The sequence below is a fragment of the Leopardus geoffroyi genome, chromosome D1 (assembly GCF_018350155.1).
Source record: "Leopardus geoffroyi isolate Oge1 chromosome D1, O.geoffroyi_Oge1_pat1.0, whole genome shotgun sequence".
Lineage (NCBI taxonomy): Eukaryota > Metazoa > Chordata > Mammalia > Carnivora > Felidae > Leopardus > Leopardus geoffroyi.
This window is the reverse complement of record NC_059329.1, coordinates 60,532,145-60,676,323: the sequence shown is the minus strand read 5'-3', so window position 1 is coordinate 60,676,323 and position 144,179 is coordinate 60,532,145. Positions and strand designations below refer to the sequence as shown.

General features: G+C 39.0%; 9 protein-coding genes, 1 long non-coding RNA gene and 3 pseudogenes across 10 annotated transcripts; 8 read left to right on the top strand and 5 right to left on the bottom strand.

Annotated features, from left to right (window-relative positions):
- The first annotated feature begins 5,947 nt into the window (after window positions 1-5,947).
- LOC123600411 (olfactory receptor 51F1-like) lies at window positions 5,948-6,965 on the top strand. The gene is given in 2 exon segments (XM_045482475.1): window positions 5,948-6,879; window positions 6,881-6,965. Coding segments are annotated over 2 exon segments (1,017 nt in total).
- Window positions 6,966-18,607: 11,642 nt separating this feature from the next.
- On the top strand, window positions 18,608-19,592 carry LOC123602428 (olfactory receptor 51F2-like). The gene has a single exon (XM_045486917.1). It carries the CDS (start codon window positions 18,608-18,610, stop codon window positions 19,550-19,552), a length of 945 nt encoding a protein of 314 aa, XP_045342873.1. The 3' UTR covers window positions 19,553-19,592.
- Window positions 19,593-28,609: 9,017 nt separating this feature from the next.
- LOC123600410 lies at window positions 28,610-29,553 on the top strand (annotated as a pseudogene).
- Window positions 29,554-33,163: 3,610 nt separating this feature from the next.
- Window positions 33,164-34,334, bottom strand: LOC123602427 (annotated as a pseudogene).
- A 9,949-nt stretch (window positions 34,335-44,283) lies between these two features.
- Window positions 44,284-45,329, bottom strand: LOC123602426 (olfactory receptor 51F2-like). The gene has a single exon (XM_045486916.1). The coding sequence runs from the start codon at window positions 45,226-45,228 to the stop codon at window positions 44,284-44,286; it is 945 nt and encodes a 314-aa protein (XP_045342872.1). The 5' UTR covers window positions 45,229-45,329.
- A 10,331-nt stretch (window positions 45,330-55,660) lies between these two features.
- On the top strand, window positions 55,661-72,774 carry LOC123601241 (olfactory receptor 51E2). Its single transcript, XM_045484246.1, has 2 exons — window positions 55,661-55,886; window positions 71,225-72,774. The coding sequence occupies exon 2, from the start codon at window positions 71,283-71,285 to the stop codon at window positions 72,243-72,245; it is 963 nt and encodes a 320-aa protein (XP_045340202.1). The 5' UTR covers window positions 55,661-55,886; window positions 71,225-71,282; the 3' UTR covers window positions 72,246-72,774.
- LOC123601242 (olfactory receptor 51F2) lies at window positions 61,862-63,217 on the top strand. The gene is given in 1 exon segment (XM_045484247.1): window positions 61,862-63,217. A coding segment is annotated over 1 exon segment (945 nt). The 5' UTR covers window positions 61,862-61,922; the 3' UTR covers window positions 62,868-63,217.
- LOC123601244 lies at window positions 69,851-94,041 on the bottom strand. Its single transcript, XR_006714027.1, has 3 exons — window positions 94,012-94,041; window positions 92,095-92,098; window positions 69,851-71,022 (listed from the first exon to the last, which is right to left on the bottom strand). It is a non-coding gene; the product is annotated as an uncharacterized LOC123601244 (long non-coding RNA).
- On the top strand, window positions 82,835-83,156 carry LOC123601243 (annotated as a pseudogene).
- Window positions 94,042-100,752: 6,711 nt separating the features above from the next.
- On the top strand, window positions 100,753-101,883 carry LOC123602424 (olfactory receptor 51I2-like). The gene has a single exon (XM_045486915.1). The coding sequence runs from the start codon at window positions 100,877-100,879 to the stop codon at window positions 101,837-101,839; it is 963 nt and encodes a 320-aa protein (XP_045342871.1). The 5' UTR covers window positions 100,753-100,876; the 3' UTR covers window positions 101,840-101,883.
- Window positions 101,884-109,858: 7,975 nt separating this feature from the next.
- On the top strand, window positions 109,859-110,874 carry LOC123602423 (olfactory receptor 51I2-like). The gene has a single exon (XM_045486914.1). It carries the CDS (start codon window positions 109,918-109,920, stop codon window positions 110,872-110,874), a length of 957 nt encoding a protein of 318 aa, XP_045342870.1. The 5' UTR covers window positions 109,859-109,917.
- Window positions 110,875-121,322: 10,448 nt separating this feature from the next.
- Window positions 121,323-122,450, bottom strand: LOC123602422 (olfactory receptor 51E1). The gene has a single exon (XM_045486913.1). The coding sequence runs from the start codon at window positions 122,448-122,450 to the stop codon at window positions 121,497-121,499; it is 954 nt and encodes a 317-aa protein (XP_045342869.1). The 3' UTR covers window positions 121,323-121,496.
- Window positions 122,451-137,258: 14,808 nt separating this feature from the next.
- Window positions 137,259-139,413, bottom strand: LOC123601240 (olfactory receptor 51D1). The gene has a single exon (XM_045484245.1). The coding sequence runs from the start codon at window positions 138,845-138,847 to the stop codon at window positions 137,831-137,833; it is 1,017 nt and encodes a 338-aa protein (XP_045340201.1). The 5' UTR covers window positions 138,848-139,413; the 3' UTR covers window positions 137,259-137,830.
- Between the last annotated feature and the right edge of the window lie 4,766 nt (window positions 139,414-144,179).

Here is a 144,179-nt window from a genome sequence, read left to right as displayed (position 1 = left end):
AATTTCATATTAAAAAAAACTGGAAATCTATTCATCACAGACATTTTCCAGAAAGTGAATATTAAAAAGAGAATTCCTGTCCTGTATATACATGGAATTCTATAACATTCAAAAGAAAAATCAAACAAGCCAATGAAAAATGGGGAAAAGTCTGGAACAGTCTTATAAGAAACTATATTCAAAGTGCCATTAAACATTTGAAAAGGTATACAATATCATTAGTTAGGAAAATGGTAATTAATGCTAAAATCAGACTACAAACCCATAGGAATGATTAACTTTAAAAATACGATAACATCAAATACTGGTAAAGGTATGAATCAACAGAAACTCTCGCATACTGCTGGTCTGAGTGTAAACTGGTACAAATTCTTTCAAAAAACATTTGAGAGAAGCACCTGAGTGGCTCAGTAGGTTAAGCCTCTGACTGGCTCAGGTCATGATCGTGTGGTTCGTGGCCCCACTTCGGGTTCTGTGCTGACAGCTCAGAGCCTGGAGCCTGCTTTGAATTCTGTGTCTCCCTCTCTCTCTCTGCCCCCCTGCACACACTCTGTCTCTCTTTCTCTCAAAAATATATAAACATTGAAATTAGATGGGGCGCCTGAGTGGCTCAGTCAGTTAAGCGTCTGACTTCAGCTCAGGTCACAATCTCGTGGTCGGTGAGTTCGAGCCCACGTGGGGCTCTGGGCTGATGGCTCAGAGCCTGGAGCCTGCTTCTGATTCTGTCTCTCTGCCCCTCTCTCTCCCTCTCTCTCTGACCTTCCCCCATTCATGCTCTGTCTCTCTCTGTCTCAAAAATAAATAAACGTTAAAAAAAAATTTTTTTAAGAAATTAGAAAAAAATACAAAAAAGCAAAAAACATTTGAGAGTATCTCAAAGTTGACCCAGCAATTTAGTTCCTAGAATATTAACCAGCAGATATGTATATATGTGTGTTCTGAAAGGCATAACAATGCTTATAGAAGCATAATTATTTGTAACGAAAACCTGAAAACAAAGAAAGTATCTAAGAAAGGAAAAATTGATTAACTTTTGCTATGTTCATATAATTAAAAGAATTAAAAACAATTAACAACTGTCATACACAATGTGAAAAAATCTCATATGATAATGTCAAAGGAGCCAAAAACAGAAGTATACATACTATATTATTCAATTTATATATTTTATTATATTATAAATGAAAATTATAGGGAAAACCAATTTAGGATGTTGAAGGTCAGGATGGTAGTTACTTTGGTTATAAGAGGAGAGGACAGTTATCAGGATGGGCTAGAAGAGAATATGTAGTAAGGAGCAGAATTAACAAACTACAGCCTAAAAGCCAAATCTGGCCTACCACCTGTTTTTATAAATGAAGTTCAATTTGAAGAGAGTTACACCAAATAAGAATGGACTATAGATATTTCCATGCTACAGCATCAAAATTGCATAGTTAAGACAGAATACTATATGGCCTGAAAAAGCCTAAAATATTTACTATCCATTCCTTATAGAAAAGAAAAAAACTTGCTGGCCTCTATTCTATACCATTACCTGGCCTGCAATTATATGTGATGAATCAGTGAGCAGTACACTCACATGCATACCTTGCTGAATGCATGTTACTGTCTTTATAACAAGTTTATTTACAACTCAGAAAGCCATTATTTGCTTCCTATGATGTATCCAGATGTGTTCTGGGTGTTTTGTGTAATGCATAAACCATAAAAAGCACAATCATTTTCCTCAATAACCTCAAAACTTCCATAGTCATGACATATCACTCAAGGAATAAGTAAATGTCACTTGGTATGTTAGTGTTTTCATGCTCATTAGCAACCCCAAGATAGTAGAGCAGTGGAAAAACAACTGAAACAGATTGCTTTAGACCTTCAATAGAAACTACCTATTGCTACATAACAATTACCACAAATGTTGTGTCTTTAAAAAGCTCAAAACATTTATCTCACAACTTCAGTAAATCAGGAGTCTGGGTACAGCTTAGCTGAGTCTGCAAGACTGTAATCAAGGTATAATCAGGGCCATGATCTCACTTGATGCTCAAATGGGGAAGGATATGCATTCAAGATCACATGGGTGTTGGCAGGATTCCATTAGTTCCCTGTGGCCTATTAGATTGAGGGATTCAGTTTCTTGTTGGCTGTTGCTAAAGGAAGCCACATTTGGTTCCTAGCTGGTTGGTGGCTACAGATGGCCCTCAGTTCTTTGCCATGTGCCAAAGCACCATGCTGTCATTTCATCAGAGCCACATTTTAGGTAACATAACCATGAAAGTAATATCCTGTCACCTCTGCTATTACTCCATTGGTTAGAAGCAAGTCACAGATCCTACCCATATTCAAGGGCAAAGGATTACACTAGAGTTCAAGGAGGCAGGGATAATCAGGGTTGATTTTATTACTTTATAGTCTGGCCACCACAGAAAGATTTGGATGGAAACTGTAGTTATATTGTAACCTCTATGAAGGCAACAATGGTAAAACTTTGAATTTTTTCTCACTGACTCATAAAATTTTGTGCTATGATTTGCTCATATTTCATTTTTTGTGTTTGAAGTATCAGTCCAGACACTTGAGGGGTTCCACATAGAGTTATAGCACTTGAATTGAACCCCTCAGACTTCCTGGCATTAAGAGTTCTTAAACAAGGAAGCATAGAAATAATAGCCAAATGGAAATTAAAGAAAAATAGCTAAATATAGAAGAGATTACTGATTTTATTGATGTCTAGGTAAACGTAAGACTGTTCTTGCCTGTGTGGGACTTCTCTATAAAGGAGAAACATACTGTTCATATCTGGGTCTTCTTTTTTCCCAGGAATCTATAATTGCTGGGCCTACAGGTACCTGGATGGCTCAGTCGGTTAAGCATCTGACTTTGGCTCAGTTCATGATCTCACAGTTTGTGAGTTCAAGCCTCGCATCAGGCTCTGTATTGACAGCTCAGAGCCTGGAGCCTGCTTCAGATTCTGTGTCTCCTTCTCTCTCTGCCCCTCGCCTGCTCTCTCTCTCTCTCAAAAATAAATAAACATGAAAAAAAAATTTAATGAATTAGAATTGCTAGGACTAAAAAGTAACCTGCTTCCATGATGCAACTGTCCACATTGACAACAATGGTCACACTCCCCGAGGAGTCTTAGACCCCTGAATTTAATACCACAGGAAAACAGCAAGTATGAGAGCAAGAACACATGCACATGAGAACTCATTCACCCACAGTGACTCAACTACTAGTTTAAGAAGTCCCAATTTATATGTGAAGAGCTGACCCATTTCTTGGGGATAAGCTAGTGAGCGTCTGGGCAGAGAAGGTTTGGGAGTGGATATATCATCCTCCCGATGTGTCAATGCAAAAATGTAAGGATAGGGGCCTGGAAACTGGGGGCATATGTTCTCTCCTAATTGTCACTATAATTGTTATTCCAATGAACACTGGCTTGCTGTACTGTCTTCCCAGCATACTGATAATCCTTAATCCATAACATGCATCCCTCTATTCCACAGGGCCTAGAACACTGTCTAAACTCTCCATTTATATGGATAATTACATGTTTTGCATTTAATCCCTGTGGATTACTAGTCACTTGAGTTAGTGGCTAAAATCCTACTGAGATTATACAGCATTGTCCTGTATTTACAGATGGAGACAGAAGGTTTCAGTTTTCCTCTGAATATGGCCTCAGGGAGATGCACATTTCACCGATGGCCCCACAGCTCAAACCCACTTTGGTATAAAGTCCATGGCTCCAGAACTGTATCTCGTTCTCTCTCTGAGAGTGAAGACAAAGAAGGCTCCTCTTTCCATGTTGAGCTGGTAAGAAGGTAGAAAAAGGTGTCCATTGTGTTGAATTTACATTTTGATTGTTGCCTATTCACAAATATTCATATGAACTTTCAGAAAAGTCAGGTAACATTAGGATTCATCTTGTCTTAAGGGATCCACATACCACACAGATATCTGATTCCTACTAGCTGATAGATGAAAATTACAATTTTTCACAGACTGAATGGGAACCTTGAGAACTAGAGTTTAAAAAGGAACCACAGAAAGTACCTAAAAGGAATTGTAACACATATGCTTATTATGGGGTATTTACTCTCAGATAATAAACTTTACCTAGTATTGTTAAAAGCTTGATTGAAAAGTATTAACATTACAATAACTACCATTGGTATTATTTGATTTAAGTCTTCCTAGAATTGATTTTAACAATTCAACAATTAAATGTATTGCTTTAAAAATTATGTTAAACATTTTAATTGAACAAGATTTTATAATATTTATAACATTTCTGTGTGTATTGATTCAACTGTCTCCTCTATTCCCTGTAACATCCATTTAAATCCTCTATCATGTCCTCAAACCAGCCTCCATCACTCCACACGCTTTGAACAGCAGCAAATTCCCCCCTAATAATTCATAAGGAAAAAAAGTAGGCACTGGTTAGAAACAAAAGGAAATTCTGGCATACTTTATGACACAGATGACTCTTCAGGTTATTACACTAAGTGAAATAAACCAGTCACTGAAGGACAAATACTGTGTGATTCCACTTATATGAGATGTTAAGAGTAGTGAGAACTCTACATAGATAATTGGGGAAAGAGGACTGAGTGTTTAACGGGTATACAGTTCAGTTTTACAAGAAGAAAAGAGTTATGGAGATGGATGGTGATAATGCTTGTACAATATTATGAATGTATTTAATACCACTGAAATGTACACTTAAAAATGTTAACAATGGTAAATTTTATATTAGATTTATTTGACCACAATTTTAAAAAAAAGGAAAAAAAATCCCAAACAGGCACTGCCTCATAATTCCCTCACATGACCCTCCATCAATCTACTCTTTTGCCACTTATTCTAGAAGGTCAATGGAAATGGTGATCCTTATATTTCTGAGGGTTAATTACTGTTATGCTCTGTATTCAATCACCTACTACTTTCTTACTGAGTTTTCTATACCAATTAATCCCTATTGTTCTATGTTTTCAATCTCTCACTATCTTCTATATCTGTAGCCTCAGTTTATAAATATATATATTTCTCTAAGTTTGTCTAATCTTGTAGAAATCCTCCATCCACCTCTGGTCTTCTTTAGCGACGGCCTATTTCTCCACTTGCCTTCACTGATGACTTCCCGAAATAATTTACCTGTGCCTCTACTACTCATTTTTCCATTCATTCAAGACACTGTAGCAGCTTCTCAGCTGTCATCCCTAGACTCAACTGTTTTTTCTAGGGTCACTATGCTCCTTGGGTGCATTTGAAATTTTTAATCCTTAGAAGATTTGACTACTTAAGCACTTTGACATTGTTGTTCATGTAACACCCAGTCATATCATCATCTCTCTTGGTTTTAATGGTTCCTGTAAAGCGTCTAGCCTTGCTTTAGTGTATATAGTCCTTTCCAGTAACTTCTATGGAGTTGGTCTTCATTGGTTTTCTTTTGTAAATCTACCCTCTGAGGTTGTTCACCCACACTGTTGGATTGAAATGGCACTTATATAATGATAACTTCCAACTGGATATTATCAGCAAAAATCTGGAGACTTTTGCCTGGAAATTGATACCCATGTGGGCACTGGAGAGCTACGGATATCTTTAGGTGGGTTTCTTTTAGTCATTTAATATACAGCCTATTCAAAATGGAATGCATTGAATTATATTATCTATTATATAGTAATTATCCATCCATAGAATCTTATGAACTACAATTCTGTCAGTACAGCAAATAATTATCATCATAAATTAGACATATTTTCCTTGAATTTAAGAGTATATATACTTAAAATAGAGTTTGATTTAGAGTTTTCTCAATGATAGAGTATTTATCTATGACCTATATAGCTCTCCTTAAGCAGAAGAAAATTTATCTAGAAATTTTTGTGTGGCAATGTAATTTATTATTCCTATAGGATGTGAGCATTGTGAGGACAGCATGCTACGAATCCAGGAAAACATGCAGATCTTAAGTAACTTGACATCTAAATTTCCAACCTTCTTATTGACTGGAATTCCTGGCCTAGAGTCTGTCCATGCATGGATTTCTATCCCCTTCTGCTGTCTCTATGCCATTGCCCTCTCTGGGAACAGCATGATCCTGTTTGTCATCATTACCCAGCAGAGTCTCCATGAACCCATGTACTATTTCCTCTCTATGCTTTCAGCTGCTGACTTGGGGTTGGCCATTTCTACAATGTCAACAACATTAGGTATCCTCTGGTTTGATGCAATGGAAGTCAATCTAGATACCTGCATTATCCAGATGTTTTTTCTTCATGGATTTACATTCATAGAATCTGGGGTGCTGGTGGCTATGGCTTTTGACCGCTATGTGGCCATCTGTGATCCTCTGAGGTATACTACTATTCTCACTAATTCCAGAATAATTCAGATGAGCTTGTTAATGATTATACGTAGTGTAGTATTAATAGTACCACTACTTTTGCTCCTTAAGCCTCTCTATTTCTGTAGAGAAAATGTCCTTTCCCACTCCTACTGCTACCACCCAGATGTGATTAAATTAGCATGTTCAGATACTCAGGCCAACAGCATCTGTGGATTAATTGATCTCATCCTGACCACAGGAGTAGATACACCATGCATTATCCTGTCATATATCTTGATCATTCGCTGTGTGCTCAGTATTGCCTCCCCTGAAGAACGCCATAAGGTCTTCAGCACTTGTGTGTCCCACATTGGAGCGGTCGCTATTTTCTACATTCCCATGATAAGCCTATCCTTGGTGCATCGCTATGGTCCATCAGCCCCCAAAGTGGTCCATTCGATGATGGCTAATATATATCTGCTTTTTCCTCCAGTGCTCAACCCCATCATCTATAGTGTAAAAACAAAACAGATTCGCAAAGCTATACTCAGTCTTCTCCTTGCAAAACAAACAGAGCTGTTTGTTTGAGAAAAACCTGAAAAAAGTGACTTTCACTGTAGAAAAGTAGTCCTGGTAAGTTACTGTCTATCAGATTTTTTTTGTCATTTTATTCCTTAATCAACAAATATTTAGAGAGTGGTTTTGTGTTTTCAGTCATAAATATGTCACATCCCAAGAATTTTATAGTCCAAAAGGGAAACATGAAAATCATTGATAATGAAATAAGAAAATACTCAGAGTAATTAACATTTAGTGACTACTTTACACTATGTGTTCTACTAACAGCTTTTAAGACATATTCCATTTACTCTTCAAAGAGCTCAGTGAACTATACAATATTAATTACATTTTAGAGATGAAGAAAGTGAGGCCTAAAGACATTTAGGCCATCAAAGGCCAGACATCTGACATGGCTGAGGGTTGAGATTTGAATCCAGGCTTTCTGCGTCTTAGATGCCATGCTCTTCACTAGTGTATTAACACTCTGCCAAAAGCGTCTAGGAAAAATATTATAAGATCAAAAGTAAGAACTGAAAAAGTAAGAATCTTCATGTTTACATATCATGCCTTAAAAGAAAGTTGTGTTGTCTTTCTTAGACTATAGTTTGTTTTCTTCATTCATAGTTAATAGTTCAAAAGATTAGAATAGATATGTCATGCCATGTAAGCCAGAGATCAATATTTAGTATTGGACAGCCAATAGCACAGCTTCAAGGATTAGGGGCATTTGCTAATTCATTACAGGAAATGGGAACTTTGGAGAACTAGAAATAGTTTGAGGCAGAGCTTCTTAACCTTTTAAAGCATAACAGTCCCTTTGGAGTCTAATGAAATCGATGAAGACTTCTCTACAGAAAAATCACATATAAACACATTCAGATTTTCCATAAAATTTCAGAGGCTTTACAAATGCCACAAAGGACCTACTATGGCTATCTTAACCAACCAAAGAATCGAGATAAATAATTTATGATGTTCAGCCTATAAACAGCTATACATGGCTATACCTAAAATATTTTGTTCCTAAAAAAGAACTTATGGTAACCATATCAATTTAAGAGACAGGCAGAAGCTTAAAAGTCAGGTGTATAAAATGGTACAAAAATGAAGAGGAAAGTGGAGTCACATCAATTTTATTGCAGTTGTAAAAGTAATCAATAGGAGGGATGTTTCATGTAGCCCACAAACACTGGGATACAGCTGTATTGTTAAGCTGTATTATTTAGACTTGTATTTAGAACTTGTCACTTTCTCTGAACTGTTACGGCCTGTATGGAGTCACGGACAACATCAGATAACTTTTTCTCTGGAGAATACAAGCCTGAAAAAAAAAAGAAAAAAAAAAAGGCCAGCATACGTGGAGCCAGCGCACATCAGTTTACAGGCAGCCATGCTGTGCATCTCATCTCAACCCTGTGTTCCACCATGTCCTACTGGCACCTTGAAAAAACCATTTATACCTGGGAACTGAAAAACCCTACAAATGAGGACTTTTTAGTTTTCAGAGATTCAATTTGCCAGCACACAAGCAACTGGGATCCTACTTTATGTTTGGCTTTGTGAGAAGCAATAGAAATCAAAAGTTCAAAAGAACATATTCTCTGCACTCAAGAAGCTTAAAGTCTAGTGTGTGAAGCAGTGACATAAACAAATATAAAGTAATGTACTAACTTGATAAGGCAAAATTATACTTCTTGTTTGTGTTGCCATCTAAGTTGAAAATGTTTCCAAAGGTAAATAGAGGAGACGTATATTTTGGAAGAAACTAGAAGAACGTGAGAAGTACTGCATCACCATTTTACTCCTCATGGAAGAATACTCTTCTGAGTTTTAAATTCATAGGTCCTATCTGGACACAGCATTGAAGAATATACAAAACTTTACCTCTTTTTTTGTTCTGTTTTCTCTACCCATTGGATTCTATTAAGTGACTTTAGATTGTAGGATTTGTATTAGTTGCTTAAAGAACATCTTTTGCTTGAACAATACTATTCTATAAAGGAATTGATTTGTAGATTTAGTTTAGAAATTTGGGTGTGCTTCCTGAATGTATGGGGGACTTTTGCTCTGGTAATTTTATATGTCTGTTAGCTGACTGGAGCTTCAGAAAGATAGAACACCTGGGAATATTAGAGTTGAGAGGCTTATATGTTGAGATGCTCAAAGGGCCACAGTATTGCCAAGTTTGCTGTGATTGAGCCTATCTCTGGAGGATATCTAGAGTTAAGAAAGTGAACAAGATAATGGCAAGAGGGAAATGCTTTTGATATATTTAGGGAACTTTATAAGGTGCAAGCAAATATTTGCATAATTTTATTTAGGTTGAGTTATATTGTTGATCTACAAAATGTCTGGCATACTACATATGCATGTTACTTAGTATAATTCATTAAAGGAAATAAACTAGTACTTGGCTTAGTATATTGAGTGGGATTGAGGTAAATTCACTAAATTAACATTCTAATAAAGTTTGTAGCTCAAGGGGAAACCACTGAAAAAAGATTATCATGGGGAGTCTTAAGGATCTGAATAGTTCATCCTATAGGTCACAAGAGAAAATAAAAGAGAATGGCAAGAAAAAAAATAACAGCTCTGTGCATGTGAAAGCATGATTTTTTTCATTATGTTTTCCATACACTGTATATGTCCTGATTCTTTCATTCATGCACATCTGTTGTGTCCCTTGCCTTTTTTTCTCTCTTTAATTTATCCATCCAGTAAACTGTCATCTGATCAATTATGGAAAAAATGGAATCAAAATGTTTCCTTCAGAAGGATGGATAAAGTCTCTTAGCCTTGTAGTAAAACATGCTTGCTTATCTACTTCATTAGCCAGGTTTTCCTTTTTTTAAAAGTTTATTTATTTATTTTGAGAGAGAGAAAGAGAGAGAGAATGAGTGGGGGAGGTGCAGAGAGAGAGGGAGAGAGAGAATCCCAAGCAGGATCCATGCTGTCAGTGTGGAGCCTGATGTGGGGCTCAATCTCATGACCCACAAGATCATGACCTGAGCTGAAACCAAGAGTTGGACGCTTAACTGACTGAGCCACCCAGACACCCCAATTAGCCAGGTTTTCTAACTAGACTTGTATTCTTACCATTCCTCAAATGCAACAGGTTAACTTCAAGTTGAATTCTGCTACTTCCCACCCCAAAATACCATATTCCTTCCTCTTTTTCTTTTAATCTATGTTGATTTCCTGATTCTACTTCTTTTATGAACAATTCTTTAAGCAATAGAATAGTGGCTGAGAAAAGTGAGCACACCAGGATGGATAGATTATATAAGGTCAGAAGATCTGCCCTAGGGTGTGTTCCATGAGAGGCCTAGAGGACACACCATTCACTAAGTTCATTAGGAATGAGCTGTGAAAATGAAACCAGCATCACTAAGAAGTTGAGAAGTAGCTCTTTTCTGCTGACCAGGGACAACAGGAGATAAGGTCACTGAGACAGGCTCATTAATATCCATGTATATGATGAGGTCTGGACATAACAGAGGCCAGATAATCACCAAAAACCAGAGGGCTGCAATTATCATAAAAACCAACAAGATCCAAAGAACACGCAATAGAGTTCAAAGTGAAAGCAGTTGTGGGGATGGTTAATAGAGCGTGACATCCCTGGAGCAAAATAGACAAACAGCCAACAAGGGGCTAGGGAACATTAGAAGAAGAAGTCAAGAATGGACAAGAAGGAAGCTGGAAGAACTGTCACACTTTAATGTAAGCTTCACCTTGAGTTAAACAGAAAAATAAGGAAAAAAAGTTTTGGTGGAAAGAATCATCCCAGACTGCCATGCAGTTCTAAACAGAGTTAGTCAAGGCCATTAGGTATCCTCAAGTCAAAGTCATCTGTCAGAGGAATCCTGTGCCTTCTAGGAATGGACCTGTCTTAGTTTCCCTGCCATATTCAATCATCATCTGAAAACAGCTCATGGAAATACGACCTCCATGGAATGTGAAGATAGATTAAAAGCTCAGAACTAGGGCTACTGAGATAATCAGAGACGTGAAGGGCACACTTAATAATAAGCACATCTATCAAATTAAGAAAGTATGTAGGGCAATACAAGGAGGAGCCAAACAACCAAACCCAAGACAAAGAAGCCAGAGAAGCTATGGGCTGCTCAGGAGAAGTTTAAAAGCCTGCCATTTCTCAGTCTTCACAGGCTTCCCTTGAAGTTACAAATACTCAGGAAATGAAGTATCAAGGTGAAGGACATATGAAAATTTTACTATTGTTTTTGCAGCTTTTCTATAACACAGAAATTATTCTGAAATACAATGTTAAAAATGCTTATGAGAAAAACATCTGATTGACCCTTCTTAGGTCAGGTATCTAAGTCTCTAGTAGTGATCAATCAGGTTCACATCTACAGGACCAGCAGATTGGGCCCACTTCTATGTTTGGGTCTATCAGAAAAGGGGAAATATTTCACCAAAAAATTGCTCAACACCACTCATATACCTGTTTTTTATCCAATAGATTACATTAAGAACATTTGATTAAAGACAAATGTCTTTAAGGCAGTGGTCAGAATCCTAAGAATTAAATGATTGATTAAACAGAAGAAAATTTCAATTTGAAAATTTCCCATTAGCAAAACTCCTCAAGGCAAAAGTACCAGGGATTACAAAATCACTGATTAGATGAATAGCAAGAGAGTTACGTAAATTTATAAAGTATAAACACATATATTAGCATGTCATATCTTTCCTGCAGGCCAGCAGAGACAGATTCAGATATTCTGAAGCAATGATTAAAAAATAATCAAGATTAAAAATCTGTGTTAGACATAGAAACAATAAAATGTCTCTCTTGTCTACATTTAGATTCTCCATAAAATTTTCATATTTATTATATTAAAGAATTACTTATTCTGACAATTACTGTTTTATGAATTCAATATAATACTAGATGCTTTGTTACTAATAACAAATAATGCTATATACCATTAAACCTTAAAAAAATGTAATTTCTAGCCTGGGACAATTTATAAGAATTGAAGAAAATATGCAAAACCAACCACAAAATGTCTGTAGCAACTTAACTCTATGTTTCTTTTTTGTTGTTGTTTTTGTTTTTTTGTTTTATTGTTTTATTTATTTTTAATTCATTATCATTTTTTAAATTACATCCAAGTTAGTTAACATATAGTGTAATAATGATTTCAGGAATAGAATTTAGTGATTCATCCCTTACATATAACACCCAGTGCTCTTTTTTTTTTTAATGCTTATTTATTTATTTTGAGCATGAGATTGTGTGCTCCTGTGCAAGCATGTGCAAATGGGGGAGCAAAGGGAGAGAATCCCAAGCAGGCTCAGCACAGAGACCAACATGGGGCTGGATCCCAGGAACTGTGAGATTATGACCTGAGCCAAAATCAAGTCAGATGCTTAATCAACTGAGCCACCTAGGTGCCCCATTAACTGTATGTTTTATGATTAAAAGTTTTACTTTGAAAATACTTGACCAAGCTCTTCTCCAGGGGCATCTAATGCTTCCTTTAAATTTTTTGAGAAACCTCCATATTGTTTCCTTTTTCATACATATATATATATATACATATATATATATGTATATATATATATATATATATATATATATATATATATATAATGTTTATTTATTTGAGAGAGAGAAAGAGAGCAAGAGTGTGAGCAGAGGAGAAGCAGAGAGAGAGAGAGAGAGAGAGAGAGAGAGAGAATCCCAAGCAGGCTCCATGCTGTCATCACAGACCCAACAAGGGGCTTGATCCCATGACCCTGGGATCATGACCTGAACTGAAATCAAGAGTCGGACACTCAACCTACTGAGCTATCCAGGCACCCCAAGAAACCTCCATACTGTTTTCTATAAGACTGTACCAATTTAAATTCCCATCAATGCTGTGTTCCCTTCTCTCCATATATTCACCAGTATTTGTTTTTTGTTGCTGTTCTTTTTTTTCAATGATAGGCATCCTAAGAAATGTGAGGTGATATCTCATTGTGGTTTTGATTTCCATTTCCTTGATGATTATTAATGTTGAGCATCTTTTCACATACCTGTTGGTCTGTATATCATAATATTGTATTGTATACTGAAAACTTGCTAAGAGGATAGGTATTATGATAAGTGTTTTACCACACACACACATAAAATAATACGAAAGGGGGTGGGAGGAATACATTTATGGCCTTTCACAGCTGTATATGTATTCCCAAATTCATCAAATTGTATACAGTAAATATATACAGCTCTTTATATACCCATAAAACTTAATTAAAAAAAGATTCCCATGCAAGTTCTACTGAATAAACTTGCCATATGTATTCCCTCTGTAAAACATACTGACTAATGCTAGCAGCCAGTTGAACACTCATAGATCACTCTCTAGTTAGCAAATCCTAATTGCCCCCAGTAAGTACACTGTAGGCTACTTGCTTTTCCTTCAGTCATCACAATTATTATAATGGAAATTGTATACAGTTTATTAAGATATGGTTTACAAAGGAAGATAATATAAAATTGCAATTTGCAGAACTACATTGAAAGACCCTAACTCTACATCAAACAATGATGAATAAATTACATATATGTCTCAAGTTAAAATAAAATGATCAGTGTAGGTTAAAATTACTTTTATGACTCCTACATTTAACCAACTTTATTAGCTAATTAGCCTAATCATCAACCAAATAGACTTTAATAAAATGGCTTCTATTTTGCTTATTTATATGGTTCTCTTTTCTAGACTTGAAATAGATCTGCAAGAGTGAGCAATAAATTAATTTGACAAACATTACTGACCACTGATTTTGTGTTAAGTACTGTTTATCAGTATATGTTAGGTAAATTAAAAATGTTTGTTTTAGCCTGAGTGACTAAGACAAAATAAGATAATGTACCTAAAATTACTTGGAAAAATTCATCACTATACGAATGTTAATTAACATAATCCCTGAAGAAGAACCAATCTATTTTTTTCTAGGAGTTGCTTCCATTTGAATGGCTATGCTGACAAATCTTTCTTCTTCTATTGAAAGTGTAACCTGCATGGAATCCCTTAACATTGTAATTCTATTTTACTGTTTGCTTCTGAATTGTAGGAATCCATTTGCTCATTTCGACAAATATTTCATTTACATGTACTATGTACTTGGCACTATGCTATCACCTGGAAATACTTTCAAAATATTTGTTATTCCACTTAGTTGTACAAAAAAATCTGTGTAATTCATTATTTACAAGAAACAAATAGAATAAAAATCAAGAAGAAATATTGGATCCTCATCTTAAATGCTGTATTCATGTTCAATATCATTTTTTTTTAATTTTTTTTTTTCTCAACGTTTTTATTGTTGGGACAGAGAGAGACAGAGCATGAATGGGGGAGGGGCAGAGAGAGAGGGAGACACAGAATCGGAAACAGGCTCCAGGCTCTGAGCCATCAGCCCAGAGCCTGACGCGGGGCTGGAACTCACGGACCGCGAGATCGTGACCTGGCTGAAGTCGGCCGCCCAACAGACTGCGCCACCCAGGCGCCCCTCAATATCATTTTTAATTAAAACACATAAACACAGAGTTATTGTGTCAATATGTTTATTTATTTATTTATTTTTGGCCCTTTTTCTCTTGTCAGAGCGTCCGCATTTCCTGGTGCTAGCTAAATAACTTGGGGCAGAGAGATGAAGCACAGTAGACTATCACAGAAATCCCCCAAGGGTGTATTAATCCCAGTTGGATAAATGGCTACACCATCAAAGTCCTTTGTAAAAATTTTCCATACGGAGAGGTAAATAGGTGACCTTCATATACCCCACTCTAAATAAGGATAAAAGAAGCTCTCCTCCCTATCTAAAGGCCAAGTCAAGCAGCTGGTCTCAGATCAGCACCACTACTTAGTTGTCTCTATAATAAAATGTATCTGATGACTTTAAGCTCCATCATGAGTAATTTAGCTTAAACCCAAGGAAGAGTTTCTTGGAAGGGAAGTTAAAGACAACAATTCATTTAGTCTCTGATATTGTATCCTCTGTAATTCTCCACATCTCGAAAGGTAAGACTCTCTCCACCTACCACAGGTCTCTGGTCTCCAAACCCTTGGAGCCACCGATTATACTTGCTCTCCATTCTTTAGTTCACTTCCATGAACCTGATACCTATTCAGAAATTCCAAATTCCATAAAGACGTTTTGTTTTCAACTATTTAGCTAATCATAGCAAAGCTGTGCTTCTTCTATGTATATATTTCCTGACACATATAATAACCAAAATCACTGGCACATCCTTACCATTGTTTTACTTCTGTTTCTAATTGGTGTATGCCTACTGTAGCACATTTATTCCATTCAGTCTTCAGCAATCTGATTTGTTTCTTTTTCATTTTGTCTGAATACCAGAAGCAGTATGGCACAGTGAAATGAGCATACCTAGAGAGCCAGACAGACCTGGATTCACACACTGGTCCTGTAATGTCTGTCTAGGGGAACCTTCACTCCAAAACCAAAATCTTCTCACAAAAAATCTAGGAATGTTAGTCACAGCCTATTCATGGTGCTATTCAATTAAAGCGATGACAGGTAGAGCTATGTGGGGCAAAGAATCTGGCTCAATATTAATTTCTCTTCTCACTAAGAATATTAGGACTATTCTCTCATTAATCTTCCAACCTTTCACCTAGTACATGTTTCAGCCCAGGCCCTAGACATGAAGACCAGCGTGCCTCTCAGGTCAGCATGTTCATAGCATGCAGGCACTTCTTCCTCTCCATGTAGGTGGTTAACTTTGTAACATTCCACAGACATCGCTTCTAAATTCAGTAGGATACAATGAAGGACTCTTTTAAATAGTTTTCTGTGAATGAATACATAAATTAATTTAATTAATTGAATCTACAACATTTTCAATCATAGGAACAGCATTTTGTCTTTCCAGGGAGATTATGTTGCTATTCATTGTTTTGGCAGACCATCATGTGATGGTAACTGATTTTCCTCTGCAGCAGGATATAACTCCAGACCTTTCTTTATACGCAATGACTAGTAATCTAGAAGATCAGACTTCAATTCTTCTTCCTAAAAGAACAGAGGAATTTTACCCTTTCTTTGATTACTCAAGTGCTATCCTATATTTTGACTTAACTGATCTCATATTCCTTAGTTAGGAGTTAATCACCCTCAAAATATCTCAGATGTAGGATATCAGTTTTAGCATTAGTACTTCTTTGGTCTGTTCCTTTCATCCTTTATCTTCCTTGAAAATGTAATAGAAAACTGGGAGAGACTGTTTCAGATAGTACTAGCTAAAATTATTTTATAATTAAAGTCTATTGTAATTCTTAGAAACAAAATTGTGAGAGCAATATGCTGTATGAATTACAAACAGTTGCAGTACCGACAGAAATTGATGATCAACAGATGGGAGGTGGAAATACATTCAGATTTCTGGATCAGGCAGCCTGGCACATCAAGCTACCACGAGCTATTATCAAACTGAGGAAAATAGAACATACAAGTTGTAGGGGTTCTGGGGACTAATTCAGATGCAGTCATCTTGTGCTCAAGTGGACTTTGAGATATGGAAGCAGAAAAATTACAGAGTTAGATATATGGATCTAATATTTAGGAATTAGGATAAAGATAAGTATGCAATTAGGAAAATAAATAAATAAAAACATTGTTCATAGAATGCCTATGGAATTCAAAGTATGTAGAAGTAGGTAACATGCTTATTAAGAGTCAAACGAATTTTTATCTATATCCATAAGTAAATTATATAGTCACTTAAATGATAAAATTGCATTGGGCGCCTGGGTGGCTCAGTTGATTAAGCGTCTGACTTCGGCTCAGGTCAGGATCTCATGGTATATGGGTTTTGTGCTGACAGCTCCAAGCCTGGAGCCGCTTCAGATTCTGTGTCTCTCTCTCTGCCCCTCCCCGACTCAAGCTCAGTCCCTCTCTCTCTCTCTCCCTCTCTCTCTCTCTCTCTCTCTCTTCTTTCTCTCTCCCTCAAAAATAAATAAACATTAAAAAAATGTTAATGATAAAATTGTATAAAAATGGGCATTCTTAACGGAAATTATCATGGATGGATTCTAAAGGAATAATAGATATCCTAAAGAGATTTAAAATAGATTTTGAGCAATAAATTCATTTTTATAATATATACACTATGGGTTAATTTAACTTATAGTATCCAGTGGATTAATTTAAATTATAGCATCCAACAATATGCTTAAGAAATTACAATCTGCTAAAATCAAGTCTCATTAGTTTATTTACAATCATATAATACTTAAGCAATCCTGAAATAATTGTTTCAACTCTGAACCATAAAGATGATAAATAATTAGGAGATTTGCAAACATAGATATCTCTAACACATTTGCCTTATATCATTATTATTGGTACCATTATTATTATCGTTGGAAAATGTAGTGCAGTTGTTAATAGCACAATTTCTAAAATCTTATTTTCTATGATTCCCAACATTTGTTCTTTCAGATTTTGTGACCTTCAGCTATTTGTCCAAACTTCTAAATTTCACTTTATGCATCTGTAATAAATAAAAAATACTTCTCTCTTAGGCTTTTCAAAGGCTCAAATGAAGTAATCTATGTAAAATACTTAGAACATCATCTGGAACATGGTCTTATCAGTCATATAATCTATATCCAAATAACCCTATAAGAAATCAAAGGCCAGGTGAAACAGCAGGGTATAAATGCTACAAAAGAAGATTATCAATTTCCTTATTGATTTTTACCACAATAGAGGCAGGTTCCATAATGGTAAACAAGGCAGTATTTTAGTTTACAAAGTAAAAAGAGTATCACACTTCAGATCCACGGGACCTGAAGCATCTTCCCTCTAGTTCCCTCTAATAAACATATGTCATGAGATAGGATGAACTGGCCTTATCTAAAGTAGATTCCTGGGTTGTCCCTGATGTTCTCTGCTAAGTCAAAATAAATTTTCACTTGGAATCTGAATTTAATAATTCTAAAATTCCAAGGCAAAAAGGAACCAATTATTTTCTTAGGCCAGGATCTACTCATGGTTAGAGTATTTCAGAAAGGGCAAATAAAACAGAAATTAGCAAAAAACATATTGAATATCTCCTATGAGCAAAGAATTCTACTAAGCAAAGATTAGCTAAAAATAACCTCTTATTTTCATGAGACCATATTAATAAGTATAAGCTTATAATCCAGTTGAAGGATAAAAAATGTAACAAAAAAAATATTGATCAGAGTCCAGGGTAGTAAGTGATACACACCAAACACCAATTTCATAGCTAGGTATGAAATTAAATTGAACTTAGTTAAATATCTCATTCCACTGACAAATCCCACAGATATAATATTGAGTGAAAGAAGCCAGAGGCAAGTAGTATATACTGTATGATTCTATTTATATAAAGATCAAGAAGAGGGAAAATTAATTATGATAAGAGAAGTCAGAATAATGGTTACAATAGGAGAAGAGATTGATTAGGATGAGGCATTAGGAAGACTTCTGGGTTGCTGGTAATAGTCTATCAGTTTATCTTGAAAGGATTTATATGAGTCCATATAGATGCCAAACTTTATTGAGCTGTACTCTAAAGTTTTGTGCACTTTACTAAGTTTTTGTGTATTAAACTTTAACAAAAAGTAATTTTTAAATTCTAAATTTAGAAAATCAAGATATTACAAGATAACTCAGCTCCTGCAGACCATAATGCCAATTTTCCACAATTCTACTTTCCCTACTTTCCTCTTGACTGGGGTGCCTGGACTTGAATGGGCCCATGCTTGGATTTCCATCCCCTTCTGCTGCCTCTATTTAACTGCTCTTTCTGGGAATACCCTGATCCTCTTCGTAATCTTCACTGAGCCAAGCCTCCATGAGCCCATGTACTATTTCCTCTCCATGTTGTCCACCACTGACATTGGCTTATGCATCTCTACACTGGTGACAGTACTAGGAATATTCTGGCTCAATGCCAGGGAGATCAGCTTTAATGCCTGCTTATCACAGATGTTCTTCATTCACCTCTTCACTTTCATGGAATCTTCAGTGCTCCTGGCTATGGCTTTTGATCGTTTTGTGGCCATTTCCAACCCCTTGAGATACGCTACCATTCTAACTCATGAAAGGATTGCACAGATTGGTTTGGCAGTCGTTACCAGGGGAACTGTCATTCTGATACCACTAGTCCTTCTTCTCAAGCGTCTATCATTCTGCCGCAGTCATGTGCTCCATCATTCCTACTGTTTCCACCCTGATGTAATGAAGCTCTCATGTTCAGACACAAAGATCAACAGTGCATTTGGACTAACTGCAATTATCTCTACTGCTGGAGTGGACTCTATTTTTATCCTGATTTCCTATGTCCTGATAATTCGCTCAGTTCTCAACATTGCATCCCCAGAGGAGAGGAAAAAGGCCTTCAGCACCTGCATTTCTCATATCACGGCTGTGGCCATATTCTACATCCCTTTAATCAGCCTGTCTTTTGTTCACAGATTTGGAAAACATTCTCCACCATATGTGCCCACACTGATTGCTAATATTTACTTGCTCATTCCCCCTGTAATGAATCCCATCATTTATAGTGTGAAAACAAAGCAGATTCAAAAATCTGTGCTCAAACTGGTATGTTCCAAGGGAACTCATATTTAACAATTACTGGCCCATAAAGACCCATTTCAAAGTCAGTAAAAATTGATCATAAATTGGAGTTATAACTCATGAAATTTTAGAGATGGGTGGAACTAGATGCCATCCAATTCAAATATCTCCACAATGCTGTTAGTTCTACCTAAGGCAATCTTATCTTTTCTACCACCAAAATACTGATTCAGATTCTCACTACCTCTCAGTTACCCTATTCCTATAGATAACTGACTTCCTGTATCTCTGATGTTTCCACCTAAAACCACACATCATTCACTTTGAATTAATTTTCTAAATATACAGCACAAGTAAAATTTAATAACAAAACAATAAGTAAGTATCTCTTTCATGGTCACTTCTCATACACCAACTAAATGAAGCAACTGCTCCTATCTCTGATATAGTCCTCCAAAATTTGGATTCAACTTTCCTTTAAAATTTAATCTATCTCTCTCTCTCTTTTCACATACTCACAGTCTAGGAAAAGCAGTCAGCTAACTGTTTCTTCATGTACATGCAACTTTCCTAAAGCTGTTCACTGTTAACTTGAGCTTCACTGTTGACTCTATTTCAATCTTGATACCCACCCTCCACTTTGAAATTCTGGTATGTCAAGGCTCATCGTTAAATAGTTTCGTCATTAAATTTTTCATGATTGCCCAATGGTACTTGATCTTGCCTTCCTATATTTCACCTTTTATAGTACTTTGCCAGTATCTTTTTTGCCTTTATGTACTTTTGGCATAGAAATGGAAATAATAGAAATATAAATATATATTAATATTAATATAAAATGGCTGCCACAAGTCTATAAATTCCCTAAATAAAAAAAGCCTTGAAACTTCTATAATACCTAGCAGAATACCTTTCACATAGCAGATACTCAGTGATAGTTGTTGAATTGAACTGAACATATTGGACTATCAAATAGTCCATCTGAACAATTCAAATTGCATAGGCAAAGGGCTATTTTGGAACCTGAGATCACAGTCTCTGGAATTTATCCCAGTTTGCATAAGCCCAACTTGACTAAGAATGATTTTAGCCACTTTTTTTCTCCATGAATGGCTTCCCAGAACCAACTACTATACATAACTAAAAAAAAATTTTCCCAGGTGCCAAAGACAAAAACTAGTAAACCGTCCTTAATTCCTCACTTACCATTTGCTCTTGCATCCAATGAATCTGTATTTCTTCTATTCTAACATGAAAACATCTCTTCATCTCCACTTTTAGACTTTGTTCAGGACACTAAAGTTCTTTTTAAAAAATATGTATTTATTTATTTTTGAGAGCGAGAGTAGCGGAGAGGGTCAGAGAGAGAGAGAGGGAGAAAAAGCATCCCAAGCAGACTCCATGCTGTCAGCACACAGCCCAACGCAGGGCTCAATCCCACAAACCATGAGATCATGACCTGAACTGAAATCAAGAGTCAGACATTTAACTGACTGAGCCACCCAGGCACCCATAGGACACTAAAATTCTTAAATTAAATCACATTTTCCTTTTAGGCTTCAGGTGTCCAATCTTACCCCTTTCTCCTCCCTCTGTTTTCCATAAGAAAATCAGAAGAAGAAAAAAACTTTTTAAAAGCCTTTTAAATTATACTTTAGTTATACAATAAATAATAAATATGCTCTTATTAATAAAAGATTTTACAGAAAAGGTGAAAGTCCTCCTTGATATGTTTCCTCAAGTTCAGTCTTTCTGTCTTCTCTATAGGAAACCACTGTATAAATTTGATTTTTTTTTCCTTCCTTTTTCTATGCATTAATGTCCACAGATATGGAGAAAATAAAATTTTCAATTTTTTTTATGTTTTTTAATTTATTTTTGAGAGAGACAGAGAGCTAGAAGAGGAAGGGCAGAAAGAGAGGGAGACACAGGATCCGAAGCAGGCTCCAGGCTCTGTGCTATCAGCACAGAGCCCTATGCAGGGCTTAAACTCATGAACCATGAGATCATGACCTAAGCCTAAGTCTGATGCTTAACCGACCACAAGGTACAACTATATATCTCTCTGTTGTTTATTATCTTCAATATAACATTTATTTGTTTTGATCCCTGTAGGAGGTGGTGGGGGGAGAAAATAATCTTTAAATCTTCTCAATGTGGAATAACTGGGTCTACAATTCCAAAATATATATATCAAATGATTTCAGTGGTCTCCTTCCTAAAGCAGGTGTGAAAACTCTGTTCATACACTTTCCATGTTTCTTCAATATTTATATTTTCTTGGCATATATTTCAATATTAATATTATTAGCATTAATATTAATTAATGCTAATTAATTAATTATATTAATTATTATATTAATTATATTAATATTATTATATAATATAATATATATTATATATTATATATTATATTATTAATAATTAATAATTATTAATATATTAATTATATATATAATTATATATATAACATATATATATATATATATATATATATATGTAGATTTAGGCATGCAGAGTGTCTCTGAAGCAAAAACAATTAGCCAGAAAGATCCCTTAGGAATAAATAGATTTTTCTGAGGGGTAAACAACTCTCCTGAGAATGGGTTTCTCACAGATACCCTTCCTTCAGAGGTGAATGAGACCTCAGAGCCTTGTCTCTTCCTCATTGTCTTCACTTGATGTAAGTACAGATGCATCAGAAAGACTGTGGATATGTATTAATGTTAGATGATTTATGTGGGCTCATTCTGCAATAAGAAATTTGGCGTCATTAAAGGAAGTATTTCTAAAATGAAATTATAAGAACAACCATGTAAACATAAGATGCTGGGAATTGCTTTTGATTTAAGAATCTACTACTGGAAAGGTCCTATTCTCATAGAGTTTTCAGCAAAGCTTAGAAATAAAAATTAGAAATTCTTCACAATTTACTGAATCTCAATTCTTTTTTTTTTCAAGTTTATTTATTTATTTTGAGAGAGAGAAAGTTTCAAGCAGACTGCGCTGTAAGCACCAAAACCAACCTGAGCCAAAACCAAGAGTTGGATGCTGAACTGACTGAGCCACCCAGGTACCCCTTGAAACTCAATTCTGAAAAAATTCATAAACAGCAAAATTTTGAAAATACAAAAATCCAGAGCATGTGGTCAGTTTAAAATCTGGCTGGGATTCCTTAGATAAGATAAAATATCTAAAATGTATTGTTCATAGTGCTAGACACAGGGAGTCTGAATAGTCCCCAAACTGAATGAGTCATCAATGTAGAATTCTGCCATAAAAAGTAAGTACAATATAATTTCTTTAAGCAAAAACACAGAATATGGCATATCTAGAGTCATATGCCCAAATCCAATGTTGAATTTCAAAGAAGTAAATACTTTGTCCAAAAATAATAGTGATTCGTTATTAGTAAGGCTTGAAATTTTAGTTCTTTTTCTTGTAGTAGGGATGATGCTGGTCCATTCAGAATAACAGACTGTAATATTCTTAAAGAGATTAAGACATTCAAGCCAGATTGAAAATGAAGAGATGCATTTGAAGTCAATTAACTTAGGTTAAATAGGTCAGCAGTGGCTATGAAAATGAGCAGCACTAATAGAAGTATCCATAGCTCAAATCCATGATTCCAGGAGGCATCATTATCCAACATGCATGATTCATTTTACCAGTGGTCTTAATAATTTAGCATGTAAGAAAATAATAGCTTTCCATTTCCCCTCGCTGTTGATAAAGAAATAAGTTTTAAATAAAGCAACAAAAATCAGGAAGTGAAAAAACAAATTTATCAAATATCAAGTGTTTGATGCCCTAATACATACGCATTTATAGTAGTGTTTAGAACCAAGGAACAATGACAGTGTACGTCTATGGAAAGAGGAAAAACCACATGAATATTTGAAATTTTAGTAATTTACATGCATATGTAACAAAAGTTTTTTTAATGCTATTCTATAAATTTCACCACATCAAGAAGAATTGACATGTAGCATAGTAGAATTGTAACCAATTTTAAATTTACATACATGGAATTCAAATCCTAGCTTTTCCACTGTGGGAAATATTATAATTTGTTTATCTCTCTAATTTTTACGTTCCTGGGATGAAAAATTAGGATATTATAAGCAAATTGATTTTTAAATTAATTAAGATAATCTACATAAAGCACAAAATTCATGTAAAGCCTGACACATTTTGGGATTTTATAAATGATAGATCTTAACTACTTTCAAAGTAACTATACTACCTCCAATTTACCAATGAGAAAATAGCATCAAACATTCTAAATTAAGGATTCAGAGAAAGGGGAACCCTCTTAAAAGGTTGGTGGGGATGCAAACTGGTGCAGCCACTCTGGAAAACAGTATGGAGGTGCCTCAAAAAGTTAAAAATACAACTACCAACAATCCAGCAATTGCACTACTAGATATTTACCCAAGGGATACAAAAATACTGATTCGAAGGGATATATGCACCCTGATGTTTATAGCACATTATCAACAAAAGCCAAATTATGGAAAGAGTCCAAAGGTCCATCGACTGATGAATGGCTAAAGATGTGGTATGTATATACAATGGAATATTACACAACCATAAAAAAGAATGAAATCTTGACATTTGCAATAAAATGAATGGAGCTAGAAGATATTATGCTAAGTGAAATAAGTCAGTCAGAGAAAGACAAATACCATATGATTTCACTCATGTGTGGAATTTAAAAAACAAAACAAACAGACATAGGGAACAAAATAAAGGAAAACCAAGAAACAGACTCTTAACTGTAGATAACAAAATAATGATTACCAGAGGGGTAGAGGGTCGGGGGATGAGTTAAATAGGTGATGGGGATTAAGGAGTGCCCTTGTTGTGAGAAGCGCTGTGTGATGTGTGGAAGTGTTGAATCACTATATTGTACACCTGAAACTAATAGTACACTGTATGTTTACTAACTGGAATTTAAACAAAAACTTGAGGGGTGCCTGAGTGGCTCAGTCGGTTAAGCATCCCATTAGGCTCAGGTTCATGATCTCGCAGTCTGTGAGTTCAAGCCTCACATCGGGCTCTGTGCTGACAGCTCAGAGACTGGAGCCTTCTTCAGATTCTGTCTCTGTCTCATTCTCTGCCTCTCTCATGCTCTGCCCTGCTCATGCTTGCTCTCTCGTGCTCTCTCTCAAAAATAAATAAACATTAAAAAAATTTTTAATGAAAACTTGAAAAAAATATTCTAAGTCCTATGATTCCAGAATTTTTCTTCCATTATAATTTCCCTCCTCTTTCATACTCCAGAGAAACAGAACTAATAGGAGATGGTAGGTAGGTAGGTAGGTAGGTAGGTAGGTAGGTAGGTAGGGATTTATTATGAAGAATTGGTTCACACAATTATGGAGGCTAAGAAATCCCATAGTCTGCCATTTGTAAGCTGGAGATCCTGGAAAGCCAATGGTGTAGTACCAATCCAAGTCTGAAGGCTCCTGAAAACTAGAAGCACCGATGGTGTAAATCCCAGCCCAAGGGCAGAAGACCCATGTCCCAGCTCGGCAGTCAGGCAGAGAGAAAGAACTCCTCCTTCCTCTGCTTTTTCATTCTATTCAGGCCTTCAACTAACTGAATGAGGCCCACCCACAGTGGGAAGGGTAATCTGCTATATTCAATCTACTGACTGACTCAAACATTAATCCTTTCACAGACATACCCAGAAATAACGTTTAATCAGATATATGGGGTGGCCCAGTCAAGTTGACACATAAAATCAACCATCACACACCACACACACACCTGAATCCATTTCTTGATACCTCTACTTAGAATTCAGATCTCAATCTAGACATCATTATTTACTGGAAACAATTCCTTATTCCTCACAATGAGTTTGTTGTCTTTATGTGCTCTCATAGCATTCTAGATTTACTCTTTACACTCTAATTCCATGTTACTTGTCTGTGTTCCCTTGTCGACTAAGTGTTTTCAGGATCAGAGACATCATTACACTTAGCATTTAATTTCCTGTTTCTCATCCAAGGTACATGGGAAATATATTTTTTACTGAATGACTGAATGAATTTTCAGTATTTTTGCTTAGTAAAGTGACTGTTTTGACAAGTAGTACTGGAATCTCATTCCTGCACTGTTTCTGGATCATTCCATGCATTAAAGTACTTCTTAAAGGAGAATCTTATAAATTCCCTCTAGTTTTCAGAAGATATAAGTGTATCTTCTGTATGGCACACAGATCAAATGTAGTTCTCAAATATAATAACATTTCAACCATTTGAACACAACCATGTGTTTGCTCTTAGGTTTCTCTTCTCCTGGCTGATTCTAAACTTTATAATTTCTGACTATTCTTTTTTTTAAACAACCATCTCTTCAATTCATCTTAACAGGAATAAGACTAATAAAATTAAGCAGTTGCTTTTAGGCAAGTAGAAGAACATGTGATAAAATTAATGTCATTATATGACAGAAATTAAAATATCTCTAAGGTACATTCCAATTCAATAATTCTAGGATTCTACATTACTCTAAAATGTTATAAATGAAGGCATTTCATTTATAAGTCTCTTCTTAGAAGAGACTTTGAAAACAAAAATAATATGTCTTCTTGAACCCTACTGCTGCTACTTTCCTGACAATGGAAATATTAACCTTCTTGAGTATTTATTTTATTTAAATTAAATCTGCCAAAACTTGTATTGATGATTCCAGCCATCAGGGAATCTTTTTTCTTTTTTCTCTTTTTAGGCTTATTTATTTATTTAGAGAGAGAGAGAGAGAGAAAGAGAAAGAGAAAGAGAAAGAGAAAGAGAAAGAGAAAGAGAAAGAGAATTCCAAGCAAGCTCTATTGTCAGTGTGGAGCCCGACAGGGGCCTTGAACCCATGAACCATGAGATCATGACCTGAGCAGAGAGCAAGAGTCGGACGTTTAACCAATTGAGCCACCCAGGCGTTCCAGGAGATTGTTTTTCTAGTAATTTCTCTATCTTCTATATAGACCTTTAAATATAACCTTTAAAATGTTTGTCATAAATTATCTGATTAAAGGATTTTTTTTTTAATGATGCCAGAGAACTGAGAAATTTATTTCATTTCACTTAATACACTTTTGGGTCAAATTATTATGAAACATGAATCATCTTATAATCAGGATAGTAACTATTCCATAATGCCTATATTACATACTTAAAATTTCTGCATAGGGCCCTTTCCATAATCTCTCAAATATTTAGGATATTAAGTAATGCCCGCAAGCTTATTTCTGTGATTTTTTTTTTAAGCAGCAATTTCATGGAATAAGAAAACAATAGGGGCGCCCGGGTGGCTCAGTCGGTTGGGCATCCGACTTCGGCTCAGGTCATGATCTCACAGTTCGTGAGTTGGAGCCCCGCGTCAGGCTCTGTGCTGACAGCTCAGAGCCTGGAGCCTGCTTTGGATTCTGTGTCTCCCTCTCTCTCTGCCCCTCCCCCGCTCATTCTCTCTCTCTCTCTCTCTCTCTCTCTCTCTCTCTCTCTTTCTCTCTCTCTCTCAAAAATAAACATTAAAAACATTAAAAAAAATAATGGAGATTATCTAATTCCATTAACCTTAATATGAACCTTAAATGACAAAACCAAAGACATGTGCCTATTTTGTGAATTAACCCAAACTGAGCAGCCTCAGATGTAATATGTGTTGGAATCTCAGTAACTTGTGAGAGCAGGAATAAAAGTTGAGACTAGATAGCAATAGTAGCTAGAGATTTAAAAATGAGTAGCCAGAGATTTATTTATTTAAAATTTATTTATTTAAAAATAAATAGCCAGGGATAAGATCCACTGACCAAGAAATACAACAGGTATTAACAAGAGGTGTCACAAACTAAGATTTGGAGCCAGAATGTTTCAATAACTAAGGAGGTAAAATTGTGTAGGTATAACACAGCTGTAGGAGTATATTCTCCAAATCAGGTAGTTGGAGACTTCATGGTTCCAAATGTTCATGAAGGACCAACGGGATTCCAGCCAATGACTAGGACTAAGAGGAAAGTCACCAGTTTCTGAGAAGCCAAAGAGAAGAAAATTTAGGGTATTCAGAGCACCACCATATTGGCTTAGTGAAGCTCTTAGCAAGACTTTCCAGTACATTAAGGGGACTAGATCACAAGAGTTAAGTCAATACAGGAAAGAAGAAAGGAAGGAGAAGAAAACTTACCCAGGACCTCATCTACAAAATAGTAAGTCTCATTTCAGATGCTACCTATTGGTGGAGCTGAAAGCTCAAATGTGTGTTTGCTTTCATGAAGACACCCTCTGTAAATATACTCTTCTGAGGCTATATGTAAGTAACAGATGGCAATGATCGCAACAACACTAAGCTGGCCTCTGTACATGCAGTTCACTCTTAGCTTTGAAATTGAATACAGTTTGTCTTTGAAAGAGACTAACTGCTGACAATGATGCTACAGAAAATTTTCTTTAACAATTATGTGTCAACACTACAGTAATAACAGATAAGAAAATAAAAAATCAATATTAGAAATCTAACCTCAGAGTAGAAGCAACCTTAACAAGCCAGGGATAAGATCCATTGATGAAGAAATAATGAATAGGTTATTTTGACGTATAAAATTATTTCCTGAAAAGACTCTATGTCTTTAAAGTGTATGACAAATTCCATGATAATGCACTAAAATAAAAACACTCAAAGATATGTACATTTTATTAAGTAATAAATCTTACTTTTAAAAACTAATATTACTTTGAGAAATCCATTAAATTCTTGACATTTTCAGATTATCTTGCTACAATTCTCTATGCAGGAAGTACAGAGAAGGGGGAAAGAAAATGTTTAGAGTTAAAGAGGAAGACAAGAAAAAGTACTGCTGAGATAAAAAAAAAATTGTTATTCTCTTTTGTGAATTAGGAAATATGAATCATGGAGGGGAAGCTCAATAAAGCAAAAAGAAAAGAAATAACTGAGAAGCAAAAAGGAGAGGATGAAGTCCTAGGAGTAATCTGCAATTTGATTTCTCTAACTACAGTTAATAGAAATCACAATTAAATTGCTGAATGGTGTTTTCATTTCTCCTTCTAGGGTATTTTATTTCAAAAGAATTATTCTTCCATAGTAATGATGTCATCCTTTCCTAACATCACTTCAACTTCTCTATTCTTTTTCCTGACGGGAAAACATCTCCAGGTCTTGAAGCTACCCACACCTGGACCTTCATCCTCTTCTGCTATCTGTACATGACTTCCCTCTCTGGGAATGCTTTAATCCTGTTTTTCACCATCACCAGGTCAAGTCTCCATGCACCTATGTACTATTTCCTCTCTATGCTCTCAACCACTGACTTGGGCTTGTATATTTCAACGTTGGTCACTATGTTGGGTATATTCTGGTTCAGTGCAAGACAAATCAGTTTCCATGCCTGTGTTGCCCAGACACTCTTCATTCAACTCTTTACTGTCATGGAGTCCTCAGTGCTCCTGGCAATGGCCTTTGACCACTTCATTGCCATTTGTAACCCACTGAGCTATGCTGCCATCTTAACTGATTCCAGAATTGTCAAAGTATGGTTTGCCGTCCTTGTCAGGGTAACAGTGATCCTAGTGCCTCTGGTCCCACTTCTTAAACGTTTATCCTTCTGCCAAAGCCATGTGCTTCCTCATTCTTATTGTTTCCATCCTGATATAATCTGGCTTCATGTTCTGACAATAAGATCAACAGTGTTTTCGGACTTACTGCCCTTGTAGTTACTGTGGGAGTGGACTCCACCTTTATTTTTCTCTCCTATATTCTGATTATTAAGACTATCCTAAGCATTGCTTCCCTAGAGGACTGGCATAAAGACTTTAGCACTTGTATTTCCCACATAGGTTCTGTGGCCATCTTCTACATTCCTCTCATTAGCTTGTGCTTTGTCCATAGGTTTGGGAAAAAGGCGCCTCCTTATGTTACACATTCTTATGGTTAATGTGTGTTTGCTTCTTCCACCAATGATGAATCCTATTATTTACAGTGTAAAAACCAAGCAGATCCGTAGGGCCATTAAAAAAGTCCTCTTTCCCAAGTGATTTGAGGTTTGACTCTAATATCTTTTTAATAAAATCTACTCCTTAGCTATCATTTCCAAGACCTAGTGTTTAATCAGTATGCTTTCATTAGTGACCTGAAACCAAAAAAACTAGAAAGTTGGGTAGGATGGGTAGGAGATGCAATTTGACAGAAATTTATTTTTTATCTTCAATAGAACTATTACTAATCTACTCTTTAAAAATAAGCAATAAAATATCTTAATATTATGGATATAATATAATATAATATCCCAATAATATCCTAATATTATGGGATATATATATGTATATGTTTATTTATTCTGAGGCGGGGGGGAGGGAGAGGGAGAGAGAGACAGAGAGAGAGAGAGAGAGAGAGAGAGAGAGAGAGAGAATCCCAAGCACGCTCCACACTGTCAGCACCGAGCCTGATATGGGGCTCAAACTCATGAACCATGAGATCATGACCTGAGCCAAAATGAAGAGTCAGATGCTCAACCGACTGAGCCATCCAGGTGCACCTGGGTATTATATATATTAATATAAATTTCTGAAAGCATGAATGAAAATAGGTAACATGAATGCTTTGCCCATTATTTGCCTCCAAAATTATACTTAAAACTGTAACATATCTTTCTGTCTCATTTTGTTTTTTTAAAGTGTACATAATAAAAAGTTTTGCTTAATCTTCAATTAAACCCTGCTATTATCCTTTTTTTATATTTTTAAAAAATGTTTATCTATTTATTTTGTGAGAGAGAGAGAGTACGAGCAGGGGAGGGGCAGAGAGAGAGAGAGAGAGAGAGAGAGAATTTCAAGCAGGCTCCACACCATCAGCACAGAGCCCAACACGGGGCTTGATCTCACAAACCATGAGATCATGACCTCAGCTGAAATCAAGAGTCCAACGCTTAACTGACTGAGCCACCCATGCACCCCTATCTATTATTCTTATATATAATTTAACCACCATTGATTCATTCTTTCATTTACTGGGTGTCTCCTATTGCCAGACACTGCACAATATGATAGGGTGGCAGAGACAAACAACAAGATATTATCATAATTAGTGAAATATGTAGATATAAAGCAACCAATCAAAATCTGATGTACTATGTGATATGTGACAATATGTAAGCAAAATGATTAATGGAATGTGTAAGAATAATATATTCTTAGCAATGTTGTTGCTATTTTCCAAGCTGGGAAGATCAAGATACCATCAAAATGTGCTCTTCAAACTGTAAAGTCAAGGGGTACCTGGGTGGCTCAGTCAGTTAAGCCTCTGACTCTTGACTTTGGCTCAAGTCATGATCTCACAGTGGTGGGATCGAGCCCCCTGTGGGGTTCCACACAGAGCTTGGAGCCTGCTTGGGTCTCTCTCTCTCTCCCTTTCTCTCTGCCCCCCCCCAACTCATGTTTTCTCTCAATAAATAAATACATAAACAAACAAACATTTTTTAAAAAACTATAAACTAAAGAACTAGAAAGATCAATTTTCAGAATAGCAGAAAGATCAAGCCCAGCACTGGGCTGCACACTGGGCAGGAAGCCTATTACAAAAAAAAAAAAAAAAAAAAAAGGGAAGAATGGTAACATGAGGAAATCTGTGGATAGTTTCCCCAGGGAAACAACTGTAAATCGTGAAAATTATATATAGACATGGGTGTAAACATTTAAATTCTCTGAAAATTGCCCTAAGTGCATACAGCAGAAGAACTGTTCAAGAAAATCTATTAAATTACTGTAAGAACAGTGGGAGTCTGTGGCCCTTGAATAGGAGCCAGCATTTGCCCCTCCCTTCCCCCACAGTACAGCATATTGATAGCTCCACTCCGTGTAGCTAAGGACATAGGGCTTCCTTCCCCAGCCCCAGCCCCACCCCCATCTTCACCAGTTGTCAGTCTAAGGCTACGATATCTCCTGGAAAGGGCAGACCACCATATTCCTCATTCTTTTCACCTCAGCTCCAACTGTGGAAGCTAAATTCCAGGTGAATGCAGTCAAGAGGTCAGTGGCTGTCTTCATGCACTCAGCCATAGTCATACTGCAGAAGCTCTATCCCAGGCATGGCAGCCAGAGAATACTGGGGCCTCAATCACTCTTTCCCTAGCTCTATGATAGAAGGAAACTGGAAGCTACTAAAAGGATGAGTATCCCAGCATGTTTGCTTGTGATTCCTGTCAATGCCACACAACAACGCCAATATCACTGGTTCTTCCTTCTAGTTTTATTTCTTCCCAATACTCCCAGCAAAATCTCATCACGCTTCTTCAGAAGAAACAGAACCAGACATCAGTGGGGTGTGTCTCAGGGGTCTGAGTCTCAGGTCCATGAGGGGCCCTCCTCTGTGCTCCTGAAGCATCAGCTACAGCTACGAAGTGCCTCTTCACAGGGGTGTGAGTCTTGGATCTATGTGGTCTGTTCTCTTGGCTCCTGAGGTACTACAATCAACAGGACAGCACCTTTTCATAAGGGGTCTGAGTGTCAGTTCGGGGAAGACCTTCACCATGCTTCTAAGTTTTCAATACTTCAAACTCCTATCTTTGTTCTCACAGACATAAAGGTGGAAGTGATACCCTGCAGTTACTATCTCTATTATTTCTGTATTCCCTTTGTGCCTTCAGTCCACCTATACTTGTTTATCTTGGATTAAATACTCCCAGTGTTAACCACTGGTACAACTTCTGTCTTCCTATCCAGAACATGATTAACATACCCACTTTAATCTTCTTGAAGAGAAAGCCCAAACATAGCATCACAAATCCAAACAGATTAAAATATCTCTGCATCTGGTTCCTGGTACTCTTGAGATTATATTTGCCAAAAACAAAAACAGATTTATTAAGCATTAAGCATGACATTAGTACTTCTGCAAAAACCATACAGACTGAAGTTGAAGTAAGAAGAGTTATTTTTCATAGGATGTTTGTGCTATAAATATTTCCTGAAGATCTAGGGGAAAGTAAGAATATCTGACCAAAAAGTTCAGGTTACTGACGAAGCAATAAAACATGTATTGATGATAATACTAGCTATTATATTAAAGGTTATGGAAGTCAGAGGCAGAGAAAAAGTAAAATATTTGGAATGATTCCATAACCATGGGCAATGCCAGTTTTATGTGCCAGATTTAGATAATAAAATTCAGTAACAAGCTATTGTTAACACACTTTTTATTCCCACCTATTTTTTTTATTTTTTTTAATGTTTATTTATTTTTGAGACAGAGAGAGACAGAGCATGAGCGGGGGAGGGTCACAGAGATGGAGACACAGAATCTGAAACAGGCTCCAGGCTCTGAGCTGTCAGCACAGAGCCCGACGTGGGGCTCAAACTCACGGACCGCGAGATCACGACCTGAGCTGAAGTCAGACACTTAACCGACTGAGCCACCCAGGAGCCCCTCCCACCTTCTTCTTTAAAGCAAACAAAAAAAACAACTCCACATTTGAAATCCAAACTGGGTCATTCTGGTTATCTCAGTAATTGAACATCTTTCATCTTAAATGAACAAATTTTAATATCATTGTGGCTGAGGAAATAATAGGTAGACAATTTTAGCCTAAATTTCTCTCTTAGCCCATGGTCTTCTTATTTAAAACTAAAGTGATCTTTTGGGATGTTGTTATCCCAAGCACGAGTCTCAGCATTTTAACTTCTATCAGTGGCATTTTACTCATCTATACAATAACAAAGAATAGAAAACATTGAAAAACCCATCTATTCTTTTGTTGCACTGGGATGGAGAACTTTCAGCACAGCTCTGCGTATCTGTTTGGTCTTCACACTGTAGATGATGGGGTTCAGCACAGGGGGATTAACAGGTAGGTATTGGCAACCAGGATATGTACATAAGGTGGGGCCCATTTCCCAAATCTGTGAACAAAGGACAGACTAATCAATGGAATATAGAATACAGCAACAGCCCCAATATGGGAGATACATGTGCTGAAGGCTTTCTTCCTCTCTTTCAAAGATGCAATGCTGAAGACAGTCTTAACGATTAACAAGTTAGAAAAAATAATGAAGACCGAGTCTACCCCAGCAGTGGTGATCAGGGCTGTGAACCCCACTGCGCTATTGATCCTGGTGTCTGTGCACGAGAGCTTCATCACATCAGGGTAGAAGCAGTAGGAGTGGTGGAGCACATGGCTGTGGCAAAAGGGCAATCGTTTAAGAAGCAACACCATAGGAGTCTGGATTAGTGCCCCCTGGTGATGATTGCTATTCCAATCTGTGCTATTTTAAGCTCAGTTAAGATAGAAGCATATCTAAGAGGATTAGAGATGGCCACAAAACGATCGAAGGCCATGGCCAACAGCACTGAAGACTCCATGACAATGTAAAGTTGAATGAAGAACATCTGTGACAGGCAGGCATTAAAGCTGATCTCCCTGGCATCAAACCAGAATATACCCAACATGGTGACCAGGGTAGATATGGACAGGCCGAGGTCAGTGGTGGGCAGCATGGAGAGGAAATAATACACGGGTTCATGGAGGCTGGGCTGAGTGACAATGGCAAAGAGAATCAGGCTGTTTCCCGAGAGGGTGGTTATGTAGAGAAAGCAGAAGCGAATGGAGATCCAGGTGTGGAAGACTTCCAACACAGAAACATCAGTTAGTAGGAAAATGATGGACATAGCTGTGGTATTCTGGAAAGTTGACATGTTGAACTCAAACTGCAGAATCTTATCATGAATAGCTTGCAATGATCAATTGCATTTCTTTATAATGAATTCAACCTGAAATTAATTATTTCACCAGGTAAACATTTATAAGAGATAGTATCTATATTATAGAAAGAGCTTATGAAGATTGGTTAAAAAATAAAGAAAACTAAGGCCACATCTAATAGAGAAGCAGAAAACAGGAAATGAACAATTATGTGAGGATATAGAATTTGTATATAAACAAATCCAGCAATGATCCATCTTATTTAAATTCAGTGCCTTTTAAGTGGATTGCACCCATCACTTGCTTTATGTGGTAGGCAGTCAAGAAATATTTTTTGAGAGGTGCCTGGGTGGGTCATTTGGTTAAGTGGCCGAGGTCAGCTCAGGTCATGATCTCACGGTCCGTGAGTTCAATCACATGTCAGGCTCTGTGCTGACAGCTCAGAGCCTGGAGCCTGCTTCAGATTGTGTCTCCCTCTCTCTGCCCCTCCCCCACTCACACTCAATCTCTCTAAAAAATATACATTAAAAAAAGAAATATTTTTTGAAATGTATATGTTGTGTTGTATGAAATCTTAGATAAACAACAAACAGTATATACAGGGATTCTGATATAATAAATAAAGTAAGTTGGCTTCTGGGGGCCAAAAAAAGGAATGCTCTCATCTCCTGGATACTTTCTTTCAATCAAGTTGAATATCTCCAAACATAAAAATAGCCAACATTTTTTTGGGGTGCCTGGGTGGCTCTGTCAGTTAAGCGGCCGACTTCGGCTCAGGTCATGATCTCACGGTCCATGAATTCAAGCCCTGTGTCGGGCTCTGTGCTGACAGTTCAGAGCCTAGAGCCCGCTTCGGATTCTGTGTCTCCCTCTCTCTGACCCTCCCCCATTCATGTTCTGTCTTTGTCTCAAAAATAAATAAACCCTAAAAAAAACTTAAAAAAAATAGCCTACGTTTTTTGAGCCCCTACTATCTGTTAGTAGTTGTGAAAATATTCTGTATGAACTACAGTTTCTTTGCAATACCATAACTTGAACTGTACCTAATTAACTTTTGTACTACATACCTAGTGTAAGCCATCAAGACAATTACAAACAGAACTGTTTGAATATAGAGGGTCTCAAAGTAAGTACTGTGGACATTTTGATGTTACAAATTTTTATTTGGCATCCCAAATCAATTTTTTGGGCTGCATATTCTATTTTTTGATGCATTCAAGCATTGACTGATATATTTATTGGCTAAGATACCCACACGATAAGATATTAAATATGTGTGCCTGAACTTTCCATCCCTAAACTAATAATGATATGCATACTCCATAGAATTATTACCAGGATTAAATTAATTAATATATATGAAAAACTAAGGAGGGTACTTCACTGTGATGTAAAAGTTCAACAAATATTAGCTGTTATATTTTTTTAATTAAACTTAAAATATTATATAATCATTTCTTTTCCTTCCTTTCCCACATCTATTTGCATACCCCTCCCACTTATTCACAGGTCTTGTCTTCTTAGCTGAGACAAAAGGTGAAAATATTATCTAAGTCTGACTTGGGCAATGCCTACTGCTTAATATCTTCTTTATGTGGTCCCTTCTTCCTCCACAGCTATGATTTTTCTTCTACATTCTTTCCTGATTCAGAAGAAAAACTATTGCTCACTTCCAAAGACAACCCTACCATGTAAGCCCCTAAATGAATTCTGGATATTAGTATAGTTTAACATTAAATTACTGAGTGCATGTGGGGTCCCTGGGTGGCTCAGTGTGTTAAGTGACCGACTCTTGATTTTGGTTCAGGTCATGATCTCAGGGTCATGAGCCCAGCATGGAGCCTGTGTAAGATTTTCTCTCTCTCCCTCTATTGCTCCTGTGCTCACTCTCTCGAAAGAAAGAAAGAGAGAAAGAAAGAATGAACTGAGTGCAGGCTGTAATCCACTAGATGGATACAGAACCAAATTAAACATGGTACCAGCCCTCAAGGATATTTAGGAAAGGATAAGATACTTATGAAAACAAACATGTAAACGGACAAATAAAATGCAGTGTGATATATAAAATAATGGGTTTGTGTTTAAAACACACTGGTTGAATGTATTAGAAAGTCTTATGGGGGAAGGATCAAGAGAGGCTACTTTGAGAATATAAAGAACACTTGTGCAGGGGATGCTAGGTAAAAATCACCATGAAGATACTCTAAGCATGTCCAAGGTATGTTGTATTAGATAATTTACAAATGTCACTAAGACATGAGATATAAGGTGCTAAAAGTGTTTAAAGGTAGCAGGAGTCCAGTATGGAATTATTTTATCACCGTCAAAGGGTAAGGAATTTGGATGTTTTCTAAACACTGAAAACATAAAGAATACGTAGATGTCTTTCTGCACTGTGAAATAGCCCCACCAATTTTCCTTCTTTATTTTTATTAAAATTTGGACACTTTCATTTGTACCATTACCACCGTCTATAAATGTTTCAACTTCTTTCCCAACCTAAACATAACTCTGCCTCCTTCCTGTCGCATGTATCTCCTTCCCTTCACTAACAACTTATCGAATATTTGTCTTTCCTCATCTCCCTCTTAAATAGTTCACACCTATTCTTGAAATTTGCTTCTTTTTGTACTGAAGCATATCTGTTGGATTAGTGGTCTATTGCTGCATGAAAAACTAGCACAAATTCATGGTTCAAAACAAGAAATTCATTGACTCACATTTCAGCAAGTCCTAAGCAGAAGCAGAAGCATCAGGATCTCTGCTCAGGGTCTTACAAGGCTAAAATCAGGGTTTCAGCCAGGACTGTGTCCTCATCTTGAGGTCAGGGTCCGTTCCAGACGGATCCAGGTTGTTGGCGTTCTTTGTGGTATGGAATTGATGTCTCCACTTTCTGACTGGCCATTGACTGGAGGTTGCTCCCAGCTCCTAGAGACTACCCTCTACCCTCTGCCCAGTCATCTGGACCTCTCCCAACAGGCTACATCTTCCAACCCAGTAGAGGAGTCTCTCTGCTGGCTCCTGTCTCTTTTAAAGGCTCACATGATTAGGGCAGGCCCACCCAGCATAATCTCCCTTTTGGAAAACTCAAAGTCAAGCCATCACCAACCTCGCTGACATCTGCAAACTCTCTTTGCCATACGTACAACGTGACATATTCCATCACATCCATAGAACCGCGCACACTCAGGGGGTGGGTTTCATAGTGGACTATACTCATAGGGGACAGGAATCATGAGCACCTTTTTAGAATGCTGCCTGCCAAAACTGTCCAGGCCAACCAATCTATAAACTTTTATAGGTTTGGTTTCTAAAATGTCCTTTGATTGACCATCCTTATCCTCCACTTCTATCATCTCTATTTTACATAGTAGTCTCATTAGTTTTTGCAGGAACTACAGCTATATTCTCATAAGTAATTTCCCTGCCTTGAGTTTCAAGTGTTTACAAACTTTTTCCATATTGATGCCAGCATGATCTCTCAAAAATACAGCTTCTTGTCACTCTTCATACAGAACTCTTCCTTGTCTTCAGCACGAGGTTGAAACTCTTTCCTATCTTATTATAGCCATCAAGGATCTTCCCAATCTAACAAAAATCTACTTTTCCTGATACCCAACCTCTTCCCTCCCCCCAGGAACCTTTTGATATGATCAACCTGGGCCTTTCCTACTTCACCAAATTACCAAATATAGTAAGTTCTCTCACAGTGCTGTGCTTTGTTTAAGTCATGTACTTCCCATTCTTCTTTGAATAAGCCTAAATTCTTTGATTCATTAGATTCATTCTTAGATTCATTATTTTCTTTAGGAAGCATTTTATGGAATCACCTTCTCCATGTCAAGTCACAAGGAATTACTTCTTCCTCTGGAGTCATATTTTTATTTATTTATTCAACTAGAATAGTGTTAATTCCATTGCATGATCATAAATTACTTGAAAATATGCCTCTCTAACCGAAATCAGCTATGGGCAGGTAGACCATTATATTCCCTGTACCATGAACTGTACTGTGCAGTGTGGGAAGTCAATAGATATTTTTTGATAAAAATTAAATCCAAGGGTTGTATACTGACAAGGAATTCTGGAAATATATCAGGATCTTAACACATTACAGCCTTGTGGTATTTAATTTATGCTATTTGGCTTCAAATTACAGATGTGACTACTGGAAGCATCTCTGTGAACTCTGTCATTCCCACAAAAGGAAGCGTGTGTGTGTGTGTGTGTGTGTGTGTGTGTGTGTGTGTGCGCGCGCGCACATGTTGAGGCTTTTTTTAATGAAAGGTTTGTGCTGGCATTTTAAGGTAAACTTTTATGTGCCCCCCTCCACTTCTCAATAGTGATTTTCTTTTCTGTGAAAACAATATTCCAGGCCCATAGTAAGAACATGCAACAGCTCCCATGCAGGACTACCTTGAGTTAGCTCTCTCCTCTGATGCCAGAGAGTCACTAACATGGTTGTACGGTCAGGCAAACCTAGTTTCAAGTGTTGGCTCTGCCACCAACTAGCTGAGGTTCTCCAAATAAGCACTTTATATTAGGTTTTACTTCCGTAAAATTAAGTTTACCAATAGCATTCATTGTAAGGATCACTGAGATAGCATTTGTGAAGCATTTAATCTGCTAATGAGTACTGGGGAAGCACTTAACAATGGTAAATGAGAATGAGGTTGATGCTGGTGGTAGGTGGTTCCAGCATTGCCCGCTGCCCTTAGGCAATGATTTTGAAACGTACTCAACTAACCAAAAAACTCACAATTCAAGGACCTGCTAACAACTTGCTCCAAGAGTCAAGACAAATGGGCCACAGATCAACTGAACCCCATTGGCCAGGATATGATGTACCCAAATACTGATTTCAGGAAAAACCCTTCCACAGTTTTCCTGAGACACTCATGAGGGCTTTTTGCAGTTAATTAACTCTTCCTCATTCTAAAGGAAACCGGTGGGTGTGAAGCTTGATGTTTTCCCTAAGCGCACAGTGTTACTTACAAAGTATGGAGCTGTCTTCTTTCCTGTCCTCTTTGCCAGAAAGGGATTTGAGGAGCAGTGGAGGTTTTCTCCTCAGGTACAGGTAGCACATATAAGGAGCCATGACTCAGGCTTCATGAAATCTCCTAATCAGAAAACCCTAGTGGACTTTTCTGCAGCCCCCGAGTACCAAGTTTCCCAAGGGTTCATTCCACCTCACGACTCTCTTCCCTTTCTATCTCACTACATTTAGTTTTGTCATTTCCATGCATGGGCTGGTATTATAGTGCCTTGACCTTGCTAAATGTGAGTCTGTGAGTAAAAATTCCCAAACAAAACACCTGCCATATATGCACCAGCTCACTCCTGTCTCTACCTCTACCCCCACACACAGCAGATAAATGTATCTTCCTACAACATAAATTGGGTAAATTTGGTACACTTTTAAGATGGGTGAAGGGGAGTGGGAGACACGGGACTCCAGTTGTGGAATGAGTAAGTCACGGGAATAAAAGGCACAGCATACAGAATACAGTCAGCGATACTGTAATAGCAATGTAAGGGGACAAATAGCTATACTTATGGTGAACATAGCACAGTGTATATAAACTTGTGAAATCACTAAATTGTACATCTGAAACTAATGTAACATTGTGTGTCAACTATACTCAAAGAAAAAATATATATGGTTCTCTACCTTCAAAGTTCTCCATTTTTAAAACTTTTCCTGAGAATCCATGCAATTTGAATCTGTTATGTTTATACTTAGAAGTATACTCCTCAAGTATACTCCTTAGAAGTAATTGAATGTGTATTATATCTCCTCTGTTAAACAGTAAATTTCTAGGTGCTATATTTTCCTCTTCAGACTAAGAGTTTCCTGAGTTGTTGATATCCCCTTTAGTTAAGGTTCTTCCTGGCAAACAGAGAGATCACCATCAATAATTCCTCTTAGTATCTGCTTCAATGTTTTATCCAGTCTCGTTCAAAAGAAACAACTGTTTTAAACATTACTTGAATTTATATATGTTTAGTCAGATTATTACTCCTTAAAAATAGAAATTATGTCTTCATTTTTCACTGTTTCAACACCAGTACATTCCACAGCACTTGCCAAAATGAAAATGGCCAAAATATGTAAGAAAAATATTTGCAAAGTTATGTAAAAGTTGTTAATTCAGTAAGCATGTATTAAATTAGCTATTATTAATAAAGTACTATGCTTATATCTGTGCATGATAGATTAATTTGAAAGTTCAATGGCTGTTTTCAAAAAATTTTAAGTCAGTCAGGGAAGATGTCCCTAATTGCCTATAAGACAAAGATTTATTAATGGCACCTAGAAGAAGGAAAAGGCAACTACTAGGGGTGGGTGGAGAGCAGGTGAATATTTCAGTTATAGAGCACAAAACAATCAAAGACAAACAGCAAGATATTTATGGTATTTTTTTCAGAAGTGAAAACATCCCAGAAGAGTGTTATCTAACATGCCTGCTAACCTGGAGGTAGCTTGTTAAAATATAAATCCCCAGGCTCCATCTAAAGAATTTCTGATTAAGTAGTTCCAGGTTGGGGTTGAAGATATTAAGTTGTTCTGATGCCCTGGTTTTGAACCACAGTTAGTACAGCAATGGACAAAAGCAGGAAGTGGATGTCATATTATAAATTGGTGGTATGAAGACAGATTGTGAAGACCCATGGGGAAGCAGTTACAAGGGAAGATGAAGAACAAAAAAGTTACTGTGTTTTCAAGTGGGTGTTAAATGGAAATCAATTATTTCACTACCTGCAAAATTTTAAACACTCATTATTGAGCATTTTTAAATTTTTTTTTCAATGTTTATTTATTTTTGGGACAGAGAGAGACAGAGCATGAACGGGGGGGGGGGGGGGGGCAGAGAGAGAGGGAGACACAGAATCGGAAACAGGCTCCAGGCTCTGAGCCATCAGCCCAGAGCCTGACGTGGGGCTCGAACTCATGGGCCACGAGATCGTGACCTGGCTGAAGTCAGACGCTTAACCGACTGCGCCACCCAGGCGCCCCTATTGAGCATTTTTAAACTGCAGGAAAGTACACAGAAAATATAAACAAGCCAATCTCTAATTATCAGAAGACAAGTACTTTGACATTTGGAACATATCTATCCACACTTTTACAATGTATATGTGTGAGTGGATATGCAAGTGTATGTGTGTGTGTGTTCCCATGAAATATATACACAAACAGTGATACATACCCTGTAAACTAATCTATCTTTTCCCTTAATAATATATAAATTTATACCTATGTCAGTATTTAGCTGGTTGCATGAGAGTTTATATTTTATTTAACCAATACCCTAAAATAATTGTTTAAGCAGTTTCCAGATTTGCATTGCAACGAATAATGATATTTTGAACATCACAACACATCTTGGCCCACTTTCCCCCATTAGACACGTATTTTGAAGAATAAATCACTGGATATTACATAGTTAAAATTTTAATACATTTACCAAAGGGACCTGAATAACCCTTTTAAGAATTAAGTAAGTTTGATTTTTATTTGACTTCATGTTTTCTAGGCTTATTCATGTTCTGTGGCCATGAGTAGTCTATCTGGGGAAATAATAAGCATTACCAATAAATGGTTAGAATTACTGTAACTTAGACTTTCCTACTGAGGGAAATTATATCAAATATCCCTTGAATCATGCTGTACCTCAGAGGTTATAAGGCTGTTTAAACCCCAATTCATGACTTCATTTGTCCACTTTGTAGAAATATTTTACCTGTGGTCCTATTCTGTGCCAATGGAAGCATTTGTGACAAGGCCAAAGGTACACGAGACACAGTCCCTATCCCCAAGAATCTACATTCTTGAACTCACTAAATATGAAGCTATTGCATGATCAGAACAGAATGAAAGCATTTATAAATAGGCTTTTTCAATTCTGCACAGTGCCAGTCCTTTAAGACTCTAGGTTTTGAATCCCGGCCATGTGCCAAAGAAAAAATGCAGGGGAGTTGTGGCCCAGGGCCAGCTGACTGCCCTCACTATTCTGTGAGGGCTGCCTGAACAGTAGGGGTTGTAAGATCCCTGATCTGGGCAAGAGAGACTGGGGTGGTGCCATTTATCCCCAACATCAACGAGGTGCGACTTCAGAAAGAAACACAGCAGCCCCCAGTGAAGTGGACCGCCTTACACCAAGCCCTGCCCCTCTTGCCTGGCAGCTACTTAATTACTGGAGCAAGCGTCTCCTCCAGAGTAGGCCTCCGGAGTAGGCCTCTCCTCCAGAGCCAGCATAGCCAGCACCCCTCATGCACCAAGTGCACTGAAAATCACGCCTCAACACTACACTGAGAGTTCTTTTCTCCTTTTGTCTTCCTTTTTTTTTTTTTTTTTTTTTGGAATCAGGCTCATAGTTTCTTGTTTGTTTTATTCATTTCCTTTTTTTTTTTTAATTGGTCATTTTTATTGTTTTCTTTTTATTCTTTTTTCTTTTCTTCTGTTTTTTCCTTTCATTTTCTTTGGAATCAGCCTTATAATAGTTTTTTGATTCTCTGTTTGGTTTTTTGTTGTATTGTTCTCTTTCCTTTTCTCTTTTTATGGGATCAGGCTTTACTCCTTCCTCTTTTTTCCAGAGTTACTTCAGAAAGCAAATCAAAGCACGCCTAGTTAAAGGTCCAAACACTCCACCACTGCAAGCAAGGAGGAGCTCTGCAGAGGCCTGACCAGGGGGGGAAGAGCAGCCACAACACAACAGGGAGTGCACACAGCATGTACCAGAAACACTTCCTGAAGTGCCAAGCACTGAACAGTGTATGACCCCTTTTTAATACAGCAGTACTCTCTGGTATGAGAAACATATCAAGCTTTTAAAACAAATAATCCAAGGGTGACTGGGTGGCTCAGTCAGTTAAGCATCTGACTTCAGCTCAGGTCATGGTCTCACGGTCCATGAGTTCGAGCCTGGCGTCGGGCTCTGTGCTGACAGCTCAGAGCCTGGAGCTGCTTCAGATTTTGTGTCTCCCTCTCTCTCTGCCCCTCCCCCATTCACACTCTGTCTCTCAAAAATGAATAAATGTTAAAAAAAAATTTTTAAACAAATAATCCAGTGAAGAAATGGGCAGAAGACATGAATAGACACTTCTCCAAAGAAGACATCCAGACGGCTAACCGACACATGAAAAGATGCTCAACATCACTCATCATCAGAGAAATACAAATCAAGACCACAATGAGATGCCACCTTACACCTGTCAGAATGGCTAATATTAACAACTCAGTCAACAACAGATGTTGGTGAGGATGCAGAGAATAAGGATCTCTTTTGCATTGTTGGTGGGAATGCAAGCTGGTGCAGCCACTCTGGAAAACAGTATGGAGGTTCCTCAAAAAACTAAAAATGGAACTACCCTACAACCCAGCAATTGTACTGCTAGGTATTTATCCAAGGGATACAGGTGTGCTGTTTCAAAGGGACACATGCACCCTCATGTTTGTAGCAGCACTATCAATAATAACTAAAGTATGGAAAGAGCCCAAGTGTCCATCAACTGATGAATGGATAAAGAAGAGGTGTTATATATATATATATATATATATATATATATATATATATACACACACACACACACACACAGTGAAGTATTACTCAGCAGTCAAAAAGAATGAAATCTTGCCATTACAACAACGTGGATGGAACTGGAGTGTATTATGCTAAGCTAAATAAGTCAGAGAAACACAAATATCATATGATTTCACTCATATGTGGAATTTAAGAAACAAAATAGATAAACATAGGGGAAGGGAAGGAGAAATAAGATAAAAAGAGAGAGGGAGGCAAACCATAAGAGAGTCTTAAATACAGAGAACAAACCAAGAATTGCTAGAGGGGAGTTGGGTGGGAGATGAGCTAAATGGGTGATGGGTATTAGGAGGGCACTTGTTGGTATGAGCACTAGGTGTTATATATAAGTGATAAATCACTGGGCTCTACTCCTAACACTAATACTACACTGTAGGTTACCTAACTCTAATTTAAATAACTAAATAATATAATAATCAAATATGAGTTAGAGAGACTATGGGAAGAAAAGATAAAATAAAAAATTCTTAAATAATCTTAGAAAGGAATATTTTGAGCACTGCCTTACGAATTTGCTTGGTTTTCACACTGTAGATTATGGGATTCATCACAGGAGGGATGAGCAGATAAACATTGGCAATGAGAGTGTGCACAAGGGGAGGGGCTTGCTTCCCAAATCTATGCACCAGTGACAAGCTGATCATGGGAATGTAGAAGATGGTAACAGCACTTATGTGTGAGACACAGGTACCAAAGACCTTTTTCCGCTCCTCTGGGGAGGCCATGTTGAGCACAGAGTGGATGATCAGAACATAGGAAAGGAGGATAAACACAGAGTCTAGGCCAGCAGTTGATATGACAATGGCCAAACCAAATGCACTGTTGATCTTGGTGTCTGTGCATGAAAGCGTCATCACATCAGGGTGGAAACAATATGAATGGTGCAGAACATGGCCATGGCAGAAAGACAGACGCTTTAGGAGCAGGAGTAAAGGCACTAGAGCCGTTGTCCCCCTAATAACAATGGCAAAGCCCACTTTGATGATCCTTGAATTGGTTAAGATTGTGGCATATCTCAGTGGGTTACAGATGGCAGTGAAGCGATCAAAGGCCATCGCCAGGAGTACTGAGGACTCCATGAATGTGAAACCATGGATAAAGAACATTTGACCAATGCAGGCATCAAAACTAATTTCTCGAGCATTGAACCAGAAAATACCCAGCATGGTGACCAATGTGGAAAGGCATAGTCCTAGGTCCGTGAAAGATAGCATGGAGAGGAAATAGTACATGGGTTCATGGAGGCTCGACTCAGTGAAGATCACAAACAGGATCATGCCATTCCCAGAGATGGCAATGGCATAGAGACAACAAAAAGGGATGGAGAGCCAGGCATGGTAAGTTTCAAAGCCAGGGATGCCAGTAAGAAAGAAGACTGCAGGGTGGAAAATGCTCTGATTGAAGGATGGCATGATGAGTGAAGGAAGCAGATTTCCCTGAAGGAAAGGACCATACAAGTAGGCAAGGAAAATGTTTTCACTCTCGTCTACACATCATACAATCCAGGATCACTAGTGAGCCTTGTCTTGTTCTTCAATGGAAGTGCAAACCCAGTTATCCTTTTCTTAGATTTGGAGTCCATCTTGGGTGAACTAAGGAAAGAGACACAACACTAAATCATATACAAGGACACCTGGGTTTTAGCAAGAGTAACATGTTATATCTAGGCTTCAGTACATTTTCACATACATGTGTAAAAAAGGAGGTTAGAGTAGATAACAGTAACATATTTTCCAGTTTTATGATTCCGTGTACATGGACAGATAGGATATTTCTGTGCAACTCTGGGACAATACAAAAGCCAATTCATCCTGCTTTTCTTCACTTCTCTTTTCCCCTTAAGAGGTCCATTAAGGCTTAAAAGTCCTACGGCACCTGGTTGGCTCAGTTGGTTGAGCTCCTGACTTCAGCTCATGTCTTGCAGTTTATGGGTTCGAGTCCCACATTGAGCTCACTGCTGTCAGCACAGAACCCACTTTGGATCCTCTGCCCACCTCTCTATGTCCCTCTCCCACTTGCACGCGCTCTCTCTCTCTCTCTCAAAAATAAATAAACATTAAAAAAAAAAAGATAAGTCCTTATGCATCCAAATAAAAGAGGATCATAAAGACAATATTAAATGTTTTCTAATACCACTGATTAAATAGCACAATGGCTATTGATAAAAACTAAATATTATTGAAGAGCAAATTCAATCTGGCAAATAGACTGCAATGGGTGATAACTGATAAAGCGTTTCATTGTATAGGTAGTAGCCTTGAATCGGATATTGTTTAAGGGAAATTCTCCCTGAAGAAATATGGCCCAAAGTTAACCTTACAAGAACAAAGGAACTAATTTCAAGCTAAGACATAACAATTAGAGAGGAATTACCTGATTATGATTCTTAATATTCCATTATTGTGAAAGGATAAGAAAATGAATGGAGATTTTGGTGGGTGTGGTCCCTTAGTAACTGTCATGAATCTGGGTTAATCTCCATTCAGGTGAAGGATGATGACATGTTCACCCACATCAAGAAATCTGTAGGATTAAAGAAGTTCCTCTATAGTGATTCTTGTCCTAAGTGTTCTCACACCCTATTTTATCTACAGAAATAATACTTGGTTTTTAAGGTACGTGCTCCTTTTTTACTCATTCACATGTGTATTCACTCAACAAATATTTAAATATCTACAAAATTCCAGCATGTGCAATTAGAATTACATCTGGTACCACAAGAAGGCCTGTCCATGACTCTGGGAAAGAAAATATCAAAGTGTATATAAGTCAACTTGGTAAGTTTCATTCCAACTCTATTAACAGGCAGTGGCTTTGACTAGAATGGGGATAATTCATTACATGAAGTGTGATGAAGAGGGCATTTGAAGAGAAGAAAAGAGAAAAATGTTCAATATAGGAAGGCTCTTAAGAACTCAAACACAAAAAAATAATGTCTAGAAAATCTGAATTGAGGGGCAATGTATAACAAAATAAAATCCATTGGTTGGTTTCAATGCTTGTACATCAGTTGGAAGACAAATCTCACTTTTTCACCTGTGACTTACATGCAAGAATTAGAATATGTACTTAACTTGCTTTGCCAAAAAAGTGACTCCTGCGTTGTCTAACTGGTGGCTGGTTTAAAGTCCTAGGAACAGTGAAGGAGGTCAGAGGAAAGAGCCCTGGGGAATAGCAGTATTTTCAAAAAGGAAGAAGTCTACTGATGAGACTGGAGAGGCGTGCCACTCAGCTGAAAATAAACCCCCAGGAAAACACAAGGCCCTCGTCAGTTTTTCTCAGACCTCTGATCTCAGAGCCAGGAAAAATGCCTGGCACAACAGTTTCTAAGAGTATCTGTTCAATGAATGAATTCGTTATATCTGGTAATAGTAATAAACCCTAGACCCTTAATATCAGGCATATATTGTGATTCCTGATAGATACCCCTTCAAATTAGTAATAAAGTTCATGTAACCATATTGGCATATATTAAAATGGGAGATCAACACTTTTTCTGATTAATCTAGTATTCATCCTACCAGATATATTTCTATACAAAGATAGACCTGGTGATAAAAAAAATTTTTCTGAATTTGTAAGGACCTTTAAATAATAACCTCTTTATTTTAAAGATGAGGAAACAGGCTCTCACATTAATGTTCTTTGTATTAGAGTTAAATAAATTAAGAGACCCCAAAGGATTATCTAAGTATCCAAACTAGCCTTCTCTTTAGTAACAACACTGATAATGTATTAAATGCCTACTATGTAACAATTTACTTCATTATATCTCTTTCTCTGAATCCTCTTTCCACTGCTTTGCATGCTTCCTCTGGTCTCCTTTTTGAATCAAAGGAAAACAGAGTGGGACTATTCCAATGCAGGGAACTCCATTAGTGAAGCTTGTGGGAAAATAATAGCTTTTTTTCCTTTTAATTCTATGATTCTTAACCCTCCTTTGGTCCTCTTGCACTAAAACTAATGAGCAAATATTAAATAACTATTCATGGGAAGGTATACTTAAATGTCTCTTTCTCCCCAGTGGAGAATTCTTCCAAGACAAGGGCCATGACTTACAAATCCTTGTAACCAGACTACCAAGAACATATAAATAGACTGCCCCCACTATAAAGCTTTGCATTCATCACTATCACAACATGCCCTGGGTCTTATGAGCTCCTTTTATAGATGAGAAAACTGAAGCTAAAATTAGAAAACCAAGGCTCGAAGGAATCATGTTACTTTCTCACATTTATACAACATGACAATGGCAGATCTAAAAATTAAACTCTATTCTCTCTGACTTCAAATGCCATGCTTTGCCATTACTTATTTAAAAGGAATTTAATTTTTAAAATATGTTCAATGATGAACACATGCTCATAGCTTCATGACTTTAATGTATATTTTATTATATCAATTGTTTTTAAATTGATATATGAATATATATAGTATATGAATTTGTCAAATATATACTACTAAGTTCACCAATTTTCTCTGAACTGTTGGTTTTATAAACTATCTTAAGATTGTAGAGTCCTTGATGTATTCAGAAAAGATTTCAATGCACTAAAACACTGACCTTATGCAAAGGAGAAGTCATTTGCTCTTACCCTCTGCTCTTTGAAGAGTCATCCCACACAGCAGCAGAGAGTCTTTTAAAGCCAGAGAGAGAGAGATTATCTCAACCTTAAAACCTTATGGGCAGAAAGATGCTTCTGTCCCAAGGCTAGGAAAACACTCCCTGACCAGTCCTGCCCCATTAAGCCATCTCCAAAGAGGTTCTCTTTTGCCAAGAGAACTCAAACAGAATACTCAGGTATCAGACCTCAGAAAAGCAGGCTTTACAAAGGGCTCAGAAGCTGCCTGGTGAGAGTTATTTTCCCAACAGAAAATCAAATCCCTAGTAGAGAATTATACACCTGTGTCCTGCTAACCCTTTGTGCCCTGAAAGACCACAAAGAGCAATTTCTTTGTATGCAGCTTCATTCTTAATTCGCCAAAGAAATATCTTGGAGATTCCAGGATTCCAGTTCATTCAAGAGTGTTTTGACCCCCAGACAGCTGTTAAGTCAAAACAAAGCTTTCATAGAGTAAAAGTAAGGGAGAAGGGGTGTTAATGGATCACCCGTGAGTTTGCTTACCAGTCATTTGCCAGTATTGCAGCAATCATAACACATAGATAACACAGGTAGGAGAGGAGGGGTGAATAACTGTATTCACTGAGGCCACTGCAATGTTATCTGGTTCAGAGCCCATGACTGTTCCTGAGCATTCTGAATATCTGGAGAGTTGTTCCTAACTTGTACACAGGCATACAAAATGATAACTTAAAAGAAAGTGATTCAGCAAAGAAGCATATGAAAAGATGCTCCATATCATATGTCATCAGGGTAATGCAAACTAAAATAATAATGATTCTAGAATTGCCAAAATCCAGAACACTGACAACACCAAATCCTGGAAGGAAGTGGAGCAACAAGAACTCCCATTCATGGCTGAAGGAATGGTCCAGAAAAATGTAAAATGGTCCAGCCACTTTAGAAGACAGTTTGGCAGTTTCTTACAAAACTGAACATATTCTTACTATACAATCCAGCAATTTCACTCCTTATATACCCAAAGGATTGAAAACTTATATCTACACAAAAATTGCATATGAATGTTTATTTTTTATTCATCATCGCCAGAAATTGGGAGCAATCAAGATGTCCCTTGCAAGCTTACAAAGGCACTATACTACTCTGATAACTGGTCTAAAACTGACACTAATACATTTATCCCTGTGGTAGAGACATTAACTATGTTTGACAGACAGCTTCTGTTAAAACTGTGGATATGGATACTCATTAATGGCCCTCAGACTTTGGTCATTAATACAGCCTTTTGACAATTGTGGGGACTGAGAGGGTTGGTAGTTTCAAGAACAGTAACTAATTAAACATACTTCTTGGCATAAAAAGCTATGCCAAGAGGGCACTGCCTTGCAAAGTTCTGCTATATGGAAAAAACGAATGAGGTATTCACTATCATTAGCATTGCTTACTTGTTCTGTGTAGTTTTTTTTTCCTTCTGTCACAAGATTCTAGATTCCTAGGAAAGTCTGGAAAGACATAGTTTTTTCCAGGAGTTCATCAAAAATCTGAAAATAAGCTACCCATTTGAGGTATCTTCAGGACTAATATAGAAACTTAGTCTTCCTGCAGAAAGCACTTTAACAGATGGGGCAGACATCCTCACAGCCCTGAATAAATTTGTCATGAAATGACTGAGACTCCATGGGAAAAATGCATAATTCAAACAGTTGTTTCCAAGATACAGAAGCAAAAGGGGGATACCCAGGCTATTACAGGGACATATACGTGAAAATCTTGCTGGTCACGCTAAGGATTCCAATCTAAAGAGCCTTGGTCCATGAACAGGGCTACAGGAGCTAGTATTCTGTTAGGAGAACTTCAGGTTGTTTTCTAGTGCAAACTGAGGGATTTAAACCATTCAACAGCCCAAGTTTAATGGTTAGTGGATACACAAACAGAGGGCATAATGACCCTCCTTCATTCTGTTGATAGAGTGTCTCTTCTAATTGGCGTGTCCCAAGGCTTGAATATTTTGAATACCTTCTCTGCATTCACCTATTCCTTTAGAGTTGACAAGCACTGGTTAAAATCAAAGTATTTAGAACCAGATAGCCAGGATCCAAAACTTAGCTCTGTCATCAAAAGTGTGACCATGGGATAATTATGCAACCACCTCCACTCAATTTCTTCAATTTTACATGGGGATAATAATTGTATCCGCTCCATAGATTTAGTTCATGTAATAAATAAAGTGACCCAATATTAATCTATAGAAAAGTCAGCATAGAACACTTTGTACTCACTCATAATAGGTTATTAACAATTGTCAATATTTATGATTATTGATTGTCATTACAATTATTTTTTTCATTAATATAGCAATTTTAATAAATTATTATTTAGTGACTGGTATGTGTCAGATACTATGCTCCAGATATCAAGAATTAAAAGGTGTAGTCTCTACCCTCAAGAGGTTCACATTTCTGACAGGTAAGACAGTCACTGTAGTAAAAGAAATCTGATAAGGACATCACCCTGCTTCCAATCCTCTGGCTTCACAGATCCCTGAGGAATCTGGCTTTGTAGGCCTTTTGGCTCTATCCTAAAAGCACTGTCTTTCCACCCTCTCTGCTTCAACCCTACTGAATTCATCTCCAACTCCCTAACCATGGGCCACTTTTGCTCACCTCTGAGCCTTGTTCTCCAAGGCAGTAGTAAGCTGTTTACTGATTCCTAAGTTCTGCCTCAAATGTAATTCAAAAAAGATTTTATTTTTTATTGACATAAAATTTACATTTACATTAAACTTAAAATAGCTATTTCTAAGACTTTATTATTTCAAAATTAAAGATAAATTAATGGTGGCTCAGTTGGTTGAGCATCTGACTTCAGCTCAGGTCATAATTTCATAGTTTTGGGGTTCGATCCCTGCATTGGGCTCTGTACTGACAGCTCAGAGCATGGACCCTGCTTCAGATTTTGTCTCCCTCTCTCTCTGCCCCTCCCCCCTTTGTACTCTGTCTCTTAAAACTAAATAAAACATTAAAAAAAATTTTAAGATAAATTAACGGAAGCCGAATAGTGTGGACTGTTTTATTTTCCTTTGTTTTTGTTTTATATTTGTGTTTATTTTTTAACTTCCCTGAATTACAGTTCTCCAATATTATGTTCAGTCTGCCTCTAGAATAAAACACCTGTTTTATTGACCATGTTGTTGACCATTCCTGCAACATTTCCCTAATTTGCTATTATTGCCTCTCCCTACCCTCTATGCTACTATCCTCAGCCCTAGCTTCTTTCAGGAAATCCTTATTTCCTCAGATCTCATTTTAGCTATTATATTTGATTAGCCTCCTTTGACTATAGGGCTAGGTCTCAACATCCATGTGATCTACATCAGTGCTTCTCAAACTTGAATGAGATACATGAGTCCCTTATGTATCTTGAAAAAAAATACATATTATGATTCAGTACATCTGATATCCTGCATTTCTCACAAGCTTTCAGGTGATGCTGATGCTATTGGTTCTTTAGTAGCAGAAATCTCTATTAATCTTCCTTCTTTAGAGTAACTATAACACAGTATTGTAACTCCCCACATACTTAATTTTATCCTCCACTAAATTCTTTAACATCTGGAGCAATATCCATTGTGTTCACTGTTATAACCTCAAATCTTGCTCAATAACAGACACATAGTATGCATACACTATTTTCGTAATGATAAATGAATGCATGAAGAATGTTGATGGAAGCGTGTATAAAACATGGTGGGAGCAGAGAAGAGTGGGATAAATAGGAATAATAGAAATAGCCAGAAGAAGGTGATAGAGGAAAGAAAGAGATACATTTATTTATTGACTAAAATTGAATCATTAATGTCGGCCATATCCACAGGGTAGAACTACTAATAATTCAACATGGCTGAATCCAGGAGAAGAGAATGAGACTTTCACCAGACCATGGAGGGCCAGTAGGAGTTGTAGGAGCTTCATATTTTTGGTAAATAGCAAACAGATCATTTCTAAGCACAATTACTGATGCAGCAACCAGTGTTTGTTATTATTATTATTCTTTCCTTGCTTTTTAAATTTGTTTCTATAATTTGGATACATTAGCCCTAGATTACCTGATTTGTCTCTGGCCTTTTGCTCCTGTCTAGGACTGTTTCTTTCAGAACCTACACTGCTTACTGCTTCAGGAAACTTCCAGCCCTGAATTCTGCTTTCCCATTTCCTGATTTAGGATGACCATCCATATCAGCTACTTCATGTGTGAATTTTAAAGCTTGTATCCTATGACTGGAGAAAATGCTTTACTTATTTCTATGTCATTGAGAATTTTTGTTACCTACATTTTTACTACTATGAATAATATCACAATAAATGTTCCTCTCTATAAAGCATTGTCCATATCTCTTATTTTTTCTTTGGATAAATTTCTAGGAAGAGAATCTTATGGACATTGTAAGCCAACAATGTACTGGAAAATACACTTTCACAAAGTTCTACTGTAAAACAGTATTTAGTCCATGATAACACAACAATATAACACTGTGCATTATAAGTTTTTTATAAAACTTTGCAAATAAAAATTTGCTAATTTGACAGGCAAGAATATTTTACTGCTTACTGTAGTAAATTCATTGGCACTCAATAAGTAGTTTTATTGCAAGTCCTTATGGCATTTTTTTTGTTTCTAATTCTGCTCTTCCTATTTGGATTAACAAGTTGGGAAAACATTTATATGCAGTAATGATGTCACAGACTGTGGTATTTCCCAGGTTCAATGGTATTGATATTGATATATTGATAACTACATACTCCTGGGGCTATGTGACTTCATTGAGAGGCATTCTGCTCAGACTTTTGGAAGGCTGAACTGAATTACCAGCTACTGTTCTGCTGGACTGGTGTAAGTGTAGGACAGCGAGATGGACCATACTTTGAAAATAGGTGTACAATGTGTGCCAGTGCTCTAACAGCAGGCACAATGGTTCCATGTGCATGCACCAAGCTCTGGCTCAGAATATACTATAATGTTATTATAACACTATTGCTATAAGAAAAAATAACATTCTTTTGGCCAGGGGATACATAAACATAAATATTCCCAAGTAGTTTCTGAGACTGATCGGAAAGCAGTCAATGCCCTAGAATTTGCCCAGCCTGGTAGAGAAAATGTTTCCAATGATCTCAAGAAGTTCAATGTGAGGAGATATAAAAGACTAACCTTCATACACAAAATATAAGCACACACAGGTGACAACATGTTAAAATCCAGTCTGGCACATACACATGCACACATGCTGTTAGGTTTAGAGCAATCTGAATTGGAATTAGTAGTCGATGAATGGTCATGTAAAGATTCTCTAGGGAATGAGTTTTAAAACCTGAAAGGGTCTCCAGTAGCCCAAGCTTTTAATAGTGGTTGTGACACTTATTAACTGAGAGACCTAAGTAAGTTGCTTAAATTCTCTAATCTTTGGTAACTGTATAAATCAAAATAATAATGGATTCTTCCATCAAATTTATTATCTTACAGTTGTGCAGACTGGAAGACTGACATGAGTCTCACGGAGCTAAAATCAAGGCATCAGCAGGACTACATTCTAGAGTGCATGTGGGAAAATCAATACCCTTGCCTTTTCTCCTTCTAGAGACTGACCACATTCCTTGGCTCATGGTCTCCCTCCCTCTGCCATCTTCAACGCCAGCAATAGTGGATCAAGTCCTTCTAATGCTGCCACCTCTCTGGTTCTCCACTTTTAAGGAATCTTGTGATTAGAATGAACCCACCAAGATAATCTAGGATAATGTCCTCATCTCATCTCTTCAACTTTAATCACATCTGCAAAATCTCTTCTGTCATGTAAAGGTAATGTATTCACAGGTTCCAGGCATTAGGAGATGGATATCTTTGGGGGCCATCATTTTTTCTACCACAAACATTTCATAATACCTTAGGCAGAGAATGCACAGTAAAATGTTGTTGTTATATTATAAAGAATGAAATATTTCAGGCCAAGATATTGTCTTGGTGAAACAGACTTGGTAGTAGAGAAAGATAAGGATAGAAGCAGAGAGAATGGTTAGGAAACTACTGAAATTATCCAAGTGAGAGATATCCAATTATCTGGTGCCTCAGAAGGGGGAGGAAATTTTGGAGGTGATGAAGAGTGATTACATTCCAGTTATAGTTTCAAAAGTATTAGGATTTGCAGGTTTATATGCAGAGTGTAAGAGACAGAAATCAAGGATGGAGTCGAAGACCTATATGCTCTAGAGTGGTCCAGAAATGGGGGGAACATATGAGAACCTAAAGGGGCCATAAGTAGAGAAGACAGACAGCCTATAGCAATCTGCAGGTACTCTATTTATTCAAGACTAAAGAGGGCAAATGTCACCTCATATCAAATTGCATCACTGGCCAGATCCATCACCCACATACTCAAATTCCTTAGTACAATCTAAGATCCACAAAATTTAAACACAAGTGGGAAGAAACCCAAATTACTGTTGTTAGTTTCCTTCCAGCTAGTAGGCTGGGACTCTAAACAGAAAATATATTGAATTATGAAAAAGAAAATTATTTATTTTCTGCACACACAATTGTAGACTGAGATTTCTACCTATGATATTCTCCAAGCACTTGGTTCATGCCTCTACGATAACATTGATTATCAGTATTGGTAATTATCAGTTAACTGTGTATTTCTAAACTAAACTAAGAGACCCTGGACACTAAGAACTATGTTGTATTCCCCCCTTTTTTAAATCTCTGGCACTTAGCATGATGTTTGGAATATAGGACACTCTTATGCAATATTATCTGGCATGTATGTATACATGAGTAAATTATGTTTTCTCCTACTTGTAAGAGAGAGTCTGCTAAGAAGCACAGGTAGGCTTATGAAATAGAACGGCCACGAATAGCAATAGATGCTAAGAAGTTATGGAGAGGAGTGTGATTTACACTCACCAGAGGAGATGACTTTCAGTGAGTTAGTATACTTTTTAGAATCCTCTTCAGAGTGACTGCCCATGGGCATGGATTTCGTCTTACAGTGATGATAATTTTCTAAAATTAGACCATGATGATGCTTATGGTACAACTCTGTGAATTGACTATCAACTATTGAATTCGTACGTTTTAAACGGGCGAATTTTATGATCTGTGAATTATATCTCAAAATTGTTTCTACAAAAAACACTTCAATAAAAGGGCACAAGGAAAAAAATTACATCAGCCTAAAAAGCACATAGTCACAATAAGTAGTTGCATAATGGAACAGACAAAGACTGTATAAGGCAAAAGAAGTCTTCTGGGAACCACCATACCCTGGAGACACAGTGAGTGACACCACTGCCAGGAAGAGACCTCTCAGCTCTGGGCCTGTCTCTATCCAGGCTGGAACAAGTCTTCTCATAAACTTGGTCCTCCCCCGGAATCTAAAGCCTCCTCAGCTTTCTGAGCCTAAAAGAGACCAGCAAAACTGCTGTAGAAACTCTGTAAGTAAAACTATTTTGTTCGATGAAAACGTTTGACTGTAGGCAAGCTGAACTTTCTTATCCACAGGAAGAATTTCTTCACAATGTGCAGAATTAGATTAGATAGTGAGATGGTGGGCTGATATGGACAGTAGAATTTATAGAATTATTTACTCTCAGGAAACCTGCTAAGAAGGGGCATTTTGTTCTGCCCAGCGTACGTTGGATAGCCTGTGGTTTGTTAAGCAAATGGCTCTATTAGAGTGCTTATGTGTTTATCATAGTTAGTGGTTTGGTGCTTGAGAAAACCAAAGAGGTTGTCAGGAGTTGAAAAGTCATTTCTAAGCCCAATTGTTCCTACTAAAATTTTTTTAAAAATACCAATTTTGAACACCTACTGCATGCCAAGCACAGTATTAGGCACTGTATACAGTCTACCTTCTAGATGGAGAAACTGGATCAAAGAAAGTTTATACTACTTGTACACAAAACAATAGTTTTCAGGAGCAGGAGTGTTGAAGTTTTTTTTTTAATTGGGTTTAAAACCCCAAGTCTGACATTCATTAGCTGTGTGTGATTCTGAATATGTTTCATAACCCCTCTGATACTCAGTTATCAGGAAAAGGGAATCAAAGTGAATTTAATAATACTTGCCAAATGATGTTGTAGTAAGAATTGAAAGAATGTTTCTCAAGTGCTTAGCTCTGCAACATTCACAAAATAAGTTCTAAGAAATGGTAGCTGCTGTTATGAGTAATTTTTATTATTATTATTGCTATAAAGAGTCTTAAAAGTAGTTATGTTTAAGCAAGGATCTGAACCCAGATCAGTCACATGCTACAGTGATGCCATGAGCAATGGCTTGGACAATACTGATAATGCTATATGGTCTGTTTCAGCAGCTAAAGACATAGCCACAAGCTATAGCTCACAACAGTACAACGAAAGAAGAGCATCACTGTGACCTGAGAGGGCAGGAAAATTAAGAGACTATAGCTTATATCTCACATGTGAAAAGGAAGGTTGTACATGGATTGGAGAGGATGGATTAAACAGATTCCAGGGTGATGGCAGCATGAAGAGTTGTTTGGGGGAATTTTGGTACCTCTCCCTAATAATATCTATTAGTCCCCCTTTATTCTTTGATATGAACAGATAAGTTTTCCAGTTAAGAAAAGCACAATAAATGCAACTTCAAGTACCCACTACAAACCACATTGCTATTACTTAGCCTTCAAACATAAACCTCCTCATTCTCCAGTTTTTGACATTTTAGAAGTAAAATCAATAAATATTTTAAAAACATTTGCATGTAGGGGATGAGAGGGAGAAGATTGTGTGTGTGTGTGTGTGTGTGTGTGTGTGTGTGTGTGTGTGTGTGTATGAAGGCAGTAACTCTGATTAGATTATTTGTTCGAGTTTGATGTCATTTACTGATAAATGAGGCAGAAGAGAGAGCACCAGGTTTGGAATGGGGAAAGGAATGAGTTCTGTTTGGCTCATATTGAGGTGGAAGTGTCTGAGAGATAATGGGTGGGGTATGCCTCAAGGGTAGATAAAGTAGTTTATTCACCTTTTATTCACTGGCACTTAGCAGAGAGCTTTGACTTGTTCTCCAAACTGCTGCCTGTTAGTTTTCCCAAAACGCCTATTTGATCATCTCACTCTAGTTCCATGATTCATTACTGCCTTCGAATTTCAGCCCAGACATTTTACCATGGCTTCAAAGATCCTGTTAACTTTTGAACTGTAGAACTCAGGAAAAGCTATAATTAGATTTCAGATTTACGCATCATCTGGATATAAGTGCTATTTATAGCCTTGGGAAAAACTAAGATATTCCAAAGAGAGAATAGTGGGCAGCAAGAAAAGAACAGGGGTTTCTTGAAAGAAAAGGACTCCTAAAGAACAACTGAAAAGACAAAGAACAAAACCACTGTTTGATAAACAGATTTTTTAAAAACCTACAGAATTACTATCATTGAAGCTAATGAAGGAGCATTTCAAAGAAAAGTTGCCAAAAACTGTGAAAATTTGAGATGAGGGAGAGGAAAACAAATCTGAAAATAAACATCTGGACCTGATATTTAGAAAGTCATTGGTGACATAAGTTGGAGAATTTCCTGAGTCACTGGAGAAAGAACCCAGATTGTCACTGAAGGTGAAGGAAAAATAAAGCCAGGCAGATGGTCCTTCAAAGAACATTTTTGTCATTGCAAAAGGTAAGGCAGTAACTTGAGGGAGAAACAAGGTTTGTGTTTTATTTCACTTACTAGCAAAGCACAGTGGCCAACTGTGAAAGATGGTCAATATATCTTAGTTGAATTGAATGTGTTGAAAATATCTATATAAATGTGTGGGAAGTTTTCATTAATGGTTTGGGGTATAAGTTGAGTATTGAAGTGAAGCTGCATAAAAGGAGCCACTGGTACTATTGAAGATACTAAAGAAGGAAAGGAATTTTCTTGGAGTTAAGGGAGAAGAAATGAAGAATGATTTACTTATTCATAAAATATTTGGAAATGCCTAGCTCTTGATGCTCTGCAACTAAAACCGAAGTTCCTTCTCCTTTCTGTGGAGTGCAAGATATTCATGTCCTGGCCCTGTGAATTTCTCTAGCTTATCTCCCATGTCACCCGGATCATTTTTAAGTCTCCAGAATTTTAATTTTCTTGTAGTTGTCCAACAAACTTTCTGTGCTATTATTTCATTCAGTTTCTGTTTATGTTGTTATCTATGTCAAGAACACCCTTTTCCTCATCTTCATCCTTATAAACTTACATTTATCCATCAAAACTTCACACAATTATAATTCATCTTGGTTAAGAGTTCTTGGAATAAATTCCTCTTGACACACACAGACACACTCATGTATACGCACACTCAGAATCTGTCACTCCACACTATTCTGTCTTATCACTTAGAAATACCTTATCCTGTGTACTCTACAGCTAGTGGTATTTCTTTGACTCCTCCTATTATGCAGTGTGCCTACTACAGTGCCTCGCATGTAGTACGTGTTCAAAACTGGTAAGTTTTCATTTTCACAGGAGTCACTGGGCTCTTATTAAAGATAAAGTTTTCAGCCTTAAGAAGATGAGGTGTTGACAACCTCTCTGGTTTTCTCAGGCACTAAACCAGTTATTTTTCTTGCTTCATATCCTTAGTGCTAAAACAATACCCAGTGAGCTCCCAGTTTGATACTATAATGAACTAAGTGTTGATGATGGTTGATCAAGAGCTTAAATGGAGTTGTTGGCTATGAAAAGGAATAAGGAATCTTCTGTGTCTACACCCAGCATGGATGAGGAGAGGGTACAGGAAGACCAGCTGTAGAGCAATGGAAAGGAAGGAATTTGAGGGAGTTCTCTTCCCTCTGCCAGACTCAGCTCAGATTAGTTCAGCCTATACTTTATGTTCTTATTCTGATCTCTCAACAAGAAAGGGAAGGGGAAAAACTGACAAGAAGAACAAAAATGTTCAATGAATAAATTGTTTGAATTAATAAAATAATGTAAAGTGAGCCATGGAGAAATAATGAAGAAAGAGAAATTATTCAGATAGCAATTTTTAAAAATGAACTCTTGGAGTGCCTGGGTGGCCCAGTCAGTTGAGTGTCTGACTTCAGCTCAGGTCATGATCTCACAATTAGTTCGAGCCCCACACTGGGCTCTGTGCTGACAGCTCAGAGCCTGGAGCCTGCTTTGGATTCTGTGTCTCCCTCTTTCTCTGCCCCTCCCCCACTCACGCTCTGTCTTTCTCCCTCTCTCAAAAATAAATAAACATTTTAAAATTTTAAAAAAAAAAGATCTCTTATAAAATTTCCTGGAACTCAATAACAAAAGTTACAACTCAAACATTGCATGTCATAGTAATAATCATCGTAAAAGTCTTCATAATAGCCAGACTTGAGTGACACATATGGAGGTGTTCTGCACCTCCATAACCCTCTTTGTTATTCACCACTATACACTAGATGGTGAAGTTATTTATCAACAGTGCTATTATTTCTCCCTCACTTGATTTTAAATTCTTTAAGAGAGATTTTGTTGGTTTCTAACACCACACTATGCATAAAGTAGGTGCTCAGTTAATGTCCCTGAGAGTATAAGTCATGAGCAAAGGAAGAGATATTATAGATTCATTCTGGCTCAACACTTCCACGTATACCATTCTAAAAGCTTTGATTGAACACTTCCTTTCTACTTACAGAAAGCATAGCAATCTTTCAATCACTTATTTTCCTGAGAAGCCTTCTCAAGATACCCCAAACCTTTTATACACAATTGAACTGTTCCCTTTTTCATAATTACTCTAGCTCCCATGGACCCCAGGAAGTTGCTAATGTCAAAACCTGAGACCTGCGTTCTGGAAATTAATAGTAAATACACAGGTCAAGGACTTGTGGAAAATGAGATAATAATAATAATAATAATAATTTAAAATAAAATTATCACAAGTACTATTAATTTAACAAGTAGATTTTTGGATTACCATTCTGATCAAAATATATTTTTTAAAAGCTAAATAGAGTTACTAAGAATGTTTTTCAGAAATCAATGTATTTACGAAAAGTGCTAATAGAATTTGTTAAACCACAAATTTGGTAAACTTGTTAACTTTCAAAATTTCACAATTAACTGAAATGCATGCCAGTTGAACAAATCTGTATCCAATTCATTTCTGTGTAATGTTGGTTGTATCATGACACTCAATAAACAGTCATTGGAAGCAGTGTCAAAAAGAAAATGCTCCCTTTCTTAATGAATATTCCCTTTCTGTCAACTTTTATTTCTATTAAGAGGTTGTATAATACATTTCTGACAGTGATTTCATTGGTTCCCTGAGGATATTCTCATGACTCTAAACTGTAGTCTAAAGTTATAGTTCACTCTTTGGGTCAATTCATGTAACTTAGCATTTCTTTTTCCTCTAATTTTTCATTGATCTCAATTTTAAAAAGTTCCCAATTTTTAAAACTAAGATTTCTTTAGGGAATCCTTGAGGCACTTTATCTGGGTGAACTTGAGTGGTTGGGAAACACTTAGGTTCCCCTGACAACCAGTTACCTTACTGACTGAACCCTCTCCAGTCATAGCCCGAATGTCTGTTTTCCCAAGACCCCCTCTTCCAACTCATACATGCCCATCTGACTAGCCTGCAATTCTGTACTCAATGAAAAAAGAAATGCAATGTTCACAGTAAAGTTAATATCTTTTCTTCCAAAGCAAAATAGTAAAATTCTATTAAATATCTCCTGAGAAGTATGTCTTAACAGAATGTAAAACAGCTAGTCTTCAGGCAGATTGAAGAGAGGAATATATTTGAATAAGGCAGCATGCTATACCATATGGGGGGAAGAGGCCTCTGTCTCTATGGTGGTAGATCTGTGTTCTAACTCCATTACCCAAATGAAACACCAGATGTTATACTGCAAGTGTCAATTTAAAGATTAGATACCATAGATATCTGCACATGACTGCACCCAGTGCCTAAGCCATTTATTATTATTTCATATGTGTTGCTTTGTATCATAACCATCTCTTTCTCAATATTTTCTGGCTTCCCAAATTGTAAGCTTATCTGTCTCCTATACTTAAGGCTGATGTACTATCGTTGTTCCAACAGTCCCAGTCTATTTTTCTCTGATGCCAACTACACAGAAAAACTAAACTGCTACCTCTTTATCACATTTGGAAGTCCAGAAAGGATGAAATATTATTGACCTATGTTTAATAGGGTGTCTTCACTTAGTCTAGTCATCTCTGGCTAGACAAGTGAGGGAAAAGGTCACATAGTATAAACATAACTACCAACAAAGGGTCCCAGGACAGAAAAATGATGGTCTGGGACACATACAAGAATGATACCTACTACAGAAGTTGAAATCTTAGAATTCCTTTATCAATTTAAGTGAGTAATTCACTTTTACATAGTATATAAATATTCATCTTTGGTTTGTTTTTGATTGATAACATTATTTATAATTAGATTAATACAAAAAATATAGTTGTTGTTTCAGAGTTTCATCTTGGAACTCTGTATTTTTAATCCAGCATGTCAAACTTCCAGAATATCACATCTACGTCCATCACTTTCCTGCTAACTGGTGTTCCTGGGCTGGAAGTCTTCCACACCTGGATCTCCATTCCTTTCTGCTTTCTCTACATAACCGCCCTCTCAGGAAATTGCCTGATTCTCTTTGCCATTGTCACTCAGCCCAGCCTCCACGAACCCATGTTTTATTTCCTCTCCATGCTGTCCACCACTGACCTCGGCCTGTCCATATCTACCCTGGTCACCATGTCGGGTATATTCTGGTTTGATGCCAGGGAGATCAGCTTTAATGCCTTCTTGTCACAGATGTTCTATATTAAACTCTTCACTGTCATGGAATCTTCAGTGTTGTTGGCCATGACCTTTGATCATTTTGTGGCCATCTCTAATCCACTCAGGTATGCCACCATTTTAACTGATTCCAGAATAGCTCAAAGTGGAGTGGCAACTGTCATCAGGGGGACACTAATGCTAACACCAATGGTAGCACTTCTTAAAAGACTGTCCTTCTGCCACAGCCATGTGCTCCACCACTCCTACTGCTTCCACCCTGATGTAATGAAGCTCTCGTGCACAGACACTAGGATCAACAATGCAGTTGGGTTGACTACCATGATCTCCACTGTTGGTGTTGACTCAATCCTCATCCTCCTTTCTTACATTTTGATTATTAAGACTGTCCACAGCATTGCATCCCCAGAAGAGAGGAAGAAAGCCTTCAGCACATGTATTTCCCATATTGGGACTGTTGCTATTTTCTATTTTCCATTGATCAGTCTGTCCTTTGTTCACAGATTTGGGAAATGAGCCCCAGCCTATGTTCATACAATGATTGCTAACACCTACCTCCTGATCCCTCCTGTAATGAACTCCTTTATCTATAGTGTGAAGACCAAACAGATACACAGAGCTGTGATAAAAACTCTCCATTCCAAAGGTACATAGAATCATAGAATTCTAGTGGTCTACGTTATGAATTTAAAAACAAAACTTGTGATCATGAAACAAAAATTTAAAATTAAATCTGGAATATATGTAAAACATCAGCTACCTTGACCCTTTATTTTACAGATGAGGAGACAGAGACTTGAAGATAGAAGGGATGAATGGTGTAAAGTCCTAAGTCTAGAATTTCTCCCACCCACCACTGTTTGTTCTAAACTGTTTATCCTGCCAACAGACTATATCTTCTTACTTGGTCCTCTTTATAGCAATTAGAATGACACATTATGAGAAAGCCACTCCTTTATGAGAAATAGGTAGTATTTTCTTAACTGTAATAATAATTTTTACTAACAGGGGCGCCTGGGTGGCTCAGTCAGTTAAGCAATTGACTCTTGCTTTCAGCTCAGGTCATGATCTTGCAATTACTGAGTTCAAGCCCCACATCAGGCTCTGTACTGACAGTGCACAGCCTGCTTGTGACTCTCTCTCTCTCTCTCTCTCTCTCTCTCTCTCTCTCTCTCTCTCTCTCTCCCCTCCCCCACTCTCTCTCTCTCTAATAAACTTAAAAAAATAATTTTTACTAACATTATTTCTTTTGACTAGTCATGGTTCTCAGTGTTTTTTTACATTTATTAACACATCTAAAACAACATTATAAGGTAGTTATTTCTTTGATCAATGAAAAAACTGAGGCACAAAAATGTTAAGTTACTTGCTTAAACATCTCATAAACAACAGAGCATACTTCACATGCATGCAAACTGACTCCAGGGTCCCCAACACTCCTAACTTCAACTATATTTTTACCTATAATAATATAATACATATATAATTATATATACACATACATATGATTATATATATATATATATATATATATATATATATATACATATATATATGAGTCCATGTAATTTGTATTTGGGTGACATAAAGAAGCAAAACAAACAAACAGACAAATAACAAACAAAAAACCCCACAACTCTATCCTCTAGAAATTTTCAACCACATTATGGAGAAAAACCCCAAAATAGAATTTTCTAACCTGAAAAGTACAAATGTATTTCTACCCAATTGTTCTACCCGATATGTTCTTTCTAAACATATTCCAGAATTTCTCTTTGCTTTCCACCAACTTTCTGCCCCAGCAGAAACTGAAAAATGACTAAGAACTGCAAATGAATTTCACTTTGTATCATTTACTTGGAAATGTTCAATTTGTGGCCATATGCTTAATATAAAGACTTAATCCAACAAGTTAATTATTTTTTCCAACCTGGGTATGTCCATTAATTCTCAAATATTTACAGCACATGTTTCAATGACACATTGATATCACTTGGTAAAGTTGGCCCCTCTAGGTGGTATCAGTTCCAGCAAGGAAGGAGTAGTCCGTCATATCTACAGGAAGTTTATTAGGTGACAACAGTACTATAATAAAAAGGATGATGTGAAAATTCTCAGTATGTTTGACAATAACATTTCCAGTCTCAATTATTGTTGGTCTTCACTTCCCTGATCTTTGTATGCTGGAAAGTTCCAGGATTTTGTTCTCAGACCTGATTTTCTCTGTTATATTCCCATTTTTGGTTATCTCATCTAGCATCATGGCTTTAAATACCATCGACATGCTGGCAAATCCCAAACTAATATTTATAGTCCAGACTCATATGCTATATATCAGTACTCCTACTAAAATGTTTAACAGTCATCTCAGATTATCATGCCCCAAACCATATCCTAATATTCACATAACCACATCTTCCCTAACTGAGAAATTCTATTTTTCATGTTGCTGATATAGAACTCTTGGAGCTATTTCTGACACCTGTCTGTCTTTCCCACTCCACATACAAACTATCAGCAAATGCTGATGACTCTTTCTTTCAGATATTCCACATATGGGTACCTGGAATCTAGCTTCTTTAAACCACCTCTGATGCTACCACCATGTTCCAAGCCAACATTATCCTGGACCTGAAATATAATAGTCTCCTGGTAGATCTTTCTTCAGCACTTTTGCTTTTTTGAAAAAATGTTTACTTATTTACTTTTGAGAGAGACAGCAGAGGAGGGGCAGAGAGAGAGGGAGACAAAGAATCCCAAGCAGGCTCCACACTGTCAGCACAGAGCCTGACTTAGGGTTTGAATTTACAGTGAGATCATGACCTGAGCCAAAATCAAGAGTCAGATGCCTAACCAACTGTGCCACCCAGGCACCCCACCACTTTTGCTTTACTATCTATTTTCCCCATGGTAGTTAGAGCGATTTTTCCATTTTTTTTTAATGTTTTTATTTATTTTTGAGACAGAAAGAGACACAGCATGAGCAGGGGAGGAGCAGAGAGAAGGAGACACAGAATCTGAAGCAGGCTCCAGGCTCTGAGCTATCAGCACAGAGCCCAACGCAGGGCTCGAACTCACAGACTGTGAGATCATGACCTGAGCTGAAGTCGGATGCCCAACCGACTGAGCCACCCAGGTGCCCCTAGAGTGATTTTTTTTTAATTTTAGAGAGAGAGAATGCATAAGCAGGGGAGGGGGACAGAGAGAGAGAGAGAGAGAGAGAGAGAGAGAGAGAGAGAACCCCAAGCAGGCTCCACATTCAGTGTGGGGCCCAGCACAGGGCTCAATCTCACAACCCTGGGATCATGACCTGAGCCAAAATCAAGAGTCAGGCACTCAACTGACTGAGCTACCCAGGCACCCCTAGAGTGATTATTTTAATACATAAAAAAGATCATACCACTTCCTCTGTTCAACATATCCCAGTGTCTTATCCAGGGAAAATTCACAGTCATTATAATATCTCATGAGGATCTATATGATTTAACTCCCCTGTACCATCCCAATTTCATCTCCTACTACTCTCCCCTTTATTCATTCTACTATACCTGCACTAGCCTCCAAATATTTCCTTAAACCCACCAACCATACTTCAACATCGAACTTCTTACTTTCTGTCCTCCCTACTTGGAATGTTCTTCCCCAAACACCCTCATGGCTTACTGCCTCAACTCATGCAGGTCTCTGCCTAAGTGTTACCTTACTACAGGGCCCTGGACATTAAAAATAACAACAACAACACTCACGCAATTCCTGTCTGCATTCACTCTCTTCATTACCTATTTTGTTTTTAATCCCTGGTATTCCTCTCCCCCACCAAAATAGTTATTTATTCTCTAGTTTCCCCATTACAAGGTAAGGTCTTTGAGAATAAGAACTTTGTTTCATTCATGCTGTCTTCCAGACCCCAAACTAGGGTCTGCCACATAATAAAATAATAACAACCCTGGATGACCTGGCTCTATTTAGGTCTCAAGCCTCATCACCTGCCCTCTGTTCAGGGCTGCAGGCACAACAAACCACTTGCATTTCTTACCCGTGATTGCTCTGGGTCACTTACAACCCTTTGCACAAGCTGTTACCTCCCTCTGTAGCACCCTCACTATCTCCCTTCTCCTGACTTAGAATAATAGCGACTTAATCTCAAAGGCATTTCCTGACTTCTCAAGTCCATCTGGTGTCCTTTCCAGGTGCTTCTGCAGAACTTTGTGCCTCTTTCTCAGGACATCCCTTTTCAGACCCTACTGTAACTACTTCCTCACCACAGATTCTGTGCCCACTTCCTATGACCAGGGACTATGACTCACTCATTCACTGTTGGAAAGAAGTGAAAAAGTTCAGATGATGTACATTTACAGACTTGATATTTATTTGTTTGTGGGGGAAGAGGAAGGGAAACTTAGAGAAGAATGATGAGGTACACAGAGTCCTAAAAATCAGAATAAGAAGGAACGTCAGTCTAAAAAACCAGATAGCCAAGATGATCATAGTACTTCTACAGATATTTCTCCCCTACCTCATCACCCCCTACATACACACTAACCTATGAACAGTCCCACTATCCAACAATCCTGGAAACTTGGAAGCTTTTATCACTAGGAAGTGGGTAATTTGGACAATTTGGGAATAGGTGGTTTGAAGAGCAAATGTCACCTCTGACCAAGGTAGACAAGCTCATAATGAATTAGAAAAGTTCCTGAAAGCTGAGGTGAGTAGTATACACATAGCTGCTATTGTAGCTACCTGAATTCATACTATAAGTAAAAATCCTTAACTGTCCTATAAAAAGTCCTATAAAGTCCTGTATGATCCAATTCCCTATTATCTGATCCTATCTCCCTATTGCTCTCCTCTTTGTTCTCTCTGCTCAGACACACTGGCCTCCTTGTTATTCTAAACTCCCAGATACACTCCCCTCTCAGCTTTGTAGCTTCTGTTCTTCATCCTCAGATAGCCTTCCTCAGAGATCTCCATGGATATATTTCTCACTCTCTCCAGGCTTCTCCTCAAATGTCTCCATTTTGTGAGATATTCCCCCAACAACTTCATTTAAAATTTCAACTTTCATTCCTGGTGGTCTAGTGGTCCAGGAGCTCAGTGCCTTTTTGTGCATCCCTTCACCCTCTTTATGAAGAAACTGTTCTCAAACAGTTTTTTCAACTTTCAGGGGCACCTGGGTGGCTCAGTCGGTTAAGCATCGGACTTTTGCTCAGGTCATGATCTTGTGGTCCATGAGTTCAAGCCCCATATCGAGCTCTGGGCTGACAGCTCAGAGCCTGAAGCCTGCTTCAGATCTGTGTCTTCCTCTCTCTCTCTGCCCCTCCCGTGCTCATGCTCTGTCTCTCTTTGTCCCTCAAAAATAAATAAATGTTAAATTTTTTTTTAATTCAACTTTCCACCCTAATATTTACCTATTCTCTTCTTCACTTTTTTTTTTTCTCTTTAGGTAGTCATAAGAAGAAACTATTTAGTTTCACATAATAACCATGTACCATGTGTCCCTCTTACCAGGATGTATAATTCATGAGGGTGGACTTTTAAAAAAGAATTTTGTATTTCTTATTACATTGTAGAACCCTGATGAATATTCATTAAATGTGAATGAATAAAGAATCAGCCCACCTAGTTCTCCAGCCAGTATTATCACGAATAACTCTGCAACCAAGGCAAAGAGCCTTTATCTCATCCATGCCTTATGTGTGCACCTAACACAGGTGCAATAGAGTGGCTTCCCTACTTCAAGGTCTATTTCATCAACTGAAAGAAAAGATGGGAATGAAAATCTGAAGAAGTACGCGCCCTTATTTTGACTTATGGAAATTACTGGTTTTGTGTACCCATCTTGGCTTTTAAACAGGATGTGAACTCCTAGAGCCCAAGGACATAACTATAGATCCATATTGCCTGTCACATCTAGCAAAGTGGCTAATGAGGAAACGCTCTAACCTCTGTTGCTAACTGGGGAAATTTGAGTTATTTGGAAGAGTGCGGATAGATTGTCTAAAGCCCTGTATGTGTAAGTGTGGGAGTGACGGAAGAGTCAGTGCCCTCTTGTGATCACCTCCCCTCATACACACACCTAAAACAGTGGGATGGAACTGGAGAGTGTTATGCTAAGTGAAATAAGTCATACAAAGAAAGACAGGTACCATATGTTTTCACTCTTATGTGGATCCTGAGATCCTGTGACACCCACAGGGACATGGAGATACTGTCCCCTGCCTGCCAAGCCCCAGGGGCCTCAGTTCATACTCCCACAGTCTGTCCCCATGGGCCTCCTAGGCAGTGCTATAAATAGGCCTGTGAAAGGGAGAGCCAGCTCCAGCTGTGCTCTCTCTCAGTAGGACTGCATGGTTTTCAAGCGAGTGCACTCTTGCCTGGGGTCAGGAAGCCAAAATTCCTGCCATCCTAAGAGACCTTGAGGACACCATAACTGTCTCATGGAAGGAGGGGAAAGCCCCTTTGTCCAACCCACATCTTCATGGGCTGAGAAGGAATGTCCCAGAGCACTGGCTGACAGTCCAGAAAGGCAAGTAAGAGTGAATGCAACAGCCACATTCAGACCCAAAGAGGAGCTGAAATTGGTCCTAGACAGAGGTCACTTTAGGCAGAAGGCCAGACAACATGGGAGAGAGACAGGAGGTCTTCTGGGATAGGTAACTGGGGAGACAAGATAATGGTTCAAAGTCTTAGACTGTTACCAGCAAAGCAGAAAAGATGCCCTGCGGAAAGAGGAGTCAGGAAAGGATCCAACTCTGTGGCCAACAGAGACCCTTATATCTGTGGGTACTCACATAGTAACATGTGCAAGAGGCTTTGGGAAAGGGGAAATAAATTACTGTGTTCCCCCTACTCCCCCTCCATGACTTTTCCTTCATTTGGGGCCCCATTTCTCTTGGAAACCAAGGCCCAATGAGCTGGCCTCCCTCCAGGGAAGTTTTCTTAGCATTACCCATACTTTTCAGCCTGACTTGTTTCGATTTCTGAATCTCCCACCCCAAGCTACCTATGATAGATACATAGATGACTGGATGGATACAAGACGTAAGCTATCTTTCATCTCATTGAAGGATGCAATTATCTGTCTATGAAAAGGTCTTTTCATTCTCTGACAGAAGCTTGGGGCTAAGTTTAGGATTTCATATTTGCCAAGGAGAGTAGCTATTATGTCTTTGCATAAGATCTGAGGATAGGGAGAAGAGAAAATAGTAGTCAGAGGTATGAATTTGTGATCTTTGACTTGAGAATTTTGTGACCTTTGACATGAATTTGTTCTTCCTTGCTTATCCACAATGAGGATAATCCAAGTCACATCTTTTAGTTCCCATTTTATCACACGATATTTTAAGACTGCTGGTCTCCAAACCCTCCCCCTTAAAGCCAAATAAAAGAGAGACTCCCAGTTGCAGTAAGGACTCAGATTAGGAGTGAAGAAGAATCCTGAGAAAATGAACAGGTTTACCTAACTATCACTGATGAAGACACCTGCAGAGTTTCCCAAGATTCAGAGGCCCTACCTCTTGAAGCCAAGCCTTTGGCTTTTTAGAAACAATTAGCTCTAAAAAACCAGGGCACCTAGGGAGCCTAGCAGGGGAAAGTGTTTGATGAGGTCAAAGCCCAGGTGTGTGGGTGGGAGGGCAGGGGCAGAGCCAGTGGGGGGCAGGACAGGGCTCCCAAAAGCAAAAAGCTTCCCCTAATATGAATGACTTGTTGGCAGAGGTTCCAAAAAAGACAAAGCTCTAGGAGTGTTAGGACTCAACCTAAGATCTCCTTGGGGTAAGGAATATGGCCTTGGAGGCAGCTGTCTTATGTGGAGAAACACATCAGCCAGGAATAGAGAGAAGAGCCTTCACAAGGGACAATGCCAGGCAGCTAGGATCTGTTGGAGGCCACATACCCTCAACTGCTGGAAGCCAGGACCTTCATCCCCAGATAAGTCAGTGGCGGGAACTACTCCCAAAGGAGTTTCCTTATTTTCCTCAATAGATTGACTTGTGGGCCTCTTTTCCTTAGTGTTTTTTTTTTTTTTTTTTCATTTTTAGAAAATTCCTGTTTTTGTGTTTCTTTCTTCCCTGGCTGGCCTTAGACCTAGGGACCTAAAATCCTGGAAATCTGAAGGAAAAAAAAAAAAAACCCAAAACCTATCCCCATTGTCTTGGTATACCCATTAATCCCTTCTCTAATTCCTACTTAATGTTTAAAAACAAAAGGATCATTTCTCTTCCCCTCCCATGCATTAAATGCACACTTTATGCTAACACTTATCCCAAAATTCTAATAATTTTGTTACTTGTCTATCTTCCACCATAGACAAGGCATCTGAAGGGCAAAGATGTGTCTTTTATCTCTGTGTCATGAGCATCTAGAAAATTGCCTTGTACATAGTAGATCATATAAGTAGATGCTTATAAAATGAATGAACAATTGAAGGAAAGGAAGGGAAGGAGAACACACCTGTAAAGGGGTTCCCAATAGGGTATCTGTTAACACTTATCTGAGAAAAGGACCACCCAGTATCCAGACAATGAAGGTGTGGGCCAGGAGTCTGAAGGAATTTGGAAAGGATACATTTTGGGATAAGCATTGTTCTCCCCAGGTTCCCTTTAAAAAATGTAAACGGACCTTGGGAATAGTAACTGATAAATGAATTTTTTTATGTTTATTTATTTTTGAGAGAGAAAGCACGAATAGGACAGGGACAGAGAGAAAGGGAAACAGAGGATCAAAAGCGGCCTCTCCACTGACAACAGTGAGCTTGATGTGGGATTCGAAATCACCAACTGTGAGATCATGACCTGAGCCAAAGTCACTCAACCAACTGAGCCACCCAGGCTCCCTGATAAATGAATTTTAACTACCATTTTCCCTTTGGAAGAGGATTTTAGAGCTTATGAAAGAGTGTAAATGGCTTGGAAGAGTGGGAGGAGACAGTAGGAGAGGGAGAGCTGAGAAACATTCAGTTTCCAGGATTCCAGGGCTGTCCTCTCTGATTGTGCTCCATGTCCTAGCAGGCTAGCTGGCTGCCAGTGTGACCTCACCCTCTCCAGTGCCCCCTACTCGGTGCCAGCTATGAGTTCCTGCAATTTCACACATGCCACCTTTGTACTCATTGGTATCCCCGGATTAGAAGAAGCCCATTTCTGGATTGGCTTCCCCCTGCTTTCAATGTATGCTGTAGCAGTGTTTGGAAACTGCATCGTGGTGTTCATCGTAAGGACGGAGCGCAGCCTGCATGCTCCCATGTACCTCTTCCTCTGCATGTTGGCAGCCATTGACCTGGCATTGTCCACATCCACCATGCCCAAGATCCTCGCCCTCTTCTGGTTTGATTCCCGGGAGATTACCTATGATGCCTGCATTGCCCAGATGTTTTTTATTCATGCCCTCTCAGCTATTGAGTCCACCATCCTGCTGGCCATGGCCTTTGACCGTTATATAGCCATCTGTCACCCACTACGCCACGCAGCAGTGCTCAACAATACAGTAACAGCCCAGATTGGCATGGTGGCCGTGGTCCGTGGATCCCTCTTCTTTATCCCACTGCCTCTGCTCATCAAGCGGCTGGCCTTCTGCCACTCCAATGTGCTCTCACACTCCTATTGCGTGCACCAGGATATGATGAAGTTGGCCTATGCAGACACATTGCCCAATGAGGTCTATGGTCTTACTGCCATTCTGCTGGTTATGGGCGTGGATGTCCTCTTCATCTCCTTGTCCTATTTTCTGATTATACGAACAGTTCTACAACTGCCTTCCAAGTCAGAGCGGGCCAAGGCTTTTGGAACCTGTGTGTCACACATCGGTGTGGTTTTAGCCTTCTATGTTCCTCTCATTGGACTCTCAGTGGTTCACCGTTTTGGAAAAGGCCTTGACCCCATCGTGCATGTTCTTATGGGTGATGTCTATCTACTTCTGCCTCCTGTGATCAATCCCATCATCTATGGTGCCAAGACCAAAAAGATCAGAACTCGGATGCTAGCTATGTTCAAGATCAGCTGTGACAAGGACCCTCACGCTGTGGGAAGCAGGTGATCTTTACCACTTTCCCTTATCTTTAGTGGCTTGACATAATGATTTCCTAATACTAGCTTATTTCTAATTGCCTATTTAATGATTTTTCCTGCTGTGGCCTCCAAATGCTACCTCTGCTTGGGATGAAAGTTTGGAGGCTACCATGATTTCCTTTCATAGGAAATTAGTTTTTATTAATGAAAATTCACAATTTTGGAATATAAATTCTTGAGCATCACAGCTGATGGTATAATTGGCAATATGTAGCAAGAAATTTTTAAAACTTATATGCTTTAATGCTTTCTCACTTTTGGAAATTTATTCTAACAAAATATCCCTAAATGCTGAAAGCAGTTTTTCATAAAATACATTGGCTACACCACTATTAATCATATACTAAAGATCACAGGATATAATATATAAAAGTAAGGAATAGTAAATTTGACTATGGTCCATTTATTTAATGAAATATATGTGGAACAATCCATATTAAAAGAATATTATGTGACCTTTAAAGACTCTGCTATAAAATGAAACATGCATATAATGTTAAAAATAAAATAAAAAGGGGGCGCCTGGGTGGCGCAGTCGGTTAAGCGTCCGACTTCAGCCAGGTCACGATCTCGCGGTCCGTGAGTTCGAGCCCCGCGTCGGGCTCTGGGCTGATGGCTCAGAGCCTGGAGCCTGTTTCCGATTCTGTGTCTCCCTCTCTCTCTGCCCCTCCCCCGTTCATGCTCTGTCTCTCTCTGTCCCAAAAATAAAATAAACGTTGAAAAAAAAAAAATTTAAAAAAAAAAAATAAAATAAAATAAAATAAAAAGGACACATGATTGAAATTAACTTGAAAAGCAATCTATGCCTTCAAGGAAATGTGCTCAAATTAGTGACTCATTTTAGTTTTGACTTTCTAAATTTATTTATTATGGATGTCTTGTTTAAATGACATGTATAACTTTCAAAATGAAGAAAATGAAACTGATAATTTACACAAACCTAAGCTTGTCAAAGACCTCATTGTTGGTTTACTATGCAATATCTGAAAATTTATCTAAGCCCTACACAATAATGCTAATGAACATGTCTTAAGTGCTTACCATGTTCTAGGCACTATACTAACTGCTTTAGAGATTTTATCTGATCTTCACAACAATTTTGGGGGGTAGGTACCATTTTTGTCCCCCATTACAAGTGAGAGAAATGAGCCTTTCATTAACAAGATAACTAAGTCATAGTTTGTGGGTGCTGTGCCAAAATTTGAAATTGAGTTTGATAACCAAATATAGTTACTTAATTTCCACATTATATTGCTTCCTGTTTAATATATTCCATTTATTTCTTCAGCCTGTGCAAATCCTGTTTTCTCTCTGCTGTGTGTCTTCTAAGATGAGTGACTTTGTGTTGAGAGATAACCCTGCCCTCATGAGCAACAAATCCAGATTGCTCTTCATGATTTATAGTCACCTTTCAGGTTCTACAGTCTGTTTCTTTCCAGATTAAGGGAGAGTATTTTTGTCTACTTATAGATTACATCTTCTCACCCATATCTCCCTTTTGTCAGTATATCCTGTATCTTTTAAACATTTCATATGTGTGGGTTTTAACTTAAGTATAAGACAATAAAATTTTATTTTAAATTTTGCTAAGTGTTATGCCTACTGTTTTGATATTTCTAGAATCCTATAAACTCAGATTTGAAGATGCAGGAGATTCTCTAGTCTACTTTCCTAGTCTACCACAGGTATTGTTTGTACAACTGTGAAGATGCTGAATGCATCTTTTCTCAAGGTGGGATATTTCCATTTTATGGTTGAAATCAGATCTGATGAGAAGCTGAAACGTGACTACAATCATTGGGTCTCTTAGTAGCTTCACTGAATAAATGTTGGGTGGGAGATTTCGGTGGATAAACCAAGGGGGAGACTCCAATATCCTTAGAGCTTCCTTAGGAGAAGGAAACATCAGACACTTAACCTCTCCTCTGGAGAAAGGGTCCTCCTAGTATATGTATCTGTGATCATCCAATTGTGATTCCCTGCTCAGAGGCAGTCAAGTGGCCTCCAAAGTCACACAGCTAATCAACACAGATAGACTAGGACTGAGAGAAAGAACTAGAATGGAAGAAATGAGTGACTTCCCTAAAGAAACAAAGAGATGCCCATTCTCTGTAAAAGTAGAGATTCAGGTATTGGGACTCACCCTAAATAATGAGGACAGGAGACTCATTTAATGAGACTGAACCTCATTATGTCTCTCTCCACAACCTCCATCCTCTTCTATCTTCCTGTGTATTACTGAACCTCAAATCATACCCTCCCACCTAGTTCCATATGCCTAAGAGCATGGCCATATTGACAATTTAATAAAGTATGTATCTTTTGCTTTTAAATCTCTCATGGTATTCCACTGCAGCCCAACTTACTCATATTCTATTGCCATCTCCCCGACCCTTCCCTTTGCCCTAAGATTTTCATTTTTTTTCTTTTAAACACTGCTTTTATTTTTTGTAAGTTTTAATTTAAATTCCAGTTAGTTAAAATACAGTGTAATATTGGTTTCAGGTGTACAATATAGTGATTTAACATTTTCATACAACACCCAGTGCTTATCGCAACAAGTACACTCCTTAATCCCCATCACCTATTTCACCCATCCCCCCACCCACCTCAATTCTGGTAACCATCAGTTTGTTCTCTATAGTTAGGAGTCTGTTTCTTGGTTTGCCTCTCTCACTCTCTCTCTCTGTCTTTGCTCGTTTATTTTCTTAAATTCTATGTATGAGTGAAGTCATATGGTATTTGTCTTTCTTTTACTAACTTATGCTAAGTGAAATAACATTTTCATTTTTTAAAAATAGTCCAAAGACTGGGGCACCTGGGTGGCTCATTCTGTTAAGCAGCCAACTCCTGATTTTGGCTCAGGTCACAGTCTCAAGATCGTGAGTTTGAGCCCCATATCAGGCTCAGTGCTCACAGTGCAGAGCCTGCTTCATATTCTCTGTCTCTGTCTCTGTCTCTCTCTCTCTCTCTGACCCTCCCCCACTCACGCTTGCTCTCTCTCTCTCAAAATAAATAAATGTTAAAAGAATTGTTTAAATAAATAAAAAACAAACAAAAGTAGTCCAGAGACTTGTTTGCCAATATTCATAGCAACACTATATTCACAGTAGCCAAAAAAGTGGAAACAACCTAAGTGTTCATTAACAGATGAATAAACAAAAGGTGGTATATACATACAATAGAATATTATTCAGCCATAAAAGGAATAAAATTTAGATACATATGACAATATAGATAAACCCTGAGAGCATTATGCTAAGTAAAACAAGCTACACTCAAGAGGACAAATACTGTTTGATTCCACTTACATGAATATGTAGAATAGACAAATTTATAGACACAGAAAGTAGAATAGAGGTTACCAGGGGCTGGGGGAACGGATGATGAGGTGTTATTTAATGAGAACAGAGTTTCAATTTGTACTGATGAGAAAGTTCTAGAAATAGATAGTGGTGATAGTTGCACAACAATGTGCAACTAATTTAATGCCACTAAATTGCACACTTAAAAAACTGCTAAAGTGGTACATTTTGTGTTATGTTTCTTTCACCACAATAAATGGTCACCAAAGAAAAAAGGCAAATTTTTCATTAGCATTATCAATTTTTTATCAAGAACATGTTGAAATGATTGTATTTTGGATATACTGGGTTAAAGAAAATACCCTTTTATAAAAGTAACCAATAAGGATGATATTTAATCTCTTGTATTAAGGGAAGGAAAGAGCTCTAGGATGGGATTTATGAGCTCAGAGGTATAGTTCCTATTCTGCCTCCAGGTGGGTGACCTTGTCTAATTCACATAATCTCTCTGAATTAACTCTATAAAACAAGGTGATTAAATTAGATAATCTCTGAATCCCATCCCATTCTAAATATAATGTGCTCTGAACATTGAGAAGTCTTAAACAATTCCAAAGGGCCTGTAAGACTGAAACCCTGCAGGGACTCCTGGAAACTGCCTTCTGATTCACATAAGACAGCCAAGCCCCTTCCCTGAGGCCACACCTGCTATTTGCCCAAAGGTAGTATTTATCAATTCTATCACCAACCCCTAATTCTGCCAATTAAGACTCTTTCAAAACTCAAAACTGCTCTCAATGGCAGGGATTTTCCACCCTAGAAAATATTCACAAGTTCCCTAAAAGGAAGCTCAATCCAATAGAAAGAGCAGTTTTGTGGCTCATCAAGTCAATTCACCCTCTGTGAGCCTTGTTTGCCTCATCTGTTCTTAGGGATAATAACACTATCTACCCCTCAGGGTTTTAGTGAGAATTATGTGCAATGATCCACATATAATGCTTAGCACAGTATTTAGTACATAGTTTGAACTCAATAAATACTCATTATTATCATTACCATGGAGAGGGCAGTGGGTGATAATCCCTGACTCACAGGGATATTGAAGGGATAGAAATGTGGTTTCTGTCTGTGGCAAGCAAGCCACAGATTTTTTGTAAACAGTCATGTAGCTACATTAGCCTGGAAGCTTGGAGTTTAAGAAATGCGCTTCTCTCTCTCTCTCTCTCTCACCAGGACTAAGTGTGGTAGAAGGGAGAAGTAAGATTCAACTGGGATTCAAATAGGATTGATATGACTAATCTTATGTACAAAAGGAAGAAAACCAACAGAAGGTCATATTGTTCAAAGCTGTCCCAGGAAAATGTGATTGCATTCTAGAATGTGGCAAACTAAAGGGATAGTTATGGCCATTGCTTATTCCTTGTTCACATGGGCCACAGTCCTGGGAGAGTGTTTGACTTCTGGTTCCCATTGATCTGGAAGGGCTTCCAGGAGGAGGCCCTCTGGGTGCTTGCAGAGCTGAGTCAACTTAGAGAGGTGATCATAGGCAGCCCCTGCCGTGAGAGGCCTCTGGGTTTCAGGCAAGTGCTCACTGAAATGAGAGTATCTTTCCCAGTGAAAAGGGGTCTCCAGGGACCAAGGATCATAAAAACACTGCCCTGTTCCCAGTCATGTTTATGTTGGCCTGGTCAGTGGAGGGCACTTGTTTAGGTAGCCAATTGCCCTTGAGAGTCAGAGTCTGAGGTTGTCTGGTAAGTAGGATAGTTTCCATCCCCCAGTAATTTCATTTAGTCCCCATCTCTGAGCAGCAAATCATTTGCACCAAACTAGATTGACAAGAAATGACGACTGAACATAAATTTGTTTCTGGGGACAGAGATTTCCCCAAACTTTTCTTTTATTAAAAGAAAAGATTTACTCTCAATCCACATTTATGACCAGAGATTAGCAGCATCACATATCTAAGATTCTTTCCAATGATTATCATCACCAATTCTCCCAGGCCATGCCAAAATTCATGCCTAAAGTCCATTTTTTAATATCATTCAATGTTAAGCATTCAAGAATCAGTTACAATGTTCCAGGACCTATAAAAGATGAAAGGAATACAAAAACAAAAACAAAAACAAAAAAACAATAGTGGATTTTATAGGGGTTGTCATATATTATCCAAAGACAAGAGATAACAAGTGTTGACAAGAATGTGGAGAAAAAGTAAAACTTGTGCATTTTTGGTGGGAATATAAATTGGTACAGTCACTATGAAAAACAGCATGGAGGTTACTCAATAAATTAAAAATGTGGGACCCAAGGAAGTTAACAAAAATCCCCTACCCCTGGACAAGCAGAGCAAGACTAACTCCATTTTGTGCTATACCCACCATCTCATGTATAACCCCACATGACCTACTTATTGCTTAAGACACTCCCCCACCCTAGTCAAGCCGCTGAGCACACCCTTACTGGAAACCGGCTCATATAGGAATGCGGAACCCCTAACCGCCAAAGAATGTAAACCCTGCCTTTTGCCCACCAAACCTGCACACCAATTCTTAAACCCCGCCTTTTGCCCGCCAAACTTGCGCGCCAATTCTGACCAGAGTGATAGGCTAGTTCAAACAGTTACTATAGGGTAAATTGTAATTCAATTGGCCACCTGCGTGTGGACTGACATGACTATGCGACTTTCTGTGTGTGTTACAATCTCATTGGTCACTGGCCCCTATAAAACTGCTACACCTCTTAACCTAGGGTCCAAGTCCCTGCTCCGCTGTGTTGGGTATACTTGGGCCCAAGCTCGAGCTTGCAAATAAACCCTCGTGCGTTTGCACCAGTATTGGCTCCTTGGTGGTCTCTCGATTCAAAATTGGGGGCATTACAAAAATAGAACTACCATATGTGATGCAGCAATCCCATGTCTGTCTGGATATACATGCAAAGGAAATGAAATCATTATCTCAAGAACATATGTGAACTCTCATATTCATTGCAGTATTATTCACTACAGCCAAGATATGGAAACAAGAAAAGGTATGAAACATTATTCAGCCTTAAAAAAGAAGGAAATCTTGCCATTTGCAACAAGATGGAGGAAACTAAAAGGCATTATGCTACACAAAACATGCCAGGCAAAGACAAATACTGTATAGTACCACTTATATCACTTATATGTGTAATGAAGAAAAAAAAGTCAAACTCATAGAGAGTAGAATGGTTATTGCCAGAGGCTGTGGATGGGGAAATAGAGAAAGTTGGTAAGAGTATAAATTTTCAGTTACAAAAATAAATTTTGAGGATCTAAGTATAACATGGTGACTAAAGTTGGTAATACTATATTGGATAATTAAAATTTGCTAAGAGAGCAGAACTTAAATGTTCTCAGCAAGAAGAAAGAAAGAAAGAAAGAAAGAAAGAAAGAAAGAAAGAAAGAAAGAAAAGAAAACATGTAAAATAACAGATGTGTTGATTAATTCAGTGGTGGGAATCCTTTCACAGTGTATACAGATACCAAATCATCATATAAATACAAATATATTTATAAATTTATATTTATTTATTTTAATTTATTTAAATATATTATAATTTTATTTGTTAATTGTACCTCAATACATACTTTAACTCAAAAATGACCACTGACTTAAATGTAAAATAATAATAATAATAATAATAATAATAATAATAATGTAAGCATAAATCTAAAACTTTTAGAAAAACTTAGGAGTAAATCTTCAGGATTTAGGGCAAAGTGTTCTTAGTCTTGTCACCAAAAACATGAGTCCTTAAAGGAAAAACTGATAAATTAGGACTCATTAAAATTAAAAACTGCTTCTGTGTCAAGGACTCAGTTAAGAGCATGAAAAAAAAAAAACCTCCAGAGTGAGAGAATATATTTGCAAATGATATATCTAACAAAGCCCTAGAATCTAGAATATATAAAGAACTCTGAAAATTTAACTAGAAAAAAAATCTAAGTAGAAATAAGCAAAAGACATGAAAAGACATTTCATGGAAAAAGAACCAGATGCAAAAAAAAAAAAAAAAAAAAAACATGAAAAGTTCAGTTATTTGCCAGTAGAAAATAAATATTAAAACCCAGTGAAATATCACTATATATCTAGCAGAATGGCTAGTTTCTTTAAAAAGAGGTGAAAATATCAAATACTGGCAAGGATGTGGGGAAACTGGATTGCTGGTTGAAATGTAAAAGGGTATAGCCAGCCACTCTGGAAAACAATTGGGCAATCTCTAAAAATAGTAAACATGCAAGTAACATATGCCTGAACATTTGTATTCCTGGGCATTTATCCCAGAGAAATGAAGAGTTATGTTCACCAAAAGCTTGCACATAAATGTTTATAGCAACTTTATTCATAATGGCCAAAAACTGGAAACACAGATGTTCTTCAATAGAAGAATGATTAAACAAACTGTGGTACAGCCCTGCTCTGTAATACTACTCAGCATTTAAAAGGAATGAACTCTTAATGCATTAAATTATCTGGATAAATCTCCAGAGAATGATGCAGTGGGGAAAAAAATCCCAAAAGATTACATACTGTATGATTTCAATTATATAATATTCTTGAATTCACAAAATTATGGAGATAAAGAACACATTAGTAATTTCCAGCGATTAAAAGGGAGATGGGAGGAAAAAAAGTGGATGGGGCTATAAAAGGACAACATGAGGGATCCTTGTGTCTCTGGAAGTGTTCTGTATCTTCACTGTAGCAATGCCGATATCTGTATTTTGATACTGTACTATTATTTTGCCAGATATTACCATTTGAGGAAATGGTTGAAGAGTACATGGGATCTCTATATTAAATCTTAATACTGCATGTGCATCTACAAACATCTCAAAATAAAAAGCTTTAAAAAAATTCTTAAGGAGTCAATAAGTTTGGAATATGGTGGTGGAGTAGGAGGACCCTAGACATACCTCTTCCCATGAACACAACTAGATAACTAACAAATCATCCTAAATACCACAGAAATCAACCTGAAGATTGGCAGAACAAACTCTACAACTAAAGGTGTAGAAGAGGTGACACTGAAGAAAGGTAGGAAGTGCGGAACATGGTTTGGGAGAGAAATAGATTGTGGCCATTGCAGCAGGAATGGAGCTGCAGTCACAGAGAAAAGGCAAGAGACAGACTAGCACTGAGGGGAGTGCACAGGGAAAATAAATCCCCATAGCAATTGGCTTGGAAAGCAAGAGGCAACAAATTTTATGAATTCCCGCAACCAGTGGGGCTGAAAGCCTGGAGTTTTAAAGGTCACTATGTTTGGCTCGGGGAGAGCTTGGAGGGCATTGGGGCTGCTCTCGGAGAGGAGGCAGGCAAACATCTTGCAGACATACAGCATGGAAACAGAGATATGAAGAGTACCTGGGGCACACAGTGGGGAGGTTATTTGCTCATCTTGGAGCACTTCCCAGAGAGACAGCAATCCCAGGTAGACTCCTCCAAGAACAAAGGAACTAGCCAGTGCCATTTCCCTCCCCTGCCCTTCAGCATAAGCACAGGGCCACTTGCTACCTAACTTTCTTACACCAAGCCCCACCACTCCAGCAGAAATACCCCTCCCAATTACGCTAGCCTCAGTCTCAGCATGGTGGACTACCTCCCCCAGAAGTCCTGCACAAGTCTCTGCTCACACCATGTCTCCCAACAAGGGAGTTTTGCAGAGCCTTGGTTCCTGTGGCAGTGGCAACAAGCCTCATTTCAGAAACAGATAAGAACACACCTAGTTAATGCACCACATTTAGGCCAGGGCCCAAATACTCCCCACAATAGGCAAAGAGAGCCTCTGCAGATGACTGGCCTAAAGGATAAAGCAGCCAGACAAGAGAGCACACTCCAGAAGTGCCAGACTCTAGGGAATCAGGGACACTATACTGTAAGGCACTACAGGACTTCTTCTTCATAAGACCATTACACTCAAGAACAAAGTACATAGCTGACTTTCCTAACACAGAGAAACAGGTACAGAGACTTATACAAAATGAGAAGACAGAAAATTTTAAATTTTATCCCAGATGAAAGAACAGGATAAGTCCTCAGCCAGAGTTCTAAGTGGAATAGATAACATGCCTCACAGAGAATTTAAAGTGCTGATCTTAAGAATACTCACTGGACTTGAGAAAAGAGTAGAAGACATGAGTGAGACCATTAACACAGAGATAAGGAATAGCAGAGATAAAGGATGCAATAAACCAGATCAGAAACATGCTTGATGGAATGAACAGCAAGATGGAAGAAGCATAGGAATGAATTAGTGACCAAGAAGACAGAGTAATGGAAAGTAATCAAGATGAACAAAATAGAGGAAAAATAATTATCAAAATGAGAACAGACTTAGGGAACTCAGTGACTCCATCAGATATAATAACATTCGAATTATAGGAGTCCTAGAAGAAGAGAGAGAAAGTGGGGGGGGGGGGGGGGAGAAAATTTATTAGCTGAACTTCCCTAACCTGGGGAAGGAAATAGATATCCAGATCCCAGAGGCCAGTGAGCTCCCATCAAAGTCAACAAAAGCAGATCCACACCAAGACATATTTTAATTAAACTGGCAAAATATAGTGATACAGAAAAATCTTAAAAGCAGTAAGACAAAAGAAAACGGTAGCTTACAAGCAAAAACCCATAAAGCTAGCAGGGGATTTTTCAGCAGAAATTTGGCAAACCAGAATAGAGTTGCATGATATATTCTAAGTGCTGAATAGGAAAAATCTGCAGCCAAGAATACTCTATCCAGCAAAGCTATCATTCATAATAGAGAGATAAAGAGTTTCCCAGATGAACAAAAACTAAAGGAGTTTGTGACCTAGTACTAAACCAGCACTGCAAGAAATATTAAAGGGGACTCTTTGAGTGGAAAGGAGAGACCATTAAAAAGACCACTTTTGGGGAGGAAAGAAGAGACCTATTAAAAAAATCAGTCAAAGAACTCACAAAATAAAAGGATATAAAATATGACAACATATACCTAAAACATGGGGAGGAGAGGATTAAAGAACGGGTTCTAACTGCCTCCAATTGGGACTCCAAGCCTGAGCTGTATCTGGTGCTGGCACAGCCCCCAGAAGGCATCTGCATTTGCTACTGGTGGCAGCCACAGTGAGCCAGGCCAGTTCCTCAGTGCCCAGCACCATCACTCCTAGCAGTCTGGAGAATGTACATAGGCTGGCAGTGAAGCTCATGCATCCCAGCCACTGCTCCCTTACCTGTTCTGGAGAGAAGGGAAGATGAGGGAGTTGAACTCAAAGTCCAGCCAGCCCTTGGCCTTCAAGCATGAGAAGAATGGTACTGAGAAGCAGGGGTGGGGCAGACTGGGCAAGCAGCCTCCAATGAGTCCTGTGTCGGTGCTGGTAGCTAGTCAGAAGGAACCCAGTGAGGTGCCAGCACCTAAGCAACCTCAGGGCCAACCAAAGGGGAAAAACAACAAGGGTGCTGTCAAGATGCAGAAAACTACAACTCCCAGGAGGAAATCAAGGGGCAGAGCCAAAGAAACTGGAGAAGGTAGAAGAAAAGGGCATTTCCTGGGAGTCCTCATAGGAAAAGCAGTAACTACACCATACCACCTACTCCATCACCAAGAAGCAGTTTCCTTCTGGGACTGGACAGCTCCACTCCACTTCCATTGCCCCCACCCCTCTCCCAAACCTACCCATCACTGCCACCCACCTGTGTTCTCACCACCATACTACACAGCACATTAGCTGCTGCAGGGCCCCAGAACTGAGTGAGGAGCCGTTTCTTTTGGTCTCGGTTTCTAGCAACCCCTCTCACCCATGCACACATTTGCCCTGCCAGACGAAGCTGACTTTGCACCTTGCCTCACCCTGCCTCTGCTGTGTCCCCATGCTCAGTGATACAGACATTGCTGACTAGACTCTTGGCTTGGGGGGGGGGGTCCCTTCTGCTTCCCCATTCTTCCCTCTAGCTTACCACTAAGGAGCCTGGGATGGCTCCCCTGGCCTTAAAAGGGGCCCAGCCCCATCTCATTGTAATATGCCCCATTCCACAGCACTAGCAGAAGCTGGTATGGCCAATGTAGAGGGGTGCTCATGCCCCCAACCAGCCTTTACTTCACGAGGTGCAGCTCACATCCACTTTTCTCCCCACCTTGCCTAGTCCTTCCTCTAGGTTGGACAGCCCCCTTTGGGGCACAGGAAGAAAAGGTAGGAAGGGATTGAGCCCTTTACCCTCTCTAAATGAGATCCAGTGCACCTCACTCCCACCCTGAAATCTACTGCAGTGATGAAATGCAGTCATCCTTTCTCCAGGTGAAGTCCAGGAGACCCATGTTCCTTGTGGCAGCCACCTACAGTGGGGTTAAGCCACTGTTCAAATCCATCCATTTCCACCCCAGGCCTCAGTTTCCTATTTCCTCACATGGAACACTAATAACAAAGAACTAGCCTTGCCCACCCCCCCTTCTGCTCCTCCCTACCCCTGATGGTTCTGCTTCCATTTTTCCTCTGTTCACAAACTACCTTTGGAATGTTGCACTGTTTTTGTTCAATGTTTCCATTTTTGGACGTCAGTCATTGTTTCTATGACCAGCATCAAATGTTCCTCCTCATTGCCTTCTCCCATTCTGCCCACATTCCCCTTCTCCAAGATGCTCTTAGGAGAAGGGGCCTGGGGCAAAGCAGACTGTGTTACCAACCACCCCAGGCCCAGGGAGGGTGGCACCCTGTCCCTAGGATGCTGCAGCAGAGTGAGAGGGGGCCTGTATTGACTGTTGAGGTATAGGGGACACCTCCTCCCCTGTTCTGCTGGGGCGAGGTGGGGGGTAGTCATTATTTGTCCCAGTCTGGACCCTCCTCTCTAATCTGGTTTCCCTACCTGCAGTTATATGAATTTAAAAATATCCTTTTCCAGAAAAAAAAGAGTGAGTTCAAACTTAAATGGCCATTAACTTAACATAAACTCTATATGCAGAAGACATTATATACAAACCTAATGGTAATCACAAATCAAAAACCACTAATAAATACGCAAAGAATAAAGAGAAAGAATAAAGAAAGCGAAAGAATATATCAGTAAAGAAAATCAGCAAACCATGAAGAGAGAAAGATAAGGATCAGAGAAGATCTTCAGAAACAACCATAAAACAACTAATAAAATGACAATAAATACATATATATCAATAATTACTTTGAATATAAATGGACTAAACGCTCTAATAAAAAGACATAGGGTGACAGAATGAATTAAAAAAACAAGGCCCATCTATATGCTGCCTATAAGAGACTCATTTTAGACCTAAAGACATGTCCAGATTGACAGTGAGGGGATGAAGAAATATCTTTCATTCAAATGGATGACAAAGAAAAACAGAGTAGCAATACTTATATTGGACAAAAGGGACTTTAAAACAAAGACTATAATAAGAGACAAAGGATGATGCTATATGATAATAAAGGGACAATCCTACAAGAAGATAGAACAATTGTAAATATTTATGCACCCAGAATGGGAACACTCAAATACATAAACCAGTTAATAACAAAAAACAAAGTAACTAATTGATAATATTACAGTAATAGTAGGGGACTTTAATACCCCAAACATCAATGGACAGATCATGTAAACAGAACATCAACAAGGAAAAAATGGCTTTAAGTGACACACAGGAACAGATGGATGAAACATATATATTCAGAACAGTCCATCCTAAAACAGAAGAGTACACATTTTTTTAAGTGAACATAGAACATTCCCAAGAAGAGATCACATATTAGCCCAAAAAACAAGCTTCAATAAATTTAAGATCAAAGTCATACCATGCATATTTTTTGACCACAGTACTATGAAACTAGAAGTCAACCACAAGAAAAATTCTGGAAAGAGCACAAATATATACAGGTTAAATAACATGCTACTAAACAATGAATGGGTCAACCAGGAAATAAAAAAGTTCAAAAGTACATGGAAAAAAGTGAAAATGAAAATATGATGGTCCAAAACCTTTAGGATGTAGCAAAAGTGGTTCTAAGACAGAAGTTTATAGCAATATAGGTCCACTTCAAGAAGCAAAAAAAATCTCAAATAAACAACCTAACCTTACACCTAAAGGAGCTAGAAAAATAAAAACAAAAACTAAACCCAACAGAAGTAAGAAAATAATAAGGGTAAAGCGAAAATAAATGATATACAAACTAAAAAAAAAATAGAACAGATCAATGAAACCAGAAGCTGGTTCTTTGGAAAAAAAAAAAAAATCAATAGATTTAATAAACCTCTGGCCAAACTTATCAAGAAAAAAAAAAGAGAAAAGACTAAAATAAATAAAATCACAAGTGAGAGAGGAGAAATAACAATCAACATCACAGAAATACAATTATGAGAATATTATGAAAAACTGTATGCCAACAAATTGGACAACCTAGAAAAACAATGAATAAATGGAAACAGGAAGAAATAGAAAATCAGAACAGACCAATAACCAGTAAAAAACTTGAATCAGTAATCAAAAACCTCCCAACAAACAAAAGTCCAGGACCAGATGGCTTCACAGGTGAATTCTACCAAACACATAAAGAGTTAATGCTATTCTTCTCAAAATTTTCCAAAAAATAGAAGAGGAAGGAACACTTCCAAATTTAATCTATGAGGCCAGCATTACCCTGATACCAAAGACTCCACTGAAAAAGAGAATTACAGGCCAACATCTCTGATAAACATAGATGCAAAAATCTTCAACAAAATACTGGCAAACTAAGGCACTTACATGGCTCAGTCGGTTAAGCGTCTGACTTTGGTTCAGGTCATGATCTCGCAGTGAGTGCGTTCAAGCCCCACGTTGGGCTCTGTGCTGACAGTTCAGAGCCTGAAGCCTGCTTCAGATTCTGTCTCCCTCTCCCTCTCTGCTTCTCCCCAACTTGTGCTCTGTCTCTCTTTCTCTCAAAAATAAGTAAACATTAAAAAAAAAATTTTAGGGGAGCCTGGGTGGCTCGGTCGGTTGAGCGTCCGACTTCGGCTCAGGTCGTGATCTCACGGTCTGTGAGTTCGAGCCCCACGTCAGGCTCTGTGCTGACAGCTCAGAGCCTGGAGCCCATTTCAGATTCTGTGTCTCCCTCTCTCTCTGCCCCTCCTCTGTTCATGCTCTGTCTCTCTCTGTCTCAAAAATAAACAAACATTTAAAAAAAAAATTTTTAAATACTGGGCAAACCTAATTCAACAATACATTTAAAACATCATTCACCATGATCAAGTGGTATTTATTCCTGTGTTGCAAGAGTGGTTCAATATTCACAAATCAATGTGATACACTATATCAATAAGAGAAAGGATAAGAACCATATGATCATTTCAACAGATACGGAGGAAGCATCTGACAAAGTGCAATATCCATTCATGATAAAAATCCTCAACAAAGTAGGCTTAGAGAGGACACAAGTCAACATAATAAAGGCCATATATGAAAATCCCACAGCTAACATCATCCTCAATAGGGAAAAACTGAGAACTTTTCCCCTGTCGGGAACAAGGCAAGAATGTCCAGTCTATTAAACATAGTACTAGAAGTCCTAGCCACAGCAATCAGAAAGCAAAAAGAAATAAAAGGCGTACAAATCAATAAAGAAGTAAAACGTTCACTACTTGTAGATGACACTACAAGTAGTTCTACAAGAGATGATACTCTATACAGAACACCTGAAAGACTCCACCAAAAAGAAAACTGCAAGAACTGAAAAACAAATTGGGTAAGGTTGCAAAATACAAAATCAATCTCAGAAATATGTTGCATTTCTATACACCAATAATGAAGTGGCAGAAAGAAATATTTTTAAAAAAGAATCCCATTATAATTATACCCAAAATAATGAGATACCTAGGAATAAACCTAACTAAAGGGTGAATGATCCACACTCTGAAAACTATAAAACATTCACCAAAGAAACTGAAGATGACACGAAGAAATGGAAAGACATCCCATGCTCATGGATTAGAAGAACAAATATTGTTAAAACGTCTATATTGCCCAGGGCACCTGGATGGCTCAGTCAGTTAAGCATCAAACTTCAGCTCAGGTCATGATCTCACCATGCATGGATTTGAGTCCTACATCATGCTGACAGCTTGGAGCCTGGAGCCTGCTTTGGATTCTGTCTCCCTCTCTCTCTACCCCTCCCCTGCTCACACACACTCTCTCTCTCTCTCAAAAATAAACATTAAAAAAAATTTTTAATGTCTATACTGCCCAAAGCAATCTACACATTTAATGAAATCCCTATCAAAATACCAATAGCATTTTTCACAGATATAGTACAATTCTGAAATTTGTATGGAACCACAGAAGACTCTGAATAGCCAAGGTAATCTTAAAAAAGAAAAGAAAAGCTAGAGGCATCACAATTCCAGGCTTCAAGTTATATTACAAAGCTCTAGTAATCAAAGCAGTATGGTACTGGCACAAAAATAGACACACAGATCAATGGAATAGAATAGAAAACCCAGAACCCACAACTATATAGCCAATTAATCTTTGAGAAAGCAGGAAAGGGTATCCAATGGGAATAAGACAGTCTTCAACAAATAGTGTTGGGAAAACTGGTCAGCTACATGCAAGAGAATGAAACTGGACCACTTTCTTATACTATACACAAAAATAAGTTAAAAATGGATTAAAGACCTAAATGTGAGACCTGAAGCCATAAAAATCTTAGACGAGAGCACAGGCAGTAATTTCTCTGACATCCACCATAGTAATTTTATCCAAATATGTCTCCTGAGGCAAGGGAAACAAAAGCAAAAATAAACTCTTGGGACTTCATCAAAATAAAAACTTCTGCACAGCAAAGGAAACAATCAACAAAACTAAAAGGCAGCCTACAGAATGGGAGAAGATATTTGCAAATGATATATCAGATAAAAGGCTAGTATCCAAAATATATAAAGAATTAATAAATCTCAATACTCAAAAAAAAAACAATTAAAAAATGGACAGAAAATATAAATAGACATTTCTACAAAGAAGACATTTCTCCAACAGACACATGAAAAAATGTTTATCATCACTTATCATCAGGGAAATACAAATCAAAACCATAATGAGATATTACCTCACACCTGTCATAATGGCTAAAATCAACAACACAAGAAACAACAAGTTTTGGCAAGGATGTGTAGAGAAAGAACCCTCTTGCACTGTTGGTGGGAATGCAAACTGGTGCAGCCAGTATGGAAAACAGTATGGAGATTCTTCAAAAAGTTAAAAATAGAACTACCCTATGATCCAGCAGTCATATTACTGGGTATCTACCCAAAGAAAATAAAACACTAATTCAAAGGGATACATGCACCCTTATTTATAGCAGCATTATTTATAATAGCCAAGATATGGAAGCAGGCCAACTGTTCACTGATTGATGAGGGGATAAAGATGTGAGATACATACATATATATATGTATATATATATATAGGTGTGTGTGTGTGTGTGTGTGTGTGTGTGTATAATGGAATATTACTCAGCCATAAAAAGAATGCAATCTTGCTGTTTGTAACAACAAAGAAGGAACTAGAGACTATAATGCTAAGAAAAGTCAGTCAGAGAAAGATAAATACCATACAATTTCACTCATGTGTGGAATTTTATATTTGCTTTTTATAAGTAAAACATACAAGCAAGGCACAAAAAGAGAGAGAGGGAGGGAGGGACAAATCAAGAAACAGACTCTTAACTATAGAGAACAAACTGATGGTTACCAGAGGCAACAGTGGGTGAGGGAATGGGTTAAATAAGTGATGGGGATTAAGGAGAGCACTTGTCATGATGAGCACAGGGTAATGTATGGAGTAGCTGAATATTATACACCTGAAGCTAATACGACACTATGTTAACTGGAATTCAAATAAAAAATTTAAAAAAAACTAAATGAAAAACATCTTAAAGAATCTTGGGTTCCATGCTATGCCATTGAGACTTTTTTTCCATAAGTGATGGGCAGCCAACAAGGAAGTGGTTAGAAGGTGGAGAGGGGGCTGACATGAAGCGCTAAGTGCCATTAATGGTCTCCCTGGCATGATGTGGATGTTGGAGTGGAAGTGGGTAAGAGAGCAGATGGGTTGGGCAAGAACCTTAGAGAAGGCACACCTGAGAGTCTCCGTTTCCTGTGTGAAAGGAGCAATGTCAAATTAGCTGCCAGCAGCAGAGATGGCAGTCTGGGTGAAGAGCTTGAGAAGAATGGTGACTATTTTTTTTTCATTTCTTCCCCCACATAATTTTTTAATATTTATTAAATTAAATTCAAGTTACTTAACAAAAGTGACATATTGACTTCAGGAGTAGAACCCAGTGATTTGTCACTTACATATAACACCCAGTGCTCAGCCCAATAAGTGCACTCCTTAATACCCATCACCCATTTAGTCCAACCCCCCACCCCACTTCCCTCCAGCAATCCTCAGTTTGTTCTCTGTATTTAAGAGTCTCTTATGGTGTGCTCTCTCTCCTTCAAAAATAAAATTAAAAACATTAAATTTTAAAAAGGGGTGCCTGGGTGGTTCACTCAGTTGAGCATCTGACTTCATGATCAGGTCATGATCTCACAGTTCGTGAGTTCGAGTCCCACATAAGGCTCTGTGCTGACAGAACAAAGCCTGGAGCCTGCTTCGAATTCTGTGTCTCCCTCTCTCTCTGTTCCTCCCCCACTCATTCTCTGTCTCTCTCTCTCCTTCAAAAATAAATTAAAAACATTTTTAAAAAATTTTTAAAAGAGTCTCTTATGGTGTGCTTTCCTCTCTGTTTTTACTTGGTTTTGCCTTCCTTTCCCCATGTCCATCTGTTTTATTTCTTAAATTCCACATATGAGTGAAATCATATATATGTTTGTCTTTCTCTGACTTATTTTGCTTAGCAATAAAACTGGAATGGTGATGGGGATGGGAGGAAGATGGTGGCGTAGGAGGACACTGGGCTCACCGCGTCCTGCTGATCACTTAGATTCCACCCACATCTGCCTAAATAACCCAGAAAACCACCAGAAGACTAGTGGATCAGGCTCTCCGGAGCCAAGCATAGACAAGAGGCCCACAGAAGAGAGTAGGAAGGGCAGAGAGGTGGTGCGCGCTACACGGACTAGCGGGAGGGAGCCGGGGCGGTTAAGGGCCGGCCTGCCCAGCAAGGCAGAACCCCCGAGTCTGGCTTGCAAAAGCAGAGGGGCTGGACTCCGTGAGTTCTGACACCCAGCAGGACTTAACATCTAGAGTGTTAAGAGTCAACACCTCTGCTCAGAGAGCAGGAGAGCAAGAGGACACCAAGAGAGAGAGGTGTTGAGCCCCGGAAGACAGAGCTCAGCACAGCAGGGGGAAGAAAGGTGCTGGCCAGAACCATCTCCCTCTCCCATCCCCCAGCTGAAATCCCAAAGGGAATCAATTCTCGTCACCGAACTTGCTTGCACCGCACAAACACCCAACGCTGTGCTTCTGTGGATCCATTCCTCCGACAGGTCTGCCTCTCCCTCCTGGTGCTGCAGGGCCCCTCCCACGGGGGACCACCCACAGCAAAGCAAGCTAAGCCTACCCCTCCCACCCCTGTGCACCTTGTAGATCCACCCCAGCTAATACACCAGATCCCATCAAAGCAGCACCACAAGCCTGGCAGTGTGCAAGTAGCCCAGACAGGGGCCACACCATTCCACACTGAGTCCTGCCCCCGGGAGAGGGGAAGATAAGGTACATACCAGTCTGACTGTGGCCCCAGCAGTGGGCTGGGAGCAGACATCAGCTCTGACTGTGGCCCAGCCCACCAACACAAGTTACTCCAGACAGCACAGAGGAAGAGCCCTGCAGTTCCACACAACTCCAGGGACTATCCAAAATGATGAAAGGGAAGAATTCTCCTCAAAAGAAACTCCAGGAAGTAGCAACAGCTAACGAATTGATCAAAAACAATTTAAGCAATATAACAGAACATGAATTTAAAATAATAGTCATGAAATTAATCGCTGGGCTTGAAAAAAGTATAGAGGACAGCAGAGTATCTATTGCTACAGAGATCAAGGGACTAAGAAACAGGAGGAGCTAAAAAATGCTATAAATGAGGTGCAAAATAAAATAGAGGCGACCACAGCTTGGATTGAAGAGGCAGAGGAGAGAATAGGTGAATTAGAAGATAAAATTATGGCAAAAGAGGAAGCTGACAAAAGAGAGATAAAAAAGCCAGGAGTATGAGAGGAAAATTAGAGAACTAAGTGATGCAATGACACACAACAATATCCGTATAATAGGGATTCCAGAGGAGAAAGAGAGAGAGAAAGGGGCTGAAGGTGTACTTCAACAAATCATAGCTGAGAACTTCCCTGATCTGGGGAAGGAAAAAGACATTGAAATCCAAGAGGCACAGAGAACTCCCTTTAGACGTAACTTGAATCGATCTCCTGCATGACATATCATAGTGAAACTGGCAAAATACAAGGATAAAGAGAAAATTCTGAAAGCAGCTAGGGATAAACACGCTCTAACATATAAAGGGAGACCGATAAGACTAGAGACGGATCTCTCTATTGAAACTTGGCAGGCGAGAAAGGAATGCCAGGAAATCTTCAATGTGATAAACAGAAAAAATATGCAGCCGAGAATCCGTTATCCAGCAAGTCTGTCATTTAGAATAGAATGAGAGATAAAGGTGTTCCCAAAAAAAAACTGAAGGAATTCATCACCACTAAACCAGCCCTAAAAGGGATCCTAAGGGCAATTCTGTGAATGAAATGTTGCAAGGACCACAAAGTACCAGAGACATCACTACAAGCATGAAACCTACAGATATCACAATGACTCTAACCCATATCTTTCTATAACACTGAATGTAAATGGACTAAATGCTCCAACCAAAAGACATAGGGTATCAGAATGGATAAAAAAACAAGACCCATCTATTTGTTATCTACAGGAGACTCATTTTAGACCTGAGGACACCTTCAGATTGAAAGTGAGGGGATGGAGAACTATCTATCATGCTACTGGAAGTCCAAAGAAAGCTGGAGTAGCCATACTTATATCAGACAAACTAGACTTTAAATTAAAGGCTGTAACAAGAGATGAAGAAGGGCATTATATAATAATTACAGGGTCTATCCATCAGGAAGAGCTAACAATTATAAATGTCTATATGCACAGAATACCGGAGCCCCCAAATATATAAAACAATTACTCACAAACATAAGCAACCTTATTGATAAGAATGTGGTAATTGCAGGGGACTTTAATACCAACCTTACAACAATGGATAGATCATCTAGACAGGGGATCAATAAAGAAACAAGGCCCCTGAATGATACATTGGATCAGATGGACTTGACAGATATATTTAGAACTCTGCATCCCAAAGCAACAGAATATACTTTTCTTCTCCAGTACACACAGAACATTCTCCAAGATAGATCACATACTGGGTCACAAAACAGCCCTTCATAAGTATACAAGAATTGAGATCATACCATGCACATTTTCAGACCACAATGCTATGAAAATTGAAATGAACCAGAGGAAAAGTCTGGAAAACCTCCAAAAGCATGGAGGCTAAAGAACACCCTACTAAAGAATGAATGGGTCAACCAGGCAATTAGAGAAGAAGTTAAAAAAAATATGGAAACAAATGAAATGAAAATACAACAATCCAAACGCTTTGGGATGCAGCGAAGGCAGTCCTGAGAGGAAAACACATTGTAATCCAGGCCTATCTCAAGAAAGAAGAAAAATCCCAAATACAAAATCTAACAGCACACCTAAAGGAAATAGAAGCAGAATAGCAAAGACACCCCAAACCCAGCAGAAAAAGAGAAATCATAAAGATCAGAGCAGAAATAAACAATAGAGAATCTAAAAAAAAAAAAAACTGTAGAGCAGATCAACGAAACCAAACTTGGTTTTTTGAAAAAATAAACAAAATTGATAAACTTCTAGCCAAGCTTCTCAAAAAGAAAAGGGAGATGACCCAAATAGATAAAATCATGAATGAAAATGTAATTATTACAACCAATCCCTCAGAAATACAAGCAATTATTAGGAAATACTATGAAAAGTATATGCCAACAAATTGCACAACCTGGAAGAAATGGACAAATTCCTAAACACCCACACACCTCCAAAACTCAAACAGGAAGAAATAGAAAACTTGAACAGACCCATAACCAGCAAAGAAATTGAATCAGTTACCAAAAATCTCCCAACATATAAAAGTCCAGGACCAGATGGCTTCCCTGGGGAATTCTACCAGACGTTTAAATTTTTTTTTTTTCAACGTTTATTTATTTTTGGGACAGAGAAAGACAGAGCATGAACGGGGGAGGGGCAGAGAGAGAGGGAGACACAGAATCGGAAACAGGCTCTAGGCTCTGAGCCATCAGCCCAGAGCCCGACGCGGGGCTCGAACTCACGGACCGCGAGATCGTGACCTGGCTGAAGTCGGACGCTTAACCGACTGCGCCACCCAGGCGCCCCATACCAGACGTTTAAAGCAGAGATAATACCTATCCTTCTCAAACTGTTCCAAAAAATAGAAAGGGAAGGAAAACTTCCAGACTCATTCTATGAAGCCAGTATTACTTTGATTCCTAAACCAGACAGAGACCCAGTAAAAAAAGAGAACTACAGGCCAATATCCCTGATGAATATGGATGCAAAAATTCTCAACAAGATACTAGCAAATCGACTTCAACAGCATGTAAAAAGAATTATTCACCATGATCAAGTGGTATTCATTCCTGGGATGCAGGGCTAGTTCAACATTTGCAAATCAATCAATGTGTTACATCACATTAATAAAAGAAAAGAAAATAACCATATGATCCTGTCAATCAATGTAGAAAAATCATTTGACAAAATTCAGCATTCTTTCTTAATAAAAACCCTCAAGAAAGTCGGGATAGAAGGAACATACTTAAACACCATAAAAGCCACTTATGAAAAGCCCACAGCTAATATCATCGTCAAAGGGGAAAAACTGAGAGCTTTCCCCCTAAGATGAGGAACACGACAGGGATGCCCACTCGCACCACTGTTGTTTAACACAGTGTTGGAAGTGCTAGCATCAGCAATAAGACAACAAAAGGAAATCAAAGGCATCAAAATTGGCAAAGATGAAGTCAAGCTTTCACTTTTTGCAGATGACATGATATTATACATGGAAAATCCGATAGACTCCACCAAAAGTCTCCTAGAACTGATACATGAATTCAGCAAAGTCGCAGGATACAAAATCAATGTATAGAAATCAGTTGCATTCTTATACACTAATAATGAAGCAACAGAAAGACAAATAAAGAAACTGATCCCATTCACAATTGCACCAAGAAGCATAAAATACCTAGGAATAAACCTAACCAAAGAGATAAAAGATCTGTATGCTGAAAACTATAGAAAGCTTGAAGGAAATTGAAGAAGATATAAAGAAATGGAAAAACATTCCATGCTCATGGGTTGGAAGAATAAATATTGTCAAAATGTCAATACTACCCAAAGCTATCTACACATTCAATACAATCTCAATCAAAATTGCATCAGCATTCCTCTTGAAGCTAGAACAATCCTAAAATTTGTATGGAACCACAAAAGACCCTGAATAGCCAAAGTAATTTTGAAGAAGAAGACCAAAGCAGGAGGCATCACAATCCCAGACTTTAGCCTCTACTACAAAGCTGTCATCATCAAGACAGCATGGTATTGGCACAAAAACAGACACATAGACCAATGGGATAGAATAGAAACCCCAGAATTAGACCCACAAAAGTATGGCCAACTCCTCTTTGACAAAGCAGGAAAGAATATCCAATGGAAAAAAGACAGTCTCTCTCACAAATGGTGCTGGGAGAACTGGACAGCAACATGCAGAAGAATAAAACTAGACCACTTTCTCACACCATTCACAAAAATAAATTCAAAATGTATAAAGGACTTGAATGTGAGACAGGAAACCATCAAAACCCTAAAGGAGAAAGCAGGAAAAAACCTCTCTGACCTCAGCTGTAGCAATTTCTTACTTGACACATCCCCAAAGGCAAGGGAATTAAAAGCAAAAATCAACTATTGGGACCTCATCAAGATAAAAAGCTTCTGCACAGCAAAGGAAACAATCAACAAAACTAAAAGGCAACCAACGGAATGGGAAAAGATATTTGCAAATGACATATTGGACAAAGGCGTAGTATCCAAAATCTATAAAGAGCTCACCAATCTCCACACCCGAAAAACAAATAACCCAGTGAAGAAATGGGCTGAAAACATGAATAGACACTTCTCTAAAGAAGACATCCAGATGGCCAACAGGCACATGAAAAGACGCTCAATGTCGCTCTTCATCAGGGAAACAAATCAAAACCACACTCAGATACCACCTCACACCAGTCAGAGTGGCTAAAATGAACAAATCAGGAGACTATAGATGCTGGCAAGGATGTGGAGAAACGGGAACCCTCTTGCACTGTTGGTGGGAATGCAAACTGGTGCAGCCGCGCTGGAAAACAGTGTGGAGGTTCCTCAAAAAATTAAAAATAGATCTACCCTATGACCCAGCAGTGGCACTGCTAGGAATTTACCCAACGGATACAGGAGTACTGATGCATAGGGGCACCTGTACCCCAATGTTTATAGCAGCACTTTCAACAATAGTCAAATTATGGAAAGAACCTAAATGTCCATCAACTGATGAATGAATAAAGAAATTGTGGTTTATATACACAATGGAATACTACCTGGCAATGAGAAAGAATGAAATATGGCTTTTGGTAGCAATGTGGGTGGAACTGGAGAGTGTTATGCTAAGTGAAATAAGTCATACAGAGAAAGACAGATACCCTATGTTTTCACTCTTATGTGGATCCTGAGAAACTTCACAGAAGACCATGGGGGAGGGGAAGAAAAAAAAAGGTTATAGAGGGAGGAAGCCAAAACATAAAAGACTCTTAAAAACTGAGAACAAACTGAGGATTGGTGGGGGGTGGGAGATGGGTATTGAGGGTACCTGTTGGGATGAGCACTGGGTGTTGTATGGAAACCAATTTGACAATAAATTTCATATTTTTAAAAAAAGTGAGCAAAAAAAAAACTAGAATGGTGACAATTTAAAAACTAAAAGGAATTATGGAGTGATGTAGAAGTCTCACCTCAGGTTAAAGGGCACCAATTTGTTTTGACATAAGATTTCAAAGGTGTGTGATTTTTCCCAAAGTTTATATATCACCTCAGGGGGGAGAAAGGTATACAGGCTGGGCCCAGTTCAGCTGGGAGAGTGCAGCCAAAATCAAAGAGAAGAAAAGTCAGTGTGTCGCTAGAAAGAAGCTCCAGGTGAATGACCTCAGGGCAAACTGATTTAGGAAGGAAAGAAGGCAATCTGGTGGAGGAACTCTCCAGGAAGTAAGAAAGAATGGAGATGGAGCTTGTATGTGGTGAGAAAATAGAGCAAGAATTTGCACTCAGGTCTGCCTGGCTCCATAGTTCATGTTCTTTCCACCGTCCAAGTTTCCTCCTTTTTGAAATGTTTGATTCAGCAGGTCAGACCCAGGCTGAGTGTGGGAATCTGTGCCAGCTACAGGCTGGAGATGCAAGCCCAGAGTACTGGTGTCTGTCCCAGGATGAGTGCTGAGAGTTTGGAGCAGAGTCTGTGGGCCTCCCAGAAGTTCACTCCCTCTCAATCTCCTCTAGGAAGCCTCTTCTGACTCCCTCAGGCTGGGTTAGGCCACCACCTTTAGGCTCCATATCTCTACCCTCTGCAAAGACTAAGAGCTTCTGCAGAACTAATCCTGGGGCCTGGCCAAGAGGAGTCTTTAGGAATATTGTCTTGGAAGGATCTCAAATACAGATGGGCTATTGAAGCTGATAGTCTCTGAATGGGACCATTTAAACTTGGTGAGATATTGTAGAGTCCATGATTCTGTCTCCCTTGCCCCATTATTGTTTTGTTCCTCCAAAAGTTTCCCCTGATCCTGAAGCTAGCTCCAACTTTTCCATTCCACAGAGACCTGAATAGACTGACTGACTCCTCTGTGGCCCCAGCCTAGCCTTCCCTGGAGATAGGTACTGCTGCCAAGGTATCCCTGTGCAGTGGAACAAAACTCAATCCCTCTGCCACAAAGACATCCTGGGCTCTTGTGGGATGTGGACCGGTGGAGCAGCCCAGAAAACCACCAGGGTGAGTAACCTGGGCCCCAACACATCCCTTTCCCTACTTCCCAGATGGATGACTACCCGTACCTCAGCCTCAGATGCATATATCAGTGTGGAGGGCCTGCAAATAACACAGAAGAAAAAGAAGTAATCGGTCTTGAACCAGGAGAGATATTAGCCCCATCTCTTGCTTGGAGAAGAGGGCCTGAAGGAGGCTGCCTGCCTGAGATTCCGGGAGTTTATAGCTTAGAGATAAATTCCAATCCAGATACATTCCAGGGAGAGATTTCCCTCAATAGTCTCTCCAGAGAGGGAGTGGATGATAAAATGTGCCAAGTTGTCTTTCCATCTGGCATTCTGAGGTCATCTGAGCTCTGGTTCAGCATCTCAGCTATCCTTGTCCTTGTGGGGACCAGCATTTCTCCACAGGCATTCCTTGTCACACTGGTCTGATTGGGAGGGGTCCATGGTGGCCATCTGGTGGTACAGAGTAAACCTACTTACTAGGACTCTATGAACCAAGTGGGGAAAGGGAGCTGGGGAGCCTCATCTTCCCTCAATTCCTTTGTTTTCAACACTGTCCATCTTTCATTTCTGTCTGGTATCTCTGAGTCCAGAATCTTGCTGGGAGAATTTTTCCAGAAAGGAAGCTGTCTTCTGCAAGAATAGGAGAAGGAATAGGAGGAAAGGAAAGGATAGGAGAAGGAATCATATAGCTGTTCCCTATAAAATCATCCTGTTTTTGGGCGCCTGGGTGGCTCAGTCGGTTAAGCGGCTGACTTCAGCTCGGGTCATGATCTCGTGGTCCGTGAGTTCGAGCCCCACGTCGGGCTCTGTGCTGACAGCTCAGAGCCTGGAGCCTGCTTCAGATTCTGTGTCTCCCTCTCCCTGACCCTCCCCCGTTCATGCTCTGTCTCTCTCCGTCTCAAAAATAAGTAAGCGTTAAAAAAATTTTTTTTTTAAATAAAAAATAAAATCATCCTGTTTTCAATTCCATTCCTCACTCTTACCTTAGTCCTTTTGAAGTGCATGTGTGGCATAACCTCCTCTCTATGAACTTAATCTTCTATTTCTGCCAGTTTATTTCCACTTTTCCTATGGTTATCTATTAACTATATTATTGTTGATATACCTTATATCCCATCCTGTTCTTCTGTCACTTTCAGATAATATATATTTTTTAATTCATTACTATCATTTAAATGAGATTTTGGAAAGAGTAGAGATAAAAGTTTGTGTGCATTTCACCATGTTTAACTAAACACCTCTCGCCATCAAATGTTACTCATTATAGAAAAAACTTTTGATTTGTTAATATTTTATTATGAAAAATAATAAAATCCTCTCTCAAAATTAGAGTGTGGATAAACTTGATCTCTATATATCCATATCCAGCTACAATAATCATCAGCTCATAGCCACTCTTTGCAGCCTGGCTCCACACAATTCCCACCACAAGTGACCCCCATGCCCCCAATTATTTTGAAGTCAATATAAGTCATTGTGTCCTTCTTCATCTTACAAATTTTTCAAATCTTAAAACACAGGCATAGTATTATAATTACACCAAAATAAAAGATCATCAAGAATTCAACCAGTATTTATATTTCCCCAGTTACCACATAAAAGTATTTTTTAGTGCTAGTTTGCTACCTTTTTTATTTGATTTGCTGAAAACAAGATCCCAACAAGTTTTGTCCATTGGATTTGGTTGATATGAGTCAAGTATTTCTTAATCTATAGGTTTTCACTCTTCCTTTTTTTATTTTCTTATATTTATTGGTAGAAGAAACTGGAATTTTGTCCTAGAAGCTTTTCTTTTTGTTGTAGTTTGGATTTTTCTTATTCCATCTCTTGGTGTCTTTTAACGTATCTGCTTGCCTGGTGTCTCTTATATTCTCTATAAATTGGTAGTCAGATATGATTCAGGCTTATTTTGGTAAAATACAAAATGTAGTTTTCTCTCATTTGTGATGATATCAGCCCCTGATGATTTTTTGCCATTATTTCATTGGGTTTGTTCAAAAGTAATAATTCAGGGGTGCCTAAGTGGCTCAGTAGGTTAAGCGTCTGACTTCGACTTTGGCTCAGGTCATGATCTCATGACCTCTGAGTTTGTGCCCTGGTCCTGCTCTGTACTGACAGCTGAGAGCCTGGAGCCTGCTTCAGATTCTGTGTCTCTGGTTCTCTCTGCCCCTCCCCCACTCATGCTCTGTGTCTCTCTCAAAAATAAATAAACATTAAAAAAAGAAAAGTAATACTTCAGCTGTACTTTCTTATTAGCTAGAATGCTTCTGTAGAAACTTTCCTTCTTCAGTTATTTCTTTATACCATGTCACAATTTGTAGAAGAAAAGGAGGTTATTTGCCAGTTTTCAGAATACTGAGTGCCTAGCCTTGCTGTCCTCATTCTTTCTCTCTCTCCCCCGGCCCCTCAGTGTGTTTCAGTCTCTAGCAGTTATTGCATTCTCACTGATGCTTGGTGGGCCCATATTTGACAAGTGGGCTTTCTGAGTTGACTTCCTACCTTCAGAGTGAGGTGATTACATTGTCTAGATATGGCATAACTGTACCCCAGGGTTCATAGTAAAATCCCTTTGGCTCACAGATTTATTTGGGGTGGGTTTTTAAATCTCTGTTAAAGATATTTCAGGGGCTGTTTCTTTTTTCTTGTTTTTATTGACTTAACTTTATAGAGTGTTTTTTCTTTGCTTATTTACTTATCTGTCCATTTGACATTTTAAAGGTAAATCCAAGAAAGGAAAGATAACAAGCCCATGCTATCAACCCTTCAGGCTTCCACCATATGCTTGCAATTTATTTCATGAGGTCACTATTTCTTATTTAAAATAAAGCATTTTTGATTAGGCCCTTTAGGATCATCTCACATATTTTTAAAGAAAGCCCTGCTTTCTACAATATAAGAAGAAATGAGTATTTCACATTACAAAATGATACTATTATACTCAATAAATTTAAATTATAGTTATTCTCTAGTTGGTTTCTATATGGAGTCCATTTTTAAATCCCCTTTGTGTTTCATTTTCAGTAATGTGTGGGAACCATGTCACCTAATATCAGAGCTGGTATATTTTCCAATCATTTTGTCTTGTCTTATTTTTCTGCCCAGACTGAAGAGGTCACATCTTTCTGGAGACTTCAACTGCTTCCCAAAGATGCTCCCTTCCCAGACCTATGTCAACATCTCCTTCTTCCAGCCACATGCCTTCCTGATGATTGGCATCCCAGGGCATGAGGCTGTTCATGGATGGATCTCTATCCCCTTCTCCTCCATGTACACTGTGGCCCTCACTGGAAACTGCCTGATCCTCTTGGCTGTGAGGAAGACTCCCAGCCTGCACCAGCCCATGTACTACTTCTTGTCCATGCTGGCCCTCACCGATGTGGGCCTCACCCTGTCCACACTGCCCACCACCTTGGCTGTGCTCTGGTTTGACCACAGGCTCATAGGCTTCAATGCCTGCCTGGTCCAGATGTTCTTCCTCCATTCCTTCTCTGTGGTGGAGTCGTCGGTGCTCCTGGCCATGTCATTTGACCGCTTTGTGGCCATCTCGAACCCTCTTCGCTATGCAACTGTCCTCACCAATAATGTCATCATCAGGATCGGGATCGCCATTGTTACTCGGGCCACTGTATCCCTCTTTCCAGGGCCCTTCTTACTGAAGCGACTGAACTTTTGTCCTGGCAAGATTCTCCTGTCCCACTCCTTCTGTTTCCATGCAGATGTCATGAAACGGGCCTGTGCTGACATTACTGTAAACATCCTCTATGGGCTCTATGTAGTTTTATCCACAGTGGGTGTAGATTCTTTGCTTATTTTCCTGTCCTATACCCTTATTCTTCGTACAGTGATGGGTCTGGCCTCTCCCAGGGAGCGTGTCCGGGCCCTCAACACATGTGTTTCTCATATATTAGCTGTTCTGATTTTCTACATCCCAGTTATAGGAGTGTCAATGATCCACCGTTTTGGCAGGCACCTGCCTCACATTGTACATGCTCTTATTGCCTATGTGTACCTGGTGGTGCCCCCTGTGCTTAACCCCATTATTTACAGTGTGAAATCCAAGCCCATCAGGGAGGCCATGCTCAGATTACTGAGAGAGAAGAGGCAAGGCTGATGAAACCAAGAAACAACCACAGAATCTGAAGAAAAACATGACCAGTCTTATGTCCAGAAAGTCCTTACTCAGATCCTTGACCCAGACACATTACCAAGAGTATGACAAGCAAATGGATACTCTCAGACTGATGGGTGACAAACAGTCTTCATTCTTTCCTGCGCTCATTGACTTCAGCTTTTTAATTCAATATTTACTTGTGTGAGAATCTCTGCCATTACTAGAGACAATAAAATGAATCATACATGGTCTTGTCTCTCCATTGTAAGACAGAAGATTCTAAATATACAATAATATTTAAATGTATTGTATACACAAAAGGCTATAGGAAACATGGTCTTGTCTCTCCATTGTAAGACAGAAGATTCTAAATATACAATAATAATTAAATGTAATGAGGCTATGATAGGTACACATAAAATGCTATGGTAATACAGAAGAGAGTTTCCTGCCTTCCTAGAGGAAATGAGAAGCAAGTCAGGGAAGAAGGAGGCTGAAAGGTGAGAAGGAGTTTGTCAGGCAGAAAAGGTGGGCAAGGGGAAGGCATACCTATGAAGGGAAAAGAATGCAAAAAATAAAAACACTGAGGTGTTGAATTATCTGGTGTGTTTGCAGAAAGGTGAGTAGCCATATGTGGCTCAGCATAATCTGTGTGTGTGTGTGTGTGTGTGTGTGTGTGTGTGTGTGTGTTGGAGAATGGCAGGAGATGAATTAGAAATGATGAGGAGTGGTGAGACTCCTTGGGGACCTTCAGACCTCATGGAAACATCTGCCCTCATTCCTTGTTTAAGAGTCAGCCATGGAAAGGCTATTGCATTGTAAAGTTTGCACAGACTTAATTGTGTGCTATAAGTTAGAAAGGTGAAAGGGGAGAAAAAGAGCGCAAGGAAAGCATTTAGAAGGTTGATGTAACAGTACTGGGAAAAGAGAATGGAAGCTAAAATTAAATCAATAATGGAAAAAATAGATATATTTTTTAAAATTTTATCTCTACATTTCTCTTCTTTGTCTTCTGAAAGTGTCAGAAGCAATGAGCAAAGCTAGGGCCCACATATTGGTTTTTAAAAACCATTCCCACTATAATTCCCTGGGATATTTGGAGCAATGGCTAATTCCAGGTATGAAGCAGAAAAAACATAAGGTGATACTGGAATAGCTTATGCACCCTAAAGCAGTAAAGAACACTAAGACAGCAGAGTCCTGTGGAAAAAAAAATACATAAACTCATTTGAAGAGGCTACCAGTGGATATAGGTGGGTCAATTAGAACATTAAAAATAATTTTGACAGGGGCGCCTGAGTGGCGCAGTCGGTTAAGCGTCCGACTTCAGCCAGGTCACGATCTCGCGGTCCGTGAGTTCGAGCCCCGCGTCGGGCTCTGGGCTGATGGCTCGGAGCCTGGAGCCTGTTTCCGATTCTGTGTCTCCCTCTCTCTCTGCCCCTCCCCCGTTCATGCTCTGTCTCTCTCTGTCCCAAAAATAAATAAACGTTGAAAAAAAAATTAAAAAAAAAAATAATTTTGACAGCAGATGGTTATAGCAAATTGAATTTTTAAAGAAAGTGTGAGTCCATAGTAATATTCAAAACAAAGAGGGAGAAGAGAAGAAGGAAAAAATAACTCTTCTTTAGAAAGTACTAATAGATTTAGATCTGAACAATAAGAACACAAAATCATATATGTAAAATTCCTACCAAAAATGTCCAACCTGAATCTAACCATGAGAAAGTAATCAGAAAAATCATGTATATAAGAAGCACCACACACACAAACACACACACACACACACACACACACACACACACACACACACACACATACACACATACACATACACCCCAGCCTGGAATCTTAAGAAAGGCAATTTTGGGGGCGCCTTGGTGGCTCAGTCGGTTGAATGCCAGACTTTGGCTCAGGTCATGATGTCACAGTTAGTGAGTTGGAGCCTTGTGTCAGGCTGTGTGCTGACAGCTCAGAGCCTGGAGCCTGCTTTGGATTCTGTTATCTCCCTCTCTCTCTGCCCCTCCCCCACTCACACTCAGTCTCTCTCTCAAAAATAAATAAACACTAAAAAAATTTTTTTTAAAGCAATTTTGTAAAAACTATGTTGGAGAATTAATCTAAATTAAAAGAGATTAATTTTTAATTAATTAACCAAATTAATTAATTAACCAAATTAATTAATTAATTAACCAAATACTACCATTAACCAGTAATTATTAGGACAATTGTGAAATCTGAATATGTACTGTATATTGGCAATATTATTAGGTTAGTGTAATTTGCTTAGATTTGAAAACAGTTTTCTCATCATGTAGGACAATCTATTTTTAGGAGGTCCATAGTTAATGTTTATTGAGAAGGATTGTAATGTCTACAATTTACTTTCAAATGAGTCTGCTGAGGGGAGTCTGGGTGGCTCAGTCAGTTGAGGGTCCAATTCTTGATTCTCTTGATTTCGGTTCAGGTAATGATCCTGGGGTCATAGGACTGAGCTCTGCATCAGGCTCATGCCGAGTGTGGAACCTGCTTAAAATTCTCTCTCTCTCTCTCTCTCTCTCTCTCTCTCTCTCTCTCTCTCTCCCTCTGTCCCTCTCCCTCATTTGGTCTCTCTCTCTCTTTCAAATAAAAATAAAATATTTTTTTTTAAATGAGTCTGCAGAGGAGCGCCTGGGTGATTCAGTTGGTTAAACATCCAACTTCAGCTCAGGCCATGATCTCATCGTTCATGAGATTGAGCCCTGCATCAGGCTCTGTGCTAACAGTTCAGAGTCTGAGGCCTGCTTGGGATTCTGTGTCTCCCTCTCTCTCTGCCCCTCCCCTGCTCAAGCTCTGTCTCTCTCTCTCAAAAAGAAATAAACGTTTAAAAAATTGTTTTAAATGAGTCTGCAGAAAAAGTGTGTATGTGTGTGGTGTGTGTGTTTGTGTGTGTATGCACACATGTGTGGGATGGCCAGGAGGGAGAGACCAAGCAAGCTACATGCCCATGATCCTAGTATCTCAAGAGAGACAGTACAGTGTCTCAGGTAATTATTGAATGAATGCTGAGAGTGATCCTAAGACTGAGCCTGGGTAAGGTAATCCACTGGTGTTCAGAATACAGAATTCAAATGCAAAGGAAGCAAAAAAAAATTATATTTCTTCTTGACTAGAATATGCTTTTTATTAAGACTTGACTTGGGATTTTGCCCACTCCCATCCTAAGCCAAGTAAGGGGTTTCAATAGTGATCCCCAAGCACTTGTGCTTCCTCCAATTGTAGTACTTAATACATTACACTGTAATTATAAATAGTTACATTACATTTGAGACTTTGAAATCCTTAAAGCTAGGGGTCAGTGCTGATGTTCTAGTTATTTCTGTGTTCTCAGTGCTTAACTTGGGCCTGGCACACAAAAACACATTGCTCAACAAATGATGTTTCAGCGAATGCACAAATGAAGACAGTGAAAGGACGTAGCATAAAGCCTATGGGTCTGGTCAGAAATAAAGATCTCTGGGTGTAGGGTCTAGCACTTCTCAGTTTACCTCCAAATGTAGGCAGTAGAGGATGAACCTATAACTGCACAGCCCTGGTGAGTGGATCTCCCAGCTTTTTTTTTTTACTGCTGTAATAGTCACCTACTACTTTCTCCACCCTAAGTAGAAGACTCTTATCCTTCCAGGAAGAGATTAAAGGTTCTGTCTTCTGTGTCTTGTTTCTTGATCTTCCCTCTTCTACTCTCTTTGCAGCTTGTACACACATCTCTCAGAGAACTTATCACCTGCTACTGAAATCATCTATTGTACTGATCTATTCTAGTTCCTGGAAGGCAATACTGATTACATTGAATGCCTTCATTATCCATAAAAGGGATTGGCCCAGACATGGCTTCAGGAATATTATTTGAATAAATCTATTTATGAATCATAATTCCTGAACAAATATCCTCATGTCTATTTAACAACTAGTTTCTAAGTTCACACCACACTCAAAGCAATGAAAGCTATAGATAAAGCTCTTCACAGCTGTGGAGCAAATGGGCATCCTTTGTTCCAAAAGGGCATCTTCTTGATCAAGTACAGTTTTCCTCTGGCCTTCCATGATTGCCTGAGATTATAATATTAGAGACTCTAGACTTTGGTTACACATCACTCTATTTTGCTTTAGCTCTTAAAATTCATTGTCCCTGGGATAGGGACACCTTCATTCCCAAATTATCCCAAAAAGACCACCGGGGCAGCCACTTTCTTCACTGACAGGTGCATTGGCAGAAAACTGGGGGGGTTGGCAAGTTGAAGTAGAATTTATAGGCCAATGTTAGGAAATACAAATGTTCTTTTAAGATTCTTCTGCAAATATTTCTTTGAATCCTGATATCAATTCTTTTGGTATACATCTAGAAATAGAATTGGTAGATGATATGGTATTTCCACTTTTAATTTTTTGAGTACCTGCATATTGTTTTCCATGGTGGCTACACCAGTTTACATTACTGCCAACAGTGCACGAGGATTCCAATTTATTCACATCCTCACCAATACTTGTTATCATTTGGATTTTCCTTTCTTTTCTTCTTTTGATGATAGCAATACTAACAGTTGTGGGATGATATCTCATTGTGGTTTTGATTTGCTTTTCCCTAATAATTAGCGATGTGTTGAACACCCTTACATATACCTATTGCCCATTTGTATATTTTTGAAGAAATGTATGTTCAATTCCTTTGCCAATTTTTTAATCAGGTTATTTAGGGGTTTTTTTGCTGTTAAGTTGTAAGAGTTCCTCGTATATATTTTTATATTCATCCTTTATCAGGTATGTGGTTTGCAAATATTTTCTCCTGTTCCATGGGCTGCCTTTTTACTTTGTTGTTCTATTTTCTGTGCATTAATTTTTTTAAGTTTACTTATTGAGAGAGAAAGAGAGAGAGAGAGAGAGAGAGAGAGAGAGAACCAGCAGGGTAGAGGCAGAGAGAGAAGGGAACAGAGGATCTGAAGCCGGTTCTGTGCTTACAGCAGAGAGACAAATGCAGGGCTCAAACTCACAAACTGTGAGATGGTGACCTGAGCCTAAGTCTGACACTTAACCAACTGAGCCACCCACATGCCCCATGGGCATTAAGTTTTTAGTCTGATGTAGCTCCACTTGTCTAATTTTGCTTTTATTGATTTTGCTTTTGGTGTCATATCCAATAAATTATTGCTAAGTCTAATGTCACGAAGATTCTTCTCTATGTTTTCTTCTATGAGTTTTACAATCCCAGGTCCACTTTTCTGTATATTGTGTAATCTAAGCGTCCAATGTCATTCATTTGCATGGAGATACCCAGTTTTACCAACACCATTTGTTTACGAGACTGTCTTTTCCCCATTGCATATTCTTGGGACCCTTGTAAAAAACCAGTTGACGGCATGTGTCATTCATTTCTGGGCTCCCTATCCCAAATGTCAGTTTTTATATGAGAACTGTCTTTTTTTTTAATTTTTAAAATAATCTCTGCACCCAGTGTGAGTCTTGAACTCACATTCCTGAGATCAAGAGTTGCGTGCTCTTCCAACTGAGACAGCCAGGTGCCCCGGTACCATACTGTTTTAAATTACTATAGGTTTTTAATGTACTGTGAAATCAGGAAGTGTAATGCCTCCAGCTTTTTCCTTCTATCTCAAAACTGATTTGACTATTTTGGGTCTCTTGTGGCTCCATATGAATTTTAGGATTGTTTTTTCCTATTTCTGTAAAAAATGGCATTGAGATTTTGATAGGAATTGTACTGCACTCATAGATCACTTTGGGTAATATGAATATTACCCAAAATATGAATATTTGGACAATATTAAATCTTTTAATCCATGAACATACAATGCCTTTCCATTTATTTGTGTCTTAATTTCTTTTATCAATGATTTATAGTTTTCTGTGTATAAGTCATCTCCTTGGTTAAGTCTATTCCTAAATATTTTATTCTTTTTCATGCTATTGTTAGTGGGATTGTTTTAGTAATTTTCTTTTTGGATAGTTCACTGTTAGCATATAGAAACACAACTGATTTTTGTATATTGATTTTGTTTCCTTCAACTTTACTATGTTTATTAGTTCTAAAAGTTTTTTAATGGGAGTTTTGGGAGTTTTCTATACATAAGATCATGTTGTCTGCAAAGAAAGATAATTTTACTTCTTATGTTTCAATTTGGATGGTTTTATTTCTTTTTCTTGTCTAATTGCTCTGGTTAGGACTTTCAGTTCTTTGTTGAACAGAAGCGGAAAGAATGGGCATCCTTGGAAGGAAAGGAAGGAAAATATTTTAGTTTTTCACTGTTGAGTATTTTAGTATGTTGAGGTACATTACTTACATATCTAGATTTCCATTATCATTGCAGCATTATTCACAATAGCCAAGATCCAACAATCCAAATGTCCATCAAAAGGTGAATAAAGAAAATGTGGTATATACATACTGTAGAATATTATTCAGCCTTAAAAAAAAAAAGGAAATCCTGCAATTTGCAACAAGGAAACTTTTGGAATTCATTGATATGTCTATTACCTCGACTATGATGATAAATTCATGAATGTATGCATATGTCAAATTTTATTAAATGAATACATTAATAATTTTTACACATCAATTATACTTTAATAAAACTGCCATGCACACACGTGCACACACACAGAGATACTATTGCATTTCAGTCCTGTGGCTTCTTCATATTTTCAATTTATTTCACTCTATTAGAAAAAAAAAAGGAAACTCCTGGGGATGGAACAAGATAGCAAGGAAAATTTCCTAGGTTGGAAGACACTCTGTATCTCTAAAAACATAAAAATAGAGATATGGAAGCTCCCAGTAAACATGTGTACCCCCATTCATCTCTCTCTACCTTGGGACCCTTTATTACCCATCTATCTTCTCAGGTTGCTTGGTACATATTTGCTGTGCAACAGAATGGGGCTTTCACAATGTCACATGAAGAACAGACACAGAAAGTGGCAGTTCTTAACCTGCATGAACAATCCTAAGGGCCAAGGAGAGAGTGGAGGGAAAGAGACACAATGAACCCTGTGTTTCTGAAAGGTACCATTTAGCAGGGCCAGAAATTGTTCTGTGTGACTCCAGATGTCTGATCTGATATCACTAAAGAGAAAAGTAAAGGAAAAAACTGAAATGCCCAGAAAAATTTCCTGCAGATGTGGTAGAATGGAAGAACCTACAGATGATGAGGATTCTACACCTCTCCTCCACATCTCAGTTGCTTAAATATCTCATTTTCCCTATAACGCTCTATGCCAACACACATATCCCACACATTTTCCATTGCCCAAGAAAAAACAAGTATAGACTATCCTCTGGGCTGTGGCTTGGACATCCCTGGGGAATAGCAACTCGCTAAGGTGTCCAGCCAGTGGTATAAAGGTAAGTATCTTAGTTGCAGTTTTTCTGGGCTCCTTCAGGATGTGAAGAGGTAGAGAAGGCTATAACAAGCAAAGTAAGTACCTTGGGGCCAAAACACAATCCCTTCTATACTACTTAGAAGGATGGAGGTCTGGTTAGTGGTCTGAGATTCCCCTCTCTTCAGCTGCTGCCAGGAGAAGGAGCCAATGGTAAGGAGATGAGCATATGTCAGAAGCAGGAAGAAAAGTAAGGAGGCCTGGACGTCCAGAGACAGCAGATCTATGCCCCTAGATGAAGCAGAGGAAATGAAGGAGTCTACTTTCCTAAAGCACAGAAATTTACTGATTCAGAGAATTATTCAGAAACCCAGCTCTGTGTCCAAGAAAATTAGTACCCCTTTGTTTCTCTAAGTAGGGCAACAGTATACGTGAAATGTAAATCCATTTCAGTCATTTATTTTCCAGTAATTATGAGGAAGTGAAACTATCCCCTACATTCTGCATTTGTTTGGGGGACATATTAGCTAATGTATGTACATTCCTGGAATGGTTAATAATACAAAGAGCTGAGAAGATGAGAAATAATTAATGAAAAATTATATACAGCATAAACAAATATCTTCCTAATAATAAGTGTCCTGTCACCATCTTTCTGTCTGCCCAGACTGAAGAGGTCACATCTTTCTGGAGACTTCAACTACTTCCCAAAGATGCTCCCTTCCCAGACCTATGTCAACATCTCCTTCTTCCAGCCACATGCCTTCCTGATGATTGGCATCCCAGGGCATGAGGCTGTTCATGGATGGATCTCTATCCCCTTCTCCTCCATGTACACTATGGCCCTCACTGGAAACTGCCTGATCCTCTTGGCTGTGAGGAAGACTCCCAGCCTGCACCAGCCCATGTACTACTTCTTGTCCATGCTGGCCCTCACCGATGTGGGCCTCACCCTGTCCACACTGCCCACCACCTTGGCTGTGCTCTGCTTTGGCCACAGGCTCATAGGCTTCAATGCCTGCCTGGTCCAGATGTTCTTCCTCCATTCCTTCTCTGTGGTGGAGTCATCGGTGCTCCTGGCCATGTCATTTGACCGCTTTGTGGCCATCTCAAACCCTCTTCGCTATGCAACTGTCCTCACCAATAATGTCATCATCAGGATTGGGATGGCCATTGTGGCCCGTGCTGCCCTGTCTCTCTTCCCAGTGCCTTTCCTGCTTAAACGCTTGAACTTCTGCCCTAACAAAATCCTTTTGTCCCACTCATTCTGTTTTCATCCTGATGTGATGAGAAGAGCCTGCGCTGACATCACCATAAACATCTTCTATGGGCTCTATGTGGTATTGTCCACTGGAGGCATAGACTCTCTGCTCATCATCCTATCCTATATTCTCATCCTACACACAATCCTGGGACTGGCATCTCCCAGGGAGCGCATCCGAGCCTTCAACACCTGTGTTTCCCATATCCTGGCTGTCTTTGTCTTTTTCATTCCAGGCATTACCATGTCCATGATCCACCGTTTTGGGAGGCACTTGTCCCCCATTGCACATGCCCTGGTTGCCTATGTATACCTGGTGGTACCCCCTGTGCTCAACCCCATCATCTACAGTGTGAAATCCAAGCCCATCAGGGAAGCCATGCTTAGGATGCTAAAGAGAAAAGGCTAAGACTGATCAAACTATGAAATATAATTGGGTCCGGGTACCATAAAGGAAACGTGTTGCTGTACTTTGCAGGAACCTGCTACCCTCATAAAGCATTGAAAATTCCTACTCAGGAAGTGGGAAGACCATCAGGATTATTTATGTTTCAAATTTACATTCATGATTTACTTTTTACTGTAAATAGTGCTGAGGATTAAAGACCGGAAAATATATTAAACATGATCCTTTCTCTCCAGAAACACATTCTTGTATGAGGATAAAGGCAAGTAAATACACACCAGCATACAAGTACAATAATAAAGTCCTGTACAAGAGGTTACTAGAGGAACTGCAAATGGGTAGTGGCCAGAAATTGCCTGGGAAGATCAGAAAACCTCTACAAAGGAGGGAATGCTTTTTATTTCACCTTGAAAAATGTGTAGGGTTCTCTAGGCAAAGTAGGAATTCAGTAAGAAAGAGAAAAATCCAGGAAAAAAGAGCATGGAAATAAAAGGCTCCATGTTTTGAAGAAGTAAATGTGTTCATGGAAAGTTAAGCATGCCTGCGCTTCTTTATGTCTCTACCACTTGTTATACCTACACAGGTGTGACTGTGGCGTAGGGTTTGAAGAGGGAGTGGTATGGGATGAAGCCAGAAGATTGTACAATTTGTACAGAATTATACAGAACTGCACATAGTAACATAACTTATATGCCAACTGCATATACTATGCTAGGTAGTTTGGTTTGCCAAAAAATATATAAATCATTTATTAAAAATTTTACTATAAAATAAGTTAGGAGTATGTATTGCAGGTTAAAAGTGAATTGACATACAAGTAAACTAGGGCCAAAAGACTATCAGCTTAAGCTTTTATCTGTTCTCAGGGTCTTCCCAGACACCATTTACTTTGCTGCAATGTTCTCATCTCCCCACCTACCTCTATCTCATTTCTAGCTACACTTCTTATTAGTCAAGTAGAAGCCTAATTTCTCAGAAAATTCTGTCCAATTCTCTTCTCCACATTATTCACTGGACTGTGTTTGTCTCCTATGCAATATATGTACATATGCAATATGCAACAGTCTATCACTCAACTAGACTGTAAACCCCAAGTGTGCCAAAATATACTCAGTTTCTAATGGTGTTTGTGGAGTAATAGCTGCTTAATGATTCTTTTGAATATATAAATGAATTTGAATGGGGAAAAAGAATACATACAAATGATTGCAAAAGTTTGTGAAAAGGCTTCTAGTTGAGCTTGGATAGCTGACCTGGAGATGTGAGAGGTGCAAAACAGCTAACTGATTGAACTAAGGTTCCTCACCTAGTGAAGGTTTCCTACTTTTTCACCCTATGGGATCTCCTGGGCCCTTTTCCCAGACTTTATGCCCTTCACACATCAGTGAAATACTCTGGCTCCATAAAGAATTTTTGTAGGAAAAAAATTACAATACTAAGATTTTTTAATATATTTCTGCTTGAGTATACCTTCATACAAAGTGAAGCTGAAAGGGGATGTCTGTCTCTCTTCTTAACCACTCCCCATCCTCTCAAAAGTATGAGGTTCAATAGCACAATATCTTAGTATATACTGTCTGCACTGGGTTATAGTGGTTAAGAACACAAACTGTAGAGTCAGGAAACAAACCTTATTCAAATTCTAAACCTGTCTCTTAAACTTACCAGCTATCTAACTTGGGAGGATTTTACCTTTTATGTGTTAACAAATAGTTTGTTTATTCTTTAGTGACCCCTATGTGCCAAGCACTCTGCTAGTTGATCATAATATAAAGGTACCAAAACCAAACTTGATTTTTTTATGGAAGGAATACACATCAATTAAATATCTCTGACTTCTTGGGGCGCCTGGGTGGCTCAGTCGGTTAAGCGTCCGACTTCAGCCAGGTCACGATCTCCCGGTCCGTGAGTTCGAGCCCCGCGTCAGGCTCTGGGCTGATGGCTCAGAGCCTGGAGCCTGTTTCTGATTCTGTGTCTCCCTCTCTCTCTGCCCCTCCCCCGTTCATGCTCTGTCTCTCTCTGTCCCAAAAATAAATAAACGTTGAAAAAAAAAATTAAAAAAATAAAAAAAATAAATAAAAATAAATAAAAATTAAAAAAATAAATAAATATCTCTGACTTCTTCAGTCACCAGTTGCAGAAATGTCCCTTCTTCTAAAGGCTCTTGTAATTATCTCAACGCATATGAATATAAACTCCCTGTCTTAAGGTCAACTGTGCCATATAACACAACACAATCACAGGAGTGGTATTTTACCACATTTGAAGATTTGCGGGACTAGACTACATATATACCAAAATAAATGTAAATTTACAATGAATTAAGAGCTATCCATTTAGGCTCTTCTTCCCCCAGTAGACTATAAATTCAATGAAGGAAGAGCCTAACACTTTTTTTCTACACTGCATTCTGAATGCAAGGTTTGCACTCATTTTAATAGTACTTAATGTTAATAGCACTAAAAATGTATTCAGTTACTATATTAGTTTTCCACTGCTGCATTAAAAAATTACAAAAAAAATTGTATCTTGAAATAACACCCATTTATTACTTCACATTGTGGAGGATGGGCTTGGCTAGATTCTCTAACTGGGGGTCTCATAAGGCCAAAATCAAAGTGTCAGCCAACTGGGTTCTTACCTGGAAGCCCTGGAGAAGAATCTGTTTCCAAGTTCATTTGAGCTGTTGGCAGAAGCCAGTTCCTTAAGGTTGTGCAACTGCTGTCTATTGGTCTTCCTCAGTTCCTTAAGGCTCCACACTCCTTCTCACATGACCCTCTTCATCACCAAACTAGCAACAATGCATCACATTCTTCTCATGCTTTGAATATCTCTAACTTCTGTCACCAGCTAGCTGCAGAAATGTCTCTTCTTCTAAGGGCTCATGTGGGCTCAAGCACACCTATCTTAAAGTCAGCTGTGCCATATAACAACATAATCATAGAATTGATATTTCACATATACAAAGGTTTTGGGAACTAGAACAGGATATTTTTGTAGTGTTTTAGAATTCTGCTCACCATGGTGACTAAATAAATAGATTAATTAATAGATGAAAGTACACAATAAACATATTTCACCTGTTCAAAGGATCAGGCATGGCTTTTCTCAAAAAGTGATAATTATGGTGATGTCCAAATTCTGAATACAAGTTAACTAGGAAAAAGGAGAGTGTTTAGGGGAAGGTATATTAGGCAAAGAAAACACTGTCTCCAAAGAACTTGTGGAAAGGGAAGCATGGCACAGTAAAGGAATGGAATGAAAAGTAGTGCTACCAGGAAGTCAAAGAGCAAAGAACCTATGGCTTAAGATAAATGTGAAAAACATAAATGAGAACCAATCAGAAATATGGGAAATAGTGTGTTAATCAGGGATGAGGATCATTTTGACATGACCACATTTATTTTAAAAACATCATTTTTTTTATATTTTGTTATAGAGAACATATTAAATTATCAGTTAGAAGGCTAGCAAAATAGTCAAGATGAGATTTAGTGGAAACTTGGACTAGGGGTGTGGAGATAAAGAGAAGGAGATGGGTTCAAACTTATTATATAAGTAGAAATTATATAACTTGACTTTGGATCAAATATGAAGACTAAGAGAACAAAAAGGAAAGGCCAAGGATGACTGATAGTTTGGGACATTTCAGGGTAAATGGTGGCATGATTAACTGAAATATGAAACATGAATAAAGAAACTTATTTGGGCAAAGAATATCATGAGTTCAATTATGGACACTCTGAGCCTGAACTCCCCTGAAAGCATCCAAATGACTAGAATACACAGGCCATTAGACTTATAGCCCAGGAACTCTCGACTAGCCAAATGGTCTACACTAGAGATAAAATTTAAGTCATGATATACAGATGGCAATAAAAGCCATCAACCCAAGTGTCACTGCATAACAATTAAAGGGCTAATTTCAGGTCCTCATATACCATGTTCTCTCATAAGCCCAAGTAGAATGTATGTGGCAAAGGAAACTGTGAAGTACTGAGAGAGATAAGAGGAAAACCATGGGTGTGATGCCATGGATGGCAAAGGAAGTAAATGTATCAAGAAAGAGGTAGTAGTCAACTGTGTTGAATGTTGTTGAGAAGTCAAGGAAGGTAAGGACTTAAAACCTCAGACACACAGAGCTCCTTGATGATGATAGTGAATGCCTTTGGTAGTCTGATGGAAGACAAAGTTATATTGCAGTAATGAAAGAGTTAGATGAAAGATGCACACATGGAGATAAGTTATAGATAACTTCTCTAAGAGATTGGCTAAGAAAGGAAAGAGATGAAAGAGGAATATAGAATCTAGGCAGGTTTATACTTGCTGTTTTTAATATGGAAGAGACTTGAACATAATGAATGCTGGAAATGATTGAGATGATAAGTTTGAATATCCAAGAGGGAGAAGGAACAATAATGTAAATTTCCTGAGGTGAGAGGACATTGACTAAAAGAAAATTAATAAAAACCTATATAAGACCCAGTTTGGTGTCATCTTGATTCATAAAGACTTTGTGATAATTATGCTAATGTAAGGAAATACCTCCTCTTTTAAGAAATTCATACCTCCAATGTTTTTTCTGGAAGGATAATCAGCAGTCTTATCGGAGCCCCTCACTTTCCAGGTTTTGTTTCCTTTAGTTTCTAAGCTATTTATTCAACCAATATTTATTTAGTGTTGTATTTGCAAGGCTAGACTACTTTAAAAACAAAAATATGTTCAGTGATGACACAGTCAGTTTTCATTTATACAAATGGCGCAAATATGGGTTGGTGGAGGGTTGCAGGTAAAATGGTTTGGCTCTACATAGTTTTTTTTTTTAGGAACTCACTGCTGGTGGTTTACCATATGCAACACGTGGATTCCCAAGTCACATGCAGTGTCAACATTGAAGACTACATAGGAGAGTTTTTAAGCCAGGTCTAGAAGCTGCACACATCACTTCCATTCACATTGAAAGTAATGGCTAGAATTTAATCATACCCAACTTACAGGAGGCTGGGAAATGCCTAGCTGTGTGTCCTGGATGCAGATGAATTAGTGTGGTGAATAGTAGTCAATGTCTGTCATAAGCATCTACTATGCCCCAGGCACATCTACTATGTCCCAGGATGCAATGATGAAGAGGTTCAATGAAACAGTGCCCTCATACACTTACATACAATTCAGCAGCAAATACAGGTATTAAATAAGCATTTCTCAAACATAATGAGTATTACAAGAGAAGAAGAAAGTGTCTTGTGGGAATACCTATCAGGGAACCCAAGGATTCAAAAGGGAAATGAATCACATGTTTCAGAGGTCACATGTTTCAGAGGTTCTTATTTTAATTTCTTGGTTAAGACTGTTTTCACATCATACTGAAGACAAAATCTGTTAACCCTTGGAAATAGTCCCCTCAGAAGCAGAACTGCCTGATTCCTATGCTTCTACAACCCAACTGTCTTCTCGTTTCATACCACACAATACCCCAAATAAAGTACAGTCCTGAAGGATCCCTCACCAGCTACTAGTCACCCTCAAATGGCCAATGTTATCTCTGTCTGCCATCCCACACTTCCCATCTTAGCCAGGGGCTCCCAAACCTTGCTATCTATCAGAATCACTTATGGACCCTTTTTAAATTTCTATCTTGCTGAGCCCTATTCCAGACTTCCTGAATCAGAATCTACAATAACTATAGGTCAAAGCAAAAATGAAAAGGAAAATTACAAGTTATTTTCAACTGAATGAAAATTAAACATATGGAATTTGTGAGATGCAGGCTGAAATAGTACTTAGAGGGAAATGCATAGCACTACAGTACCTGTATAAGAAAAAAAGATCCCAGTAACCTCAGCTTCCACCTTAAGAATCTAGAAAAATAAGAGGAAGTTAAATCCAATGTAAGCAGAAGAAAGAAAATAACAGAGAAAATAAACAAAACAGAAAAAAAAGAAAACAATAAAGAAAATCAATGAAACCAAAATATATTTCATTGAGAAAAGTATTAAGATTGGTAAGCCTCTAGCCAAACTGAACAGGAAAGAAAAAAGAGAGAAAACACAAACTGTCAATACCAAGAATGAGAGTGGTGATCTCACTACAGATGCTGCAGATATTAAAAGGATTGTAAGAAAATATACCAATAAATTTCACACCTTAGATAAGATGGAAAACTTCTTGGAAGACCTAAGACGTTCTAAGTTAGATAAAGAAAGGGTGATACATCTTTCACTCCTTCTTAAAGTCCTCCTTCCCATCAGCCACCTTTTCTAAGGATACTTTTTCTGGGTGATTTTTACTAGAAGCAATTTTTACCTTCCAAATGTCACACTCGCTATCTTTGAAAGTGTGGCTTCTCTCTACTGATATATCTATATTTTAATAAGGAACAATAACTCACAAAAACAGCTTAAAAACAAAGGTAGGGAATACATTTCCTGTCAATCATGTCGTGAAAAAGATGAAAGGGAAGAATAAGAGGAGAAGGAGGAGGAAATGGATTTGGAAGTAAGTCAGGGATCTGGACATGTCTGGAAAGAAGACTGTGGAAGAAGAGCAGCTGATTCTCCATCCCCTTGTTCTTTAACTTTCTTAGAATTAAAAGCCCTGTATCCTGTTGGCTCCCTTAGTTGTAGAAAAGGCAGACTACAATCTGATTCTGCATCATCTTCATTCCCTTTGGATCCAGTCTAACATAAAGAAAGCTATGAGATGTCCGGGAATGAACAAGAAGTTTTGAGAATACAATAGTGCCCCCCTACCCATGGCTTCACTTTCCGTGGTTTCAGTTACCCACAATCAACTGTAGTCTGGAAGCAGATGAATCTCCTTCTAACATATCATCAGAAAGTCAGTAGTTGCCTAACACTACATCACAATGCTTACATCGGTCACCTCACTTCATCTCTTCATGTAGGCATTTTATCATCTCACATCATCATAAGAAGAAAGGTGAGTATACAGTACAATAAAATATTTTGAAAAAGAGACACTACATTCATATAACTTTTATTACAGTATAATTGTTCTATTTTATTATTAGTTATGTTGTTAATTTCATATTGTGCCTAACTTATAAATCAAACAATATCATAGGTATGTATATATAGAAAAAAGCATCGTACAGTACATATAGTATATATCATCTGCAGTTTCAGGCATCCACTGAGGGTCCTAGAATGTATCTCCTGTGGATAGGAAGTGGGACTACTGTACCTTAAGAGATAAACAACAAACATCAACTCTGAAATCCTAAACCAATGGTATAATACGGCACTTTCCCAAATTCAGGTCTGTCTATCTTAAAGACAGACTCTCCACATGTATGCTCATTGCATCCAAAGGAGTCTTATTTCAATTTAATTAAAGTAATAATATAGTATATTTTATTAACTTGAGCGTATATGACTCAGAAGCTCACTCAAACTTTTCTGAACTGTAAATGGTCCAGTTCTAAAGTATGAACCAAGAGGTCTAGGGACACTAAAGAGAAAATGCCTCTTTTTGCCTGACAAATGATAAAAGAGTTTCATTTTATCAAGTGTTGCTAAAAAGAAAAGATGGCAAAAGGCAATTCAAAGGAAACAGAGTGAAATAGAGGATTTAAAAGTGCATGAAATCATTGAGAGATAGCAAGTATTATAAAGTAGCTGAAAAACACACTACGTGGAAAAATTAGAGATTTTACACAGAAAAAATAAGATGGGAACATATATAAAAGTAAAAAAGAATGGCCTACTGTCATTCTCAGAAGTAACTCTGTATGGGAGGCAATAAAGGATCCTCAATGGATTTTAAGTAGGGGAGCAAGATAATCGGAATTGTGTTTGGAAAAATTCCTGCAAACTACATGGGATTTAGGACTCGTGCACAAGATGTTTAAGGCAAGGAGACAAATGTGAAAGTATGGCAATCCTCTAAGCAAGAGGTAAGTATCTGAACCAGAACACTGGTAAGCAGAATGGAGAACACAAGCCACATTTATGAAACATTTCTAAATAAACCTAAAAAAATGACTGACTTATAGACTGAGATTTAGTATTATTCAGACTCCTCTAGGACCGAACAAAGGTCCAAGTGGCTGAGGCAGTAGGGTCAGAGGCAGCAATGCCTAAACAAAGGAAATGGAGAAGGTAAAAGGATACCTATGTAGGCACATGATGAAGGTCTTTGCCAGAACATACCCTAACTTCCAGCCAAATCTCCTGAAAGAGGCAGCCTATCCCTCTCATTCTAGTCCTTAACTCCAGGCCCTTCCAGGTGACCCAGTGAGTAGTCATTAAATAAATGACCAGAAATCTGACCTAGAAGTTAAAAGAGTCCTGCTATAGCTTTGTCTCTATCTGGCACTTAATAATTTAGTATTTATTAAAACATTAGACAAAGGAAGGTGGTGGTGGTGGTGGTGTGTGTTTATACTCACAAAATGGTTAAGTCACTTAAGATTAAAGCCATGAAACTTATCATGAGCGTACTATCACGGACTTGGAATCCCTTCTAAAATCTAGGATAATGGCTGTATCTTTAAATTAAAAAAAAATTTAAATGTGTCCGATTTATCTGTTGATTATCCTTGTATCTAACGGGCTTTCAAATACAAAACTGGTAACACACATTCATCATATGTCCATACAGAAGCATGCATACAAACACCTATTAAAAATCTGGAGAAATAAACACAAAAATGCTAACAATGTTTGTCTTTCAATGTGACAACTTTATTGGAGTTTATTATACTTTTCTTTTGTATTTGGGGAATGTCAAAAGTTTATTATACTGCTTTCCTAATAAGAAAGAAAATCTGTCTGTTTCTCTCTCTTTAATTCTCTTTCTCTCAATCCCAGTGTCAGGGTTTTACTGGGTAAGGGGCCACTCCTCTGCCCGAAATGACCAAAGCCTGCACTGACTCTAGTTTATGCTCCTAGTTCTGCTGGCCACCACTCACCTGAGCATATCAGATCCCATACTGCTCACAATTCTCATCTTCTGGATTCCAGTCCAAGAAATCACATGTGCTCTCTCTATACCCTCTCTAACAAGCAGTCTGCTAGCTATAGCCAGAAAATTCTGGCTGGTTCTGTGCCAAGCTTTCTACTATACTACCTGCTTCTGTTTAGGTCTAACAAGCGTTCCATGGTTAATGGTCTCATTTCTTCCCTGTCTATTCCTGCTGCACTCCTGTAGCGCCCACACCTTCTCCTTCCCATTCTGCTTCCATCTAGAAGTGTTGTGCCTAAGTAGACCTCTAGGACTATATTCATGCTAAATATTAGTCTTTATGGCCTCTCCTACAGCCTTGTTCTCCAAGCACTGATGTTGTGGGCTTCACCCACAGGGCCATTCAGAGCCTAGGGGATAGGCCGTATCCACTGATATGCTCTATTTAGTTTCTTTGGAGCCATGCTTGCCTTAACCTTGCTTCCCAGCTAGCCACATGGGCCACTGGCCTTGCTCAGCCTCATGATGCTTCCTGTTCTAGACCCCTGGTCTGTGAGAGACCTGTCATTTCTGTCATGACCTTCTAGGTCTTCTCAGCTGCATTTCTCCAAAAAGTGTCTCTCCAGGTATCCTTTGAGTGACCCCACTGCTAATCATACTATTTTCCAAACTAGCCACTGTTTGGGAATGTCCCAAACACATTCTGCTGTTACTACCCAGGTATGATGGCAAATGGACCAGGAACTATTGGAATTAAAGCCATCAGCAACATTAACAGGAAATTCCTATATGCAATACTAAATGAGTGAGGAAGGAAATTAAATACCTCCCCTAAAAAAAATGCAAGACTTTTGAAATGTCTAACTCACTACCTCACAGGTTTCTCTAAAAGTCCCTCCCCACAATATGGATATCAAAAGACAATTTTTGTGACTTCATATAATTCACTGATCCCCATTAAGTATCAATTCTCCCATTGGTATAATGGTGATTCTAATCATATTCCTACCCAGATAAAAACACTGATAAGATAGTGAAGGGAAAGTATCCATGATCTATAAAAATGCTCAGAACAGAGTGTGTCATCTTTCATTAAGGTAGGTAACTGTAGTATTTTCAAGGTTCTACTCTAATCCTCCTCTTGAGAGCTGGTTCCTAGAATAAAAGAAATTATTTATTCTCTGTGGAGATCATTTTGAAGAAAGAAATCCCGGTACATCTGTTTTCCTGGGATCCAATACAGTTGGGGATTCTGAAGAAGAAATCATAGTTTCAAGCAAGATTACCTGATTATATTGTGCTTTTGTGTTTATTTTACTCTTGCCATGCTTAACTTTTGATCAATGTCCCTTAGATGTACAACTCTCATCTCAGAAATGCTGTGGACTATCAATGCAAGCAGAGATTTGGACTAAATGGTTAAATGGGAAGAAATAGCTCTCCAGCCACAACCATCTCAGGGTTTTAATAATTATATAAAGAGAATTATAAAGTGAAAATAATATTTAAAAACAGGGATTGGGAGTGTATGGTTCTGCTGCCCCTATCCATACAGAGATTCTCCAACCAATTTCCTGTTTGAAGGTATCCGTTGTGTTTCTATTAGGGAAGGGTTTTTTTTCCTAATAATGTCTTCCAAAATGTTGATATTAAAATCTGAATTGAAAAACTTTGAGAGGAAAAGAAATTTTCACTGACACCTAGGGATCTGAAGTATGGGTGGTCACATGGAAAAGACGAAGGATACGCTGCCGGATCTCCTTTGTCTTCACTCCATAAACAATAGGGTTGAGCACAGGAGGAACAAGCAAGTAGGTGTTGGCCATAATGATGGGCAGGAGGGAGTCATGCCGCTTCCCAAAGCGGTGCACCATAGATAACCCAATGAAAGGTACATAGAATATGAAAACAGCACACACATGAGAGACACAAGTGCCAAATGCCTTTGCCTGGGCTTCACGTGTCAAGCCCAACACAGTCTTGAGGATAAGCAGATATGACAAGGAGATGAGAAGTGAGTCCAGGCCAATGGCAGAGATGATGACAATGAGGCCATAGATGATATTGACACGGATGTCAGCACAAGCCAGCTTCATGACATCTTGATGTAGGCAGTAGGAATGGGAAAGAATGTTGGAGCGGCAGAAAGGCAGCCGTTTGATGAAGATAGGCAGGGGTGCCATAAGTGAAGTACCCCGTACCACAGCAGCCACGCCAATCTTGGTAACACGAGGCAATGTTAGCACAGTGGCATGGCGTAGTGGGTGACAAATGGCCACATAGCGGTCAAAGGCCATGGCCAGCAGTACAGTGGACTCCATGCCAGATAAGGAGTGGATAGCAAACATCTGTAGAAGACAAGCATCAAACTGGATGGTAGTGGAATTGAACCAGAAGATGGCCATCATTCTGGGCATAGATGAAGTAGAGATAAGTATGTCAAGGCCAGAAAGCATGCAAAGAAAAATATACATGGGTTCATGTAGTCTGTGCTCAGTCCGCACAATGCAGATGACTGTCAGGTTACCTAGCACAGCAATAAGGTAGAGGGAGCATAATGGGAAGGCCAACCAGAACTGAGCTTTTTCCAAGCCTGGAAGGCCTATTAGAATGAAATATTTGGCACTAGATTCACTGCCATTGGGGTCCACCATAGTGAAGAAGAGGAGCCTCAACCAGTGCCAAGCAGGTACAGGCTGGAATACATAAATAAGCCATTGTCAGATACTCCAGGATCCCAAAACCATGCTTCCTTCCCTCCACCCTGATGTCCTATTCTCTTATCTAACTCTAATTTCATTGCCTATCCAAACTCTGATTCTATTCTAAACTCAATCTAACCACCATTTGTAACTCAAGGCCCAGTCCTAATTACTAATCCTACCTCTATATTCAATCCTGAAAACAAGTAAAATACTAAAACAAAAATTCTAAGCATATTTTACATCATTTAGTTCACAAAAAATAGGCTATTGCCTGAATATACAGACTTAGATGATATTTTTATGTTGTCCCATAATTTCCTCTACCCTGTCCTACCCTTATGCTCCCCTATGTTCAGTACCAACTGTAATTCTATCATTAGGCTATCTTTAAAACTAATTCTAATCCAAATATAGCAATACTAACACAAATCAACATGGTAACCTAATCTTAGCACTAATCCTAATGATGTCTCTCATTCTAACCTTTACTCAGACTTTAACATTAATCTAACGCTTAATTCTAGAAGCTATTTCAAACTTGATCTAAAACTTAATAATACCTATTTTATTATGATAATTCCTAATCCAGTTTTAAAAACTGACAAACTAACTTCATTCTAAACTCTGACTCTATACTTTACTCCTGTCCAATGTCCATCCAGAGTCTTACATTGTCCAGACTATCTAGTTTGTATCATAAAAGGAACAATAGCTGTAGTGGATGCCACTGGTATATCACTCAGATCCCCTCCACCAAACCAATGCACCTATATTTGCAGTGGGTGTGGAGTACTAAAGGCTCACAGTTCTCCCTTTCTCCAGAAAATTATCCTTGATCAAATGAGAGGCACTTCACCCAGAAGTTATGCTATACCTGCCCACCTCAACCCCAGGACACATCTAGAGGTCAATGACTGCCTGACATAAAGGTGCAAAGAGCTAGTCGCCTTGCCTCCAGGTGGGACCTAAGCTGTGATGCAATGAGTACTTCAGAGCTTTCTGAGCAACCAGACTTTGCTGAGACCACAGCCTTGCTTAGCTTTCTCTCCCTTGTCTATCCTGCCCGTCTCACCCCTCTTCTCAGGACAGTAGTTTGTCAATACATCACTTAAACAAGAATCACCATCTCAAGCTCTGTGTCTAGGGGATCCACCAAGCTTAAAAGAGCGTGACTGACACAGAAAACTAAACCTGAAAGATGATGATGGCATTAGAAGCACTGCAGAAATAATCAATCCTATAGCAGGGGGTTGCTATCCCCAAATTTGGCTACAAAAGTGATGGCTATAACTAGAGATTGTTGAGATGGGAAATGTCAGACGAGTTTTCTCAGATCTTATCTCTCTGTTGAAACAATTAGAGAGTTAACTAACTTCCTTTATCCATTCCTTTTTTCCATTCACAAATATTCATGTGCTTCTATGACTTACTAGATTATATAAATTTACACTTGTTATATATATGAAAATATGCTTGGCTATAATCTGGAAACTAGCTATCTCCTCTTCCCATAATGGAAATAGTGCCACTTATTGCTAGGATATATTTAAGATAATTTCATCTTGGGAGGAAAAAAAAAAAGGTTAGATTCCTAAGATCTTGAAACTGGAATGGGGGTTACCAGAGAGCAGGTGAGTGTGAGCCATTTGTAACTCAAAGCCCAGACTAATCACTAATCTCACCTCTAAAATCAGTCCTGAAAAGAAGTGAAATACTAAGACAAGTCACCAGACAGCAGTTGACTGTAAAGAAGAGTGCATGGCCAGCATCAGGAAGGACTTACACCATTCACTGGGTTCAGAATGTGTCAATAATCTTTGTTTCACCATTGAGCTATCCCACAAGGGTTCCCTCACACCAGACAGAGAGCAAAACACTGAGAGCATGGGTTTTTGAAAGTTTAATTCCAACTGCTGGAGGGAAAGGGTATAAGGAGCCATATTTAGCCTAGAAAATCAGGCAAAGAAGCCAAAGTCATCAGTGTCTGAAATCCTCTGTACTGACCTCTCTAACCTATGACACTATGAGCAGTTCTCTCCTTCTTAAAACTCTCCCTCCTCCTCCTACTGCTCCTCATCTTTCTCTGATCATCTGTTCTTGGTCTCCTTTCTGGACCTGCAGACTCCTCTGCTTGACCCTTATGCATACTTTTAGATAATAATGCTCTCAGAATTTTATCCTTAGTTTCCCTCTTGTTCTATACCCTCTACCCTGGCCATCCCATCCCCTTCAATAAATCTATTTGTCACGTAAAACTATTGATTCCCAAATCTGTTTAGCAAGCTTGAATTGTCTTTTGTGATCCAGATTCATAATTCTAAAGTCTTACTGAAAGGAATCACCTGACTCTCAGGCATATTCAACTCTCCCTGTCCAAAAATCAAAAGCTTTGAACTCAGTCTTGGATTCAAATCCTGGTGGATAACTTCATTAGCTATGCCATCTGGGCAAATCATTTAACCTTTATAAGCCTCAGTCTCCCCATCTTTAAAATGAGGATAATAGTGACTGCCTAATAGAGGTCAATGTGAGTATTAAATGAAACAATGAGTATAAAGCGTTTAACACAATGCCTGACACAAAGTAAAGGTGCAAATAATTACATCTATCATTGTTAACCGTTTTCTTACAGTGTTTCCTTTTTTTCTGTGGGGTGGCCTGAACAGCCACACAAGCTCAGAGGCTCTATTCTGACTGCCATGTCTCCAGTGCCACCTTCTTCATTTGCACAATCCCAACAATCTTCCCACCAAATGAAATCAGCTATCTATTGCTTAAAAAAATACCTCTCAAAGTTCCAAATTAATTCTAGAAAAAAGACTCAACTGTTAGATTGTGGCAAAAAGTCTATCTTCCAGCATTTGCCCTAGGTTTTTCTCTCGTCACTGCTGACCATGGCCCCTGTGCTCCAGCCACATTAGAATGCATGTTGTTTCATGAAGGTGGCACTGATGCCCATGCTTCTGTGTCTTTTTCTCTTGTTTACTTCTCATTCCTTTGTCAAGATCTTCCCAGATCCCCTTCCTTGACTTCCCACTGAGAAAATCTTATTCATCTTTCACATCCTGATTTACTGTCTCCCTCCTATGCTGTTTGCTAACTTCTACCCCTGGGTAGAATTAAATGCTTCCTGCCCTGTGTTCCCAAAGAACTTTATTTAGGTCTCTTTTCATGCATTTACAGTCTTGAACTATAATTATTTCTATATTTATTTTGCCTGAATTATGGATTCCTGAATGGCAGGGACCATACCATATTTATTAATTAGTATGCAGTTAAAATTTATTGAAAATGAAAGTGAGTTTTATCAAAAGAAGAATCCCTCAATAGACATCTAATGAGGATAGCACAGGCAAGGAGGTAGGAAGAACTGCCCGTTGTATGAACTATAGATTTTGGAGAAGAATGAAAGAATATTTGGAAGGTCAGTGCAGGGTAGTCCTAATTTTAGAACAAGAATCTTGTTCTAAACAGAAAAGGCCTTTATTACCCAGGGAAGCAGAGGGCATGAAAGGATACATGGAGAACAAAGCAGGTGCAGCCTTGGCTCTACATAAATGCAAAGTAGACATGCAGCACAGTTTATGCCCAAGAGACAGGGTGACATAGGATGCCCCCTCTGGAGACATCAGCAAGAAAGCTCTGCTACTCCAGGAGGCTAGATATCTATAGCATCCAAAAATTTCACATGAACAGACATGGTAGAACAGGATCACCATGTTCCACCTTAGGAAACATTAGGAAATAATCATTGGATTGGCATATTCCAACCTATTACCTCTAAGGGTCAAATCTGGGGCTAGAAATGCAAGTCTCAGCTCAAAATAAGCGGAGGACAGTAGCAACCTTACAGTGCTGCTGCAAAATTATGAGATAAGGCATGTCAAAGGGTGCTGTAAAACCTATATCACAATATGTGAAGCACTTTTAAATTTTTTCCATTAAAGTGGGAAACAAGGTTCCTGAAAACACACAGTTCCCAAAAACTTTTCATTTTCCCCATTTGTCACCTAAATCACCACTCCACCTCAGGCACATACTCACACACACATACACAGTAGCTAGCAGCCCATCTCTCTCAACAGCAAAGGATAAGCACCGATGTGGAGACATCAGACAAGGAGAAGACTCAGCTGTCTGGGAGACAGATGCCTCAGCAGTATAAAGTGGGCAGCTACTGCTGGGGAAAATATCAGGCTGGGCCACAGAAACTTCAGCAAGAGAAAAAGGAAGGGATGGTAGGGAGACCAGCCAGAAGGTCCAAGCACTGAAGCATCCCAATCTCCCACAGTCCTGCCAGGAGGCAGGCAGAGGGAACAGATGTCATCTGGTCTGAGTGGCTGTTGGTAATTAGAACCATTTGCATGTACTCAGAGAACATTTGGAACTCTGGGGGAAATAGGAACTAAATCACTCTAGCTTGAAAGTAAAACATACTCAAGAAAAAATAAACAAAGAAAGTATTTTTTCTTTCCTTTCCCCAACCCCAGGGAATAGGCTTGGGACTTTCTTTGAAAAAGAAAAAGTCACACTATCTCAGCAAGTCGCAGGCGTGCCTTGGAGGACTGTGAAGGACATCTTGGCCCTTTCTTGAGGATGGAAGGAGCAGAAGCCACAACTACACAGAGGAGAAATACACTTTGAAGTCTCCAATTCTCCTCATTCCCTCCCCCTGACCTCCAGGACTCTGTCCCCCAGTGCCAGCTCAGCCCCCATGACCAGCCCACCCTCACACTCTTCCCAGACCTCTCTGAACATCCTCCTTCTCAGAAACACATGGAAAAGCAGTCAGGGAGGTAGACCAGGGGCCATGAGCTCTATTTCTTCTGATCCAAGAGAACAACAATGAGGTCACTCCCAAAACTGATTTTATTGTTTTTTATGATAAAAATAGAAATCACTGAGCTCCTACCAAATGCTGGGTGCTGTAAAAATATTATCTCTAACCTAAGAAAATTCTACATGATAGGAATTCTATGTATCTTTATATATATCTGAGAAAACTGAAGTCCCACAGGATTAAAAAGTGCTCCCAGGGTTTAATAGCTGACTGGTAAAGCAGAACTGGACTAATAGCTGGACCAATACCAAGGTCTGTACATTTTCCCCTATTCTAGGCTGCCCTTAATTGTTGTTGCACCTTCTGAAAGCAATAAAATCTACCTGAGAGGCAGGGTAGAAGGGCTTGGTAAGTAGGATACCTTACCCAGGTAGACCCTTGGAAGGGAACTTAAAAGGGCAGTAAAGAGGACCCTCCCGGACTAAGACTTGGGCATTCTCCTTTTAGCCCCAACTCCTCTGGCTGTGACTTTGGGCAGTCCCCACAGTGGAGATTTAAAAACTTTATCCTCTACCCTTCTTATATGATGAGAGCCTCTCATTAACCTGTATTATTAATCGTATTTGACTGATAAGGATGCTGAGAGTTTATTAGAGACTTACGGGTTAAGTGTCTGACTTAAGCTCAGGTCATGGTCTTGTGATTCATGAGTTTGAACCCCACATCGGGCTCTCTGCTGTCAACATTAAGCCCGCTTTGAATCTTCTGTTCCCCTCTCTCTCTGCCCCTCGCCCACTTGCGCGCGCTCACGTGCTCCCTCTCTCAAAAATAAATATTTAGGAAAAAAAAAGGAATGGACCAATGGTTCATAAGGTCCATTTTAATGCTATCTCCAAGAAATCCACACTTTGAGGACCCGTGAGTCTAGAGGCCCTCTCCAGGACTCAGGAAACCTGACCAGCTCTCCCCACTTAGGTGCAGCAGGGAAGGGGAACAAACAGGGAATGGGAGAAGGGTTTCACGGTCATTACCATTGTTGGGGATAAACACAAACAATGCTCCGTGCTTAGAGCAGCGGTGTTGGGGCCTCAGGTGCCCTTGCCAGCCTCTGCGGGAACATCTGGAAGATAATGTCCTTAGAGGGAGCCCAGAACACCTGGGGGCCTCTGGATCCTACTCTCAGGCCCAGTTTAGAGAAAAGGCAAACTTCAGGGGCAATGCTGCGGTGGGCAAGAACTGCGGGAGCTCATCACTCAGTTCAGGAGGGGGGTTCCTTCCTTAATCCTCCATGTGTGTGGTAGCCCCAGAATCACTTCTACCTCAGGTCATCCTTATCTTCTGTCCCCCTACCTCTTTTGGATTTGATAAAGCAGATGAACCTTTGTAGTGTCCAACATTCATTTTAGAAGGGTCAAAATGAGAATAGACTTTGCACTTTCTCATTTTTCTAATTCAAAAACAGTAGAGTGAGGCTCCCAGCTCTGTTCTATTCACTAGAGGCAGTGTGGGCCTCCAAAATCACCCCCAAACAGAGCTCCAGGGATTCAGGGCCCTGCCCCTCCCCTTCCCAAGTAGGATCAGAGTCTCTAAAAGTCCCACAGAGCTGCAAAGCTTGACCTGGTAATCAGTGCCCAGCAGAACTACTTTGTTGCCTACACACAGGGAAACATGGTGCAGTGAAAAAGCCTGATCTGGGACTTTGACTGGTACACGCATGTTTTTTCAGTAATTACTGACTGACTGACTACCAGGTACCAGAATCTGCACTAAACACTGGAGATAATGAGACACAAAGTAAACAAGGCACACAGTAAACGATGCAGTGGTGGGGAGAAATGGAGACAAATTATGCAGCTATCACAAGTTGTGATAAATGCTAGGATAGGGGTAAGTACAAGAGTCTGGGAGCAAAGCAGACAGTAGCTTACCAAATTTTCAGGTTCAGAGAGCTTCCCTGAGGAGGTAACCTGTGAGCCAAGACTTGAGGGGCCAGTCATGGTTAACCAGGCAGGGTTGGGAATATGGGGACAGCAGCATTCAGAGATAAAACAGCAGATAAAAGAGGAAAGATGGCTGTTTCCAGGGAGCTCATACACTAGGAGGGCAATAACAAATAAGCAAGAACATATCAGATAAAGATAAGTACACTAAAGATAAAATAGAGGGGGGCGCCTGGGTGGCGCAGTCGGTTAAGCGTCCAACTTCAGCCAGGTCATGATCTTGCGGTCCGTGAGTTCGAGCCCCGCGTCGGGCTCTGGGCTGACGGCTCAGAGCCTGGAGCCTGTTTCCGATTCTGTGTCTCCCTCTCTCTCTGCCCCTCCCCCGTTCATGCTCTGTCTCTCTCTGTTCCAAAAATAAATAAACGTTGAAAAAAAAATTTTTTTTAATAAAAAAAAATAAATAAAAATTAAAAAAAAGATAAAATAGAGTGATAAGATAGAAAAGGACAGGGGAGAGGCACCCATATTTGAGATGCAGGTCACTGGCAGCCTCTCTGAGGTGATGATGTATGAGCTGAGAGCTGTATGATAGGAACATGCCAGACATTCTGACATCTAGGGAAAGAGCAGATGAGGCAACAAGAGGAAAAGTCTTCTATTCTGGTGGTTCACAGATCAGAAAGAAAGTCAACATGGCCAGAGTACTGAGAGCTCAGGGGAATTTTGGAAAGTGAGGTCAGAGAGGAGGGCAGGGGCCAGATCACGGAGGGGCTTGCAGGACATGGCAAAGGGCTTTGATTTAATTGAGGGGACCGGGGGAACTAAAGCAACAAATTGGACCTAATTTGTCGTTAAAAGTGCATACTGACAAATTCGAAGACCCAGAGAGAAGGAGTACATATCTTGTTAGGAAAGCTGCACGTGGTTCAGTGGGGCCAGGGAACAGAGTGCAAGGCAGGGGAAGTCACAGTGTAGACAGTAATCCACTTTTTAAATGGAATAAAGACTGGACCCTGCCCCTAGGCACACACAGAGTCAAGACCAGAGCCCTAGGAGGATCTTGAAGTCCCAATATCAGCCACACTCTGTATCAGCCATACTCTGACTTCTGATGCAGAGTACAGAATGAGCCCCTATCCCCAACACAAACTGAACTTCAACCACACTAACAAACTAGGACTGGTCCTGTGAATACATGGACGGACCCCAGTTGAACTCTAACCCAGTCCCAACCCAGTCTGTTCTTCATTCACCTTCATTTAGGACAGCTCCTGCCAGGATCTAAATGCGGACCCCAGTAAACTGATCACTTTTTATAGTACCTGAAAATTACCCACAGGCAGCAGCTAACACTGTCCATGCTTCCCTTCACCTCACACAGAAACTGCTAACACTGTCCTTTGAGTCAGGAGCCTCCTTTATTCTTCCTGGCTCCACCCCCATACTTCATTTCATCACAGCCTGGTTCCTCCTTCACTTGGAAAATCTAATGGGAAATCCCCAGCTACAAGAAACCCACACACCTGCACATATCCCCTGGTCTCCTACACTCACCTCAATGCACCGAGAAACGTGTGTCTTTTCCTCTAGTCCTCTTCCTGATGAGGCTGCCACTCTCTGTCTCCACCCCCTCCTTTGGGCCTCCCTGGTTGGGTATTTATTCTCTGTCTTACCTCCTCCCTCCTTCTGCTTCTGCCTTCTGGTGGAGGGAGTGCTTCCCAGAGGGTCTTTGAGCAGGTACCTCTCAGTAGCCAACTGTAGGTCTGGTGTCCTTCTTGGCTTCTGTGTCCTGGGAAAGTGTACCTCAGGGTATGGGGAAGGAGGGGCAGTGGGTAGACAGGGTCTCTAGAGTCCTCCCCAGATGGGCCCTGTGCCAGCTGGGCTATTGGCCAGTTCCCAGTGTAAAGTTAGACAGGGGGATGAGTAAGGAAAGGCTAGAAGAAACTCATTTGTGTGGCCATGACCTTTGTGAGGGGTTTTTCTCTTTCTTCCCAGGCTCATCAAACTCAGCCAGAGGAAAAGCAGAATAAGCTTTCAGTGAGGTCCCATGATTAAGTATGAGCTCCTTTTCTTCCTGAAGCTTTCTCTGTACTATGCCTTCTTTCCATTGGTGGCCCCTGCTTGGGTCCTTGCTAAGTCTGGATCCCAATGGACCCATCTACCTTTCCCCAAAGCTACATTTTCTTTGTCTCCCAGGCTCTGCACCCTGTGTCCAGCTAACTCGTAACATGGATCCCTGGGGACCATACTATCTTGCACTCCCTGGCTTTGGGTTTCTGAATCTCTGGCTGAGGAAGGAAGATGTGATTTCCTTAAACCTCCCCTATCTCCAACACCAGCCATATAATACCAATGCCATCTTGTTTCTCTATTAAGGGCAAAAAATAGTGAGAGAACATTTATAAAACTAAAGAACAATTTTAATGTGAAACTAAATACCTTGAATATTTAAATAAGTTTTTTAAAATTCACGGGAACAAAAGGTATGACACAGGGAATATAGCCAATGATGTAATAGTGGTGCATGGTGACAGATGATAGCTACATTTGTGGTAAGAACAGCACAACATAGAGATGCTGAATCACCATGTTGTATACCTGAAACTAATTGAACATTGTATGTCAACTATACTCAAATAAAAAAAAAATTTAAGTCTATAAATAAAGCAAAGTGAATTTTGGCTGGTTTCTCCTTGTTTTCTACTTATCAGCTTTACATCACTGTGTTAAATTTACAACACAGAGAATGCTAACTCAAACTATGCAAAAATAGACTATGATAAATCAGGCCATTCCATCTTGAACCACATCAAAACTAGTGATGACAAGAGCTCCAGGTGCCCTGTGGAATCTGTAGCCTGACACTCACTGCCATCCCCCTTGAACTATCTTTGCTGTTTTCCTCAACGTCCCAAACTTTGACTATGTGAAGACTTAAAATATATATACATCCCTACTCTGGCCAAAATGGAGTATCAAGAAGCAACATCCACCTGAAGGAACCAAGAAATGGACAATATACGTACACAATGGTTTACAAGACAGTAAGCATCAGGCAATGAAGGAGAGTAAGCCCTGAGACATGGGAAACAAGTAAGGTGAAACCCTGGGGTTTCCCCAGCTTACTGCCCTAAAAAAGCTTCATTGCAGCACAGGGGAGGAGAACCTAGGCAGAGTCCAGAGGACACCCTAAGTTAAGGAAATGGAGGCAAAGAGTTCAGGAAGATCAAGCCAGCTAGATTGGAAGAGAAAGTATCAAAGATGAAAGAGCTACACAGAGAGAGAAGTCTAGAGATGTAGAGGGTCTTCCTTCAACTGAGGTACTGATCAACACATGCAGGTGAGCAAGCTGCCTAAAGATGGGGAAAGAGCTCCCTGAAAATATTAAAGGTAACACTATCCAGTACTTACACAGAGTCAAGGACAGTGACTGTTTCCACCAGCCAGACTGAAAAACTTCAAGATTCACAGGGCACTGCATACAGAATGCAAAAGGACCTTTTCTCAGTAGTGGAGAATAATGAACCTTAGACTGAGCACTGCTCTAGTCCCACCTAACAAATCTTTAAAGCAAGAGCCAAATGATCAAACTATGTACAAATAACTTGACTGATTGCCTGAACAAAGCATAAGAATACCTACAGGGCTACAAAAATATGTAGCACCAAAGAAAAATTTGCAATGTCTCGCAGGTGATCAAATTACCAGACATGCAAAGAAGAAAAATGACCCAAAATGAAGAGAATAATTAAACTGATCCAGAACTGAAACAGATATTAGAACTACACAATGAAGACATTAAGATGATAATTAGAACTGCATTAAATGGATTACAAATTTAAGTAGAAACATGAAAGATATTTTTTTACAATTGAAATCACACTTCTAGGGATAAAAACTGCAATGTATGAGATGTGAAACTCACTGGATGAGGGTATACTGTGGAAGAAATGATTAGTAAACTTGAAGACATAGCATTAGAAACTATTCAAAACAAAACACAGATAAAAAAAATAATATTTAAAAAACAAATACAGGGGCACCTGGGTGTCTCAGTCAGTTAAGCATCAGATTTCAGCTCAGGTCATAAGATTATGATCTCATTGTTCACGGGTTCGAGCCCCGCGATGGGTTCTGTGCTGACAGCTCAGAGCCTGGAACCTGCTTCAGATTGTGTGTCTCCCTCTCTCTCTCTGCCCCTCCCTCACTCATGCTCTATTTGTCTGTTTCTCAAAAATAAATAAATGTTAAAAAAAAACTTAAAAATAAGTAAATAAAAAACAAACACAGACTCAGCAAGCAGTGGGACAACTTCAAGTGGCCTAACTATATGTAATTGGAGTCCTTGGTGTGAGGAGGGGGAGGGATTACAAAAAAATAGCAGCCAAAAGTTTTCCAAATTTGATACAACTATAAATTCACAGATGCAAGAAGCTCAAGATAAAGATGCTTTAAGTATAAAAAAGCTGAAATAATTCATTATCAGCAGACCACATCACAAGTTATATGATAAATTCTTCGGAGTGCCTGGGTGGCTCAGTCAGTTAAGGATCTGACTCCGGCTCAGTTCACAGTCTCACAGTTCAGAAGTTCGAGCCCTTCATTAGGCTCTGTGCTGACAGCTCAGAGCCTGGAGCCTGCTTCAGATTCTGTGTCTCCCTCTCTCTCTCCCCCTCCCCTGCTTGCACTCTGCCTCTCTCTCTCTCTCAAAAATTAATAAACATTAAAAAAAGAAAAACAAAGAAAAAGAAACTCTTCAAGCAGAGAAAAATAATACCAAATAGAAATAATGGGCATCTACAGGGAGAAATGCAGACTAGTGAAAATTGTAACATGGGTAAATACACAAAGTTGTTTTCTTACTATTCAAACCTCTTTGAAGATAATTGACTGTTAACAAAACTAAATAATTTTCTGTTGGATTTATAAAATAAATAAAAGCAAAATGTACAAAAACAGCACAAAGTTTGGGAGGAGAGGAATGGGAATACAGTATTGTAAAATTCTTCTTCTACACATTGAATGGTTAAATGAAAGTAGGCTGTGATAAGATATATTATAAATGCTAAAGCAGCCATTAAAATAACAAAACAGTGACAGCTAATAAACAATAAAAGGAGATAAAACAGAACCACTGAAAGTATTCAGTTAATCAAAAAGAAAGAAAAGCAAAAGGGGGGAAAACAGATGGTACAAAGAGAAAATGGGATACCATAAGTAAAATACAGATGTCATCAAATCAGATAAAAATGTAAGATCTGACAATATGCCGTCGACAAGGCACTCCAAACAAAAGGACACAAATAGATGAAAAGTAATGAATGGGGAAAAATATATATCATGATTACACTAATTACAAGAAAGCTAAAATGGCTTTATTAACATCAGACAATGTACATTTCAAAGTAACGTATATTACCACAAATAAAGAAGGCCACTTCATAATGATAAAAGATTAATTCATTAAGAAGAAATTTAAAAATGCTAAATATTTAGGTACCTGTTAAGAAAATTTCAAAATATTTGAAGCAAAGTGATATAATTACATGAATAAATAGACAAATATAAAATTATAGCTAAATATTTCAGTATCTCTCTCAAGAATTGATAGAACATACTTAATAGTAAAAAACTAGATATTTTCCCCCCAAGATCACAGGATAGGTATCACTTGTAGTCACAATGTCCTGTCATTTCTTATCAATACAATAACAAACAAACAGATTAATTAAATGTATGCGAATTGAGATGAAAGAGGTAAAACTCTCTTTATTCACAAACAACATGATCATCTATGTAGAAAAATCTAATGAAATATACAAAAAAAACTTGTAGAAATGATTGAGTTTAGCAAAGTGCAAGATTCAGGGTTAATATAAAGAAATCAGTTACAGTTCTCTATACTAACATAATGGATGGCCATAAATTTTAACTAAAAAATACCATTTATAATAGCATCAAAATATAAAATACAGATAAATTTGGTGAAAGACATGATAAATCTGTACAATGAAAACTACAAAACATTTCTGAAAGAAACCAAAGACCCTAAAAATGAAGATATATACTTTGTTCATGAGTTAGAAGACACTAATTAACAATGTTAATTCACTCTAAATTGACCTATATCAATGCAGTACAATTCAAATCAAAATTCTAAAAGACTATTTTATATAAACGTTTAAACTGCTGCTAAAATTCCCATGAAAGACCACCTTTGAAAATAAGGAACAAAGGGAAAGGATTGACAATACTGATTGCAAGATTTCTTATAAAGCTGCAGTAGTCAAAACAATGTGGTATTGACATAAAAATAGAAAAATAGGCCAATGAATGAGAGTCCAGAATTAGACCCCACACATATATAGATAAATGATTTTCTACAAAGATACAAAAGCAGAGTTGACCATGGATAGTCCAGTAGCATTAAAATAACGAGATGTCCATATGGAAATAAATCAACTTTGATCCATACCTTACACTATATACAAAAGCTAACACAAAATAGATCACAGAGCTAAACGTAAAACCTAAAACTATAATGCTTCTGGGGGAAAAAGAATAATGTTTTTTGTGTATGTGTGACTGCGGTGATGAGTTTTCAGATATGACATCAAAAGTGTGTGCTATGAGGGGCACCTGGGTGGCTCAGTAGGTTAAGCATCCAACTTTGGCTCAGGTCCTGATCTCTCAGTTCATGGGTTGAAGCCCTGCATCAGGCTCTGTGCTGACTGCTCAGAGCCTGGAGCCTGCTTCAGATTCTGTGTCTCCCTCTCTCTCTCTGCCTTTCCTCGTTCATGCTCTGTTTCTCTCTCTCTCTCTCTCTCCCAAAAATAAATAAGCAGTAAAAACTTTTAAAAAAGTGTGTGCTATGAAACAACAACTTGATAAACTGGACTTCATCAGTTAGAATGTTTGGTGTTTTATAAAGATGCTTAAGAGAAGTAAAAGACAAGTCACAGACTGGGGGAAATGTAAAGTATATACCTGATAAAGGACTTACATGCAACATATATTTTTAAAAATTCAAACTCAACAATAACCCAATGGAAAAGTGGCAATGATTTACAGATGGCAAATAAACACATGAAGAGATGCCAACATCACTATTTATTAGGGTAATACAAATTGAGTCACAATGAGATACTACTACAAATCTACTAAAATGGCTAAAATAAAAAATACAGACTACACCAAATGTGGGCTGACATGCCAAAAAAGTATCACTCCCATACACTATTAGTGGAAATGTAAAATGGTACAACCATTCTGGAAGACAGTTTGGCAGTTAAAAAGTTAAATATATACCTCCAGTATGATCTAGCCATTTCATTCCTAAATATTTACACAGGAGGGAAAAAAAACCACATGTCCATACAAAGACTTATATGTTCATAGAAGCTGTATTTGTTTCCAATTCTGGAAACATCCTAAATGTCCAACAACAGGTGAATGGATAAACAAACTATGGCATAATTATATAATAGAATGTTACCTAGCAGTAAAAAGAATTAAGTTACTTATACATGCTGCAACATGGATGAATCTCAAAATAATTGTGCTGAGTAAAATAAGCCAGGCAAGAAAAGGAGTACATATTGTATGATTCTATTTATATAAAACTCTAGAAAATGCAAACTAATGTAGCATAAAGCATTTCAGTGGTTGCCTGGGAACTGGAGCAGGGAGTGACCAGGAGAGATGGGAATGAAGGACTTTAAAAGGGGTATAAGGAAACTTTTGGGGGTGATGAGTATGTTCACTCTCTTGACTGTGGTGTGGTTTTATGGGTGTGTACATGTCAAAACTTATCAAACTGTACACTTTTTAAATTTTGTAAGTTTATTTATTTTGAGAGACTGAGAGAGACAGAGAGAGTGAGCAGGGGAAAGGCAGAGAGAGAGGGAGAGAGAGAATCCCAAGCAGGCTCTGTGCTCACAAACTGTGAGATCATGACCTGAGCCGAAACCAAGAGCCAAAACGACGTCGGACACTTAACTGACCTTAACCAACTAAGCCACCCAGATGCCCCTCAAACTGTATACTTTAAATGTGTGCCATTTATTGTATATCAATTACACATCACTAAACTATTAAACATTAAACTAAATACAGCTGAGGGCTGGAGGCAGAAAACACCTAAGTTCCTGTACCACAGGTCTTAGATGGTTGAAATGTCCAAGGTCAGATGTTATGGCAGCCACGGAGGTGTGACGTTCAAACCTCCTTCACAAAAGCCTGCTGCTGGGGGCACAGCTGATTAACAGTGCCAGCTGTTGCCTCTCTGGCTCTACCACCATGTAAGCAGAAACGTCACACTTGTACAGGCTACCCCCAGCAGATGACTTAGTACTGACTCATTCCTGCCAATGTCGGAGTCTTCCAAGGAGCACCCTTTGCTTGGGGATGCTTCTTCGGCCTGAACAAAACTTCCTCAGAACCACACTTCTGAATCAACACATTTCCTGGAAACAGGGATCCAAGATCTAGTTAAATAGTTAGAAGCTGACAGCCCGATGGGTTGGATGCTCCAATCAGGGAGACATTCAACAAGATCCTAATCCTCCCAGATTTGGCAGGGATTGAAGGCCCTAAGGAGGTTATTCTGCTCACCTGCCACCCTGTGAGAACATATGGAGGACCCGTGAACGGATCTCCTTGGTTTTGGCTCCATAGACAACAGGGTTGACCACAGGTGGTAGTAGCAAATAGATATTAGCCATAATCACATGGAGCAGGGAGGTAGGGCCCCCCAGCCTGTGCACCACTGAGAGCCCAATGAGGGGCACATAGAAGACCAGGACAGCACAGAGATGGGAGATGCAGGTATTGAAAGCCTTGAGTGCTGCCCCCTGAGAAGCCAGCTCCAACACAGTCTTCAGGATAAGAATGTAGGAGAAGCCAATGAAGAGGGAGTCCACACCCATGACTGAGAGGATAATGAAGAGTCCATATACTACATTGACCCTGGTGTCAGAACAGGACAACTTCATAATATCTTGGTGCAGACAGAAGGAGTGTGTGACCATACGTGTTTGGCAGTATGACAACCGCTTCAGGATGAAGGGCAGAGGGAAGAAGAAAACAAATCCCCTGGTCAGGGCAGCTAGTCCAATCTTGGCCACAGTAGGCCCTGTGAGCACAGAAGCATGCCGCAGTGGATGACAGATGGCCACAAAGCGGTCAAAAGCCATAGCCAGCAGGACAGCTGACTCCATGGCTGACAGAGCATGGATAAGGAACATCTGGGCCAGACAAACATTGAATCCTATCTCCTGGATGCCTGTCAGGAAGAGGCTGGCCATCTTGGGCATGGTGACAGAAGACAGGACTAGGTCAATAGTGGAAAGCATGGCCAGGAAGAGGTACATGGGCTCATGCAGACGCCTTTCCACACGGATGATGAGGACAATGGCCAGGTTTCCCAGGGTGGCCATGGCATACATAAAGCACAGGGGGAAAGCCAGCCAAAAGTGTATGTCAGGCCCCAGGCCAGGGATTCCTACCAGCAAGAAGTATGCTGGATGGACCAGAGTTCCATTTGGAGTGGCCATGACAGGAACCAAGAGCTGAGGCTTCTGCATGCCAGGTCCAGGGTCTACATCAGGGAAAAGAAGAAACAGCATTACGTCCTAACTCAGAGGAGAGAAAGGACTTACAAGGAAGGGCACTGGAGTCATGATGGTAGCAAACAGAAGATTAAATACTTGCAATTCTGAACTCCAGCCTCTCTGTGCTCTGATTCTCTTTATACTCACTTCCCTGGAGATCCCATTAGTGTCAGTGTGTGACGGCCCACTCAGAAAACATGCAACAGCTCTTCTTTGCCAGAGCCGAAGCTGTGGACTGGGACACTGCTCTTAACTACTTCTCCAACACAGCAGACCTGCCCAGAAGGTTCCACACTGACCCTAGCTCTTCTAGTGCACCTGAGGTTACGGTTGGTTTGGGTCCAGAGTGTGAGGCTTAGCCTGCAGTTGCCTTTAAGACCCACCCTAGTCTGATTTATGGCAGAAAGCAGGGGTTCAGTCTGGTACTGGCTTCAAGAGACAGACTTGTGTTTAGGCCTGAGGAGCATTTCTCAAACTTCCCTGATAGACTCATCTGAAGCAGTTATTGAGAAGACCATCCCCCACGTCTCACTCCAGGCCCAGAGAATCAGAATTTCCAGGGCAGGAAGTCGAGGAATCTGATTAAGGACAGTATCCCTTCTCCCCTGGTGATTTTTGTTTTAATCAAAGAAATTTGTGGAAAGCAGTTCTGGTGTTCTGGGAGGTAGGGAGATGGGGCTAAAGAAAGATTATCATTTTCAGCCCCCAACAAAGAATAGAACAGAATTTTTCATCAGGATCTCTGGACACCTGCATGACAGTCAGTCCCAGATTGTGCTTGGGTGGGGTATGACACGGAAACCAGATGCAGCTGAGACATGGAAAGAAAAGCAGTCCATGCTGCTGCTGGTGCTAGGGGGTGAACACAGGCACATCCCCCCTGTCTGCCACTCCTCTCCTTGGTGATCACATAACCACCAGGCTCAACTTCCTTTCTCTCACATACAACCCTGTGCTAAGCTTCTGTCCTGAGAACCAACCCTATAACCTGCTGCCTCCTCATATTTCTACTTGGATAGCCTATGGGCTTACGCTCATCTCGTCCCAAATAGAACCTCTTCCAAATCCAGTTCAGGGCAGCTACTCCCATCTTTATTTTTCTTCTTTTACCTCCACACGTGATTTTACTTTTCCAACTACTCTATGATGACCTCTCCTCTTATTTAATACACCCGCCTTCCCTCCCAACCTCATATCATCCACTCTGCTCTTATGAAATGGGCTTTCTAACTCACCCCCCTGCCTCTACACCCAGATATTTCAATCTACCTTCTGCATCACTGCCATCTAAACAGCAAAACCAGACATGTCAGGCTCTGTCTAGCAAGTTACTGGTGGCTCCCATAGCCCTCTAGTTGAAACCACTTGGGCTGCATTCAAGGCCCTTTACTGGGTGGCTCCGACTTCACTTTACAGCGCAGCTTCTCAATTTCCTTTTTCATTACTAATCACCACCACCACACATGTATTTGTCCCACACACATAATTTCCTTGGATAAATTCATTCCCCTTGCCTTGTTTCTTCAGTGAAGTGTAGGAGGCTGGAACCGGGGATTCCTTCCTGGCTCAAGCGATAGACAAAGTTGGAATGGGCCTCACAGTGTTTGAAGAAAATCCTCTCTGGGTAGATCACTGAACAAGGTCTGGGAGCCCGGGCCGCTGTAATCCGGGAAGTGCGCGGGCAGACAGACCTCTCCAAGCGGCCAAGCAAGCTGAGCAGAGGCCGGCTTCCCCCAGCAATGAATTGTGGCTGGATCTCCTGGTCTAGCTCCCCGCTCCGGGCCGAGCCTGGCTCACTCACCAATAGTGCCTCCGCCCAAGGCCACCGCGCAAATATAGTTTCTCCGGGGCCCTGGGGAGCGTGTGGGATGATGAAGGATGAATTCCTCCGAGCTCCCTAAGAAGCCGCACTCCACTCAGGCAGCCAAGGAAAACTGCGCCCTAAACTCCTACCCAAAGTAGCTTCGCTCTATTACCATTTATCCTAAGGCTCAGGAGACTGAAGGGAAGGCAAGTGCCATGGGGTGGATAGAGAAGGGATGATCTGTGCTGGAAAAAAAAGGAGCAACTGAACGGAGGCAACAGCATGCACCAGAAAGCGCACAGCCACTGATAATCTTGCTCAGGCTCCCAAATTCCCTATCCAAGGGTGGTGGGGAAGCACACGGTGAAGCCTCTTGCTTCTTGATGCTGCCCTCTCGTGGTCTGGTGGGGAAGCTGCAGCCTCGTGGATGATGGGCTGTAGCTCTGAGGATGACTCTTCAAGGACCAAGGACCTAACTCCTCGGTCTTGAATTTGAACCCCTTCTATTGCATCTTAGCTCTCCTTTCCTTTCAAACTAACCCTTTCTTCTTTGATCCACTAATCATAGCTCACTTGTCCCCCCAGAAATGGGACAATGTACGGTGGTTCTTTAAATGTGGGGCTCTGTCAGGAAACATTTGTGTCCAAACTGGGGTCCAACTATTTGCTCATGGTACAACTAGGCTTAACCTCAGTTTGACGAAAAATAAAATGAGATATTAGCAATTCTCCAGTGAATGTTCGTGTTCATTATTATTACTCAAAACAACTGGAAGAGCCAATGAAGTATGAGGAAATTTGGCTGAGATACTGCTACAACAGTCAAAGGAAGAAAATACACTGGGAAGAAGGAATGGAAAGCAGTACAGAAGGCTGCTGGGAGATCAAGCACTGTAGGGCTGGAAGTAAAAAAATTCACTTGATACCTTGAGAAAGGCTTGTGGGAAGAGAATCTTGAATGCAGCAAGTAAGGAGTAAGTGGGTTGAAAGGAAAGGGAGAAAGTGGATGTAGACAACTCTTTGAAGAGGTTTGCATGTGAAGAGACGGACTGAAATGGGCAATACATGCAGAATCGATAGTTCTAAGGAGTTTTTAAAAGTGTATTTTGGGGGCGCCTGGGTGGCTCAGTCGGTTGAGCGTCCGACTTCGGCTCAGGTCACGATCTCGCGGTCCGTGAGTTCGAGCCCCGCGTCGGGCTCTGGGCTGATGGCTCAGAGCCTGGAGCCTGCTTCCGATTCTGTGTCTCCCTCTCTCTCTGCCCCTCCCCTGTTCGTGCTTTGTCTCTCTCTGTCTCAAAAATAAACGTTAAAAAAAATTTTTTTTAAAAAGTGTATTTTGGAGCTACAAGAGATTGAACCCAATGTGATGGAGTTAGTGCAGAAGCTCCATGTTCTCAATATTCATAGAGCTCAGATCATTTAGGGCCTCCTAAGCCAAGAATTTGAGTATATCCTCAGCCAGAGCTCTCCATTGTTGGGTGGACCCTTTAACGCTGTTTGCATTGAATTTCAATTTTCTTACTTATTTTCTTTATTTCTTATGAAAAATACTGAAACAATACTATAGGGATATGCTATTATTTTTAAAGTCATATCATGGTCTATCTCACTCTGGAAGATACTATTCTTATTCTTCTAACAAGTGAAAAAATGTTTGAAAAGTTCCTGTGAAAAATCTCCATTCAAAAATTGTGGCAGCTTGGTCCTTGCTGTTGCTACCAAAAATTTAAGGGGACCTTCTCATTAAACATGCCTCAATTGAAGTAATAAATAGAGTTGAGAATTATGAATTAACATCAACAAAAGGACAGGTATTAAGAGTGAATGAAAGAGGACCATAAATCTCCTCTTAAAATATGTGCATCAGTATCCATCCCCCCTGTAAAAATGGACAAAAGATCTCATCATAAGTATGCAAAATAATCTCATAATGTTAAATGCTTTAAGTGAAATAAAAAGAAAAGAGAAAATTAGTCCCACCAAGATTAGGGTCAGGAAAGGTCTTCCTAAGGAAGGATGTTTAAACAGATACCTGAAGCTAAAAATTCATCAGAACAGGGAGTGGGATGAGTATTCTTACTATGGAGAAAAACATATGAAAGCTGACGGGCGAGAGAAAGCATGACACACTGAAGTGGTGAGATAATTTCACTGCATCTGGGACTTAGCAGGCAAAAGATGGAGGTAGAGTGTTTGGAGATGGGGATGGAGAGGTGCACCAAGGTGGCTCATGGAATCCTTATGAGCTGGTTTGGGGAGTATGAACTTCACCCTGGCATTCTAACGTCAATGAGAAGATGCTACAGACTGGCTCATGTTTGAAAGATCATACTAGCCACAGCATGGACAGTAATTGGTAGGAAAGATCTTAAGTGGGGCTGATCAGTGAAAAAGTTATTCCGATCACCTAGACAAGAGATTATCTAGGCTTAAACTGGAGTAAAGGCAAAGGAGAGGCAGAAAAATCTACAAGGAAATCTCTCCAGTAAGAAAGTGTTCTCTTGTTTCCAAGGTATTCAAATTCCATTTGCAAATGAGTAATACCATTGTTTTTTTGTTAAAAGATAGTGATGGATGTGTTGATACAGAGCCACAAATACTCACATTGAAAGAAAGCGTGGTTTTACCTGAAGATAAAAATGATTTCTTGTGTTAACAACCTGTAATAAGGCAAGAAAAAGAAACATATCATATGAAATTTAGGAAAAAAAAATTAATCATTATTTGTGGATTAGTGATGGTATATGTATAAAAATCCAAAAGAATCCATTCATAAGTAATTTGAATTAATAAGTAACTACATAAAGGTTACCAATTAGATAATTAGAATTAATAAGTATATAAAGGTTGCTGAATACAGGTTAATGGACAAAATTCCAGTGTATTTATTTATAAAATAGACATGATTTTTTAAAATCATTTACAATGGCATAGAAAAATCACATGTCTAAGAGTAAATCTAACAAAGGATATAGAGGACCTTCTACATAGAAAACCAGAAAGCATCCTTAAGAGAAACTGAAGAAGACCTAAAATAAATGGGGGTGGGGTGGGGAGGGAGATCCTATGTTCCTTTATAGGAAAAGTCAATAATGTGAAGAATTTAATTATCTCCCCAAATTTTTCTACAGATTCAATGTAATCTTAATAATATCCTAAAAGCTCATTTTGCAGAACTTGATAAGTTTAATTAAAAATTTATAGCAAAATATAAATGGTTAAAAGTAGCCACAACACTCTTAAAGAATAGAACTAACATGCGGGGTGCCTGGGTGGCTCAGTCGGTTGAGAGCCCAACCTCGGCTCAGGTCATGATCTCACGGGTTCATGGGTTCGAGCCCCACATGAGGCTCTGTGCTGACAGCTCAGAGCCTGAAGCCTGCTTCAGATTCTGTGTTTCCCTCTCTCTCTTCCCCTCCCCTGCTTGTGCTCTCTCTTTCAAAAATAAACAAACATTTAAAAAAAATAGAGCCAACATGGGAAAACTTGATAGATCAAATATCAAGACTTATTATAAAGCTATAATAATTATGAAAGTGTGAT

Excerpts from the sequence above, each read along its gene's own strand:
- LOC123602422 (XM_045486913.1), bottom strand. The coding sequence starts at position 122,450 with ATGGTGGACCCCAATGGCAGTGAATCTAGTGCCAAATATTTCATTCTA.
- LOC123602428 (XM_045486917.1), top strand. The coding sequence starts at position 18,608 with ATGCCAATTTTCCACAATTCTACTTTCCCTACTTTCCTCTTGACTGGG.
- LOC123601241 (XM_045484246.1), top strand. The coding sequence starts at position 71,283 with ATGAGTTCCTGCAATTTCACACATGCCACCTTTGTACTCATTGGTATC.
- LOC123602424 (XM_045486915.1), top strand. The coding sequence starts at position 100,877 with ATGCTCCCTTCCCAGACCTATGTCAACATCTCCTTCTTCCAGCCACAT.
- LOC123602423 (XM_045486914.1), top strand. The coding sequence starts at position 109,918 with ATGCTCCCTTCCCAGACCTATGTCAACATCTCCTTCTTCCAGCCACAT.
- LOC123602426 (XM_045486916.1), bottom strand. The coding sequence starts at position 45,228 with ATGCCATCCTTCAATCAGAGCATTTTCCACCCTGCAGTCTTCTTTCTT.
- LOC123601240 (XM_045484245.1), bottom strand. The coding sequence starts at position 138,847 with ATGCTGTTTCTTCTTTTCCCTGATGTAGACCCTGGACCTGGCATGCAG.